The following is a 121,153-nucleotide window of genomic DNA, read 5'->3' as shown; positions in this document are numbered from 1 at the left end:
CAACTACTATGAACAAATTTGTATTATATTTTCAAGGATTTTGACCAAGGGATAAATATCCCTTTGTTTACCGAAAATAGTAAAAAAAAAAAAATTAAAAGTCCACATGCAAATAATAGCTTAAAAAGTGTTAAAATATTTTGTTAGTATTTACAGTTATCAGTTTTTGAGTTAAATCAAAAAACCAGTCAATTTTAATTTTACCAAAAACTTTTTTTTTTAAAAAAAATCCTATTTCTTTAGTTGTATTTTTACTTTAAAAAAAAATCATGAATCATTGTAAAATCAAAATATTTATTGCTCTGCTCAGAATATAAAAGTAAAACTTATTGTTTCATTTTGGGAACATCAAAACAAAGGAACAATAGTTCCGTTAAGTATGGTTCAGAATTTTAGATATATATTTCACAAAATGTTACATATCCTTATTGTTCAATCACGCAAAGTGGAGTAATCACGGCACCATTTTGCGAAACAGATACAAACGTTTTATATTTCACGAAATGGATGTGACATAGGTACATAATATATATATTATATTGGAATTGACATTTTTAAATGTGATCAACTTTTCAATTAAATACTGTAATTAACTAAAATACCGTTAAATATAATGCAATATTAACATGTATATTAACAATCAGATTAATATAAAATATATAATTATTTGTTATTATACTAATTACCTATTAGATATGTATAAAATTATAGATGAAACAATTTAATTAGATGAATGTTAACATTTTATAGAATTTAGTTCAGAACTATTCATGTTGAAAACAATCTATTGTTAATTATTTTAAAAGGTTATTGTAATTATATACTATAGGTATGTCTATAATAGTGTACATCGAAACGTTAGCACATCCAACAGACATTTAAAATATTATTAATCAATCATTCAACATTGTAGTGTTTATTTGGTTATAATATAATATTATATATTATACATCTAACTGTAGAATAAACATGTATATTTATTTGGGATAAAATCATTTACTAAATAATAATTAATTTTTAAGCTATTGCATAGCTTTTATCGCAGGCGTGGTGACTGAAAATATATTTTTCGTAACGAAAAAGCGTGACCGTTACCCGTTAATTGTTACCATGGTTACCGAAAATAAAATAATAATAATAATAATCGTTATCATTTATTTATTATTTTAGTTTAATATTATTCACTGTTATCTACCAACAAAACAAATGCATTTTGTCAAATCTTGAGATATGCGGTGTTGCAGTTTCAGCGACGATATACAGTATAATAATAAAAATAATATAATAATATAATAATATTATATTATATTATTATTATTATTTTTTTTATTAAATTTTATTAACTTCTTATTTCGTGTTAATATGTAATACTGCAATAGCTTTATCGCGGCAGTCCCCGAGTGCCACTTGACACTCTGTTCAATAAATTGGCACTCTAATAAATAGACCTATTGTTTACTAAATTTATAAGTAATAAGTATGTAGGTAGTTATGACTTATTAATTACAACTATTAGCTATTTATTTAAAATATAAAAATAAACATTGACTTAATAATAGGAAATAGGAATACGTTTTTATCATAATATCGTTATTTATTAATAAATAATAACTATAAAATAATAATGATAGTAAATTCTAAAAAATTACTTGGTGCTTTGTAAATAAATACATTTTAAATCTTTAAACATTGCAATTCGGACTCCAAAGTATGTAATTGCATTTTCATTATACATATTGTAGATTGCAATAAATATATTATATTTGTTCTTAGAAAAAAGTATTATAGCCAAATACTCATAAAATATCCTTTGATAACATGCCACATATTCTTTAATCTATGTAATTTGTAAATTGTATCATATCAATAATCAATAAATACAATGATAATAATTTTTAATGTATTTTACAACTAGGTATTGTGTTTAAACTATGTGAAAGTGAAATTAATCCATTAACTGTTTTTATACTTTAAATGTGTGTATTTTTTGCTTATTGAAACATTATAATATAATATAGCTTAACAATGTTTATGTTCACCCTACACGGTTGTTGGTGAGTAAAATAATAGTATGAATTTATAATTCAATAATTCATTTTTTTTTATTATTATTATTACTTTTTCCATTAAAATATTATTTTTCAGCTTATGTAAAGTATACAATAAGTAATGGCAATAATGTGTATAATATTATACACATTATAGCGTGTGAATAAATTATTATTTATATGATCCACGTATACCTACTTTGATTTATTTTAAAAATAGGTATAATAAAAATAAAAATAAATAATATTTTTCATACTATAAAACTATACATTTGTACTATAGTTTTTTTCTAGTTGTACATTTTTTACATTTTATTTGATAAATAAATTTATTGTAATTAGATACCTATTATAATAGTTGGTCTATAAAAAATTCAATGATAAATAATATTGTTGTATATTACAAAATGACAGCGAAAAGTATAGGTAACACTTTATTGCAAAGTAGGTGTTTGTTGACTATACGTCTGTACCTCGATCGTCTTTGAGAATCAAAAAATAAGTCACTGTGATGTACCTATGCGTTCGTTAAATTTGAATTTAATGAATTGAATATTATATAAAAAACGATTCTGAATGAAGATTATAAGGCTATATATAATATATTTATATTTAAATTAAAGTAATTTATTTTAATATAAACAATAAGTGAACATTTCAAGTAACTAAGGTTTTTTTTTTAATTATAACCAAATATATCAAAAATAGGTTGAATAGAAATAGTTAAGTTATTTTATGACTAAACGTTACAAAAATTTAAACTTCAAAAGCTCATAAAAATGAATTTGACTTTCTGGTCAACTTTTTTTATTGTTAAAAACCAAAGTGCACATGTACTCGGAATTAGTCTAACATATACTGATGGATGCAATGTGTAAAATATAATAAACTAAATTGAGTAAAAAATGGTTTAGCTAAAGAAAAAATTTTAAGAATTATCTACAGTGCATTAAAAAAAATAATTATTTAATAATGTACTGGGATTCTAGAAGCATCGAAAAAACAAAAAGATCTGAAATGGTTGCAAGAAGTTTCGAAGATAAACAATTTTGTGAAAATACATAGAATTCAATGGTTCAACATTTGATGATAAAATTTGAAACCATAAAAGTGAAAACCAATTAAATGATATATTTATACTTGGGATTAATAACAATAAATGCAGAAGTTGAATATATTAAGCGAGGAGAGAGTTTATGCAAACCTGAAAGGTAAGCAGAAAACAGATTCAACGGTGACAACAAATTTGAAGAGTTATGAGGCAAAAAAAAAAAAAAATAATTGTAACAAACTTACGCATTTTAGTATCTCTTTTAAGACAATTTAGTGAGAACAAAATTTAGTCCGTAGCTACGTAGTCACAGCCAGTAGGTAACTCTCAACTAGGGAAAGATTTGGTTTTATTGAAATATTAAATTTTGTATAATTTCAATGTCATAACTCAGTAACGTCTATAATTCGATTTATATACATTTATTTTTATCTGAATGATAAATAGTAAAAAATGTTATAGGAACTTGAAAAATTGTAAGCCACATAAAAATGTTATGACATGAATAATTATTGTTCTTATTAAATTAATATGATTATTATTGATTTATTATAAATTTACAGAATAAAAAAATACTTGGTAATAAAGTTAAAAAAATTATATTCGTATACAACATGTTTCAAGTGTCTATAATTGTAAAACTATAATTCTGCAAATTATGACAGTTGACATATTAAAAATTGATACGGTCTATTTATTTCAATATAAATTAGAATTTTGAAAACCATTCTAAATTAAAATATTATCCAACACCACGTTCTAAAAGATTAAAACTATATAAAAAAAAAATTGAAACAGTAGATCAGCCAACTGCTAAGCATTGTAAAAAATGTACTCAAAATAAATTAATCAATATCACTACAATTCTCCAACACGCTTTCAGGGATAGGAAGAAGGGGTTGACTATAAATACGAATGTCTAGACTCTAGACTGGCTAAAGTAACAGTAACAATAAAAACACGTATTCTATCAATTCTCTCCTTGCATGTGAATATAATTGTATATTAAAAATATATATATTTAAATATTGCTATAAAAATATGTTTGCTTTATGCCATAAATTACAGAATATATTTATAAAATAAATATGTATATATTATTAAGCTTTTTAAATTTAATACTGAATAGTTACCAAATGTTTTATCGAAACGTAACCTTTTTTTTTTAATTTTCCTTTTTAATATAAAATTACATATTATGTTAGTAAAAAAACATGAAATATATCTTACAAACTTAAAAAAAACATCTTTGTATAATGTAATATGCATACATAATACGAAATACACTCAATAAAAGATGTGTTATAATATAAAATATGATCAACTAAAACAAATGTAGGAGATAAGAGACAAGGAATACATACCCATAAATTTTGGATTAAAAATAAACGACTAAGTTATAGAAATACTACCTTCTTAATTTCTGTAGTTGTTTTTAAAATTTAAAAACTAATATCTAATACATAATATCATAAAAAACAACATTGAAAGAGAATAATATTTAAAGGAAATGATTTAAAAAGTTGAATACAAAAATCAGTTTTTAATTTATTATGATACGGTGAAATCTCTAGTTAAATACCGGACAAAAACAGTTTCTGAAATTTTATCTACTATTCGTAATTGTTCAATAATTAAAGGTATTCATAAAAGGGAGTTTCTACTATACTTAACAATACGGATATAGAAATATTCCTTTGCTTAAAAGTATACGTAATACTTAATATTTATATTTTAAAAGATGCAATATGTCACAAATAACAAATATATGAATATTATTATATTATTATTATTATTATTATTATATATATATATATTTGAAAAAAAATATTGTTTATCAATAATGTTCAAAAATTGGAGTGATTCGGAGTTAAGGAACGCATATATGTCTATTAATTATTCGTTAAAATAGTTACTACTTTTTAGTAGGTATTTAGTATTTATTTAATAGATATTTGGTAGTAAATCACACCATGCGATTTATTGAAAATGTAATTTAATAAAATAAAGTAAAACTATGAAAATTAAAAAAACTAAATGTTTAGCGCTCAGTATAGTCAGTATATTATTATTCTATCTATTTAAGAATTATATTTCCAAATTATTATGAAATTAAACTAGCCTTTATTTATATTATTATTATTACTACATTGTAATATATTTAACCATAATTATTATTTGTATTTTATATTTTGATGAACTAATTTAAGTTTTTTGTGTGCTTATATATAACTGTTTACCCTAAAAAGCTAATTTAATACTATTATTAATTAGCTATTTCTGTCACATATAAATTTCTATTACCTACATGGCTACATCTACTTATACATTTGAGTAATGAGTTAATCGATTTAAAATTAGAAAGAAATGTGGAAGTTCTTATAAGCTCATGCTTATAATATTTTATTGTTAAAAATATTTCATAGTCCATTATAATTTAAAACTAATCAATCTAATTTTACAATAAAATTTGTTGGTACCTAACGGAACAATTATTTTTCAACTACTCTGGTACTCTGTAAAATATTTGATTATTTTTTGTTCTATTAATCTAAAAACTTAATCAAATTTATACAATTTATATTATTATAATAATTTAAAACTTAAATTAAAATATTAAAAATATGTTTCTTAAACTATAGATCCAGTGGTGTATTAAAGATATCAGATAGAACTGTAAACTCTACCGAAGAAAAGTTAACTGCAGATAGTTTCGAGATATTGAAAGTATTAGAAAAAGGAGGTTATGGAAAAGTATTTCAGGTTCGGACAGGTTCAAGACTGGTAATGATATAAATCAATTTTTTGTTATGGAAGTTTTACGTAAGGCCACTATTATCAGAAATTCTAAGGATATGGCTTATACCAAAGCAGAACGCAATATAGGTACTCGAAGCTGTTAAGGTTCAAGTTCAATTTTGTTTGTACAATATTTTTATTTTAAAAAAAGGTTTGCAATGGCCCACGACGAATTGGACCATACTTTAAGTGATTCACCGAGTAAAATGGTAATTTTTATTATTATCTCCAAGTATATACATTTATGCCTTAAGATTAGTAACTAAAAAATTACTGTAAATTTTTTACTGTATAAATCGTAACACTACGTATACTCGTGATTCGTATTATTATCATATGGAACTTATCTTTTGGAGTAAACAGGTTAAATACTTGATAAAATTATTTCTGTGTAAGAATATACTCTAAGCTTTATTGGAAACTTTTGATTACAATTCTCTAATACAAATATATTTTTTAAAGGTATTGTACTATTTACTATTTAGTATTTATATATTACGTCATTATCTACATTAGTACTCATCGGTTTTGAGCTTTATGAAAGTAACCATTTTGTTTAAAATAATAAAAGCTATCTCTTTGAGTATATTATAAAAAACAGTTTTAATCTAATACAGACACGCTGCACGGAAATGTTTGACCTTTATTTGTCCCATTTCAATGTATTTAAAACACAATTGTTTTAAATTATTAAGTTAACTTCTCACATAATAAACTGTAAACTCTGTAGCCTTTTCAGAAATTCTAGACCCATTGGCTACCAATCAAGGTTAAATAATCTCAAACTGGTTACTTTATAATAGAAAATGCACTAAATGATGTCCGCGAGGAAAAATCGACGAACCTTCTTTTTCTTTTCTTAGCTTTATGAGGCCATTGAGATCCATGGCTGCAAAACAAACTTCTTTCAATTTGTCTCTATTCAGAGCTATTTCATTAACCTTTAGATTCATTTTAAAATATAATTAAAATTAAATAAAATGTTAACTTAATTAAATAAAAAACAAATTTTTATATAGGTAATAATAATTAATATATATTTTTTTAATAATGATAGTAATAAATAACATATTTTAGTTTAAAATTAACTGCAAATTGTAATATAGGTAATATATATTAATAAATTGGCTTTTGCCTAAATTAAGTTTTTTAACACTGATAAAATATTAACATCAACAAAATGTGGTATATTATAATTACCTATATATGATCACTTTAATAAAAATAATATTACCGACATTGTCATCTATTTTTATATTTTATTTTAAAATAGTATATTACAGGGATGGCCAAACTGCAGCTCACGTCATAAACTTTTGCGACTCGCATCTTATCGTAACATTTTTATAAACAATTTTTTCTAATCTGAATTTATGTATTTAAAAAAGTATAATATTTTATTAAATTAAAATTTATACGAATAAATTACAAAAAAATATAGTGTTCTTGATATAATATTTAAATATGTACTTTTTTAATTTTTAATTATTTTCTTATATACATATTACATGTATATAATACATAATAATTATATAATAATATGACCTTTTTTTCCATTTCAATTCTTCCATATTTATTAATATATTGGATGGCTCGCGAGTCTCTTCTCTCTGGCCACCCCTGGTATATTATAATAATTTGTGGCCTTTTTTTTTTAAAAAAAATCTAAATAGTAATAATTGAGTTAAGGTATTAAAGAATAATGGAAATGGGATGTTAAACCAGAAAAATTTCATAAATATAAAATATGGCATAGCATATCACGTAGACGTATATAGGTAATTATAATATAATTAAAAAGCTGTGAAGTAGGTAACCGCAATTCTATATATAGGTGTCGAGTGTACCATTGAGTAGTTTGCAGTTATATACACATTCATTACGTATTATATGTTAAATTTAAATTCAATGATAAGCTATTGTATATATTTTGTATATGATGAAGAGCAATCCTAATAAGCGAGAAGAGTCTAATTTGTTTGTAACCAAGGTTACCAAACAATAATTGAAATAATAATAATTAAATTAAAAAAAAATGTATTCGCACTAAATTCTGAGAGTAACGATGAATAAATTGATTTACGAATGATATGTGTTTTAATTATGTTTATCTTAAGATCACGATTATAAAGAACTAATTAATCGTGTTTAAGACACATTTTCTAGTAGAAAAAAATGCTATGATTATAATCTTCCATTTTCTTGTAAAAAATTAGTTTAGTTGTACTTTTAAGGGTCAATACAGAAGAAAATTATCAATGCTTCTAAAAACTATCATAAAAAATATGTACTAAATTTATTATATTGTAATTACGTTATTATTAAAATAATTGTTTTGTGATCTTGGTTAAACTACCTATCTTTTTTCAAAATCGTTTTTAAATAAAATTATTTAACTTTGAATTTAAATTTTACACGTCATTCATTATAGTACCTATTAAATGTCGAGTACACCTACTGCATAGCAAAGTGGTACTTTCTACATTTTTTTGTTTATGTTTGTTTGCTTGTTTTAAATAATTAAAAAAAAATACTAAGAAAATAAATATTTACTATAAGGTACAAACTAGATCCAATTTGCCTCTAAAAACCTTCCTCGAAGCTGATGGTTTAAGAATCATTTTTTTCTACTAAAAAGTATCATTAGACATGATCAAAAAACTAAACTTCAAAATTTGAAGAACAATACAAATAATTTTAAAATCAATACGTTCTTTATTCCACTATGAATCTAAAAAAGAGGTTTTGGTAAAACAAGAATACGTTACAGAGACTGCAGATGATACTTGTGGATTGTATTAAAATTTATGCTTAGGTTTTAATTTTCGCCCAGTTACACATTTTGATTTAAATGTGACTGGAGTCTTTGGCATGACTTCTTTGGTTTACTTTTTCTCATAGACTAAAAAAAGTAAAGAATCACGACGTTGAACTGTGTTGTTATCGTTAGCTCAAGTGAAGTAATTTAAGTCGCAGAAGTGGTGATCAGTATCGATCAATCAACGAACGGAAATCAAAAATTAGGCTTATTACTAGAATGTTCTACAGGTGGAAATCAGTGGTGTTCGATAATACAAGTGCAACGTTGGCGAGACAATTATTATACCGGTTGTTAGTATGGTGTATGATACATGTCTAATACCCGTAGCGGAAGAGAAGTGAGTACAATGACATGTATAAGATACAAATGAGACAAAAATAATAATAATTAATTGATAAATTAATAATAATTTCTATTATGAGATAAAAATTATTTTATTAAATTTACTAAAATAAATTACACGATTTTAAGGGATTATTGTTAAGATATAAAATGTATGATTGTGTCTGTGACAAAAAATTATATTTTTAGATATTATATTGCTTAATACTATACTTATATATTATTATAAGCGATCAAAAAATATTAAAAACATAATATAAGCATATATTTACTGCCTATGTAGTATGTATGTATAGTAAAAAATAATAATGATTAAATAATAACTAGGTACCTACTATAGAATTTATAATACTCATTAGTGAGCCCTTTCAATAATTCAAACTAAAATATATTAGAACAACTAATGTATCTTCTATAAATTCTATAACAGTCGTCGACTTTTACCAATATTAAATGCTAGTTTTAGTCACTCAAACAAAGTTTTCAATTTTGCCATGAAAAAAAAGACCAGATATTTACTGGATCGTTATACGCAACCGTACGCAGTCGGGTTATTTACATACGTGTCATACACTTACACACTAGTGATTTACACTTAAACCGAATTACGCTGGCGCCGTATTCAATCCGCCGCAGGTGGATTGCTCAGTCTGGCATCGATTTATACCGGAGATGACGTACAACAGGATACTCAAACATTGCTTTTGACTTGGCAATTTTTATACATATTATAAAAAAGCACCGGAGCGTTACAGAGCTGAATGCTAGCACAGATGATAAGAAACTAAGACAGCCTGTAGTGATGTAGTTAAACTTCCTAATACCACACACCCCCGACGGGAATAGATATAAAAAGATGTTTTTGCTACCGAGACAGTATAATACTATTATGTGCTTATACGATTTCGTATGTAATAACTAATAAGTATAACTCTATGTAGATTTAGCCGGGGAACTCAGACATTTTTAGAGGCAATCATTTTTATCCGATGCCCGCTGTAACTTAACTTTCAGTCTACAAATATACTAACCCTTATTTAAGTTATTATATATATATATATAAACTCTATAAATGGGATTTTGTTTACAACCACATCACGACTCACCACGACACGCTACAACTGCACTGCGCTAGATTTCCACCATAAACATTATACAGAATACATTTTTTTATGTATACATATCATATAATATATAGACAATCTTCCATTTAACGAAATATTTTCAGGAATCGTGGCCTTCGCCGTTATTTACTCGTAAGGTCATACATTCGTCTCCATTCAACGGAGCTGATGTTTTCATACCACGAACAACAAAACCATTTATTTCTTGGTTAGACCGTACATCATCAAACCTATGTAGAGAAATAAACAAAATACTTTGAAAAAAATGTAAAAATATATATAAGTATAAAAACACCCATCAACATTCAATATCTAAGTACAAAATATACAAAACAAAATGTTTTTAAAAGTACGTCGGTAACACCAATACTAAATTTGTTTTTATAGTCTAAGTCAAAAGCTAAATAGGTACCTTGTACCTAGGTTAGTTTAGGTTTTCACAATTCATTGTTAAAATACTATTAGTTATTACAAACTTAAAGGTAGTTAAGTAAATAAGAATTTACAGGATAATAGTTAAACGGAATATTAACAATGTACTGTCACTAAAGAATTAAAGAATAAATACAAAATTTTAGGTGTTTAAAAACTATGTTGAGAAAAAAATATGATAATACCTACGTATGTATGTATAAAATATTTTGTTCATTTTAACACTTATATTATAATTACTATAATGACAATAATATAATATATGATTTAAAATAAATAGGCGATGTATAGGTATTCAAAAAAAATATAATTATATTAAGATGAATTGTTCTGAACACTCAATAATAGCAATCTTGATCGAATTTCATTCAACTTCTATTTCGCATTTCCGTGAAAATCGTTGCAAAAAATTAAAACAAATAACGATAAATTTAAAGTAAAAAAAAAAAAAAATTGAAATTTCTAACATTATTCCGATGGTGACAGAAAAACGTTATAGTGCGTCATTTTTGATCAATCGTGTAATATCATCTTAGTATATTATACTTATATAGACTTAACGTACACACCACCACATCAGCAACAATAATATTTGTCCGTAAGCCCAAACTTAAATGTTTAACGACCGTGGAAGAAGAAAATTACGAAGATGTGAAAAATACACGCATAATATTACGCAGTATACGATTATATATACAAATCGCCGTTAGGAGCACAGAATTTCTAGCGGAAACTTTGCGCGTTTCTGCGGACGTCATCGAAAAGTAAAGTCGCGCGAAAACATCGTTAACCGAAAGCTGCAAAGGTATAATAAAACGAATTTGAATAATGTTTCAAAAGCGGGTCGATTATTTTTCCGTATTTTAACGCGCAACGATCTGTCAATCGGCCGGACGACGACGCCCCGCGGATACGGATACTTACCGAAAACGGTGGCACAGCGTTTCGTTAACGAGAAAGCCTGTATACATAATATACACGTAATATAATAATATTGTATTCACCGCCGTTTAACATATACCTACCGCCTATTTTCTACCGATCGTATAGAATGATGTAATATTATTGTGGGTAGGTACCTACTATATAACTGCGTCGAGGTTTTTTCATAATAATAATATTTTATCACGTTAAATATTTACGTTTTAATGAGTCAAAATCATATTGTATATTGAGATTTACATTCGCGGACGCCTGCAAAACTTCTGATTTCGACCAAGATCGGATAGTTACCGCTGATCGCCGGGGGGGCTTAATAACACAAGACTACGGTATACCATAACAGCGGTATAATATAAAGGTGCGTATACCTATAGACGCGATAATAATAATATTATTTTATCGCCGTGTGTGCCGAACGCGCGGTGGCGAGCTCCGCGACGAGACGACGATGCCGCGCCGCCGTACGGTTTGCGCGCACCACCACTAATTATATAACACACGTCTGCGTGATGTATGACAAAATCGCCGGGGGGGTGGCGGCCGGGGGTCGATCGCCAGCGGTCGGGGGACACACGCGTAGTCGTCGCGTATGCGAACGGGGAATTTTCGGGGGGGGCGAGTGTGGGTTGACGGGTGGTGAGGGCTACTAACTGCTGTAACAACATAATAGTTCGTATACATATATACATATATACAGCCGCAGTGCGGATAACGCGCTTTATACTGTTTACAGTCGTTCGCCGTGTGTGGGTGGCGTGCGGTTATTGTACCATAATATAGCTGCAACGGCAGCACCGGTAGTTTACGTTGTGGGTGTGTGGGTGTGCGGGTGTGCGGGTGTGTGTGTACATAGGTATTATGGGTTGTGGGTATACATAATAATAATATTTATTATACGACCACCGATGCTAATAAATAAAACACACACTGCCGTACAATAAGCCACCCCGTAAACAGTAATATAAGAGCGATAACGACGACGACGGACCGCCGCCGCCGCGCGCGCCAATTCGACTTTTACAGTCGTAAATAACGCTGTCCGTCGGTCCGCCTGTCCGCCCGCCCGCGCCCCGCCCGCCCGTCGGGCCGCGGTGACTCCTGACGAATTAAATGCGCCGCTACCGCGCGAGACGACGACGCTACGGGTCGCGCGCGATAAAACATCATATCGCCCCGCACGCGGTGTCGCGAGCCTTATGGGCCGTTGGGGGCGGGCGGGAAGCGCGCGCGGTAGCCCGTGGCGGCGATGTGAAGTGCCGCGGCGACTTTTCCGGTTATCGCGCGGCGTACACTCGCGCGCACAACGACAATTATATAACATCATAATATAGGCGTGTGGCGCAGTCGTGAGCGTGTGCCATGTATACGTTTTACGAGTGCCTACTACACGCACGCGCCCGTACGACGAGCATTACGCCTATGATAATATTATTATTATTAAGCGGTAGAAACGCAGTTTCGAACGACGAAAACAAACCAGCGAATATATATACAAATAGCTCGGAAATATTCGGTGTTTTAAACGTCATCACACCGACTAGGAATCACTACCGTTCGATTACGGTGATCAGAGACAATAATATTATTTCATAATACCCTCGCCCCGCAGAAGTACGTCGTCGTATACGACGAGACTACGCGCGATATACGCTGTCGCACGAGCGCGTCCTGTGCGCGGTGAACATCGCCGTCGCGATATAATGATATACGCCGCCGTCACCGCCGTGTGCGCGTATCGCGCGGCACGTCGCGATAACAGCGGCGGCGGCGGCGCGTTGCCTGGGGAACGCACCGAACTGTACGAGAGTACGCGGCCTTGACGGGCCGCCTCGCTGTATATCGCGCATATCGCTCAGCACGAACAGCGAGCTATAGCCGCGACGAGCGAGCGACCGATCGAGCGATATAGCGAGCCGTTCGGTACGGCGACTGTACGGGTGATAGTCGCGCGCGCGCGATAGCGACGGCGGCGTAAAATATAGCGTGTGTCGGGCGAGACCGTACCGGTAAAACGAAACGCCTGAACGGGGGGGCGCGCGCCACGGTTACAACGCGAATCGATCGCCAGCGGGCCGCGAGCGCTTGCGCTCGGGTCATTAGTTTTACGCGTTGCAACTGTAAAGCATACACTGTACACACAATATATAATATAAACTACGCGTACGGCGACGGCGGCGGCGACCGAGCACGATGACGGTGGCGGCGCGTTTTGATAAAAATAAAAATATAAAAAAATAAAATAAAACACTCGACCGAGCGAAAACCGCCGCCGCCGCCGCCACCGTGCTATACGCTGGCTGCAGTTCGCCGAGTCGCCGCCGCGCACAGCGTCATTCTTCAGTGTAGCTGCTTGTCGCGAGTCGGCCGGGTGTCTGGTGGTCGCTACTGCCGAAATCCGCGATAGCACGCGTTCGCCGCGACTACACACATATCGGTGGCTACGGCGTGTGTGGGTGTGTGGGTGCTGTGTGTGTGCGCGCGCGAGCGTGTATGTGAACGTGTGCATCGTGCGTACACGCCGCGAGAGGGTTGTGCGTATGCGCGCGCGGTCACCGGCGTACTTATAGACGCGAACACAACAGTAGTGTACCGGAGTTGGACGCCGCGGCGTGAACGGACGCGGCTTTCGCGAGTATAAATACGTAAAAAAAAAAAAAATTATAAGAAATTCAAAATAATTATAATAATTTTTTGATTTTTAATAATAATAAAAAATTAGATAAATAAATTTAGCCGTACACACGTACACGTTATGTAGATCGTCTTCCGCGGTTCTCGTCGTCTCGCGGCTGTTGAAATTTAAATATAATAATATACTAATTTGTCTCGTGTCTCGGTCGCCGGCGGAGACGACGTTGACGCGTGCACGCTTTGACGTTTCGGTTAGGCGACGACCTGCAAAGACGACGACGACAGTACAATAGTGGCGACTGCGGCGGCGTGTACGGCGACGCGTGAGTATGCTATTTATACGAGAACAACTGGACCGGCGGCGCTGCCGGTGATACTGTCATTCCACCGCACAGCATGGCCTCGGTCGCCGCTTGGCTGCCGTTCGCCCGGGCGGCGGCCATCGGTTGGGTGCCGATCGCCACGCACCCACTGCCGCCGCCGCCGGTGCCCAAGGACCGGCGGAGAATTGACGACGAGAAGCTACTGATCAACGTCTCGGGGCGCCGGTTCGAGACATGGCGGAACACGGTGGAAAAGTACCCGGACACGTTGCTCGGGTCCAACGAGCGGGAGTTCTTCTACGACGAGGACTGCAAGGAGTACTTCTTCGACCGGGACCCGGACATATTCCGGCACATACTCAACTACTACCGGACCGGCAAGCTGCACTACCCGAAGCACGAGTGCCTGACCAGCTACGACGAGGAGCTGGCGTTCTTCGGTATACTGCCGGACGTGATCGGCGACTGCTGTTACGAGGACTACCGGGACCGGAAGCGCGAGAACGCCGAGCGGCTGATGGACGACAAGCTGTCGGAGAACGGCGACCAGAACCTGCCGCAGCTCACCAACATCCGGCAGAAGATGTGGCGGGCGTTCGGCAACCCGCACACGTCCACCGCGGCGCTGGTCTTCTACTACGTCACCGGTTTCTTCATCGCCGTGTCCGTCATGGCCAACGTGGTGGAGACGGTGCCGTGCGGGCACCGGCCCGGCCGGGTCGGCACGCTGCCGTGCGGCGAACGCTACAAGATCGTGTTCTTCTGCCTGGACACGGCGTGCGTGATGATCTTCACCACCGAATATCTGTTGCGGTTGTTCGCCGCCCCGGACCGGTGCAAGTTCATGCGCAGCGTCATGAGCATCATCGACGTGGTGGCCATCCTGCCGTACTACATCGGCCTGGGCATCACCGACAACGACGACGTGTCCGGCGCGTTCGTCACGCTCCGCGTGTTCCGGGTGTTCCGGATATTCAAGTTCTCCCGGCACTCGCAGGGACTCCGAATCCTCGGCTACACGCTCAAGTCGTGCGCTTCCGAACTCGGGTTCTTGGTGTTCTCGCTGGCCATGGCCATCATCATATTCGCCACGGTAATGTTTTACGCCGAGAAGAACGTGGACGGTACGAACTTCACGTCCATACCGGCCGCCTTTTGGTACACCATCGTCACCATGACCACGTTGGGGTAAGCTAGAGCGTTTTATCCGGTTCAGTATGTGGACCGCATGTGTGTGTGTGTGTGTGTGTCTGTTTTTTTATGTGTATTGTGTATAGGCGTGTGTGTCTGTGTGTGTGTGTGTCTGTGTGTGTGTGTGTGTGTGTGTGTGTGTGTGTGTGTGTGTGTGTGTGTGTGTGTGTGTCTGTGTCTGTTTTTTATGTGTATTGTGTATAGGTATGTGTGTGTGTGTGTGTATGTGTGTGCGTGTGTGTGTGGAATCATATCCAAACCAACCCTGAATGAATCGAATGTTGAATCATATGTCACACAATATTATTATTGTGCAGTAAATAATCACGTTTTACAGCGAGTATAAAAAAAAAAACAGTTATAAATACTCAAAGAGATCATCACGGTATGTTATTACTGTGTTATATACTTCGCTAATAATAAAAATATTGTCCCGTCTGAAATGATAAACGGACGCATAATATGAACGTAACTATATGTAGTCTAAATGCACGTTCGAAGTGCCTGATGTATATATAGACGGTTCAACAGTTTTTCCACGGTGGTTTTGATTTGATTCTTAATCGTTAAAAACCTACGCTCTTGTATTAAAGCTGCGTTTTTACGATGTTTTTAAGACAAAAATTTAACCGATTATTCGTCTCAAAAATTGCCCTCGGCTTCAACTGCAGTTTCCCTAGCGATATTAGTGCGTTTCGACGATCTAAAAACGCTTTACGCGGCAAGCAGCAGGTGAGTCTATAAGCTATCCCACATCATTGAAATCCCTTCACGGCGTATTAGTGAGACCTGTTCTCGAGTACGGTCCGCTGTTAGATTTTCATACGAATGCAGGCTCACGCCGATTGAAGAGGGTTGCACACATGTGTCTGCGATTTGCAGTCACATCCTGAAAGTCAACCGTTTACCTTACGGCGACTTTCTGTTCTTCTCCGGCTCATTTCGATTGTAAACGTCTATTCGAGTTTTCTCCAAAAAAAAAACACATTTCTTCCAGTATTATAGTATTTGTTTTCGTTACAACTATATGAATGTAATAAATCCTTTGACTTCACGTCAGATTAACTTTTGAATAGGTATTCTACCTATTATTCTTGTTTAGTGTAAGAAACACAATTAATACAATTACTAATATTAAACAAATTACAGTAGGTATAGGTATAATATTATACTAAGTGTGTCTATATTTAGACGCGAGGTATTATGTTTCAATATTCGATGTAAAATTTTAATATAATAACCGCTTTAATTATTGTATGTGACAATTAACTAGTATAACAACACTGACCTTTTTTTTTATTATTATTATTAATTAACGAAACATAACCTAACTAAATTGCATTTAAAAATTTGAATACAAAACTAAACAAAGTTTTTAAATTTAAACCATAAAAATAGTTCTTTTTTTAATATAACATAAGTGTCTTACGTAAATCATGGACATACATTACTATGTCTGAATACTAAAAAACTGTAACATATATATTAGCATATAATTTGTGTGTTTGTGCGCGCGTGTGTGTGTATTGATTTTATAGCTCGATAAATCTGTTAATGTATTTTATAACAATCATAGACGCTACTTTGGAAGCGGGCCATTGGTTCAACAATATTCCTAAAGCCAACTGTGTTATTAGTATTTCATAAGTCTATAATATATACAGTTATAAAACTCAAATTCTTTATTTTATTAGGTATTTTCGTTTTTAATACTGTTTCATATAAGTATAATTTAAATTTAGAAAATTTAAGTAAATATATTGAATTATTATCGTTTTATTATACTACACATAGTAGGTACTTGATTTTATACATAGATATATGTTCAAGTCTTAATTATTCAAACAATTAAGTAACCATATTATAATAAATTATTAGATACGTATTATTAACTCATTAAAAAATAAAAGTATAATATAAGTTATAAATATTTGGTATTGCGATAAATTGCACATCCGACTATCCCATTCCAGAAGCTATTCACCCTATTACACCGATTAGTGTTTACAGCGGACTGTTTAATATTACATGGTATTTGCTATGTAATTTTGAAAATGGCGAAATATTTGATTATAAATTGTTGCAAAAGTAATAAAAATGTACAGTGCAATTATTATTATGAATACATTTCCTGTCCATTGACCTTTGTACTAATAGTTATTAAAATTCGACATTTTAAATAAAATAATGTTTTATTACTACCATTTTTAATTTTTAAGAATTAAACAATAATCTAACCGTATACTAATTATAAAAGGAATAAGTGCAATGTACTCGGACGTGGCTAATATTTGAAATTTTTAGAACTGTGGAAATCAATTTCGCTAAAATTATACTTACCTATATAATATAGTAGGTAAAGCGATCGCTAAAATAAATAATATTATTCATGTTCTATATTATAATAAAAATTCTTATTTATCAATTGTTAATAATATTACATTATAATGCATACGTTAAATATTTTAACGTCAATTTTTGTATAAAATTTAAATAATAAAATACGAATATAAAAAACTAAAAAATGAAATAGTACTTTTTAGTCGTTATATTATATTATGTAGGTACCTACTATTGAATATCAAATTAATAGCAAAATACAATTAAACCAGAATTTATAATACTTAGATACTGTAGTGTAATTTATAATTTTTGATTGAATATTTTTTTTACTATAAGCACAAGTTGACACTTATCAGCTATATGATGTTATTGAAATAAAAAGGTTCGAAAAATTAATCGAAAAAATAATGAACAATTAATTAAATTATAAAAACGTGTTTAACAAAAAAAAAAAAGGAAGATAACCTGTTAATTTTAAAATTAATATGAAACACACAATTTTAAATTATGAATTTACATTCATATACATTAAATAAAAATTTCGAATCTAATCAGGTAAACTTAATAAATAGTTATCACTTGAAATCATGTTATGAAAGTTTTGCGGAATTTTGCCTATTACGATTAAAGCGATTTGCTGTAGTTCACAAGTTACTATTTTCAACAACGTCCATAACAAAGTTATTTGACAGTTTTGTTAGAAACTTCTATACACCAAATCACCCTTAATATCGACCTAAATAATTTACTTATGTCTCGTATTACTGGTATTTTTTTTTTATTATAAAAGACATTTACAGGACCTATTTATTAAATAAGATTATAGTAGCTATGTATTCGTTTTCGAAGAACGTGGTATCTTATTTCGATGAAAAAAAAAATAATTATATATAATATGGTACATCGTCTTCGGTAATTGGCATCATTACAACGACTGAAACCTCAAATGGTTTCTATAGTGTGTATTACTTTAAATTAATTACATATGTATTTTAAAAAGGCGATCATGTATGTATACTGTATAGGTAGTAGGTACTTACCTATTAATATCTTTACTTGTTAATTTTATAAGCCCTTGAAAATTGAGTACAAGATTCCTTAAAAGTGTAATTATTAGAAATTAAAAAAAAAAATTGATCGTAAATCTATAAAATTTTTTGATTATTATAAGACATGTTTGCAAATTTTAACGAATTTCATCAAAATCTCAGACATTAGCAAATTTTTCGTATATTTAAATTATAGGGTTCTTTATTAGTTTCTCAACCTTATTTTCTACATTTTTTTTTAATAATTAAAAATTAATATAATACCTATAAAAATATACTAAAATGTATTTAGATAAAATAGAATCAACCTACCGCAATGCTATAACAGTAGAACAAATAAATTTAATAGAAATATCAAAAAACGTATCATGATATTATTACTTAGTGATACAAGTTAACAAATCACCTCCGTTTAAAATCATTTTTTATGCAATGATATTATATCATTGAATTCAAATTTAACAGATCCATTACGGTGACTTATTTGACACCCCATGTACAGCAGAGTGATACCTATTTACTCACTTTTTTAGCTTTATATAAGTTATTATAGCATCGGATAATTTTAATAAAATTATTACTTAAAATGTACCTTTAATGAATTTTGTTCCAATTAAAATACTAATTTACATTTATAATTGTTTGATAAATTAAATTAAAAAGTTTATAGGTAGCTTTTTTTAAATATTTCAAGGTAGTTTATGTCGAAAATAAAATAATTAAAACAACTAAAATGTATTTTTAAACATAAATTATATTATGATATCATAATCAAATTTACTTAACTTAAATATTTGTTCACGTAAGAATATTATTTTCATAACCTTTATGTATTCTTGACCGACTTACATTTTTTAAACGAAAAATGTTATTTGTTTCACATTTTTTTTTAATGACTAATCAAAAATATATTGTGATCAATGAGTTAAACATATAATTTTTTTATTTGTTACTTTACTATTTTATTCATTGAAAATGTTGAATAAAATATAATTTAAAATTATCTAATACTAAAAATAAAATTCCATCAAGATTCTCATGAAATACATTTTTGGTAAGTAGAAATATTTCCCATTTGCAGGGTTGAAATTGTAGTTCATATTAAAAATAATTTTAAAAATGTTTCAAATCCTCTACTAAAGTCCATCTGATGACGAAGGATTAATATATTATCCTGCTGGCTGCTTGTGTAATGACAATTATATAGATACAATGAAAAGATACTAAATCCGAATTACATGTTTAATTATTGTGGGTTCCTAGTATCGGATTAAACCTTAGTGATTAATTCTACGTAAATGTAGCTTAAAATTATAAAATAAAATATGTACATCAACACGACCGTTGTTAATGTTACAACTATACTATATACAATATACACACCTACTAAATATTTTAATCTAATTATCTGAACTCCATTATATGGTAATGGAGTTATTCGTATAATATAATTTGAAATAACTATTTAAGTAATTGTATTAAAATGTGTAAGTCACATAAAATATCAATTTTTAAAGTAGGTACCTATTTATTCAACTTGCAATATAAATCTATAAAAATAATCGTTAAATTAAAAATCATCAGTTTTTTTTTAATAGAAATCTAACCTTAATATCTATATAAATATTTATATCTTATATTTTACAGAAAAACTATATTATACATTAATACATAATTAGTAAAAATGGGCACTTAAGTGAAATATTTTCGTTATTTTGCATTCAATAAAGTTTGTTTCAATAAAAAATAAATTATTAATCAATAATTAATCAGAGTTTATAATGAAGAAAAAACGTAAAATAAAATAATAATCGAAATAAACTCTTATAAATTTATAACCCAGTTACATGCAATTTAAAACCTTTATGGTTAAAAATATGAAACATATTAGTGTATGATACATTATTTCCCTTTATTTTAAATAATATTTATTTTGTATAAAATTATTTTATTCCTACTTTAGTGTACGGTAACACATCAAATATCTACATTTATACAATTTATATAATATGGTATAAATGTACATACAACACAATAATAATTAAATTAAATGTTGAAAAATATTTTTATTTATTATATTATATCACATAAACTATGAAGATTTAATAAAATAATTTGTATCAAGTGATAACATTTCATACTGAAACAAATAATAAATAAATATAAAATATAAACAACTAAAATAAAAATTATTATTACCCAAAATGTGTACAAGAATAAATAAGGTAGATAGGTAACTATTAATTCACGATAAAACAATGTACCTATTACCTATATACATTTATTTAATTAAAACTTGACTTAAAATACTGAATTACTGAGTTTATTATTAAAATTATTTGAGATAATAAAAAACTATAAATATAGATGGCATATTTACAAATGCATCAAACCGTTTGAATTTGAAAGTTATCGAAATTTATTTATTATCTTCTCTATTTTTTTTTATAAATCAATTTTAAAAATTTGTTTTTCCAAATAATTGCTAAATAGCCTCAGATGATCACATTTTTTTCTTCTGTACTTAATCAGTTAGTCACCTTAATTGAAAGTTTTCAGGTAATTAAGTCAAATGTTTTTAGAAATTTAAAATTTAAATTATAAATTTCCATTAATTAAATATTCATCTAGTTATTAATTTTCAAATTGTAAGCATAACAATAACACTCGACTGCTAGTTCACGTCAGTTATTCAGCACGTGCACGTGTAAACAACTATAATTTAATTACACATTTTTAAAAATACATAACAATATAAATGAATTACAAAATATCGATTACAAATTATTATCTATGTAATAATGTTTAAATAATATGATAAATATAAAATTTTTTTTCATTGTACAACAAGGGCGGAAAAAAAGTTATTGTAACCGTTACTGAATTACTGAATCGGAATTCAATAATGGTTTCAAAAAAAATTAAAAAGTATTAAAAGAAAAAATAAATTGAAAAAAGTTGTTGTTGTGGTTGAGATGGTGGAAATACCCGAATAAAATATTATTCAATACATATTAAAATAATTTCTACTATTCAATTATTCTCACAATATATAATATATTTAATAAGATTAAAAACGTATATTTAAACTTCTAAAAAATCGAATTCGAATATGTATTTACATAATTTAACTATAAAATAAGTATTTATAAAAATGCTCTGTATAGATTACATTTTAGAATTACAATTTTTATTCAAGCAAAAAGTATTTTGATACCTCTAAAACTTCCATCCCGTAATTTAAAAATGTCACCTTTTTGTGATTTTTACAAATAGTATCAGATACTTCTTGTATAACTTTGACATTTTAAAAGTTCTAATTTCCAAGTAATAAAAAGTCAATCTGAAACTTTTAGAACATTCCCTCTACTTAAAAATGTATCCTGACGAGCGTACCAAGAATTACACGAACGCATTGTTCTAAAAGTTTCATTGATTTTTCAGATTCACTTTTATTATAATTACATCTCAAATTTTGAATTATAAGATTTAGTATTTGAACAAAACATTTAAAAAATTAATAATAAATAATATAGTTGTTATTGTTAATTTGTGATAAAGATAATAATTTAGTTAGGTACTTTAATTTGAATGTAAAACAAAGAAATATTGCTTCAAAATAATAATAATAATAAATGAAGATACTTTGAAAAAATCTTGACTCACTCACTGTGTATTTATAAAGTAATACTAAAATATCTTAACTTAATGGTACTTATGCATATTGTCATTTTTACATAATAAATATTTAATTAGAACAATTTATAATATTTTGTTATATTTTATAGGTACATTTATTACCTATTTAATTTTTAAATATATAGACGTAATAAACAAAAAACATGTTATCTGGCCTTCTGTTATAGCAATAATTAAAAATATACATATTTTAAGCGAACATCTTGGAAAAAAGTTATTTATAGGAAAAAATATGATTCGCTCAGTTTTTTATTTTTATTTTTTTAAAGTTTTTTAGAATTAACATTTAAATAATGCACGAGATTATTTGTATCTTATTTTAACAATATTCAAAAAAAAATTTTGCATTGTCTTGTAAGTAGGTACTTACAATTTAAAAACGGAGTTTTATTGGCCAGTGGATAGATTATTTATTCATGAACTAGATAAGTACTAATATTTATAATTTTATTAATAACTCATACTTACATTTATTTACTGTTATTTTTAATTTTCAATATTTTCCTTAGAACTATACTGTACAATTTGAAGAATAAAGTGCATTTTACCTATACAATCATAATTAATTAAGAATCTATGAAAGCAAAGTATGTAATTAAACTATGTTGAGATTTTTTTAAATATTGATTAATGATTATTAAAGTAAAATCAATAATTTACTCAGAGTTTAAACTGCTCGAAATCTAAATTCAAAAAATTATATTATTCTTGTACCTACCTATGTTAAAAAAACCCGTTTTATAATGTATTTAATTACAACTGAATATATATTTTTGTTTTACTTTATGCTTTTTACTCTCATGCGTCGTAATTTTATAAAAATATTTTTAATTATTATTTTACAATAAAGGCCCTACTTCATAATAATACACTTTGATAGAAATCGCATTATTATTAGTTATTACTTATTATAATTTATAATACATAGTTACTGTGAACTCTTCAGATAAACTATCTAACAATATTTTTGTTCAGTCCGGTATATAATTTATTTTTCTTATAGTTTCAAACGCATTATATTTTTTCAAAACTTTTAAGAACTTTTCGTTCACTAAAATTCCGATTTCAGTAAATGTATTATCTATTTTATTTTAATATTTTTAATTATTTCAATGACTCAAATTAATGACTGTCGCAGTCTATGATTTTCTAATTTTAAAATTGCTTTCTGAAAAATCTGTAGTTCAAATAATTAAGTCTGACTCGGCTTTAAGTCTAAAAAATTTACAATTTGTGATGTTTTTATTGAAACGTCCTTATCGGGGATTAAATTCTTGCACCACACTTTTTACTTCATTAAAATATTTGAAATGGTACGATGTAGCCTCAAGCCATGTACCTACCTCACCGTGTAACTATAAGGTCTTTGCAGGTAGTAATGGAATACTTGGTAATTCATTTTTAACAATAATAATCCTTTTCATGGTTGCTTAAAACAATGGAGTATCAATATATCAATGTATTACAATACAATTTAAACTATCTTGGTTATTGCAAACAATAATTTTTAACATTTTTAAATATTACACAATAATTACTTGTATAAACGGATTTAAAATCTACTAATCAACAAATTCGAATTACCTATGGAAAAAAATAACAAAATGTGTACTCTATTTATATCTATTTCCATATTAATACTAACTTAAAGCTAGTATATGAAAATTAAGAATTAAACACCGATTAAAATGTAAATGAATATATTTTAATTTGCACTAGCTATACGAATATATAAATAGGTATCGATCATATTTTATCATCTCCGCGTCATGTTTGTTGAATAATTTGAAAATTATTTAACCATCATTTAAATTGAATATGATTATGTAATATTTCAATACTCCTTTGATGTAATAATAATATAATTGTACTATTGTTAATTATAGTAGTATTGTTTTACGTCATCTTCAATAGGTACATACCTACGTTCTATTTCTTGTTGAATACCTAATAATGTCCCTGTGATCTTTATATAAAGTAACTATATAACTGTTAATAACAACATAAGTATATTGTTAAATTTAAACTTAATTAATTTATGCACTTGAGTCTCACATGGAGTCACTTGATTCCACATGGGACATAGGTTATTTTATTACCGTATGAACTTTAATCCAATATATTAAATGTAAGTGGAAATCAATCTTTTTCATTTACGTTGATTTCAAAACTACTGTCTAAACAAAATATTATACACAATTTCCTACTAAAACTTTTATACTAAATAATATGATTTAGATACATTCAAAAATCGTCGTTACCGAGCTCAGGCTTAACAAAATATTATTTAAACCATAAGTAGTTTAGTGAAGTTAGTTAAGTGACTACCTATAGTTTCTATAATATAATTTTATTAGAAATTAACTAAAGTGCATAAACAGCTATACTTGTTACAATTAATAACTAAAATATCCGTAATTTATTTTATATAAATTTAAGTAAAAATGATAAGTGAATTAAAATACAAACTTTATATAAAAGCTAAAAGTACTTATTTTTTATACATAAAATACATGTTGTTCTTAAAAAAGAAGAAGTTTAAAATAGTTTTGGCACTATTATTACATTAAATTGTGGAATCTATTCATATTATGAGTAATACCCACCAAGACCATTTTAGATTCTGTAGGGTGAAACGGAAAGAATTAGTTTTACAATATACTTTTTTTTCTGAAAATGCTTTTTAGGGTTTTTAATGTGCTTAAATGTTTGTGTTTTGTGTAACCGATGTAATTGATTGGAAATTTAAAGAGCATTATGTGTCATAAGCCTCAAGGTTAAAAGCTTACCGTTATTGTAAAAAATGTAAAATAATCGTCTATAAATGTGTATTTAAAATAATACTTTTTTTTTATTAGAGTGTAACAAACTCACTATTAGTTTAAATACAAAAAAAAAATTAAAAAGAGAAGTATAACTGTTTTACAATTGTGCGCCTGTATAGTAGGTATTTAATGTACTTCGTCATTGAGTAAATATCACTTTAATGTATATATTCAATTTGAATTCAATAAACCATTGTATAGGAATAACATAAATTCTGATCGAAGACGGTCATCTTTGTTACTAAGTATTATATTTAATGATGCATTTAGTATTGCTTTTGTAATAATTTATTTTATTAATTATATTTAATAATTATTATAGTATATATTTAAATCATGTATATTATTATTGTTAATTTTTGATTGAGTAGGTATCAACTTCACTTAAAACGGTGTGAATAAATTTATGGTATACATAAGAAATGGCATAAAATGAATCTAAATGTTTTTAAAATGTTATAATGAGTTTTTAAAATATAATAATATATGTAAAAATAAATTTTAACTCCACAAAATAAGTTTTTAAATTAAAACAATATAACTAAAATATCATTGTTATTCATTTTTTAATTATATCAAAATTTAAGCTTCTTACGTTCATAAAAAATAATAGTTGAATTTTGCTCAACATATTTTCATTTTTTTTTTTTTTATACCAGCAACAATAATAACAAGAACTTTTGTACATTCATTTTCAAGGATAAGATATGAATATTAAAAATGTTATGAATTTTATACTACAAAATAATTTCCTAATTTAGATGGTTTTAATGAATTTTATACAAATTCGGTTTTAAAACGATTATATACAAATTGTGGCTATGTATTCTAGATATTTTTTAATCGATTTATGAACAGTAAAATAAAAGAATGAAACTTTAAAATAAATTTCTAAAATTTTTATTCAAAAAAAATGTATGATATATTAGTTGAAAATTTATAATAATAGAAAATTGATAATACCTATAAATAGCACAAAAAGATCCAAAATTATATTTCATATTTAGTAAATGTTAATTTAAAAGTTCATTAAAAACTATTCTGTTGGGCTATTCATTTTTTAGTAACAAAAAAAAAAACTATGTTATTCCCGGTTATGTATTTTGAAAAGTTCTTGGAATATTTCTTTTAACATCCTTCCCTAAGTATCAACATAATTTCAAATTTGCTACTGGACACTATTCTCAAAGTTAAAAATTTAAGTATTTTTACTGCTCCAAATAGTGATGACAAGAAGAAGAATAAAATCAATACAAAAAACACACATTATCGTTGTATAATCAATATATTTATCGATCTACTCAGAATCTATTATTAAATTTGTAAGTACATTTATTATATATTTATGCATAGAAACATTTATTGTTGAGATATAATATGTACTTATCAACAATATTTAATAAAAATAATAATAAAAAGTATTTATAGGTACTATATCGGCAAATATATATATTTTGAATGAAAAACGTTAATTGTAAATTATAATTTATTATTATTATATATTTTAAAACGACATTTAATGGGTATATTGAAGAGTAAATGTATTACAGAAATTAAAATATTCTTATAATATATTTTATAATTTACCTACATATTTATTATAGTATAATATAATTGTTACCTAAAAATATTTACGTACCAATGACATACTTATCAGATAATATAATAAACTATTAATATTTCCAAAATAACTTTAAATTTTATCTTTAAAGAATAAATTGTCTTAAGTGAATTCCGACTGCTTTCAAATATTTTATTTCATATCAAAATCAGTTACACCAGTTATAAAGTATGAACCATACTGATTTTTTTTATAATAAATGAATTTATTTTGTTTTTTATTTTTTTTAATTCTTTAAAAATCTAAATATAGGTTTACTTTCAGCTAGGTATTTTATTAATTCACTGATAAATAATATCAAGTTAAAAATAATACACATGTCAAACATTAAAAGTACTTATAAAAAACTGGAATATATAATCTATAAAAAAGTTGTCATAATTTTTTAATGCGTTTAATAATTTAATAAATCAACTTATGTACCTAATTTGTAAATTTTAAATTAATTTAACTTATAAAATTTAATATTTTATCTAAAAATATTTAAATTTTTTCATCTAAAGTTTATTCTTCAAACTTAATATTGAAAACATATTTTTATATCAAGCAACTTGACTAAACCAACAGTAAGGATCGTATTTCCAAACTAAACGTGTGAAAGTTTTAATTTATTCCTTGGCAAGATAAGATTATCTGACAGAGATAAGAGTTATAGTCTAGTATAAAAAATATTCGATTTATGCTAATATGAACTTGTGTAGAAACTAAATTTAAGATAAAACTATAAAATATATTTCATGCTGTCGAACTACTTAAATATTATCAAAATATATACTTATATATATATATATATATATAGGTGTACAGTGTACACTGTATATATGTGTATATTTTCTTATTTTTCACCGAGCCAATTAAACTTTTAAACGAAATTATAATAAATTTTCTTAATTCATACAATAACTATTAACTAGATAGATAAACTAATATAGATGCATTTGTATTTTATATTGTAAAGTGTTAGTATCGTATATTTCTCGTGTTTGATCGAATTCTTTACGTTGATGTGATATTACTTATTAAAGTCTAAAATATATTATTTTGATTCACATAAACTCTTATCTATCACCAATTTTAATTTACTGTTGTAAATAAAAACCCAATCTAAATAGTAATAGTACCTATATCTTTTTTTCGTTAAAAAATAATTTTATAACTTTTATTTTAACCCTCATTTAAAAACTATAATATACTAATATAATTTTATAACATTTGGCGACGTTCAACTTTCTACTTCATATATCCACATGACCACATTACGGTGTTTTGTGTATTATTAATGTTACAATAATATCTTAAGTTCTGAGCGGAGTAATGAATTTAATAGCTTAATACATTGAGAGATCAAAATTTAAAAAGTATTTATAATAAAGTACGAATTACTCTTAATAATAATCAGGCACGTACACAAAAAAAAAATTCGGGGGGGGGGGTCATAAAAAATTTACAATAATCAATTATTTATCAATGAATGATGATATAAATAAAACTACACAACTACTAATTTTCAGGTTGGGGAGGGGGGGGGGTTGAACCCCCAAACCCCCTTTTGTATACGTACCTGAGATTATCGAGAAACAAAAAAAAAAAGTTAGGGAAAAACAAGAATTCAAAAAATGAAAAGCCGTAGAAACTTAAAACTTTCACTTAGTGGAAATTATTATTTTCTTTACATGGTAGAATTCATAAATATTTTGACTATTTTTTAACTATTTATAGACAGTTGATTTTTTATTTTTTTTTAATTGATAATAAAAATATGATCGCTCAGTATAAAACTTGAAAATTTCTCATAAAGGTTCTCTTATGTTTTTATAGAAGCAAAAAAAAAATGATAAATATATTTGTTAACTGGAAAGCTTTAATGTCAGGATTTTAAAAAATTTCGTTAAAATTGACAAAATTGCCAAATAATTTTATGATTATAAATTCATACAATTTTCAATATTTAATGATAGGTTCTTTATAGATTTTTATATTATAAATTTATTTAGATTGTATACACTTAAGTATAGTTTGACTCAAAATTTAATAACAATTAAATAATATATACATAGTATAAATATAATAAATTCTTGAATAATTAAATACTTTTAATAAAATAAGGGCTACGTTTTCAGGAAAATTAAATCAACCTAACACTTTCCGTAATATTATTAGTAAAATATTTTTTTAATATTAATATCCTTAAAAATATTACGGAATATACTGAGTAATATACGCTGACAGATCGTCTTTGCTCAGAATCGTTTTTTGTATACAATGATGTAATAATTATTGAATTCAATTAATGTAATATATCCATTACAATGGTCAGTAACCCACTCGACTTTTTTTATATTTTATAAACGTATAACTATATTATCATATAATTAATATTTGCATTAACACACCGATGATACAGAATATAAATTAATTTTAAAATTGAAATAATAAACTTATCTATTATGTTACTTTCAATGGCTTCAGGTCAAAATTTAAATCCATGCAAATCGAATTTGTTTCCTCAAGCATTTTGACCTTAATAACGTAGCATATATTAGTGAGCCATACATATACTTTCTATAGATTTTTTTGCATGTTCAGTAAATTTTCGTACCTCTCAACAAGGATATAAACTTTTTTCTTTATAGGGTTTGATTTTACGTATATTCAGCATATAATTATCACTTAATTGTTACTTGAAGTTAAATTGAACCCTCACTTAACATTTAAAGTAAATATGTTAAATAGTAGTATTTGAATTAACCTAGCACATTCTAAGTAGTAGGTAGGTATTTGACAATGCTATTTATATTATTTTGAATTGAAATTTATAACGAATATTCTAAAAATAAGCATTTAATTTTAAAAGTCAAGTTCATTATTTTAAACAAACGATTAAAATTAAAATTAATTCTATATTTTATTAAGCTATTAATACCAGTTATTTATTGATCGCGATTTACATACAATGTAGTAATTATTATACATACTATTAAAAGGTAGGTTTTTAATTTATACAGGTATCTATATTATAATAGCATTACAAAATTAAAGACAAGATTTTTTTACATCTAAAAAAAGGGTAAATTAAAATTAAATTGAAAAAAATGTAATACTTTTGTATACGGATATACTACTTGTATTTAATTATTATTGTGCTTTCCATAATAATTTCATTACCATAAATCATAATAATGTAATTATATAACTACCTATTTTAGATGTACTTATCCACTAGCCACTAACATACTAACATATTGTGGAAAAAATTTCAACATTTTTGATTTGTATTGTACTTATTGTACCTTTAAGTTTTTCTTTTAACATTTTTTTTTAGTTTAAATTATATTATATTCTGATACAGTGATACAGGTAGCTTAAGTATAGTTAAGCCAATTCTTAATGATATTTTTGATTCCTCAGAAACATAAATAATTAATAAAATTTACTTACAATCGATTTTCTTAATAAACCCATTTAACTTTATCGGACATATTACATTTTTAAAACTCGTAGGTAATATTAGTTTTTGTAATTTTTTTCATAATAATAAAATTTAAATAATAATTCTTATTATTCTAATTAGAGTATTATACATTATCAAAAAAGATAAAATTTTTTAAAACTAATAAATAAATCTTATAGAACTTATAACTACGGTTAGAACTTAGCACAATTTGATCTTATACAACAAGTGATGAAATCAATAATAAACAATATAAATTAGGAACATAAAATACAAACATTGTTATATATTGTTATTTTTGGTAATAGTAGCTTAAGAAAACATCGTAAAATAATATGTCGATAGGTATATTGTTTTAACTTTCCACATGTGTTATTATATTTACTTTACACGCTTTGTGTTGAACAGTAAATATTGAAGAAAGGCATAAATAACTATAAATATCAATAACAATTTGAATTAACAAAATATGATTTAATATTATTTTAAATTTATTGTAATTTATAGCTAAAATTATAACAATAAGAGTACCTAATAAATTACATTTTTTCCCCTGTACGTGTTAATATTTTTAAATAAACTATGTGTTATCGATAACTACTGATAAAAATATAATCCATTTTCCATGGAAAATAATTGGTGAGGATTAAAAGTAATTAGGTATACTCGTATATAGTTGATACATATCTGAAGGCTAAAATATGTTAATTTCAATTATATCCATGTTGACAGATCAGAAAAAAAAATAAAAGTATTTATAATACTACATTTTACAAATATTGATTTAATATAAATATAACAAAAAAATATATGCAAACTTCTCATGTTTGTTGTATTCTTATTTTTTACGTTCATGTCTAAAAATCACATTAACACACCACAAATATGAATAGATAATTAAATACATGCTTACTAGTTACTTAATACGAGAGACAGACCACTGTAATAGTCTTATTCATTTTGATAAAAGTAATTATGTGATACTAATAATATAAAACATTCAATTTTTTCAATTTTTTAATTTAAAATTAAAATTATTTTATATTTTTATTCAATATGACGTACCAATACCCTTATATATAATTTTCAAGCTGACAAGCAACAAAAATAATATTTAATATAAATTGGTATTATGAGTGAATAATATATTTGATCATTTTTACATTCATTGTGATTAGGTATTCGATAACAAATATATTCTAACAATTAACTATTCGGAACTAATTACTCATGTAAATTATTCTGATTTATTCGTATATATTTTGTAAAGGTCACATTTATCAAAGATTGTACACGTTTCTATAATGTAATTACTAACTTTGTCTAACTTGTATGTTTCAAATCGACCTATGTTAGAGTTAAACTTCATTTAAATTACATGTTCTTCCGTACCTGCCCATATTATTTTCCGATACAGACTCCCACTTTATTTATTCTTTAAATTCTGCAGCTCAGTATATTTAGAATGATTTGAATTTTTTTTTTCAAGTTTTTAATGGATTAAACATTTTTTTTCATTATCTTTAAGAATTACGTCAGTTCAGTTTGTGGGATATCGATATTTAAGCCTTAATATTAACATATTCTAAGTCTTAGAGATTTTTTTATAAAAACTAAATACAAGTTTATTTAAGTTATTTAAATTAACCATGAATTTATTTAACTAAATATGATATGAAATATGTAAATTTAAATATGAAACAATAAAAGCAATTAAATTATTTAATAAAGTATAGTACCTACGTTCTATATACTCATATCTTTAAAGTTACCTATTCAATATATTTGTACACATATATAATACCTATATCTTAATATAAATCAATGAATCAATGAATATGGCAACTTCTAAAAGTATACATCTTAGTTTTCTTATCGCAATATAGTTCATTACATGTTTAATATGTTATCGTATGCCAAAGTATAAACTCTTGCATGAGTAAATTTAATATTCAAAATACTAAGATACGGTATTAAAACTTAATTATAATTTTAATGACTTACGTTTAAAACATATTATGTTTCATGCTCAAATTTAGTCATTTTAAACCAAGAGATTAAGTATAATTCCAATATTTAAATAATTAGATTTAAGTATTTTAATATTATTTTATTCACCTGTTTTTAATTTAAATTTGGAGTCATACCATATAAAATGTATAATAGGTTTTATACAATAGGTACATAAAATTATCAAATATCGAAAATCTGTAATATTATCAATTAGTTTTTTTTGTCCAAGTATATGTACTAACTACTAAGTAAGTACCATTCTACTGTTTATAATTCATGATAATAGTTTTCTAAGTGTACATTTATAATGGCTCATAGCCATTTTTAAATTTTTCTGTATCAGTACATACAACCAATAATGAGATCCACTAAAAACAACTATCGTTTGATTAACAAAACAACTAATAATAATTAGCATTTTTGTATAACAAATATTTTAAATATTTTTGTATAAAATGTAATATGATTTATAGTAATTAAATAAATAAATAAATATTTTATTATGAGCTTAAAGTATTTAATTACGCTAAACGGAAAAAAAAGAAATGTCATTTAATAATTAACAAAAATAAAAATTGAATAATACCTAAACACTTAATATACGTACATTATAGATATTATAATACTATACCAAAGGAATATGATCGTCCCGCCTGAACGAAAGTAAAGCGTTTGTGTTTAATTATTTTTATTTTAAGATCCAATTCGCAACTTTATAAAATGTATCAATATAATATAATAGGGGTTGCAAACAACAGCATCGAGTTACACTGGTCGCTAGTATAGTGTACTTTATACTATGATAATACATACCATAGGCTATATACATTGATATACTATCTGTTACTATATATTTGTATAGAACTATAAAAGTATATATATATATATATATACCTAAGCAATTTAGTAGGTATATACTACACCTATAGATACACCATTATAAATAAACACATACAACATACATCAATTTTATATTACACCGCCTGTATATATTGTACTATATATATACCGTATATAGGAAGGCTTACAGCACAATGATGATGTATAAATCGATAGTCGATTCTAGTTGGACGTTGATTGAGTGATATTCTTTATACGGTTTCGTGGTATAGGATATAGAGGATTTTGATTTAGATTCAGATTTATTGTTAGAGGTACAATTACCACATGTGTACAGTCAACACAATCAATCGACTGTGACACCAAGAAATCCAGTTTCTCCGTAAAAACACTCATTAAATTAGTTACAGTATATAGGTTTTAAGGTATATATTTTATCTGTAGGAAATTACTTAAAATAAATGTACTATACCTACTCGTTACGGATTTAGGTAAGCTCATGAATGTCTGTAAACTAAATCCATGTTCGAAAAACTTTGAGTTGATTGAACACATATACCTTATAAGCTTAACTTGAGTAACACAATAAGAAAATATTGGTTTTCACTTTTCACAATGTGCTTAACAGCTGTTGGTATTTATTACAAATATTAGTAGGTATGCCTATCAAAAATGTCAAACTCCGAAAAATGCCTTTAATTTTTCAATTAACTTTCTTAAATATTATTTTTAATTGAAGTTTACATAATTATGTAAGACAAATGTACACAGTGGCGGATTTACGGGGGGGGTCCATGGAGTCTGGACCCCCCCCCTAGACACTGATATATACATATATATAATATAATGCATACACAGAGTCTGACCCCTAGTATACATACATAAACATAATATAATATAACACAGGACCCCCTCCCAGAAAAATTTTGAAAATCCGCCACTGAGTGTACATTTAAAATAGTAAATAGTTTAGTATTTAAGTAGGTACCTGTAATTACCTTATATACTATAAATTTTACAGTATTGAACACTTATAGTAAATTTATATTTATAAAAAAAAAAAAAATTAACACGTTAAAACAAATAGATCCACAATAATAAATTGATTTGTGTGGTAACCTACAAGTCTGTAATTCATCTTATTTTTACAAAACTACGTATTTATACTGTTATTATTATAGTTATACGTTTATTATTTTTCAATTGTTAATATAATTTGTAATTAATAAGTAATGTGCAATTTTCATTAAAAAGAACCTCTGAGATCTTACCCTTAAAAAGTATTAGTTTTTTTTTTTTTTATTTCAGTCAACAAATGTTCACACTCAAAAGCAATTATAATACATTGTTGTTCAGTTCACTTAGAGATTTAATCGTTCTTCAAAAAATTTCTCTAAAATAATACATACATTTATAAATTATCAATATTTCAAATTAATAATTATATACTTACGATAAAAAATAACATACCTATTTGATAATAGTTGATTGTATACTTGCTACTTAAACAGTATAATAATTTTAAATTTCATTGAAAGTTTAATTTTCAAATCACCGAATACAAAATATAAGTATACAATGGTACACTTATGTATACTGTATAGTAATATAATATTAATATACTTTTTTATATATTATATTGGTTCCCACATTTATATATAATATAATATATGATACAAAAATTAAAACCAATTATTAAAGAATATAACTACCTCATATAGAGATGATTTTTATAATTAATGTATTTTTTATCTTTTAATATGAATATTAAAAGTTTTAAATTTTATCTATAGGATTAGTAAATTTCATAAGCTACTTGCTTCTTTACTGCTTATTTCTTGTAACTTATTAGCCATTGCTCATTTAAAAAGTAAATGTTCGTACAAAAAATTATTTCTATATTTAATATTTATACTTTATCATTGTGTCTATATACAGTGTACAATGTGCATATATATTCATTTTAAAGTAATTATCGAGTTCTAACAAAAGAACGATATAAAATACAATATTAATTATAGGTAGGTACAAAAACCTCAACATTATAAAGGGGTATAATGGATTTTGTGTAGATTGTGTAGGTAGGTAAATTCTTCGAATTTAAAGCATTCAAAATTCATTAATAAAACATTTTAAAACAATGGTTTTATCTCCAATTTCATATAATATCAAATTTGTGTGCACAATTTAAATTATCAATTTTTAATTTTTAAATACTTGTTAAAAAAAAACTGTAAGTATTTCTTAAAAAATTAATTTAAATTAACATATAAATACACACATATTTCAATAGTTTTAATGCTAAAATAATATGTTAATTATGATTAATACAAATTAATTTGTATATAAAGAACCATAGTAAAAATTAAAAATAAAATAATAATTTTAACTAAGAAATAATTTCTGTAGTTAATATAAAAAAGATTAAATAAAAACCATAGTCAATTAATTAATGAAAAACAAATTTAAAACTGAATCTAATATCAAAAAAATAAAGCGTAAATTAGCAACAAACATTTTCACTAGCTTTAAATGTCATATAAAATTTTTTCAAAGTATATTATACAATTCGCAATTATCTGTACAATAACATTATCATCATTATTATTTCTTTGAATTAGATAAGGTTTCATAAAAATTAAATATCGGTTTGTATTTAATTGTTTACATTTAATACGAGTATCTATATTATAATACATCGTAGAAACAATATGCAAACATACATTACAGTATTATAACTTGGTAAATAATAAATAATAAACGCCCAACTATAATAGTTATGATATTCTTACCACTATATGAAGTATATACGATTGAATTTACTAATCACCATGGGGGAAGAATATCTTTCTATTTGATTATGACAAACTAAATTACATGCTATCTATGTACGTATAGCTAAGTACAAAACACAAATTAATATATATATAGAGAAAGAGAGAGCAATTTAAAATTTTTGTGTAAAAGTGATTTATTTCCAATTTTTTTATTATTTTTATAAACAATCATTTTTCTATTTTACACATTGTGATGAAGCTTTTTGTAATTTATTTTACGAGTTCTGTAAAATTTATTTTTAGACTTTTACAATTACAGAAACTTTTTGTTTGAAATTCAGATAAATAATAATTTTATTAAATTGTCTACATACTTATATAAATTAAATATGCAATAAACCAATAATGTATTTATAAACCTTATTTAATTTAAACAAGTTAATAGAGTGGGGCAATATAAAAATAGACAAGACAATGTCATAGTGACCCTTCCATATACATCCTAATATTATATACATTATACATTTTAAAATACAATAATTCATTCATTTCATTGATTTGTAGTTTGATTAAAGTTATTGTTAATGAAATTGTTCCAAAAGTATAAATAAATATGTATTTTTAAAAATAAAAAAATAATTCTAATAGCTTAAAAAACTATTGTTCTTTTACTTTGTTGAAAATGTAATGATAACTCCGAATTTTTTAAAATGATAAAATGCACATGAAGTAGAAAAATACTTAAATTTTCTTTATAAAATTTAAAATTAAACTTTACTAATTTTATACTAGTATTTTAAAGAATTAACGAGACTTTAAACTCTCTAACAATTAGTCATTTTTAAATTTATTAAAATATTAAAATTTATAGATATTATGGAAATTAAGATGTCGTAAATTAGATCATTTTTAACAGTTTTTAGTGGGATTTCCTTAAGTAAGTGCAAAGACATTAAAAAAATTTTCTTCATAAAATACAATCTACATGTTATAATTCCCTACCTGAAGTACAATAAGAACAAAAACTGAGAAGAGATCAATCTAATGCATTTTTTCGGTTAGAAGTACACAGATATATAAATATGAAAAAAAATAACACATAATTTTAAAGTAAATTCATTCCTTGCTTATACTTGAGATCTAAAATGTTATATTTTATATTTTAATTATTTTATAATATAAGTGGGCTTTTTAGATTGATTAATTTTATAAAAAAAAAAAAGTAACACTGTATCAAGTTATAATATATAACATAAAATACACCATAAACAAAGAAAATATAAATTGGCAGTTAAATAACTTTTTTTTAATTCTATAGTGGAACCAATTTAGTTTTAGTTTAATACGTACTAGTATTTCTATTCACTTTCTGCAGATAGACTAGTTGCGTGCACCATGTGTATCAAAAAGGATCTTTTTAATATACATTTACATAGTTATATTCCCATAATAAAAATAATTAATCACTGAACATAGTATTATTAACAAAATAGCAATTCCAATGTTATAAATAATACATTAATTAAACTAAATGATAGAGTAGGAACCACCGTCCCAATTAACTTAAGTTAGCTGCCGTATAATAAATCAATTTATGCATGTTTTGCTTTTAGTTATTATTTATATTTTACAAATATAAATATAATATATTGTCTGATTTTCAAAAACTATAGTTTGTAACAACCGAGAATACAACGAGAATTGACAAAAATATAACAACAGTTTCATAAGACTGACATAAAAGATCACGGTAACTTGCTGGGCGAGACTACTGTTAATAAAATATTAATGGTAAATGCAATATTCCATCTTATTTTTGTGTTGTGTACGATATTTTTGCGAATGCAATTTTTTCTATACTTTAAATGATTTAAATTTGATGTATTATTGGGTTAGATATAAGTCACGGTTAATTTACGTAAGGATTAGTAAACGCTAAAACTATACTTCGATCGAGTTTAAAATTTTAATACTTCAACTTCACGGTAGTCTGTGATGTTAATCGATCTAATTATTATTTCCATGGTTACATAATCACAAAAGAAGTAGAATAAATATTGAATTAAACCACGTAATTTTTACAACTTAATGACATTTTACCCTTAAATGTTGCAATGAAAACTGCTTAAACATGTCTATTTGAAAATTCCACAAATGATATTATAATATACTCATAGGTACTTCATTATGTTAATTTCAAAATACTCACGATGTAAAAATTCTTTATGCCAGGCCCTTAATAGTTACGGATAAACCATATGGAAGTCCTATTTGAAAATACTCTGCATCAAGCAAAAGTCCAACAGCAGAATACAGATCTGAACTAAAATAAAATGCTCTAACCTGCATTAAAAATAAATAAGATTATATTGTTTGGTAAATCAGACCTGAAAAGCTTTAGACTTCTACAATTAAATCGAAATCTTGATTTAGCTCTCCAAAATTAGATATTCAAAGAAATAAATTACAATACAAATCTGCTGAGTGCTGACAGTAGTACAGTACACATTAAAATAATTAGCCAAAAATGGTCGATATCAAAAGGGAGCGTTAGAGAGGGTAATAAAGGCAGTTTTCGATAAATGTTGTGGCATATTCTTTTTGTATTCTCTAGATCAGTGTTTCACAACCTTAGTGTCATGGCAACATACTATTAAAATATTTCATACTTTGCGATACACAATACAAAATTAAGAACAATGGGTAATATTTAATTTTAATTAATATATACTCGTAAGGTATGTAAAATATATTGATAACAAATAACTTATTTTTAATCATTATAGAAATTATACTAAATACCCATTTGTTTTTAAAAATCATACTAAACACCAGAATTTTTGAACACAATGAAGCTAATTTAAATTCTCTCGTTTTACAATAGTTTTATAATAATACATAAATATTAAATTGGGGCAACAATTATGCTTCTCTCAAACATACTGCAATGGAATACGACTCTCTACAAAGAAACTGATATCAAATATGATTGAAGCAATCATCATGACTGGACATACCGCATGCGAAAATAATTTCATTCCTAAGATACCAATCATTCCTTCAGATTTGACATTCCAATTTAAGCATCTTCAATTCCCTGATCGTTTGACTTTTGAAATGAAGCAATATGAAATCATTTTGTAATCGATTTGTGTTATTTTCCAATCGAGTTAATGAACATCGAGATAAAGTTAAGTAGATAAATTCAACAATTATTTTAAATAACTGAAAATGGCAAATTCATGTTCTTGGCATACTAATAATATTTATTTTTGAAATACAATGATCGAATTTATAACTATTAATTTTACAAAAATAAAAAAATTATCATAAATCTTGCCTAAGATATATGACTAATAAACAACATTACTAATTTTATTCTTATATACGTAATACATACTAAAATAATTGTTACTATTAATTTATTATTATTTTTAATGAAATTTATATAAACATCGATGTTGTCCAGTTCTTATAATATTTAATAACGTAAAATAATGTGTTCATTGTTTATTCATTAGTAGTGTTAATTAACTGACATCGTCACTCGACTACAACATTATATTATATTGATAAGTGGTAACTAATTATATAAGTATAATGTATTATGTATATTATAGTTTCTTATTTACATTATTGATTAGATCACAGAATTATAGAATATGCTCTATGATCATTGTTACCCCTATATGTATAATGTTTTTTTGTAGTTTATTTTTTAAAATTCCAAAGTCACTATAACTTAAGATTTTTTGATTTTAATACAAATCACAAATTATAATATAAATACGAATTTTTACTTTTGAAAGTAAAATATTATTTTTTTTGATTATACCTCCAAAGATTTTTAACCATGAAATAATTTTATAAGATTTAAAAATATTTGGTGTTAATCGATATATACAATTAAATATTGATTGAAGTTCATTAGAATAAATATATTTACACGAGCTATCTATCAAATTTCTGGTAATATATCCAGAATGTTGAATACAAGTGATTGACAACCATTTGCCACACCACCTATGCTATGTATAGGAGTAGAAGTGGCCAAGTGGGGTATTTATATTCATTCATACAAGCGTTATATATACCTATATTATGTAATAAATCGTCTATAAAGCATAAAATATCGAGAGGTGAAAATGTTTAAAGGCTTGCTAAAACTTAAAGGGAAATTATTTAGTAAGCTTATAATGGTCTGCAAAATTAAGATTTTTTCTGCCATTATCATTGTTCTTGTCGTTTATTAAATTTAATATTTTCCAATTTTTCATGCAAGTAAAAGTTGTGGTATTATTACTAGAATTTAAAATGTAAATTCGCATTAAAATAGGTATAATAAACGCCACAAACAATTTTCAATACGGAATTTCATACGGAAGATGGGAATACATTGGGGGTATGTCATACTAGTTGTCAAATCGCTTTATTGTTAAAATTACAATATCTAACTAACGAGGACCCATCATTTCTAAGAATATTTTGTGAATCATTAATTTTAGTTTTTACATGTTTTAATGTTAAATACTTAAATATATATATATACCTAACGATTCTAATGAATTCAAACGTTATAAATATCTTGTCAATTAAATTCGTCTCGTTTTGAAATATACATTAATAAATAAATACAGAATATATTATTTAGACGTATACTTAGAAGATACCGCAAGTACCTACCTTTATGATGTGGTATCTCAGCTTGCCTGCAATATTAATTAATCGGTTAAGTTAGCTATTAAATTCTAGTTCTGTATTTCTTAACCTTTTTTGTATAGCAACTCACTATTAGATATGTACAAAAAATATTATCACTATCCCATATAAAAATTATAATTTAATAATACAATTTTAATATAATTCAATAATTTATTACATTGATCTTATGAATATTTATTTAAGACTCATAAAAAAATGTCATGGCCAATAATTTAGGAAACACTGCTTTAGCTACTTGTTTTAATTCAAAACTCATTTTCATAAAATTGCATAAAAAGCATTTCGATATATGAGGAAATGTACTATTTCCATCATAGAACTGCAAAGAGAGTACTTAGTTTTATCGTTACATTTCAATTTTTTATTAACACTCAATATATTCCTTATTTATTTTTTTTATATTTTTCGCCGGTATGACAAGAAGAGCTCTACATTACAAGTTATGTAGGTTTTAAAAACAGAACAAGTATAAAAAATTACAATAAATTAATATTATTAAGACTCAGTCGAAGCGGAATTAATCAATAACAAGCTATCGTGTGACGAGTCGACTTGTAGTTACTATCGAGCAGTAAACTAGAGAGCCAAGGTGGACTTAATGAATTGGCATTTTGCTTTCCTCTGTTCGAAAAAAGTCCGGACTTGCAATTTGTATATGCATCGCATCATCGTGCTTCTGCCGCGTGAACCGTAACAGAATTATTAATATTGGAAACGCTAATCACAATAACCAATAAAGTTGAAACATATTGTTAGAACGCTTGCGGCAGCGTAATAAGTACCAATTAAAATATCCAAGATGAAACCATATTTTTTTATAATAAATAAAAAACGTAATAGTAAATGACAAATCATTAGAGTTACATTTTTATTAAGACCAAAATAAATATTTAACACAGCTGTAAGCAGCACTATTTATCTTTGACTTCTGATCTTAAGCACAATGTATTAGATACCTATATATTAAAAGGATAATTGCGTGGTAAAACTGGTAAACTGTGTTTTTTATAATTGTTTCGAGACAAAAATTGCGATTCCTATCAAACGAAAACACAACACTCATTTATTCTAGACGATCTACTTTATTAATGTACAGAATGTGTTTATTTTTTTTCGTGTTTACAAATTGATCCTAGTGACTACAATAGAATTAATTACCTTACTAATTGTTTTGAAATCATACATATTTTATTATAGCCATACTTCGGTAGATTACTATCTTACACAAACCATTTAAAGCTCGGTGAAAACAAAGAAAGATCATCATTATTTTTTTTAACTGTTAATTTATTATTCCGGAGTACAATTATTATCATTTTTGAAACTGGAATCCGAATTTTAATTAATCATTTTTTTTTTATTTCCGAAAAAATAACAGTAGCTATGAATGCTCGGAATTACTAAATTCAACACATTGAAAATATTTTAACAGTATACAGGAAATTTATTTTCTGCATAATACATTTTTATTGTTGTAACTTTTTTTAGTAGAAATATGCTGAAATTGTTTTAAGTTCTCTACTTATTGAGTGAGTACTTGAGAAAAGTATTTTTTTAATTATTAAAGTAGTTTTCTAAAACCTTACTTTAAAAACTGAAAAAAATATATTAAATTTACTATAACATATCCATTTTCAACAAAATGTATTTAGTTTGAATTACAACAATGAATTATCCTAGAAACAAAAACTTTCATCAATTATTATTTTATTTGAGTATCCTTTAAACGTCAAATCATAAATCGACATTTTCATGTTAAAATTCCGTCATTATTTATTTTATTAAATTTCTTTTAAAAAAATAAATGGCTTTGGGTAATATTGGGATTACATCTGTTGTTTTAATGCTTCTATAGTTTATTGAATTAACTTTTTAAAACATCAATCATATTTTAATTTTATTATACCTAAATTTACGGTAAATACTATAGTTAACCAAGCTCCATTTTTTCAATGATTTTTAATAATATAACATTATAATCCATACTGATGTAATAAAATTTTAATGAATTTTCCACACCTGCAAATAAATTTTAGATTTTAAGTGAAGCAAAGACTGTAATAGTTTTATAATATGTTTTTTTATCAGACACTAGTGCTTTGAATCAAAATTTACTCAAACTTTAAGAATGAATTGGTTTTTGGTAAAAATAGTTTCAATATGGTGCTTTTGGAGTCAAACGCATGAAATTTCTTGTATTTTTCTTAATATTATTGGAAAAACAAAACTAGGCAACTTAAATTTTTCAATGTATTGGATTTGGTGATTTTTGTAATAACTCTGAAGATTATAATTAAAGGGGCTTCCATTTTTTTATAGTCAAGTACTCAAGTTTAATATAAATTTCTAGATAGATATCATATTCATATCAAAATATTTTACATATTTTATACATCACTATTTTCTTTTTCTTTTTCTTTTTTACATTTATAATTGCTTACTTTTTAAAATTGTAGTTTATCTATATAATATTACTATTTTGGTTTTTATTAAAAATCTTGAAATTTAATAAAAGATTCTTCATAATTAGTTTTTAGTACAACAATTAAAAATAAAAACAATACATAGTCACAGTTTTTTAGTACAAAATGTTCAAATTTTCAAAATATTAGATCGATTTCAATTATTTTATTTTGGTTAAATTATGTTAATCGCAGATAACTTGATAATATTCGCTATAATTTAGGTACATTATTATGTTCTCTACTCGATGACATTTTCAAAATATTTAGAATTATTTTAAGATATTTATACAACTAACCTATTCACTCTATTTTACGGTATGTTAGTATTGACTTTAAAATATAGTACAACTTACTTAATTAACAAAATATAATCAATAATAAAATATAAACTATTCTTAAAGTTAGAAATACAATTTTAATAGATATTGATCCACCCTTCTCGTTCGCTCCTGATACTGTTTTATAAAATATGTTTGTTGCATGTTTTACAATAATTTAAACATACAAATGCATAATTTTAACACTTTTATTACATACAGAGACATTAGGTGGTACACTTGAAACTAACTAGTAACTATACAGCAAAAGTGAGATATCCAGTTTTTTTTATACGCATTTATTATGTACGGCGTATTGTATAGGCAAAAGTGGTGCTTTGCTATATTTTACTACTGATTTATCGTATGGTCGTATGACGATGTTTATCTTTACAGCATAAATATTTTTATGCTCCAAGTTCGGGGGTTGTATGGAATTTTAAAAACTTCTATTTTAAAACGACCTTGTAAACGGTATAAGATAATCTAAAAACTATAGCTACATGTTATTTAATAGATAATATGAAATCTAACTGTAGAGAGTTGGTTGTGGAAATAAATAAATATATTTCAGTTACTTTGTATAAAACGCGTCTCCTGTTTTAATATAATATACGCTTTTATTATCGTTTAATGGTTTTTAATGTACAGTAGTTTCAATAACTAAATAGCTAAATGACGAATTTCACAGAATGAAAATATATTTTTCACAATTAATGCGTCTTGAAAAAAAAATTGTTTACGTTTATAGTCAGTCATCTAAAATACCTGCAGTTAATACATATATATTTTTTTTAATTGTTGACCATCGTGTAAAATATTTCAAACAATAAATTCATAATAAGTTAGTTTAGTCCAGTTACTTTTATTATAACCATTATTATTTTAATGTACGACTAAAGTATGTAAAAAATAAAGATTTGACGTTTATAATTTTGGCCACTACCAAAAGACCGAATGATAAATAAACGGTAAAAAGACTACGTTGGCCGTAAGTCAAACAGTTCAGTCTATTAAAAATGAATAAATTATAAACGTATTCGCAGAACAACGTATAACTAAAACAAAGTAGGTAACTCGTGTTTTTTTTTTTTTTTTATTTAATCGAAATTCACACTTTTTGTTTCACAGATATTAATTAAAAGCACACAACGCGCTGCGTAGGTGCAGCAGTGTACCTATATACACTGTGCATATATACTCAACGAATATTATATATTATAACGATGTGTGTATAAGAATATATACGGCTCTATTTATCACGCGTACCTATATTATTATAATACGCGTAACCGTATTACGTTCATAAAAAAATAGGGGTACGTTTATGATATTATTTAAAAAAAAAATACGTTTTTAAACCTAGCGCGTAACCGGCCACGGCGAGCAAATACGCCCGCGCGTATACGCATAATATTATATTATACACACACACGCGCGCGCGCGCGTCTATACAGCCATAATATATGGCTACCTACGATAATAATTATTCGTGTAATATAATATATTGTACGTCATATAACCTCATATTTATTTATATATATATATATATTATATATTATATATCTCGCGCGATCGTATATATAAATCGGTGTTGGCTGTACAACGATCCGCGACGACGATCCGTCGTAATATAATACGCGCACGATGATACGATATTATTAATAGCCATATAATATTATATACCGACCGAGGCGTATACATATACAGGATGAGTAGTGGTGTGCTATCCTCGCACACGGCGTGCAGCCACGCACAACCCCGTCGTACACCTCTGGGGTCGTCGTTATATTTTACAATACTTATATACCTATATATACCATATACCGCGTAAGCGTTATAATAATAATAATAATAATATAACAATAACATAACACTGTTATATATAGTTCGGCCCCGACTCGGGCGAGAGACGGTTTACTATATTATTATTATTATTATTATACACGAGTATCTCGTCCTGTATATTATTATAATATAATAAAAACGCCGTGACGGACGATCGCGCAATATATATAATTCATCGTTTTTTTATTTTTGTTTTTCGCCACTATTATAGTTGCGTGTACAGCTAATATTATAAATGTCTGCTGCACACACACACACGCGAGCGCGCGATATACATATGTAATAAACTCTCGCGCGACGGTTTCCTCCTCGCCTGCACCCGTATTCAAATCCACGCACAATCAACTACGCGCCGTTACGCGTCCGGACAACAACAAAAAAAAAAAAAAAAAATTCTAAAAAAAACCAAAAATAAGCCGTCAGTGGCGGTCGGCGAGGGTGACGCTAAAAACTAAAACAATACCGCAACGGACGTGCTGCATGTTCGGCGCGTCCTTTGTGCGAGGTCGAAAAAAAATAAATCGCGAGAGGGCCGAACGAGTGGGGGGGGGGGGGGTAAAGGGGGCGGCTGCGAGAGGGGGGCGCGCGAGAGAGGGACGGAGAGAAAAAGGACGTTTAGACGGGAAAAAAACGGTTGTCGTTTGTCGATTGTGTGTAGTATGCCTCGTCGACCCGGCCGCCGCGCGTGCGCACCGCTCGTACACGCGAAATAAACCGCGCGGTGAAAGTTTATGACGGACTGCGTGCGGCGGCGGGTAGTTCGTCAATTCCGCGCAAAAGTTCATCATACATAGCTACCGCCTCCGACGCCAAGACACGTACGCACGTGACGTGTAAAGACGAACAAACTGCAAACATATTATTTATTATTATTCGCGTGAACACGCGTGTATAGTACGCGCTTTATGAAATGTTGTTGATGATAATTTATCATATGTACCCTCGCACAGTCCGCGCGAAATAAAGTCTGCTGTGCGTCTGTCTCTCTGCACGAGCGTGTCTATAACGCAGTGGTTCCCAGACTTATTTTCCTCGCGAGCACATCATTACAAATATACGTAATATAATATACGAGTTACTAAAAGTTGTGACCGCCCGTTTCTGTGGACGCGCGTATTTATAGTATACAGCGAGTGTACGCAGCGATACTGGCGATATAGAGTACTTTTGCGGGCATTAACCGGTCGTTTAAAAACACTACACTTCCGCGCGCTAAAATATTGAAATAAATTTTCGTCTATATTATTGGGTATTTTTTATTTTTATTTTTAAACGTCGATTTCGTCGAGTTTCAGGCTACATTTAAAAATAAAAGTTCGAATTTTCACGACACGCCAATCGAGAAATTCCGATAAGCTGCACAGAGTCCGTGCCCTCTGCAGCGTCTCACTCGCGTAATAATAATATACTCTCTTTATCTCTTTATTCTCCGTTTCAATCCGGTTTGGTTTCGGACGTTCTCGTGAATGTGACGTTTGGACTTACAGCGATACGATTTAAAAGTGCTGTTCCTATAGAGTATATAGGATAATAAACTGTACGCGACTCTCAGTGTAATGATAAACCACGAGTGCCGGCCATACTCTCGAGCGCGTATGTTTCGCGAATAAAAAAAGAACTCGTCTACCCGGGAGACGTACGACTATCGGTCTTTTTGAACAAACAGTTGGCCAAGTCTCGATGAGTGAGTTAAGGGTTTACTTTGTAACTGTATATAGCTATTGGAAACAATAAAATCAATCAGCTACGGCTTCTCGACTCTTGAAGAATATACACTCGCAGTCTGCTAATTTAATTAATTGATTTATTATTCTTATTATTTCGTACAGATTTTAAGGACCAAACTTTACGTTCTGGTACCTTTTCCCCTGCAATAATTTATTGACTGTCGTTTCGTATTATATAGGTATATATTAAGTAGCATGGAAAAATTCACCGATTGCAGTTAAAAATACAAAAACGGCGTACCCGGCCGATAATGTTTGAATAATATTATTATATGGAATTACGACACGGCGGCGTCCGGCGGTATAATATAGGCCACTGCAGCAGCTATAGGTACCTGTATATCGGCGATTCGGGCGCAGTCGGTAAAACGTAGGTATAAGAACCCGGATGCGGTCACGACGGTGTCGGCGAAACTATATGTTATCGCGATGGTCGTCTCGCGGCCCTTTATTATACGTATATAGGGGAGACGCGCAACTCCGTGGAGTTTCGCCGTGAGCGACACGGGCGGCGAACCGAGCGGCTAATGTGTGCCGCGGTAAACTATATGTGAAATAAAGAGCCACTGCCGTTCGTGTAACTAATGTATTCACGGTCCAACGGTTTCGAACCGAGCTTGCTATAGCTGCTGCAGCGATCGGCGTAGTTAACCCACACACATACCCCAAAACACGTGCGTGTACACCCACACGAGCGCGCGCACCCTCTCATACGCCGCGCTCGTAACATAATACGGCCCCCGCTCGGTTATCTTAAGTGAATATATACTACGACACGCACACGCTACTCCGACGTTTTACCCTCTATATATCCGTCGCACGATACGGTTTCTATTTGCAAACGTGCGAGTTTCAGGCCGCGTGCGAGAGTAAAAACAGGGCAAATGTTCACCGACCGCATATACTCATCATCCCCATTTTTTTCCCTTGACAATCGATTTATTCAAATTCTGATATTTGGAATTTTTTATGTCATATATATGTATATATACTCTGCAGGTATAGCGTCCAGTGCGGCGATACAAACTTCTGTCTCGAGAACGCTTCTTTTCTTTTTTTTTTTTTTACTGTAAAAGTAAAGTAAGTATTTAGTTGATGATTTTTTTTTTTTTTTTTTGATACGTCCATAGCGAACAAAGTTAAAGAACTCAAAAACCACTCGTGCGGATTTTGATTCTGAACCTAACGCCAAAAGTTTAAGAAAAATTATCCACTAAATAATTTACAGCAGCAGAACAGGAAGTGTTCTCGTTTGAAAAGCAGAAGTTTTATCTCCGCGGGACATTTCTTAAGTAGTAAAAAAACATCTCGAGAATATTTAAATGTGGAAAATCAGATTTTTTAATAACCGCGTTGTTAAAAACAAAAAATGATGTGGGCATATACTTATTGAAACAGCTCGTATATCAAGTTTTAACGCATACACCCCGATATTGTTTTTCGTGTTAGAATTCCAACCCGGTTCTACATAATGATCGGATACACATACACATGCCTATATACCTCAGCTTATATATGTATTCAGTTTATTAAACATCCGCGCCATTACCTCGTTAACTTTAAATTGGAAAATCACCAAGAACGTGCGCAACGGCAGACACATAATATATATATATATATAAGTGTGTGTGTTTGTGTGTGTGTGTTTTCACGTATTCAATTATTTTACCTACCTTGCTGATGCACATTATACCACCGGCGCAGCATGTCCTACGTACCTATAGCAATCGTTTTACCACGAGGCCCGAGTTTTGCGTCACAAACGTATAGGTACAAGTATATACGAATACACATTATAGAACCAGCTAGGTCATCGTCACCTGCATGTCGTCGTATAATACGCTTACAAACACTATACATTGTGCCATTGTGCGACGTGTATTGAAACTTTGCTAGATGGTTGTAGATAATATAATAATATACAGTTTATATTTGCACCAACACCCTAAAATATAAACGTCAAAGCATTCGGTAACATTTCGTTGGACTATTTTGAGAATTTTCTTGAAATCATTTTTAAATAAAGCTGTAGTTAATACCTTCGTCTTTTGATAGTCGGGAACGTTTAAATAATTACTACTCTAAAGTGTATCTTGTTAGTTGATTTTTTGAATAATACAAATTTATACATATTTCATAATTTATATCCTTAAGATTAACCTGCACATCTAGTCCCAAAAACGTACATCTACTTTTTTATTTGTTCGAATTTTTCAAATATCGACTAAAAAAATTCGAAAATATGATAACTAATCAACTTTATTATTATTTCTTAACTAATTCTGTTTAACAGATCTTGGTTTTTAAATCTAAACGTATGATTTTCAAATTTTATCAATATTGTACAATGTATCAACCATATCAAGTTAAAAAAAAAAACACTGAATATGATAAAAATACTTCAACAAGCAATTACTGTTGTATTTTATACTCATCAATTGTATATAATCTAAAAATATACATTTTTAAAAAGCAAAATGATTAATTTTAGAAACAATGGAGGTTTTTAAACCATGACTACGAACATATAGTAATATATACGGATAGACGCATCTTTAAACATTTTTATAAAGTAACTTATTTTGTGTTTTATCATAACCACATAAAATGTAATATAATATTTTTATTAAAATATTTGTCTTGCAATTCTTGAATAATGTTATACTTACAATGAAAATAAATGGACTATAAGTGATTTTATAATCATTTATAATAATTGAGTATACTATTTTTACGATTACATTTTTTAAAAAACAGATAGATTAAAAAAATAATTGAACTTAAAATTTAAAATAATAGTTCCAGATAATATACTTTAAGAAAATTAGGTATATTCAGTGATTTATAAAATGCGTTCAAAGATTAAAGTTGCTCATTAAATTATAGTTTTCTACTATTATATACATTTTTGGCAATGAACCACTTGTCCTTCAATCATTTGACAACCATTTATATAAATCATCAGCTTTTTCTGCAATGTTTGAGCTACACTATATTATAATTATATTACTATTAGCACTATATACGTTTATTTGTCGTGCTAATAATGTTTTAATATATTCTTTTATCACGACATTTTTAAATAATATTAAATAATAAATATAATAATATATTATATAAATTCTTGTAGTTGTACCTAGCCATGTTTTCAATAATAAAATTTTATATTATACATACAAATGGATATTTTTAATGACAAAACCTATACTGATTTTTATAAAAATTCTCATTTAATTTTAATTTTTTTACTTTTGAACACCCCCTCAGATATACCTGGCCCACGATATAGTAATGGGCATTTCTTATCTTTAAATTTAAAAATACAAACATACATACTCGTACAAAATAATTGGATGCAATGCTAAAATATACAGTATTTATGTAAAAATTGTATATTTCAACTACAACTCTTAAATATGCATATTTTTTCATCAATTCTTAGTTAAAAATTATTTTTGAAAAACAAAAATATTATTATTATTTGTATAATATTGATATCTACTACTTTCATTAAATAAGTTATAATTCATCGGTAACTATAATTTTGTTATTTAACGTTATAATATCTTTACTTTTTATGATGAAAATTATAACAATAACTCTTTTTTCTTTTAAATCAGAAAAAAATAATTTCTTATTTAGATGTTTTTATTGTTATACCTATTTATTGAAACGTCAATCAAGTATATCGGATGAAAAAGAGGGAGTAAATAACTCCGCTCTTCATTCTACATAATTTTTTCTTTTGTAAACGAACTGCCATTTCCAACAAGCGCATTTCATAATTTTAATTAAAATAAAAAAAAATAAATACATTTTTTCGTGATAATTACTTACTTATTTAGTAATACATTAAGCGGATTACAATAATTTTACACACATCATAAAAAATAAAAATATATTTTCATTGTTAAAGAGTGAAGACACATAGTTGGTCAGCTCATAATGGTCGACACCCTTTATTTTATTTTATTCGTGTCTAATATAGATAGTTAGACTAGTCAGTATATACTCGTAATGAAACACGCCCAAATTGTGACCTTCCATATTTATGATACCTATACATTTAATTTATTTCGATATACAATTATATTTGATATTATTATAACCCATGTATAAGACCGCATTTTACACGTTTCCAATCAAATTAGTTTTAGGTACAATCTAACAAACTTCCATTTGAAAATCATCTACATTTTGAATTTAAATTCATTTCCTATGAAAGTACATTAATTCTATAACAAAGAAATATGTATTTAATTATTTTAATTTAAAATAGTAGTACAAAACTTAAAAAGCAAATAATGATAACTTATTTATTTTCTTTGTACTCGTGGAAAGCTTAAATTTTAAGATAATGAAAGATACTTAATTAAGTTGTTAATTATTATTAAACTGCATTGAATATATTTCAGATAAATTGACAGGACTGTATACTAACTAATTAGATTACATTTTAAAGTTTGGTGTTAGTAACTCACTAACTTCTAACATACCTTAATTAGTTTGTTCATATTATACTAATTGATTATTAAAGTAAATACATTTTTTATTGACTGTTACTATAACAATATACTTGGGGAACTAGTTTTAATAAAACGAGCTTGGGTATATCGTAAACACTACATTAATATTTGATAACTTAGAAAATAATTACCTACTAATAATTTAAACTAAACATAATTTATAACTAAAAACTATATTTGTCTAGAATTCACTAAGCTTCACTAAATCATTTATACGTCGGAAATAGAATACGTTTAAATTCCCATGTAGTGCGCGTGTTAAAAAATGATAGAAAACCAACGCTTCCAATCCCCCTAAAACGACTAAAACAGATTTACTGTAATTCCGCAATTTTGTTTTTTCGTATTTTTTTATTACAGTTATTTCAGTACTTACTTATCTATCAAAACATTTTTTGATATTTCTTACTGATCCAAAAAGTGTTTTCTTCTAATAAGACCAGTGAAAAAAAACACCGTAAGACGTATCTCTATATGCTTTAAGTATAAAAAAAAAAATCCTGACTACTACAATATTTTCTTCTCACGTAGTCGAGTAACCAATTTATTTAAACACGTGGTAAAGCACGATTCCATATGTTTTACATTTTTTAGGAATACGATTTAATTCGGTTTTGATCAAAAAATGGATTATCGAAATAGAATCTTAAAAACAACACGATTATATACAATTTTACGAACAATGTTTTCATTTATTATTTATTATTATTAATTCCATTAATTTTCTTAGTTAATATAGCGTTATAAAAAAGTTGATGGACTTGAAAAAATCAAAACTTAAACATTTTTTGGTTGAATTGAATACCAAGTACCTAGTACAAATTGTGTAAAAAATTTTTTACTAACTACAAGCTATTGTAATATTTTGATACTTTGGTACTTGTTACAAATACGAGTACTTAAAAAATATTTTATTATATTTTTATAAATCAAACTTTCATTATATTTGTTGATAGTATGATATAAACGCTGTTTGTTGGCTAAGACCATTTGATTGAAACGTCCTTTAGATTCTGATCTTATTTTTGTGTAAAAAAACGTACCTACATAAAATGCTATAACTAAGTAGTCAAATACCTTCGTAACCTTATCTGACAAGACTGCACTAAAACCTTCGGTACAAAACGTACGGAATCGTGTGATTTAAAGTATACACAATTACGTTAGCTGATAAGGGTATTACGGAATTGTGTTCTACCCTTCAACACGTGGGTATAATTCTATCAATTATCTATAAATGTAATTTAAAATTTATTTTAATCGTATTCAAACACTATAACAATATTTAGATTGATTTTTTAAAACTAAAATATTTACAAAAAATTTTACTAACAATTTTCTTTTCATACATTTTAAACACTTAGATAATATTTTATATAGTTGGATTTATTTTGAATTTAAATTTTTTATTATATATATTCAAAAGTAAAAACCGGTTCCAATAATGTTTTATTCAGGTAATTGCCAATTTTAAACAAAAATTATTTCTTTCACAGACTTACAAAAATGCCTTTACATAACCATTTTTTTTTTTTAATTAATTTCTTGAAAATATATAGTGGGCCTTACCAAGAAAAGTATTCGTGTATTTTGTTTTCATTTATAAATACAGTATTGTACTTAGTATATTTTCTTGATCATTTTTTTTTTAAATAGTTATATATATTTTTAAATTTAATATAAACATTTTTTTTTTTTTTGTTATTGATTAATTTATATTATTGCATTATTATATAGATAGATAGATAAACCGTATGCTGAATAATAATCTTGCCTATAACAATGGCCTTACTAGAAGTAATAATATAGGGAGTGATTATTACTGTAGATGGGCGTCTAATTTTTTTTTAAATTGCAATTTTTTTATTCAATTTATAACTTTATAAAATTGTTTTCTACTGTTGATATTATATTTTTTATCAAATAGTCACATTAAACATAGGTTTTTCTTTGATCTCCATGATCAACTATAATTAAAAAAAATTTTGTGTCATAATCCAAAAAGGAAATTTCAATTTTTTTTAATGAATAATTTAATCAATTTTTTTAACGTATAAGTTTTATTATAAAAACTGTTTTATTATTTCATTATTTCATTATTGTTTTTTTTTTTTTTTTTAAGTAAAACTGCGCATTTTTGTTCCCCTGGATGGTTAATTAATAATTTAGGCCCAACCAGTAACTATTTTTCAGTATTTACTGAAATATAAACATTCCATAAAATATATGAATCAGTATAAGAAACAACATAAATATTTTATTATTGTAGTTACATCTTATATATTTTAAACAAAGTAAAAATAAGTATCTCGTAGAAAATGGATTTTAGTAAAAAAAAAAAAACTCAAACAAAATTTTAATTAACTATGCAAAGAGAAGAATATTATGTAAACCCAGTCATCTTTACTTAAATCTCTTGTACAATAAAGTCAACAACAAATCTTGTTAAAAATGAAAATAAAAAATCAATTTAAAACCGTTTATAATATTTATAATTTTCTTAATATATTCTTTATACATTCTTTCATAATATTTTATGGCTAAAACAAATTTTGAAACAATTTTTAAAACAATATTTATTTTAAACAAATTCAATTTAATAATTATAAGAGTTGTTTAAAATTACATTTAAAGATAAAAGAACAACATTAAGTCAATGTATTTATGTAGCAATAATGTATATTTAGTACTGTACAACACTTCCCTGAATATAAGAAATGATAAAAAAAAAGCTTCGCATAATAGTTCTTGTAAATATGTTTTTTTTTAATTTTAAGACTTTATAAAGACAGTACAATATAGTCAATATAAATCGTATTACTGTTGAATTCTAACTAGATACATATTAGATTACTTATAGAAATATTGACAATGATAGCCATTTATTTATGACTACTTTAATAACCGTTACTAGTAAGAATAATATTAATAATCGAAATTCATTTAACGCCCATAATTTTTTTATCGTTTAAATATTACTATTTATGCTTATTGATAATGCAAAATTAATTTTCTACTAAATTTTCTCACCAAATTATATACTTGTTTGTCGTAATTTAACCAAAATTTTAAACTTCAATGTATTCATATAAAATAAACAGTTCACATTTAGTTTGTATGACGTCGTTGAGTCGTTGATGTTCAAAATATTGTTTAATTAATGTTTACATAATTTTAACTGTTGGTGTCTATTACAGAGTCGTAACCATACAACGTTTATATCCCTTAGGTAGTATCTATTCTGATACTGTATTATTATTTATTAATATATCAGTGTCAGATTTTAACCAAACATGGTAAACTGTTTGTTGAAGAGTAAACGTGAGTGGGTATTTGAAATGTAGACCATAATCAACACATCATACGAGTACGAATCTTGCTAATCTATACTAAACTGGGAATTGAGAAATATTTATACAAATAATATTGATTTATTTTACCAACCAATAAACTGTTGCTGTTTGATTGCACAAGTTCAATGATAGATAAAAAAAAAAAATGTAATACTCCAAAAAATTGTCTTATCAAAGTCATTGGCAATTATTTATAAATAAAATGGTGTAGGTATTAAGCACAATAAAGATTATTACCTATTATATAAAACGATAAGAATAAATAATGATTAAATAACACATAACTATGATAGAATATAATCCAAAATATATTGATATATTATTATTTATTTATGTATAATGAAAATGATTAAAAAATTAATAGTATGGGTACTTCTATATGAAAAAATATGTGTACTTATTTATTAATAAATTTATTCTTTATTTTCAGATCTACTTATTTTATTCTACAAAATATATTTAATTCATTAATAAATTTACCGTAATTTTTAATCTGATATATATATATAATATAAAATAACTTCATGCAATATAAAAGAATCCTTTTAATGAATATAAGTATAAAATGTGTACTAAGCTACTAGAAACGATAAGCAGTATATGCTGTAAAAACTCTTGAGAAAATCGAATTGTATAAACTTTATTCAAAAAGAATAAACTACTATCAAATCGATGATCTTGTAAAATTTTGAAACACATTCATACAAAAGACTCAAAATGCCGTAGGATAATGTAACTAAATTCATCAACTTTCTTTCTTATTTTATTTTTTAAATAATTTTCATCTTCTTTAAATAAATATTTTAATAAAAAAATAAAATTATAATATAAAAAGGTACTTTAGGTATAAAAATCATCCAAAAATTGCACTTATAATATATAGTGTGTAATTAATAATAATTATAAAAGAACATAAATTTCTATTGAATTTAAGTAATTTAATATTATATACAATATGATGTATCTCTAATATTCTATATTAATATGCTGTATGTATAATATATACCACTATAGACATAAACATAATATTATACATAAAAAATTAAGCTACACATAAATTAATATTTTTTTTTTTTTTTACTATTAATAGTATTTTTACTTACTAGTTTATTTTTTCAATTGAAAATTATTTTTAAAAATGTATAAGATACCTACTTAATTTTAAACTTGAAAATACATAATTCTAAAATGTTTTAAACTTTAAATATAGTATAATATTCTCTTGAGAACTTATTTTTTCCTAAACTTTTATCAAAATATTTTATCCTATAATACTATTACATAATTATATATTGCTACGCTTATAATATAATTAGGGTGTTGCAATTATAATTAATTTTAAGTGTTAACTACTTCATCATTTATAACTATTAACATAAAATCCATTATTTCATTATAATTATTAAGTAATTTTTAATTATGACTCTGACATACTACCTATACTTTTAAGACTATTGAGTTAAATTTGTTCAAAGGTTTTGAAATCTGGTATATTTGCATAAGTAATTATTATTTATACTAAACTTATAGCTTCCTACTGTAGTTTAAATATCAAATTATTTAAGAAAAGTTATTAAAACTAATTATTAATAATGCATTTACATTAAACACACTCTAAATTTTAAACATTAAAAATTATTCATTTATTTGTACAGGTATGGTGACATGGTACCAGAAACAATAGCCGGAAAAATTGTTGGTGGAGTGTGTTCACTAAGTGGAGTGCTTGTTATCGCACTACCTGTACCAGTAATCGTGTCTAATTTCAGTCGCATCTACCATCAAAATCAGCGAGCAGATAAAAGAAAAGCTCAAAGAGTAAGTTTTATTATTTTACATAAATATTAAATTTAATTATTACTATTCATTGGCTGTTATAAGTTATGATTGTATGAATAATTCATGATGAAATACAAAATTATATTGAAAAACCTTTTTAAAAGTTTATGAAAAATTAAATGCATCCAAATGAAATAAAACTTTTAAGTGGATGTTACTTAAAATTTTTATTTTAAGTTATAAAGACTTATAAGTTATAAGTTACATATACTTTTAAATTATTTAAAATTGGAAAGTTGTTCTTAAAACAAAACAATATAACCACAGAATTAATGATAAAAAGTAAAAAGATTGACAGATTGTGTATTAAGGTTACAATATTACAGTGTCATATGTTTTTTACATTATGAAATTCTATTCTGAAACATATTAAGATAGGGGAGAGGAGTTAACATCAACCCAAACGGCAATTTCTGAGGGATTTAGGGGTGGAATACTACTGTCCACAACCTTTAGTCATCGTCCGTCGTCATTCAAAAGACACATAAAAATTGTTATCACATCTTAATGATATTTAAAAATCAAGATTTATTGGTACATACAATTATTTTATATAATATGCGATTTATTATGGTTAATACTGCAGCAGACTGCTACTATATTACTTAAAAATCAAATGATCTATTTAAATTTATAAACATCATTAATTACTACTTAGTTATTTTACATTTTAAATTTTTTTAATAAGTAGTAATAAAAAATATATAATATAACAGTACCAGTTTCGTAAGCGATTTTCTATAGGTACTTGTTGATCTCGATCTTTTTTTTTCTTGTAATTTATATAGTCTCTACAAAACTACTGTAAACCGACTACTATAACAGTTTAACATATGAACATGAGATTAAGTTATCTCGCTAATAATGATATTTATCAGCAACTTACATAGCAACAATTCAATATTTAACGCTTTATTGGACACCTTACAAGTAATTTTAAATTATTTGACAGAAATTCATGATCCTAAACTACATGAAATATCGCAAAGTTATATTTTGAGATGATAAATTGCTAGAGATAGTACACAAGAAAATTGATAATAATGAGGTTTCATTTAAATCTAGATATTTTTATTGGCTACAAATCAGCTATCACCTAACATATTTTTAAATACAAGAATTAATATTATAAGTACTCAGCAGATCGATGAATGTATTGATATTACAATTACGTTTTATTTTATTTTTGTCTCTATCATCATCTTTTGGAACAGTAAAAATACTTAGATTTTCAACTTTAATACCTTTTATAGTAGCAAAGTGAATTGATTCGGTACTTTAGGGGGTTAAAATTAAAAAAGCTTAGTATTTTCTTAAAATTCTGATTTTCATGAACATTTATTATTTCATTTAAAATTTAAAAACATTGTTTGTGGCTTATAAGAACGTTAAACTTGTACGTAAGTATATTATTGTAATTTATAGATAAAATGACATTTTTATGACTATTAGTAAAAAAAAAACTTAAATAGCAATACATACATGATATCATGATATTTTATTATTTGAACGGTAGAATATTATTAAAATGAGTGATAAGTAAATAAATTTAAATAGTGTATCTTCTAAAAAATTAACCATAGAAAATAATTTAAAAAATCCGCATATGATTTTGAAATTTTGAAATTATTTTATTACTAATAAACCTAAAAATTTGACATATATGTATGAAATTTAAAGTGTTTGTAAGTTCTTGCAAACTACTTTTCAACAATTGTTTTATCTAAATCATTGTCGGTGGTTCCTTTTGTGAAAAAATGATGAAATAATAAAGGCAGCATCTAATAAGCTTTCCATGTGGCATCATAACTTTAAATACGTCTTTGATTCTAATATCTTAAATATATCAAGATATTTTCTAATAGATAAACAAATTTACATTTAACAATTTATTAATATGAGTAGTGAGTATAGTATACACCCATATTTCTTTTTTTAATCAAATTATAATAACAGTTAAAAATAAATTTAAAAAGTACAAATATAGACAAGTATTACCTTTTGTTATTATAATTTATAATATACATATTATAATAAATTCATATTGTAATATTATACATTTTAAAACGATAACTAAAAAAATAAAAAAGTGAGTAAAGATATTCTTAATATTATACATTATTACATTTTCGGGGAAAACAAATTTATTTATAAATTACTTGTTTATTTAAATCTAAAAAAAATATTATGTATCCCTATTAAATTTGAATATAAGGTAGCATTATTGTCACGAAAAATAAGATTGATTCGTAATAATAAAAATAATATAATGGAAATTTCTATATAGAGTAAATATATACTTTGAATCGGATGATATGACGGTATGACACTTGCAATTTTTGAACATATTTTTACTCACTCCAAAACTGTTAAATAAAAAAATAACATAAAACCTAAAACCAATTGCTATTTTTCGCGCCAGTTCAGAATTTTAAAATATTCTTTGTATAGAAATATTGTGATTTTAGTTTTTTATATCAAATTTTAATATACTTGTGATTTAGTTTTATCTAGAAAAAATAATTTTTGAGGACAGTATAAACACGGCTAAATAGTGTTTACTCTAATATCTATTTGTTACTCATTTTCTAATTTTAAATAAATAGTTATGTACTTTTAGTTATATATTTATTTTATAATTTACAATAATATGTAGTTATAAAAATATAACTAACTTTAAACAAATTACTGACTACTATTAATGCTATAAGTAATTGATGCTCTTAAAAATTATAAAGTTTATCATTTTTTTTCATTTTATTTACACTAAATAGGTCTTTCAAAGGTAATACCTGATATAGTACAATAAAATAAAATACATATGTTTAGGCTCTTAAGAAAAAATTATTTATCTGTATTTGTTTCGAGATACTAATCACATTAATTTGATGTTTTACAGAAAGCACGGCTAGCTAGGATAAGGATAGCAAAGGCCTCTTCGGGTGCCGCATTTGTAAGCAAAAAAAAAGCGGCTGAAGCCAGGATGGCGGCTCAAGAATCCGGGCTAGAACTTGATGAAAATTACAGAGAAGAAGACATATTTGAACTGCAGCATCATCATTTACTTCGATGTTTGGAAAAAACGACTGTAAGTAAATTGAATAGTGTTTATTTTTTCCTTTACTCTTCATCTCCACTCATTCATTCTTTTTACATTTTTTTTGTACACAGATGAGTTTGTTTGTCTTACATAAATACCATAAAAAAAGATTTTTAGATAAATCTATATTGGTCAACACATTTTAATTGCTTTTCTTAATATACAGGACTAAACTCAATAGATTATTAAAAAGAAAACCTTAAAAAATTCATAGTTTCTAAAATTATATCTTAAGTATGACTTTTGATTATTTGTTTCCTTATTCTCAATGATTTTTAAATGTTAAATATTAAAAATAACAATACCTACTAAATATTTACTTAATTTATGAGTCTTGTGTTAAATTAGTGTAAATTAATGGTTTGACTAAAACTATTATTAAAAAAATATTTTACTAATGACAATCCGCAATTATAATTATTTTATAATTTTATAAAATTCTAACTTTGTATTAAATATAAATATTATATATATGTACAATTAATTAAGGAGTCTAAGTTATCAAACAACTTCGATTATAAAATTGCTATTTAGATATTCAGTTATCATAACCACATTGTTATTTTTATTAATAAAACAAAAGTCAAAAAAAAGTATTCCATTTAGTGATTGTCATTCAGTAATAAAATAGTAAAATTTTTTAAGTTTAATTTATTCAAAAATGTATTCATCTTTACTTTTGACTTCTATATTGTATAAATGCATTAAATTACCAGTTGTCGTGTTAAAATAATGAAAAGTTAACAAGAATAATTTTGAAACGAAAATTACTCTCACAGCTTATAAAGATTAAAGAAAAATAAGTAAATTAAAAGATAATTACATTTCCTTCTATCGCACATTGTTCTTAGTTGTATAGGTCGTATAGATTGTCATTGAGTATAAAGCCGCAACTATGCTGTTTTCATAGTTGTCTTTGATAAAGTATAATACGGAACAACAAAGGGTTTCATCAACAAAGTTTATTTTGAAACTTTAATATAATTACCTACGATGATTCAAAACAAAGAAAATATACATATGGATAAATAATGTTTTAAGATATCAATTCTTAATTATTTATAATGTTTATAAACATACACAAAAAATTATACTAACTAAATAAAAATGGATGAGATATATTATAATAATCAATCAATTAAATATCCAAAAATCAAAAGTTCTTGAATTACCTGCCTATCTAACTTTGTATGTTGCGTTTTATGATTTTCATGAAAATATAATTGGTATTTGAAAAACTGAAAACATTCTGAAAATAATTCTTTAATATTATAATACTTAAACCCATTATGTTTTTATATTTTTTTTAATTACCATATCCAGTACTTAGAGTGCTTTTTTTTAAACTAATGTACTAAACAACTAAAGAGTTTTTAAAAATTAACATATTTCTTTCAATTTTAATACTCTGGATAATTAATCATAGTATATACAAACATGTTAAGTATTAATATTATTCGATTGAAATTAACTAGGAATTACTGCATCCTAAAATAATAGTATTATTATAGTAGATTTATTAAGGATTATGGTAGATAGATAATATCTTTCAGGACTTAGTATTCATGAATACTGTACTATAGAAACATAACTAAATTAATTATAATTAAAGCGCATAAACGTACATGCCATTAATGATATATTGATATTTGATATATTATATGACATTGATCTATGCTTCGTATAATTTACAAAAAGTTCTCATTTTCTCAATACGGTTTTAAGCAGTAAAAATAAACAATTTCATTAATGATTTGGCATACATATTTGTTATCTGACACTCTCATTCCTTCGATATAAATTTTAATCATAAAAGTTCAAATTACCAATGACGATTCATTTCATAATTTAAGATGCTCATTCTACTGTACAAATTATATGATTTCCCCGAAGATATTTTCAAAACGAAATGCATTTTTACCATGCATTTTGTATACTGTCCAAAATAAATAACAAAATTGTATTAAACATTTAATTGTCATAAAAATATAATTTGCCTAATTCATATTGGTAATATTGGTACCTACATTCCAACAAAAATAAACAAAGCCGTAAACGATATATTTTTTTTTTTTTTTGTTATTATTCAGTCTGATAATAAATTTATAAAATGTAAAAGTAAAATCTATTTTTATTTTACTTTTTATTTGACTGTATATGTGTTTATTTAACCATGTTCCAGCTATTTTATAGCTATGTTTATTTATGATTCTAAAATTTAGGTATGTGTGGATTATACGTGCAATGGAATAACAACACCGTTATTAATGATTAACATCATCACCATGAATATCAGTTTGTTTTTTTTGAATTAAGTACCTATACCTATAGTTTTAACATCTGTTATACCTACCATAAATAATAATATTTATCAAAGGTATTTTACAAAAATATAAACTATAAATTATTTATACTTTGTTATACTTCAATCGTGAAATCTAAATAAACAATATCATTAAGCTAACCTAACTAAAAATAACAAATATATCTTAAAACAAAAAAAAAAAAAAATGAAGAAAAACGGATTATTGAAAATGATACATATGCCGTGTATATTGGCACTTGTGTTATTTTACTCGTGCTTATACACTTTAGTTATAATATTAAATATAATATAAGGTGTACAATTCTGTGCTCTAAATTCTAATTCTAATACTAAATCTTAATATAAGAAAAAAAATGTTAAGAGAAGCTTGATTACTGTACTACTTAAATTTAAAAATATTTTAATAAGTAAATATTTATTTATTTATTTGTAATAAAACTTAAAGCTACACATTTAATAGAAAAAATAATTTATAACACTTTTCAAAAAAGTTTAACATTTTAATAATAGTACAATAATAATTTACAATAATAACCTATACGGTATTAAAAATTTTTTAATAGTTAACATGCTATTTCAACATTTTGAATAATTCAAATTATAGTGTGTAAATTTTATGAATGATAATCTAAAAAAGGTTGTCTCCGATTTCTCAATATTTTTTTAGTAAGATTTTACAACTAAAAAAAAAAACAATATAAAAATTAAAATATTTACTTTAGCATAAATTATATATCACGTTCTTAGAATATAAATACAAAAACTAATGATAGTTTATATTAATCGAATAAACTTCAATTCCTATATTTTTCTATATTAAATTTATAATAGGAAAAATTGTGGTCTCACGAACATTTCCTTAATATTTTCTAAAACTACTGAGATTTTACAATACTTTTTTGAAAGTAGCATCTGTTTAAAATTGTCGATTTAAAATAACATGAGTCTACATGAAACTTTAAACGACTTTTACTGCTTCAAATACCCACAAAACCCCACATCTTCCTCTATACTTATTCCGCTTTAAGTTCAAACTCTAAATATTATATTGAATTTTTTATTAATACTTAGCAGTTTTTATTGTTATTTTTTTTTTTATAATACAAACTTACTTTTTTTTTTTTAAAAACGTGTCAATAAATAATAAATATTAAAGAATATTTTTTAGTTTATATCTATCATAAATAAATAAATAAATTATACATCATGGGCTATGCATAGTGGCAGTTTTTTATGCTACCTCTTAGTTTTTTAGTAAAACGATTTTTAACCTTAACATTATTAACGATGACGAATTTAACTATACTACTACCTTTTAAATTTAAAATAAAATTACATATGTAACATTGTAACATTATAGGTCATAGCTTTACCACCTTTATGATCTGACCTCGTGTTATATATGGCTATTCTCTATTTTTAGTTATTATTTATTATACAACAATTATCCAGTATCTTTCAAGAACGAAAATAATTGTACACTTCCAAATGTATGATAATTAGAAAAAATTAGATTAACTACTATACTTAGTTGTATTGTTTACTTTATTATTTATACAGAAATATTTATCAAAGAAAAAATAATTTTTAATTTATTTACCAGTTAATCAGTTAATAAAGAAATTTCAGCTATTAAAGTTGATAGTCCTGTCATAGATATACGACATTTTACTGCATAGCCAAATAATATGTAAGTAATCCAGATATTCTTATATTTATATTTTATAAAAAACATTATATTTATTTTTAAAAAAACTAGTTTTACCCCATGATAACATATAAGAATTTTTTTACTTGCTTTTACTCGGCTATATTTAATCTTGCTATCTAATTTAGTAGTTTGCAATTTATGTTTTTCTGTTTTCTAATTTTTGTGAAATGACCGAACAACTTTCAATTCATGATCTTCAGACCTGATGTATCAGCAAAACTTAACAGTATACTATGTAACGTATATATATATAATGACTCGTAAGTAACGACTTTATATGAGAAACGAACATTTAAATAGAACACTGCTGATCAGGTCAATTTTATTTTTTTAATAATTGCATGTTATTGAGAATTTACATTTAGAATGATTTTTTATTCGTGTTTTACATTCCATTTTTGTAAAAAGTCATTGTGAACATGGCCTGTATTAATAGCAGTTTTTTGCACAGTTCGTGAGATATCTATCGAGTTTATTAATTCTATAAACTGAGCAGATGTTCGATGTTTCATAATTAACAATTTTAGCAAATATAAAACTATAAATCTTTTATTTTGAGTTAATAAATTTCAACTCAGACACCTAAAATCTTGATGAAGATAAAAATAAAAGTATTTAGATTTATAATTAAAATGCTTAAAAATATTATTGAGTGCACTCAACACATGTTGAGGAACAAGTCACCGATAATAAAAATAACGTCTTTTATAGTTTTAAAAAAAAAGGCTCCGATATTGTGTGATCTTAACTCAGTTCGTCGTGTTATTGTTGTTAAATATGCTACGTAATCAAAATAATAAAATTGTTCATTTTATACTTTTTACTTTATTGTTTAGTTTTCACTTACCGACATTACATTTTGTTAAGTTTCTAGTTTCTAAGTGAGTGAAATCAAACGAATTTAATTGTATAAGTATAAACAATTTAACAATTATAAGTTCTTTAGTTTTAAATTGTTTCTAAAAAGTTTAGATACAAACTTTTACCTTATTTAATACACTTAAATTACTTATTCCCCTCCCTACGCGCAATGTCATTATAAAATTATACCTTATGCTTTTAATTTTTTTTTTTTTTAAACTAAAATATACTCACTGTTATTTCTTTTGTTTATGAGAAATCAAATATTACACTACCTAGTAGTACCTACATATTATACATAATAAATTGATTTAGGTGCTACAAGTGCTTATTAATATTTAAGCTCGAATACCTTATCTACAATCATTGAAATATTAAATAATGTTGAAAATTAATTTTTTCATGTATCTATTCATGTACCTGTCATCTACTATAATAAGTCTACAAAAGATATAAAACTAATCTTAGTATAATAATCTATAATCTAAAGGCTAATAAATATAGGTAAATACTAATAGTCTAAATCTTATTAATAATCTAAGTCTATCTATCTATTTACCTATATTTCTTTGTGTTTTTCGATATTTTAATGAATGTAGTAATGTAGTCAAAATTCTAACTTTAGACGCTGGTAAAAAAAATATTCTGACTATAAATTTTTGAAACAAATAAATTAACAACTTATAAGGAACTTGTACTGGACATTTTTAATTTTAACCACTTAAAAGTTAAAACTAAATTCATTTTTCTTTCCAAAACCGTCCTCAAAGTAAAAAAAAATCAAAGAATTTCATCGACTACTTTATCGTGTATATAGAGTATAGACACAAAAAATAAAACTCACTCACATCATTGTAAAATCAATACGTTCATCGATCCGCTCAGAATCTTAAAAAAAATATATTTATCATGTTTGATAAATCACATTATGGAAATGTTGGCCATTCTTTAGAATTGATGTTTGTCATGGGTGCTATCTTTAAAGCTCCGAAATTCGTTATCTGCTACAGAATTTATTTACCATCGTTGATTTCAATCTTTTCCTTAAAATGTTTTAACACGCGTGATTTTAAACAAACCTACCTACCTATAAAAAAACTATTGCGAACACGCAGTATGTGTTATATCTCCCACATCATCAAAATAATTAAACTATCATTAACAAGTAACAACTGAATAAAATTACACTAGTGTTGTGAATGACAAACAACTAAAATTTCATAAAAATAAAGATGCCTATGTGGCTAATTATCTATAGATACCTAACTGTATGACTGTACTCTGTATGCATACATTTATCTAGATACAAATAAAGATGAATCAATTTAACTTTTATTAATCTTTCTTGTATCTAGGTGGCTGAACACATGGTACCTATATAAAATCAATTTCTTACTATATTTAAATATTATAATAATTCAATAACTAGGTAAAATAAATATAAACAATTTGGACAAAATATATAAGTTAGACATTTTGAATTTTTACAATTACACATTTTTAAGATAATTTAAAAAAAATTAGAGTAATGTAGGTACTGAAGTGATTTTAAACTTGAAATCTAAAATTAACTTTCTTAAACTTAAAAACCTGAAATCCTAAAATTTAAAAATGTATCACCATTAAAAACTATTAGTAACTCGCATATTTCGTATTAATTAGATTTTTAAGAACCATAAGTTTTTGAATTACAAAACAAGTCAGATAATCATTTATAATTCATTCTTCAGTACCTAGGTAGTTTTTATTTATTTATTTATTTTAACAGTCCAAAATTTGTCTCTGAAGTACCTACTATATATAATTTTCTTATAGAAAATGAATGTACACATATCGATTAAACAATCTTCCGGAGAAAACATTTTAATGAAAAAAAAAAAAATACTTTTCATGAAAAAATATGCATATTACCTATTCCATATTATTCTAATAATATGAACAATACTTTTATAACTGAAATCTGTTTTCGATTAGTATACAGCAAGCTTTTCTATAGATTCAAGCATAAATTTACAGTGAAATTTAATTTTAATCACTCTGTTTAAAAACAAAATAATGTTTTTTTGTTTTTCAAACGTATAATATACACATTTTATATTTACAAATATATTATTGCGTTTTCAGAAAATTAATATTTAAGTAAGTATTAATAAATTTAGGTACATCGTATATTATACACAATAAACTACATAATCTTATTTCATATATTGTACACCTTTACACTTACAATTTATTTTATTTTTATACGAATAGAAAATATTATACGTTCTTAGAATTTATAAACAATTTAGACTAAGTACCTACTTTCAAAATATAAATTCTTTAATTTCAATATTGTAATGTATCTATCTAATACCAAGCTGTAAAAGCAGCGTAATAATGTTCTAAATGAGTTTAACTTTTATAGAAAATAAAATTCTTTGATAACGAAATATAATAAAATAAATCCTTTTTAATTAATTATTCTATATTATATTAAAATTAGGTGTTTAATCATACTTATTGCAGTATTCACTATTCATACTAGATATTTCTTCTATTGTACCTATTCTTTTAGCTATCGATTATTTTTTTCACTTAAGAAATTATTTTTAGAATTAATTTTTTTTTTATGTTAGGATAGAGAGTTTGTGGAGCTCGAAGTGCCATATAACGGTCAATCAAAAAGGCCATGCTCACCGTCTCCCCTACTGAGCCCTAGCCATTCGGCATTAAGCAGGGTGAACTTCTTAAGCTCATGCTGTACAAGATGCTGTAATCAACGGTATCAGGTTTGATAGTTTCTATTTCATTTATACTAGGTAAATCTTTGGTAAAAAGTTCATTTAAATGTCGGTAGTCATCAAAAAAGTAGAATTGTTTTAATCTTTGGTACTAAATTTCGTTTATAAATTACTAAATTAGTTTAAACCAAAGGTTCCCAAACTATGGATCACGTAAAATCTTCAATTATATTTTATTTGAATATAACATAATAAAATTCATATATATATAAATAATTGATAAAATATTTATATAAAATAACTTATTTTATGTATAAAAAATTACTACACTATAATTTTAACATTTCTGTTTGTTGATTTAAATTATTAATTATTTATATTTTAATTAGTTAAAGTTATTTTTCTGTGAAAATCATTTTTTTTAAGTTAAAATTAATATTTAATAATAATAAATTAAGAATCGAAAATTCTATGTATAAAAAAAATGCACTCTTCACTTTAAATTAATAAATAGTAAATAAATAAATCATTTTTTTTTTTTTTACAATGTTATCATTGAGTATAATATAAGTTTATTTGATATATAAAAATAATATACATATTTATATAGTAAGCCGTACTGTGAAAAGTTTGGGAAACTATGGTTTAAAAAACAGTGTACAATACACTCGCTATTGAATTTGATTATGCTGTATTAGAAATTTCTAGTCAATAAAATATAAGTATACGAGTAGGTATATTAGTAGACACTATAGAACAATATGTATGTCGTATAGTATAAAATACAATACAAAATCCAACAGTAACCGTTATTATGAATAGATACCTACTTATTAGTAATAAATTACATAAAAAACGTAGATTTTAATATGTAATTATAGGTAGTTTAAGTACAATATTGTAATTAGTAGTTTTTTTCTATATAAATTGAAGTAGTAAAATTTCGTAGAGCTGAATAATTATACTTTTTTTATACCTAATAAATTATTTTTAAAAATTCAGATACCTACTTTTAAAAAATCTGTTTGCATGTTTTAAAATAAATCCTAAAAACAAATATAGTTAGTATTTTTTTTTTTTTTTACTAAAACACCACCTATAATAGTTATTATTTATATACTAAATACTTATATCATACTGTATTCATCAGAACTATCACACAAATATGCCTGAAGTCACATTTTAGTAAAATTATTTTATTTTTTAAGTATTTGATTGGAATTGAATTAATGTCTTAAACATTAAATAAATTATTCATTTTTTTTTGTCTTATTACTTTAACACGTAACAAAAAAATAATTTTAAAATAAAATCATGGTCTTAGACTTTTTAGTTATATCTAATTGTATTTCATTTTTTAGAAACAATGTAGTTTTAACATAATATAAAATATGTTATAAACTTAAGGTTTTTTAAACTATTAATTAACTTGTTATAAATTGGTAGGTAGGTACAATGATGATTAGCACCACAATAATGAAATACAAAATCAGGAATAGTGAATAGCGATGACTGACGTGATTTATGAATTTGACTTACTTTATACTTATGGCTTAATACATTTGTTACTGCCGTGTAATTATGACAATAAATAAAAAGGTATTTGAAATTAACATAAAGCACTACATACCTATTAAATATTTTAATCCTCTTCCATATGATGTAAATTAAATACATTTTTTCTACTGTTGATTACTTCGCATTATACATTCTAAGAATGTATAAAATATGTTGATTTTATGTTCCATATCATGCTTAGAAATTTACATGTACAAGTGTACAACATGAAGCTACATTATACAGTCTACAAACGTATTAATTTATACGATAAAGGCTATTACTATAATAACCGCACTTAAATTAAAAATGCGTATTGTACCGCAGAAAATGCTTTCTGCAAACATTACACACAGTTGAAGAAATATTTTTAATACTTGAAAAATAAACCAAAGTATTTCGGTTATAGTAATAATTTACACCACTGATCTATATGTATAGGTACAATGATAACACAGATTAAAAAGCAGCCCATTGTGTCGCTGTGACTTCGGGACCTAAGGCCCAGTAAAGTTTCAATATTATATATATATATTATATATACCTATCTTAAACGTTAAAAAACATGGCAAGTATTTTCGACGGTGAAAAAAAAGGTCACAAACAAAAGCAGAGAGAGGCCCAGTAACGCGGACATGATATAAGAGTATACGAGTCTCGTTCACAAGCGAATAATATATATATATAAACGTACGCAGGTGTTGGCGTAATTACGGGTATGCATTAGCAGACCCGTCGAGTTGTGTATAATATATTATTATTATTATTATTATTATTATTATTATAAACGTGCGTCGTTTGCCGTAATCTTAACTTTTGACTTGGCAACAATATCGTCGACAAAAAACTAACGCGGATCCCGTCAAAGTGCACGCGGCGACTGAAATCGATATATTATAAAACAGTTACACCTATATATAGTGTTAATAGTATTATTAAAACGTTCGTATAACGATCGAAAAAAAATCGAACTTTCCAATTGCTAGACACAATATATTTTATGGCTAAGAACTTTGAACTATCGTGGTATACCTATACGTCATGATTAGCATGAAGAATAAGCCATTACGCCATTCTTTTCGTAATAAATCGTTCTGAAAACTACAGTTTTTTTTCTGTTTGATATTTTATTCGAGACACCCGAATAGTGTTTGATAGTTCGAAAAAAAAATACTTTTAACTCGCTCGAGCGTGTATAATACAACGCGTATGTTTGCAATTTACACTGCCTAGTGCTTAATGCATAATAATAACAATAATAATAATAATAATATACTATAGTCGCCTAAGTATTTCAATTTCAACGTGGACCTCTATAATAATATAATTTTACGGCCTATAATGCGAATTCACGAATGTGTACATAACAGGGTAATTCTTTTATCAAACAACAGACAACACTCATTATTTTTAAATCTATTAACGTTTTTTTGTTTAAAAACATTTTCTTTATATAATTTCCAGTCGAAATAACATGACGTTTTTTTAAGTTTTTATTTTTTGAATAACAACACGCATTTTTTAATTATTTCATATATGAGACAGAATATTATTTCGATACATAAAACATAGATGACCGAAGTAGCAGACACTCCGCTCATCAAAACTTTAAACACCGTCCGAATTTCGATTTTTATACGTATCGAAATACTAATTACCTATAGGTTACTATAATCACTTCAACTGGAATACAAATGTAAGTAAAACGTTTTCAAAAGATTATGAAATAATGTCACCAAAACGACCGTCGTAACCGGAATACGAATTATCGGCGAGTGTAAACGCCGCATTTTTAAGACGTCGTCGTCTGCGGTGACTTTGAGTTATAAATATACCATCACCGGCTCAAATGTCTCTCTGTCCGATGATTCGCATCGCACACTGTACCATAGCCTTTAATATATATATATATATGTATATAGCGAGCATTGAAATGGCAGCCGCGAAGAGGGTATAAGGGGGTGCACTTACACCCCCTTGGCTTTTAAAAAATTTAAAAAAAAAACCATATGGTATTATATATAATTTAATATTATTGATATTTGTATGATATATGTAATAGAATTATAAATCAGCGTACCTGAATACTATATGCACGATGCACTCCCCTGATAAAATTCCTGGCGGAGCCTTACGGTATATATAGACATAGCGTATATTATATTTGAGTATTTCACTGTACATGTTTGGTAGATGATTAGATATGCACGCCGTAATATTTTACGTACACGCTACACGACGCCAGGACGAAATCCTGCGCGGTGGTATCATAATAATACATAATATTATAATATTATAAACGTTACGCATAAATTATGACGTATATATATAATATTATGTACATACCGTGCGCAGCCGCGACTCGCGCGTGTTAACATTTTCACGTGTAATATTATCATGTGGTATTTAACACGGTCGGATCGCGTATTGATGTTTCAGAAGCACAAGCGAGAGAGCTCGCCGGACTCGATTGGCGAGCCCATCAACGAGGAGGAGCTGATCGAGGTGCAGATGAAGCAGCGTCACACGCCCGCGGCGACGACGGCGGCGCCCGGCGGCGGCAAGTCCAGCAACTCGCTGGACTACAACAGCTGCGACATGCAGCCGTCCGCGTCCGCGGGCCACAAGTCGTCGGCCGCCGGGTCGCCGTCCTCCGCGTCCGCCTCGGCGGCCGCGACCACGGCGGTGGCCGGCGGCAGCGGCGGCGGCGGCTGTGGCGGAGCGCCCGGCGGTTCCACTTCCGTGGTGTCCGTGCACGGCTGCAACAACCCCAACTCGAGCACGTCGTCCGTCGTCGTCAACCTGCCCACTTCCTATCCGAACTCGGAAATGGACTACGGGTCGGCGTCGTACCCGCCGTCCCCGTCGCTGTCCTCCAACAACGACAAGCCGCAAGTGCGCATCACGTTCCTCTAGCCGCCGCCGCCGTCCGACCGACTCCGAACCATCGTCACGTGTTGTAATGTTATTGATATATATATATTAATTTATTATGTTATTAATGTTTGATGCGTTCCGTTATACGTTTTTTGAAAAGTCGCGCGCGCGTCGTTTCCCGTTTACCCCGTCGTCGCGCAGACTCGTCCTCTGTCATTATATTATTATTATACCATAATAATTAATTACTATATTATATGTAGGTAATAATATCGTATATGATGATGTCGTCGTACGTTTTACGACTTAGCAATAATAATATTAATATAACGACACTGCACGATCGCCATTATTAATATTATTATTATTATTATTATTGTTATTATCGTTGTTATTACTTTATATATATATATACACGTGTACATTATACATATAGATATATAAACAGTTAACTGGCTAACCCTATAAGTGTAAATTGTTATAAGAGCGTGTGTGTCCCAAGTCATTAGTCGAGCATTCCCGTCGAGGGCGTGCGAAATAAACTGCAGTTTTGGCGTACCTATATAACAATAATATTACGTCCTTACGTTTATCCTGCCCCCCCCCATTCGTCGCCGCTGCGATACTATAACGTCACCCTCGTTGTTCTGAAACGGTGTAGACGTTAGTCGGAACGATTGTGTTCGACCAAATCGTGTGTCCGTGACCAACGATTGCAGTACGATTCCGTAAAAATATAGCACCTATTTTGTGTGTCGAGAGAACGCTATACCGGCGATAGATGGACGTGTTTTGGCCGTCTTACAGACGCGATAATAACATAATACGACACGGCGAATTTGAGTCGAGTGGAACCGATTTGGCGTCGCCGTGTCGGTGGCTTTAATGTGATCGGAGTGAATTGAATTTTAAACTTCAAACGAGCTAAAGCACAGATAATATTCTTACTTTTAGCTTTGAGAGATCATATAGGTCAATTCACTTTAATATTAAAACTATAACAATACACGATTGGAGACGACGTGTTCGGGTGTAGCGTCCTCTTGACAATTTTTCCAAACACACACATGCACACACGTTGTGTACAATACCTACGTCGTTACGATAATCTGTATGACGACGACGGCGGCGGCGGCGACGGCGACTATAATGACGATAATTCGTCTTGGCATATGCGTAGGTATATATGACTCGCGTGGCACTTTAAATTTTTTTTTTTTTTAAACCACGGGCTTAACATTTAATCTGTTTTTCTTCCTGTATGACGATCGAAATATAATAATCTATGCTGATATCACTTTATTATGAAAAACAAATTGTGTGACACCGTCGCCTTCTTTTGTGTACCTAGTATAACTACCTGTAGCTACCTACGCTCGTCATAAATTCTATCCAGTCGACATTCAACACCCACGCTGACGACGAACAACGGTTTGTCGCGTCAAGTCGTCCATTGCGCCACCGGACTAAACCCTCTACCCTACTCAACCCTCTCATCACTCCTCCACAGAGTATTTATACCTACTGGCTATATATGTATACTGTCCTTTCTGCGTATATAACAACTATGATTATAATAATACGGCTTGTGTGCGAACCGAATAATAAATACATCTAACACGTATGATGTATATACAATTATTATATGTACGTGCAGAATACAGTGTGGTATTTGGTCGAACTTAGTACCGGTCACATCAACAATTTCCGTCCGCTTTGTGTGCATGCAATTTTAATCGAGCAAGGTCCGAGTGGGGTTTGCACTAATAATGCGGAGTTTGAAATAATAATGCGCCGAGTAACAGCTGAAACTCGTCGACGGGCTGCTCCATGTCATTACATATTTAATCGTTATTAGGGACTATTCAAAAAAAAAAAAAAGCCTACCTTCTAATTACTACATTACAACAAACAATCTTTTCAAACATTAATCAGGAAAAATCAATGATTTCATTTTCAAATTCAGACAAACGACCGAAACGCTAATAGCAGTGATCTTGTTCAAAATTATTAAACAAAAACTATTATAATAACGTATTTAAATAACGCACACTATTAGTTATCATACTCCCAGTTTAAAATGTCTCCACCGTGTAATTATTTTATTCTGTTATTCAACCTGCGAGTATACTCGTATACTAATCAGTACAGATACATACGACGTATCGCATTCCCTACGTGAAAATTTTATAATAATAAAAAAAATTTACAAAAACGAAATAGGTTCATAAAAAAATTTAAAAATGGGTAACTCGACCAGATCTGTTCATATTTTTCAATTACATAACTCAAAATATGTAAAAATAATTTTATTTTTTTGTCAGCCTCGGACTATACACCTCAACAGTGTAATAGCAGAATAAATATCAAGACGATTTGATTTGTCTTTCCATTCCAACATTTAAATCAGATCCTCATACAGTCATACCCATAGATTAAATTCTCATAATTTCATCATATATACATATATAAATATTGAAAAGGTAAAGGCACTTATTACTGTTGTCGTGTAACATAATATAATGGATACATGGCCATATTCGCAGTTCAATAAGCATGATGATAAAACAACAATTTTCACGTCATAATAATATTATCATGGAATAGTGTAAGGTGTAAATAATAATAATTTTCTGTCAAGTGTAAATTATTGAGCTAGTTTCTTAATCACGGTGGGTTTTGTTAAGATTATTTCAGAGGCGACTAGAGAATATTAAGTATTACACAAACCGTGAGTTGTGAAGAAAGGGACGGCATTTAAACGTCTGATTTTAATTTTCAAAGGACCTAGATTTATTAATAGTCGAAAATTGTATAGGTAATACATAAACTTTGACGTTTTTTTTTATTAATCTATTACGTTTAATCGTGGGTCTATATTGTTATGTGGTTCTAAATCGATGTTTTTCAAAAAGCACGTTTTCAAAATTAATTAGTAGATACTTCTAAAGTTATTTGTAGCTTATGAGTGATTTCTATAAATTTTAAAAGCGTTTTCAACTACAAATTATTAATCAATTATATTCTAGGTATCTAAATACATAAAATTATTAAGCCATTGGACAATCAGCTTACGTTTTATTTACTAACCTACATTGTTCGATCTTTTATTAAAAATAAATGTGATTTATAGTAAACCAATTGTTTTTTACGTGACAACAAAATGTTTGCGTTATCTAAAATATGATTACTACTAATTACATTTATAATTTTTAATTTTTATTAAAACCTTAACACTTTATATGTGTTGAATATGTAGCAAAATATTTTTTTTAAATACATATTTGTTGACTTTAAAATCATAACAACCAATCTAAACTAAATTAAACTTATGATTATAAAATGTATTTGTCCAAACGTAATTATATTATATTTTAGAATTGAGTATATTATAGTCTATATCGTTTTTATGTGCAGAGGAATTATTTTTCACTGTCAATTTTTTAAAATTAATACCGTATGTCACTTAAATTTATACTGGCATGCGTGGATTCGCTGATGATCTGACAAGACCTGGAGTGTATATAAACTTAGAATGATACGTTCTTTCAATAATGGTGCATTGTAAGAAAATTTATATTCGTAAACAATAGGACCTACCTGTGTACTATTATCAAGTTTTAAAAGTGCTCTTTGTATTTACAAAAATCGATTTAGAACCCTTTTTATACTTTTAATACACGACCCACGAAATGTTATCGACGAGAGTGAAAAATTGGGACAGATTCCAAAACAATGTGGTTTATTGGCACATTGCCCTCGATGTGCATATTTTAATTTACTTTACTTATCCTATGTAACACCTGTTTTCGCCAAGGACTCTGGGCACCAGTTATATTATATTTCTGTTACATTACTAGGCTGTCCATATTTTGTAAATATATTATTATGATTATTATTTTTTTATTACTTTATTTATAAATTAAATTATTACGACCCTGTGAGAAATTCAACGTCCATTTAATACAAACCATCAATTATCTTTATTATTGATCCCGAGCAAGAGCAAAGAAGCTATTAGTTTTACAATTTTTTTTTTCAAAAACGCTTTCTTTTTTATTAAGACTCCATAAATTGCATGTGTGTTTATCGATTTGACATTGTACCTAGATAGTACTATGGATTTGTCAAATGTGAGAAATTCCCAAGAAATTTTTTAGAAAATTGCGAAAGACTGCAAAAGCATCATTCGACCTATTTGTTCTCGACATTATTAAAGCATATATTTATTATCATAATACTTTGATCATACCTATTGATAGCTGTTCCTATATTATAATATATTCACCAAACTTTTGTAACATATATTTATAATATATTTACATTCAAACCTAATAATAATTAATTTAACGATAAGTCTGTACAATTATCCTTTATTACTATAATGTCTATAATAAATAATAAATTCACAAAAAAATGTTTAATTTGTAATTATATCGATATATATAGTATAAAACATTTTCGTCGATTATAGAAACAACATATTGCCTATTATATTGCCTACTCAAATTTTGTGATTGAAAAAATTGTAATTATTTAATATTAGTTAGGTATATCGTATATTAAATATGTTTAAAATTCGAGATATATTATTATGTAATATAATAATATAATACATGTTCTACTTTTTGTATGTATTAGAAATTTTTCCCTGAACACATAGGTCAAAATGATGGTTATTACTTATACTAATTATTAAATGTCAATATAATATGTCTCAATAATGACAAATTAAAAACACCATGTTTTGATCATATCGAACAGTAATATTAGAGGTATATTTATTTTTAATTAGTGGCTAATTTATTGCTAAAAAAAAAATGTACACAAACGTGTAAAAAACAAAAAAAAACTACCTATTTTTAAAGAAAACGAAACAGTTTACGTGGCAAAACACTTATAATACGAATTCATATAGAATAAAATAACACAATCATAATATTATTAGAATAAATAACAACGCTACGTAACAATTGAATTGGGTCCCAAAACTATATAAACGATCTTTTTAAACATCTATAATTGTGCCGAAGCATGTGTGTAGTAGATTAAAATAAGCGTTTAAATGAAAATATTCTAAATCTCTTTTTTTTTTTTAATTATTATTATTGATATTGAACGTAATGTCTGTCTGTCCATATCTACGAGTTGTTGTACGATATATTTGAGTCTTCTAGATCTTAAAAGGGTCATTATTATAAATTATATATTATTAAATTATATAAAATTAAATTAAACCATCAAAATAAATATAATACTATTCATAACAAACATTTTATATCATATATATCATAAAAATTGTCATCGTTCTTGTTTTAAATCATTAGTTTTTTTCTTATAGTATTTTTTATTACTTGCGCTAACTCTCGGGTAGATAAAAAATATATATATTAATATGGGTAATACATAAAATGAATGTATTATAGATAGATACTATTTAGCTATAGATCACCTGGATCATTAAACAGTTTAAAAATGTAACAGCCAACAGGTGTGTTTTCCATTGTCATATTGGACATCAATATTGTTCATTGAACATCTTTTAGGTAAAATTTGTTAATCTTTTTTAGATTTGTATTAATAAAATAATGGATCTTGAATAACTATTATTATATGCATATAACATGTAAAAACAGTTTAAACAAGCAAACTATAAAATTTTTAACAGCGCATTCATTATTATAATAATTATTGTTAACAAATAATGTTGATGCATTTATGTTTTAAACAATATTAGAAAGACAAACAAATTTATTAATGTTAAAATTAATTATATTTATTATTATTATTATTATTATTATTATTACTACTACTACTACTACTATTACTACTACTATTATATCAGGGTGTTTTGAGATATTCTGGCCAAATTATTTAACAACATCGGTTTTAAAAGCATATTATATCCTGCGGATTTTTACTTAAAATCAAATACCTATCGAACAAAATGTGTTTTTATCACACAATCCAACTCAGTTTATTACATACTACCTATACATTCTTTTACAACCATTTATTTTTATTTATATATAATATATGTGTGTGTATATAATATATACCTAGGTACCTATTATACTGCTATAGTATACCTAAATCATATGTGCAATTTAAGTTTAAAATATCTATAAGTTACTTTTCTACATTAAAATTTGCTTAGCTTCTTGCATTACACCTTTATGACAGTGTTTAAATAGATATCCATAGCATATTTTTTTTAAGCCTAATTATTTCTAAATGAATCATCTTGTCTTCGTGCATAGTTTGGCCAGGGTTGTCTGAAACATTTGTCAGCTTGGCCCGAAAAGTTATGAGCGTTATTAATAAATCCAATCAAATAACTGTTAACAAAAGTGTTTAACATTGTTTCAATATATTAAATGTATGTAATTTGATCAAATGTGATGCGTATTATTATTTTTAATGATTGATTAATTGATCAAATTATATAAGACACATTTGTCAGTCATCTTTTCGGACCATTCTGATTATTTTTCATCAATATAGTCGTTTGTATAACATTCAATTTGTTTAAGCATGGTAAACAACTAAATGGAAAACAAAAAAAACGTTTTTTTTTTTTTTATATATAAATAAGCAAATTACAAATTGTTTATAAAATATAATATATACAACAGCTAAATGGTATAGATTGTTTTTAAAAATGCGAATTTAGAAGTGGTTATTTCGTTTTAATAAAAAAAAAAATTCCTGAAAACATTGTTATTTTCTATTTTGTACTTACCTCTGCATGTTTCCTTTCAAATGAAAATTCTTGAGATTATTTTATTGGATAATTTCCGGTAAAATTATTTAAAACCGCGTGATATTATAATATTATGCAAAATACTATCGCTGAAAAACCTGTAGATCCAATGTAGTATACTACAATCCAGCCATGTGGTCTGTGTATTTTTGTATATAAGCACAATGTATGGTTTTATCACAAGTAAGTATGAACAATCATAACCTTTGTTAGTTTTTGTGTAATTTATATGAAATTGACCAACAGCTATATTGACAAGGAAATTATTAATTATTAGTTAAATTTTACACAGAAGTGTGCCTTACACACGATTCCAATGATATATATATTATACGTATTTAATATGATGCGTGAGCGTACAATTATGCGACTCGACCATAAAAATGTTCAATATTATGTTGAGTCATATTATAAATACCGACAGACCCGGAAACGAAGTTAAACATTGTGGGAGCACAATTATTGCTAAAAAGACTTTGATACAAAATTAATCAGTTTTCTGTAATATCTTAACCATGCGGCACGTGATTATATATAAACCGTTTGTTTTTGTCTTGCTGTTTTGTTTTTTTTCCATTTCCCTAGTGCTAAGGAATTCCGAAAATGTGAAAAGCGTTGTTTATAGTTTTCAGAGACGTTTTAAAATAATATTGCTCCGAACAAAATAAAAACAAATTAAGTTGACTTCCTGCACGCATTATTTACCACTGCAGCGTTAGATGTTTCCAAGACCCCCAGGAAGATTTGTTCCAGCCATCATATTAAATTTGAAATCAACTGTGTGTTAGTGTGCGAGTTCTATCGCATTCCAAAAACTACTCTAAGTAATCCCGTTTTATACAGTTATTATTTTATTCAAATAAAAATTGTTACGAATGTAATAAATAATTAAAAAAACTATATTGTAGCAAATTATTTCATTTCTATAATTAATTAAATAAAAAATGAATAATGTTTTTTTTTATATACGATTTTAAATACTATTTAGATTATTAATATACTTTTTCATTTGCGACAAAATTACCGAAATACATATTTTTGATAAAGATTTTTTTGTAACTTTCTCAATTTCGGCATTTTTTTAGTATATTTCAAGTTTCAGATTTTCCAGAAAATTAAAAAATAATACCCTAATAAAATATTATATTTAACCAATTTTAAGCCAATGAGACTTAATTATACATATTTTTTTTTTTTTGTTCTTTATTTACAAGTGTCTATATTCTAAACGTATTCAGACATCTAAATAACAAATTAAGAAAAAATTTAAAATTCTATTCGTTTTTAGATAGATAAATATTAAATATAAAAAACAATAATTCTTAAAACTATTATGGTATTATTTAATTTAAAAAACAATTGATGTTCCACCTATTTTTATCTTTCATATTTTTAATAAATCATCTTTTATTTATATCTTATAGTAGGTATCTATATAGTTACTGAAACAATACAGACATATTTTAGCTTCAGTGAACAAATACAATACCTAATAATAATAATAATAATTTCTTTATGTACAGAAATAAATTCCAATTACAAACCTACACATATTTAATATCAGTTTAATTAGAACCTTCTTACACACAATACAAATTCATTAAATTTTCAATTTTGAAAATATTATAACAGAACAAACCGTTGAATAATTTATATGTAAGTACTATACTACTACTTAAATAAATATTAAATAGGTATATTATATATATACGTCAATTTCTTAGAAAATCACATATTTTCACTGACTAGATTGTTCTAACATTGTAATTTATTGTTAATTAATTTAGATTGTATGTTGTGTAAAGTGTATTATAAATTCCAGTAGATAATTAACAAATAATCACTTTTAATTAATATAATTAAAAATAAAATAACTTAATTTAATTAATTAATAACCAATTATACCACCATTATATACGTATCTATAACGCCAACCCCGAACGGCTCAATCCACTTAATATTTTTAATTTAGGATTAGTCAGTGTTAAATTTAAAAAAAAACGGTTTAAGTATCACATAGACATAGTACAATGGCATTTAAATTAATTAATTACATTATAACCCTACATAATACTTATATAGTAGGTAATAAATTAAAATATTAAAAACTAAGCTAGCGATAAAAATTGTTTTTCCATGTGTAAACATATTTATAAGGCTTTTTTTTATTTATTTACATAAGTTAAAAAACAAATAATAACAAAACTTTTTTTTCCTGTTTATACACTTTTGATGAATTATTATATAAATTATACAACAAAATATAAATTTTGCAAGAATACTAAAATTGCAGTGCTGTATTCAACTTCACGAACCACATTAACCATCCATCGTCAGGTAGTTACTGAATATAAAGTTTAAAATTAAAAACTTGTCTGATTAAATAATTATAAATAAAAAGTTTTTTTTACTACTCTATACTTGATATTTTATGACAATATATAATGTGATGTCGTTAAATTATTTATAAATTCTAAGCTCCTCATTAAATATTATATTTTATATTATTAAGTGCGCAAAAAAGTATTTTTCAATATTTTTTTTCTAGGTAAATCAAATATAAAATATGTCAAAATATTTAAGAATGACAAGTCATTTTTCTACAATTTGTTCATGGTACATTTATTTTATAAATATATTTAATATTTATAGTATATTAAAAATGTGAAAATTCATTCAGTAAAGTAAGTACTTAGGTGTAAGTGGTGTACATGTGACATGTGACATGTGACGAACTCACGTATTTTATCAACTTTTCTAATGTCCTTATGTACGCTTTTACCGTAGATTTAAATCTACATCAGCAATTATTTAAAATTTCTTAATATTCCTACAGATTTGTAAAAAATAGGATTGAAAATTTCTACTACATAATTAATATGGTTTTTAACAACTCGCGTGTAAGCAATTTGTTTTTATTTATTTTTAAAGAATACAAAAATATCATCACAAACATATGTTGTCTATCTTTATTACTTATGATATAATTTCATAAACATATACTATAATTAAAATTATATAAGTGCTATACGCCTATAAAAGATAAAATGTTTACAATGTTATTTTTGGGTTTCTGTCGAAAAGATATATATAAAAAAACCATGAAACTGTGAATAATAAAATGATAAATAGAAAATAGTAAATAGTATTATATATTATTAATACAGACACATTTTTGAATATGGTATGGTTTATAGCAGTATCTACTCTTTAAAAAAAATGTACTTAAATCATTCCTATAATGTACCTTTAAATATAATGCTATTGTAGTCTTTTAGTGTACCTACCTACATCATTATACTTTCTATTAAATACAATATTTAATAATGATGATGAAATATAATTTTTAGGAAATAACTTGATGATATAGACTACGTCGATACAGACACTTAAAAATAAATGGAAAGATTCCATGAAATTTCGAATTAAAAATACAAACTATAATAAGATAAGTGTAGTCATTGTATAGGTATAATAGTTTAGTAAAATAAGAAAAGACCCGAAGGATATAGGTCAAGATTTATAAGCGTGGATAAAAATTAAGAAAAATGTCAATACTTTGTGAACCCTATGAAATAAAAGGACTAACAGCAGTAGATAAGTAAAACATGGAAAACTGTCCATCCTCTTTCAGAATTAAACTGCAATACAAAATGACATACAGCTACAAATAATAGAAGATTAAATAGAAAATTATATGAAAAATAATAATTTCTGTTTATATTATTATGATGATTTGATTACAATTTAGCTGAGTCCTTATATAGACTCAGTGAGACTTACAGTCCTTATAGACTATGATGTCGACTTCAATCGAACACAATGAAAAACATTTTAGACGTTCACAAAACGAATTTCTTTTTGATCATATTAGTCTTAACCACTTAAATAAAATGTTGTGTTATCCAAAAAAAAAAAATAATAAGAATTTATCTCATATGGGATTTACTTCTTAATCTTCTAAGGACTAGGAATGCTTCTAGGAATGTTTCTCAACCAAAAAAAAAAAAAAATAGAAGTTTATTATAGATTGTCAAAATATTTTGTAATCCAAAATAAATTGTAAATATATGTTATAATAATATTATGAACCCAAACTTTTAAATAGGAACTAAAAACATACGAAGTAACAAATTTAAAAATCAATCTTAACTGACTTTTCGCCATCGTTTAAACAGTTTAAATCTAGCTAATTAAAAACTATTTAAATATTAAATTGAACACTAACCTAACCAAACAAATTTTAAAAAATTAAGAATATTATATCAATTTAAAGTACTATAAATTCGTAAAAATACGAATAAAATGTATATTATATTCACTTTAACGATGAACCAATTGTATTTATTCATTCTTCATCAAATTCAGCATAAATTTTGATTTCGTTAATTCGAGGATTAAAATTGTTTAGTTCGTATTACCAATACTAAATAGTTTTAATATTAATATCAATTTATTCAAAATTTAAACTAAGTCATTTATCAACTTTGATTATTTTTTATAAATAGTCAATCAATTTAATTTGTCATTAAATTGTACAGTTATACACTTACATTAGTACCTACTCTTAATTATTCTAACTATTTTACGCTTTTCACAGATTCAAAATGAATCGATATAAATAGATAAATGTTTGAAAAATGGTGACCTATACCTAGATGCCAAGCCGGGTAAAAATGAGTGTATAATAATAATTATTATGAACGTGTACACTGTACATACCTCATTTGTATGCGAACTTTTATTAATAATAGCAATATGTGTTCAAATATAGCTTCGAATCACTTAAATATCTAACAAACGTAATTTTCTTGACGAACTAACAGCTGAGGTATGCATATAATTTGACAAGAAAATTTGCAGTGCTTTGGTCTAGGACGTCAACGATTGCCAATTCCCAAAATATTTTGACTAATAATGCAGAGAATCATTCATTTATAAATATTATCTATAGTAAATCAACATTTAACACATATTATTATTATAAACAAAAACCATTAAAAATACTCATCAGTCGTGTCATTTAGGATACATCAACTGGATATGTAAGTATCTATGTAACTATATTATCGTATGTTAAGTAAAATGTATACACAATTTTATTTCAGCAATTTTATCACATATTATTTTAGTAGCACCGAAATACCATAACAATTTAGAAGGTTTATAAAAATGTAGATATTTCTGTGATACCCGTTCCATTTCAAAGCCAACAATAAAAATAGGTTTTTAGCTTCTTCCCGAGTGCACGAATGTACGTGTATACATAAAACAATGTATATACATAAACTTAATACATGGCTGTAAAATGAATAAATTATTTCACCTTAATTCATCTGTAGCGCATGTTCAGAGTTCTCGCACGACAATATGCGTATTAAAAATAAAATAAAATTATATCACTGATATTCGCTTGTTAAAAGTGCAGTATGTCACGATTTGCCTTTTTTTTGCAAGGGGAAAATTTAATCGTAACAAATGGTTTTATTAAACTCATAAATTACCATTTATACCATTTTATATTATGAAAAAGTTATTTAGATTTGAAGTAGTTAGTATAGAACGAGGAATAATATTGTACTTACGGTGGCGGTGATTTGTTATTTTCTTTGTTTCACCACTTTTTGGAACAGTAAAGTACTTGAGCTCTCAAGATTGAAAATAGTTATTTCAGGTGTTTCTTTAAAGAGCTAATTTTTAAATTTTCAGTTGTGTACAAAAAAAAACCGTAAAAACTGCAAATAATATTTAAACAAAAGCACTCAATTTTTAGATAAATTATGATTAAACCATACACTTAATTAATTATTTTACACAAATGTAAGTATTTTCAAAAATAAACAAAATAAAATATTTTTGCAAATATCTATAGATAGAAGGTACCTATGTAAAATTGTATCATAACTGTTATTTTAAATATTATTATGGTTTAATAATCATATAGTTCTATAATATAATAAAGTCTAAAGAGATACAAATAATACTACGCAACTTGTCACTGACAATCAATCAAATGTTTATATTATTTACTAAAGTGAAATGTGACAAATACAACAGCAAGTAGACATAAGTATATAAGTATATAAGTACAACACAAAAATCAATATTCGACATGTCAACCCTAAAATTCATCGCAGATAACAATACAACATAAGAGGTAAGTAAACAGCTAGCTTTTGATATAGGTAAGAATATTATATATTACACTTGTACATTTACGTTTACATAAACCATAAATAATAAATTAAGCCAAAAAATTTAAATCGATCTTATTTTGTATTTTACACTATTTACAGTTATTATCGTTATTTGTATACCTATTTATCTTATATGGGCAATATATGTTAACTGTTAAGACGTATTAAATAGGTTTTTTTGTATTTTACTTTTTAAATATATTAGAAGTATTACATTTTAGTATTAGTATCTCAAAATATAAAACATGAATTAAATTACAACTTTTGTTCGTGTTTTTATTTTTATTTTTTTATTTCATCAGAAGAAGTTATTGACAAACTTAAATCTGCTACTATACATGACAGTTACAAATGTATGTAACGCGTAACTATTTTTTGAATACTTCTACTAACTAGAAAATATATTTAAATAATTATTCAAAATACTTATAATTAGTCTGCTCTCTATTATAGGTACCCGAATGTACAACAATAATACACATTATACGCGCGCCCCATAATGTATTTAACAAACGGTGTAGATAATTTATATTTTAGACAGATTATAATAGAATGCGTAGTTCTATTTTTTTCAATAAGCTTACTATAGGTGCATAGGTATATTATGGAATTGACAAGTGCCTAACTAAATTATTAACATAGGTAGATATATCCATAAAAAAATATTGGATAATTTTTTTATTATTATTATTATTATAAACATATAGGTTTTATATTTTAGTAAATAATATTAAATTGTATGTGATGAAAGTATGAATGCAGTACTATATCAAAAATGCACAATGTAAGTTTGTCGAGTAAACTCATTATAATGGCTGCCAATACACTTCTAATAATATACATTGTCAATCTATGTACATTTATATTCGGTTCAAGATCACTGTACAAAAATACTGTATATACTTTACTGTTGAGTCTAATTTGACCTAGCAATTGCTTAACGAAATATAATTAAGACAGTTATTATTGAGTAGATAGGTTTCACTGAATTGTATGAGTAGATATACTAAATATATTAAAATATATATAATAATTATAAAACTATCCGCTTTAACTATTACTAAATGTAAATTAATATTTTATAATATTTTTATATTAATCAATTGCCATGTTTTTGTACAGACATAAAAACTAACTTTTTAATTCTACAAACATCTCAGTTAGATTAGTTAATAAGATCAGGCACTACTCACTATAAGTTAACGTCACCCTCTATTTTGTTAACTTAAAACCTTTACACAATTATACGTCAAAATTCGTTACTCGTTAGTCAATATTATAATAATTCAAGATATTATATTTTAATTAAACTTAAAATTTGTTTAAAACTGTAATAACATAGCTAATTTTACCGTTTTCCTCAAGTATAACACCACGCTACGCATAGCGACAGTAGTATTAAAAACATTAAACTAAATATAATTAGAAAATTAATAATACAATATTTTTTTAATTAGTATTGTTTTTTAATTTGTGAATTTAACATTGAAAATTTATTTTTAGTTCATATAGCTTACCTATATATAATACTTGACCATGACCATAGTCAAAATATAATTCCTTTTTTTTTATTATTTAATTCAAATAATGATTATATAACAATAATGATTATTTGATGATAAATATAAATTATATTTTACCTACCCAATCTTAAAAATAATATTTCTACATATAAAATTTAGATTAATATACGCTAATGCAAGATAATAAAATAAAAATATGACGACAAAACCTTAAGTTACCAGTAGAAAAAATTTTAAACCGTGATAGAAGTAGGTGAGCACGGATAGTGATAACAGGACCTATTATAGGTCCTTACTTGACAGTATAAACTGTCTATGGTAAATGTTAATAATAAAATTTATAATATTATATGGTGCAATGAGTACGTATAATGTGTATTATAACCATTATAAAAAATTTCAAAAAATATTATTTGACTATGAACCAGTAAGGAAATGTGTTGCATAACTAGTTATAATAATGTAATAATTAATATTTTAACATTGTGGCCACCGATTGATGCTATTAGTGGAACATCGGCTACCCGGCCGATTTCAGAATGTAAAATTCAATATGATAATAAATTAATAAATAATAATAATGCGACGAGAAATATTTATGGAATGAAAATAATTTTAACAAATGGAATATTGTGAATATATTTTTTTAATTATTAATGTTTATTACTTTTTAGTACAAAAGGTATACTTTTATATATTATGTACGATGAACATTTATATTTAATTATTTTTCAAAATAAATATTTAAAATCGTTCATTTTAATGATAGGTATTCGGAATAACGCAACATCTATATTTACCTATATCTATGTGTATGAAATATGAAATATTTCGACAATATTAATTTGTTTTAATTAAAATCAAACATGAAAAAAGTACCTAAAAATCTACATAGTTTATATAAATATAATAACTAGTTGTACTGGCCAAGAGTTATGACCGCATAATTTATCCATAAACGAACACATTCCATAATTGTTGAACAAACTCATTATTGGTATAGGGAAGAATGGGAAAGATTTGAAAGCAGGATACATTTGAATTTTACTAACATATTTCGTTAGGTACTCTTGTGAATTAAATTAATACAACAAATATAAATGAAAATGAAACTTATTATCAAACCTTTTTTGTAAAAATATGTTTAATTTTCTGCAAGAACATTATGGATATAAAAATCGTAAATATTGAACAATGTTTTCTTATCCTAAATGTTGATGTTTAGTAGTTTATTTACTAAACATACTTTATTTATAAATATTAATATATGATATTATACAAAACATTTTTATTGATAATTTTGGCATGAGATATAGATTTAAATATTGTTTAAACACAACCTTTCTTAAAGTTTTTTTCTTAAATTTTTAAGCTGTGTTTAGATAAATGGTAGGAGAGATAATAGGTACCTTGTATATTGTAAAATAAATATAGTAACTTCAAAGAGTAAACAATATTCCTATATTGTTAAGTTTTATAATCAATTCTCTTAAGTATAATATTATTTATATATTGACTTATTTTTATACTTTATAAAAAGAAACAATTTTATTTATTTTATTGTGAATTTATATTAAAACTCAAATCTGCCCCATCATCCACCTGCCTTCGTTTTTTTAACGAATAGGGTACCTAATCCATAATAAATTAGCACAGAAATTATCAATATAACACATATATAACGTAAATATACATATAATGATGATAATAATAATATTTCTGTAATATAGAGAGGTCGAGAATTCATTATACTTTAATAAGACAATAATATAGTAATAATTGTTACAGCTAGGTTAATGGATTTTAAACTGCACACAATAAAAAAAATCAATGTCTCAAAAATAAAATGGTAAGAACTGTTGAAGTCGTTCTGCCTGTACCTATAGTATAGGTCACGACTTACGAGTTTGCATTGTTATTGAGTAGGTCACTGTAGTAATGGACGTGTTAAATTTAAATTCAACTATAAATCAAATCGAATAGGTGATTCTGAGTAAAGACGATGTCTTATGATATTTTCTAATTTATTAATATTTTACTATTACTAATTTATTTTTCTGTTGGACATTAAACATTAGTATTACAGTAGGTTAAATTAATTATTTCCAAATTTATTGCATAAGTATACCTAGGTATATATTACAATATACAACATATTATTATTATTAACTTATTATAAATCAATACCGAAGTACGAGTACATAACATGAAACATTGTGAATTAGTTAGTGGTAAATAAATAGTTTTAAATATTTTTAAAAAAATATTCTATATAGAAAATAACGATGTACCTATACATAATGATTAATAGTCGTGATTAATATATTTTAAATTATAATTTAAATAATTAAAATTGCTACAGGAAAAATTACTTTATTTTTCATTTAAATTTTAAACATCGAATTTCGTAGAAATTTGAAATTCAAGTCCATAAATAATTGTGCATACGCCATACTTATTTACAATATTTTTAAAATTTTGTAAGAACTTCTTTGAGAAACCTGCTATTACATTTTCAAGCTTTACCTATTAAAATTGAAAAAATTTTATGAATTTTGACAAAATTTAATCTTTATTTTATTTTAAAGATGTAAAAATTAATTAAAAAAATAAATAAATTTGAATTATTTTGAGGACAACTTATGAGGAAAATTATATTATATTCCAAGCGTTTTGACTTAAAATTAAAATTAAATAAGTAAATTATATTTAATAAATTAAAATTAGTTAACCCATAATTTCTATAATCTTTGATTCACTGAATTTATTATGATGTAATATTTGCAATCTAAATAGTAATGAAAAACTCGATAAAGATTCAAATATACCTACCTAATATGTATTCATATAATATTAAATGTAATGTAGGTATAAAGTATATTAATGATATTATATAAGCATTCTTATATCAAACTATCAAAGTAAATCTAATATTTATAATATTATAAACAACATATTATTATTGTATTTATATAAATTGCGAAAGATTATTTTGTCAATAAATTGCATTATTTGCATTTTAGAATTATTTATGAACCAGGATCTTACAAATTAATTTCCAATTTTATCTATTAAACCTACATTTTGAAGAAAAACAAAACATAGGTACAACTAAGCTATACAACTAACATTATGAAGATACCTACAACCTACTTGTTTATCATGCGTACCTATGTTCCTAGATACTACTGAAAATTTAATGGAAACGTGTACGTATATTAACACTAATATATTGAAATAGTTAAAAAAATATATAATTGGTTAACTATAAACTTTATCATTTATTTTTCTTTAACATCTTTTTCAAATACTTATATTATTTATATTAACATAAATTTCATTTTTTTTCTCGAACAATAACATTCGACACAAAACAAGTATCAAGATTATTCACGAATTATACTCCAATACTTGACTTTTTCTTATTTCAAGTTATTCATTTTGAAAAACCAGCTACTTTTTGTCTCAGTTTTCTTATAAAACTACTGGGAAATAACTAAGAATCTCTCTCTCTAGCAGTAGCAAAAAATATTAATGAACGAACAATAAAAACTACTTAGGTATGTCTTACACGCGCGTAACATAGCAAATCTACCGTTTATAGACTATATTTATAATTGATATTAGATTAAATTTACATATTATCGACTTTTTATAAATGGAACAGTGTTCAAGCGACGAGATTTGCTTAGAAATTTATTTTGAAACGAATGAATTATTTAAGTATCTATCTACTTTTAACTGGTTTTGAAATAAAAATATGAAAAATAAAACTTCACAGGGTGGCTGGGTCACAAATTATATTCTCATCTACAAAGTCGACAATAATACTATATGTAAATGTTCTCTATATAATATCAGTTATAAATAAATTGTAGTAAGAATCCGTTACATAAATTTGCTATGTTACTTGTGTTAAGATAAAGACAAAACTAATGGTTGTAGCATGGTATCTTATAACTACCATTTATATAGATAAGCTTGTATATTTGTAATTCGCAGATCACAGTATGTGGAAATACGTAGTTTCTTGATATTTATGAATAAGACAATAATTTCGTACAAATTAATAAATATTTACGAATCGTATTGGTTCATACATAGGCGTTCGTAAGTACCTATATGTTAAGTTTACACAATGTACATGATATACGACGAATTATTTAACTGAAAATAAATTTGTATGTGCCAAAATGTACTTAGACAATAGGTAAGGTTAAAGTCACGGTCGTATTTGAAATTTGTATTGCTAACTATCGAACTAATAAAAACACACATAGGTACCCCTAATAGATGGACTACAACATTATTCTAAAATAAAGAGGTAGGTAACTGCCTAAGTTTTACTATCATAATATCTAAAAACTTTAATAACTTATCAAATTCTAATAAGTACTCATTTCTTCAATACAGTAAATACATTTATTTATTATTTATTTTTGATGGTGGTAATTATATTAATTAATACCTTGTTAGCTTGTAAAATTACGAGGTATTTAATCGACGAAAATTTTAAAATATTTAAAATATTTTATGAATGTCTCCTTTGTATTTTTAAAATATACTTAAGCTTAATAAAGATCGATCTATACACCAGAAATCGGGATAATACTTACCAGAAAATCTGCTAAGGGTGCGTTTCCGTCAGACACTCTAAACCGGGTAGTCTTAACTGATGATCCGTTGACATCTACTTTCTACGAGGTTAGTTTACTTAAGAAGCCCACAAATGTGAATTTCAAATAAAACAAAAAAAATGTTTAAACAATTCAAGGTATTCACAGACTGGAAATTGTTGGTTAAAGTATAAATTATTATAGTAACTATCATTAACTTTTTGATGCATTTATAAGTACCTAATGCACATTTTTGATTTAAATAATTTATAATAAAATTAATAATTCAAAAACAAAAACGTATGTAGGATGCAAATCTTTTTTTATGAATTTTAACATTAAGTATTGATGATTAAAACTTCGATAAAATTGATATAGCTAAGGTATCAGAGATAAAATGAAATGGTAGGTAAGAACAATATGAATTTAAATCAAAAGAAAAAAGATGATAATACAATTTTGATGTGCATTATTGACATCCGCAGATTACTTTCCGAGGAAATTACATTTTATGTTCTATTCATCATTATACATATCTTTGTCAGTCTGAATTTTCTACTCTAATCACGTTTTCGCAATAAAAACTAAATCAAATTAAATTATAAATTACTAGATCATACTAAATCAAAATCAAATTCTCAACAAAAATATTGGCAATGAAGGAACCGTGAATATTCTTTATAATCTTAAAAAGAGGTTCATCAACCATGTCCCATAAAATATATTAGGTTAAGTACAAATACGGATCCAAAGACATAACTTTAAAATATATAAAAGTAAAACTGGGAATATTATTATTAAATACTATCTATTATAAATGTTCAATTGTATTTTTTATTTTATTTATTTATTTGTTTATTTATTTATTTATTTTTTTTTTTTGAAAAAATATAGACCTTTCATTTCAGGGTTCTAGATCCACATCTATAGTTATGTAACTTGCAATAGTATAATTTCCAAGTGCTCATAACCACAGTACAACAATCTGCAGATATTGTACGAAATCTTAATACCTATTCGTCGTTAATATGTGTAAAAACATAAAATTGTTAAGACAATAAAATACATGTGAAAATATGGAACAAATAATAATGCTTGTAGAGTGAGTCCATCGACAACCACAATAAGAGGAGTCCAGAGAAATTGTTAAATATAACACATTTCATATTTTTGATTATTAAGAATAGTGATGTAAACATACTATTTGGCATCTCACTTTGACCCACTTTCAACATGCCAACATAGCAAATTTGAAAATTGTATTAAGCAGTACCAATTTTGTGTTGTTAGATGTATTATTAGATGAAATTGACCTATTATCAAACAAAATTTCGTAACGTTATCTGTGTTTAACCGTTAACTTTTTCGAAATATTTCAATTTGTACGCAGTATGTAAAATATTAAAGTTTAAATGAACTCATATAGGGAAGACAAATTTAAATATAATAAGAAAAGCTATAACATAAACACACACAAATACATAATGTTCTATACCTACTATTAAATTGTATAATAGGTTAATTAACTCTATTTAAAGTAAACAAAACAAGATTGATTCTACTGAACTCAAATTTATTGGGACTCTACTTAGGATAGTTAAAATCTCCAGTGTTTCTCAACATAGCTGGAAAAAACAAAAATATTAATGAAAAAATGTAATTATTACGCAAAATCAGGGTTTGAAAAAATCCATTTTGTGTTTTCGATATTACTCAAAAATGAATAACTTTAGACACCAAATATTTGTTTAGCATTTTCTATTCTTAATAAAATTTCCAATTTTTCTTTTTAAAGTTTTTTTCAATTATTGTCATTAAAAAAATTTTGCTCAGCAAATAAGTTTTGAAAATTAAATACGAGATCCCATATAATATTATATGTTATTATTAAAGTGCTTGTTGCTTGTATAAGAACTTTAAGAAGAAATAGGCACAATATTTTTTAAATCCATTTAAAATTCAAATTTTGTTAAAATTCATCATTCACAAAATATAAAAACTATTTTTTAGTAGAAAACTCATAAAATCTTCAATTTGTATAGTCAAGATTTAAAAATTTTATACTATGTATGTTCATAGGCGCCCGCAGAAATTTTTCTAGGAGGGGTCAATGTCAGGAGTTATGATACAACAAATAGTAATTCATCTTAAAACATTCAATTTAAAAAAATATTTTTGAAAAGCTAGGGGCGGAAAATGCCCCAGCTTGACCCCCCCCCTTCCAGACGCTTATGTGTATGTTCCTCGAAAGTTTTTGATATTAGAACCAACAAATCAAAATAATATAAAAGCAAAATTATTTTTTTATTAACAATTAAATTTTGCATTTTAATGAAATTTTTAAACAAAAAATAACGACTTTAATTTTTTTTTGTAATTCAAAAATATCATTCATGGTAAGATTAAACTCTTACATAATACATGGGTACCATCATGAATTTTACTATACTAACAACATTTTCATAATGTTGATTAATTTTCAGCTATTGCCATTTTTAAATTATTTATCTTATACTACCTGAACTTCCTGTTGTAGCCCGAATTATAGAATTAAAAAAATAGCTAAATAATTATAAAAAATTAAGTTGTAATAATAGTGCAACATTAAAATTTATTATTTAGAAATAATCAAATGACATAACACAATCAGTGATTTTACTTCTATAGTTTCAATAATATTTATAGATATCGGAAACATATTTCACCCGAACATGTTCACAAATTAAAATTTCAATTAATTTGAATGTTATTAGAAAACCTATGCTGACGATAACGATGTAGCAGTAAACATAATGGACATAATGAACATTTGAAAGACATGCAATGCATATCTGTATTACGTAGGCGCATAGCTACACAGGAAACTAATGCTTTTAATAACTTTTCTCATTAAATGGCTTATTTATTATACTTAAGTTAAAAAAAAATGTAAATAAGTTCAGTAATATTTTAGATATATTAATATTATCGCATCAAGTTTTAATAATATAAAGATTAAGATAAATCTATTTTCATTGTTTTAAAATAATAAGGTGGTACCTATTGACTCAAAAGATATCCAAAATAATCAATAAAAATATTATTAAATGGTATTAATATTTCATACTATTATAATAATTAAAATAATTAAAAATATGAACATGATGATTGCAAAGTTTCGCATCTAATTACTAAATTTAATAGCAACATAAAATAAATGAATTATAAAATATTTTTCGTAATAAATAAAGGTTGAGCTGACAGGCCGTCTCCGTTCGGAATCGTTTTTTGTGTACAATGATTATAATATATCATTGAATTCAAATTTATTATTTAATAGGTACATCCATTCCTCGATACTTATACTGCACAGCAGAGAGATACCCAAAGGAGGGCAACCTTTTTTGGAATTAATGTTATACATTACTTTTAATCATAACACTGATGACTATCCATCTATACTTTAAAATGCGTTTATTAAATATGCTCGAATTTTTATTCGCTACATTTTAGATTCTGAACAAAGCGATGAATTTATTAATGTGTTTTTATGCTTATACACACGGAATATAGTAGAAAAAATGCTTCGATTTTAAACTCCAATATCTCTTATAGTAGGAAAATTAATTTACTTAATACTTTAAGTAATCAAAAGTAAAAATTGCCCAGCATTATTATAAAAAAAAAGAAAAAAAAATAGAAAATGAGAACTTTTACCCAAAATTAATTTTCGACAAATTCGACAAATTACCTAATTTTGCTGTACCTTTAAAAACAAATAACCGTAGTCCGTAAGTAGATACTTTAAATTTTAACTAAATTTTTATGATACCTTTTTTTATTCAAGGAATAATTTTTAAAAAATATTTCTAATCTTTTTGAACTATTTGCGACAAGTGATATTTTCGATTTGTGTTTTTAGTTTTCTTCTATAACAGAATTTAATAAATATTTTTTTTTGATTTTTTCAGTTCAAATTCAGTTCAAATGATATATATACCGATAATTATATACTGATTAGAAACCAGTCGTTAGGTTACCTATTCTATCCTACACACCCTCTAATGATTTTCAAAAATCTCAAGCCCCCCTCCTTTTATAATTTTTCATTTTTTCTCTACATTGTAAAATAAAAATAATTTAATAAATAAAATTTTACTTTATAATAACTGCTTAGGTACACCTCCCCAACAATGTTTACATGCCCCCCACCAATATTTTTCATCGGGATTTAAAACTTTTACATGTAATATTATTAAATATTTTAAATACCAAGACACTTTCAAAACATTTAGATTAATTTTATACTAATTTAATACCATAGTTCAAGAACCTATTTACATCAGTAACAATAAATCGATATTAACTCAACATTTAATAACAATAATACATTTTAAATACTATTATAATACTTATTAATAAATATATTATAAATTTTGCTATCAGAAAATATACTTGGTAATAGAGTGTAATGAGTCAACCACATGTTCAGAATCGTTTTTTGTTTGCAATAAATTAACACATACATTATAGTGACATAATCAATACCAACATCAACTTTACAACTACTGTAAACCAGAGTGATAATTTAGTTTCTCCACTCATTTATATTTTACTATGGAAATTTAGTTTTTAAATTAAGTGGTAAAAATGGTTTATCGTTAGCATATTACCACCTTTGAAAAAACTAATATTTATTCAAGATTAGTTTTAGAATGATTTAAAAAATTTTCTTGTAGGAAATTACTTATCTACAATGTAGATTCTACATCTAACATAATATAATGTGCTTAGATAGCTAAAGTACTTATAAAATCCCAGGAAAAAAACTTAGTGTTCTATTTATAATTTTTCGAAATTGATCCGATGTTTTATGTTTGCTACTGTTTCAAGACACTAAAAGTTATAAAATAAAAAGATAATAGGTTGATAAACACATTAGGATGCATTTTGTAAAAATTATAAAAATTAATATGTGCTCAATAATATTACAACTACATCAAATTCATTAAATTATTTAAATAGATATTATTACTTTCTTATGATCTTTATAAATATACTGGAAATGGGATAAAAAATAGGGGCCTTATGTTTATATATCTTTTGTAGGGTAAAAACAAAATAATAAGAAACATATGAATATTGAAAAAATACTGCAATGCAAATGCAATTAACTAAAATTATATGAATAATCAATCACTACAAACACCAAATTGACTTGGTATGTAATCAGTCAAGTCCATTCTCAAACATTAAATCATAGATATTATATTATTTTAAGCTATGATAGGTTTTACCAATATTCATTCTAAAGGTTTATAAAATAAAAAACCCAGATTGCAGACACTATACAGACTACTTTATTGATTTTGTTTGACATATTATGTATATTTAATATTTATATAGAATATTATTCCTAATAATAATAATTAACATAGATATGACACTTCGGCCCTTTTAAATATTTTTCTAAGTCTGAAAACTAATAATATTGTTGTTAAAAAAAAGGTTTAAATTTCATTTAATAATTTAAAAAAAAAAAAACATAAGTATAAATTAAATAGTATTTTACTGGTAAATTTACGAACCAAAAGAGACACCAAAACATTCAAAATATATCTTATAATATAGTAATGAAGCCAATGAGAATATATAAACTCATCAATAATAGTTATCCAATGATTTGACAAAAGGTATATTGACTAATTAGGGTACATAAATATATGTGTATACTTTTAATTGGAATTTTTATGGGGAATATTGTATAAATATCTTAAATTTATTTTAATAGTATGTTATATAATAGTATATAAATGTATGTATGTAAAAAATTTCCACAATAAGTACGTATAACAAAAATATTAAAGTCAGGAACATAAAAGCACTTACAACTATTTGGTTGCCATTTATTCTTTTTCTTCTAACAATACGAAAAAAAACTTTTCGATTTTTAAACAGATTATTACAGAATAAACATTTTAATTTTACATCTTTTTTTACAATTATTTGTCAGGACACTTTATATCTACTACTGTTTTCACTTTGGTTCAATTGGTTCTTTTCTTCCTTATATCATCTGTATCATACTATAACAACCTGAAAAAATTCTTGAACTCAATCTACTAATGAGTGGATCATCAAATTAAATTCTCATAGAAACACTATTTTATGTGTACATTATATTATATTTTTATTAAGAATTCTAAAAGAACGGGTCATTTATTACCAAGTACATAGTAGATATAAAATTTCCTGAAAAAGGGTAAATATATATGTTTACATATTATATTTAGTTACTTGAGTAACTATATCGTCTTAGTTTTTAAACAAATGATAAATACAAACAATCATTGCACATAATGGTTTCAAATTGACTTACTTTAAGCAAAGTTAACATTTCTTTTATTACATATATATTCCAACATTAACACAATGTACTTTTAACACAAAACTCTCCAAATCTAAACCTTTTTTGTCAGTTTAATTTCATTCTTTGAAGAAACAAAGTTAGTGATTTAAATAATAACATGAGTACAAATCAGTATGTAAGAAAAGATATGTGAGCCCCACTTAATAATATTCAAGTAAAAACTGATAATATAACACTAAGTCTAAAATTATCATTATCATATTATTGGCACATAAACATTATCTCCAAATATTGTGTGCATTTAATTGTACATAAAATAATAAATTATATATGTGTTATGTGTGTATATAATGGATAAATATGTATGTTATAATTTACATTTTATAAATTATTAAAAACTAACACGTCCTTATCAACTAATTAAATATAAAAATGGTTTTGTGTCACAAATGCGGAAATAATAATAATATCACCTCGTCATAATAACAAATACTTACATTGTATATTTAAGATACTAAGAAAAAAAATGCGTATAAAGTCAGCCAAATGGTTATTATACCCATGAATCACCACCTTGAGCAGTGGAGACATCAACTGATGATACTTTTGGTTGCGCTTGTTCATTATAATTCCACATTTCACCCATTGAACATGATGGGTCATATTGTTTATTCTTCTTTTTCTCGCGGTTAACTTGAGCATAAAGTGGTTCGCCTGGTCTCAATGGCTAAAAGCAAAAATTAAAATTAAAAATATATACTGGTAATATTTGAATATTCTATGACATTTTTGGCATTTATCAATACATATTTCAATATATTTATAGTATTTTACGATATAGTTAAATACTCTGATATTATAAATAAGACCTAAATTAAAGCATACATCAAATTAAGATTTCAAAATAGAGAACCAAATTTATTTTCACAAATTTTAATAAATAACAATTTTATAAAAGAAATATTAACTAATTAACAATTAATTTTTTTACACTTAATACTAATTTTTCTATTTAGTTAAAAAAACATGTTTAATATGTAATAAAATCAACAAAGAAGTTAACAAAGAAAAACAAAGTATAACTGACAGTATTTCAAATTTTGAAAACTTATTATTAAAATATAAGACTCAAATTGTATGAAGTATGTTTCTGAAAAATGTAGTGTCTTGATAAAATATTAAACCAAATTCAATTTAACTTTGAAAATATTATGTACCAGAATATATTACACACCAGAAGATAGGAAACCCTACAACTGGTTAAATACTTGAATATTTAATGTTCAAACTTACTAATTAAACAATATTATACCAAGAATGAATCAAAAAAATAAAAATATATTCACTAATTATATACTTTATTATTGATAATTACTATTCAATAATATAACTGAAAATAGAACCACCATAAATAATTATTGACCATGGAATATTTGACTTTTTCAATATTTTCAAAATTAAATAATTATAACAGAGTATGTATATATTTAACAATAAATTGTATTATTAAGATAAGAATATATTAAATATTTATAAATTATTAAATTAAATTAGAAATGATTAGTTAAGATTTTTATTTGGCTTGGCTTTAAGTAAAGTTGGTGTATTTTTAAAATCTTGTTTAATTACTTCTATTAATTAGTGCAAATAACTAAAATATAGTACAAATAATATGTGCAGAAATGAGGTGTAAGGTAAATCAATAAAACTATAAAAATACCTTATGTAACTATGAATATTATACATAAAATATGAAAACAATACCAATAAATCAACACTTCATCTACTCACATGTCCAGGAGGATAAATTAATACTCCACCAGCTGGAGGAGTATGATTAGACACTTCGGGATATGGCATATCAGCTAATGGAATATCTTCATTCTGAAAATATCAATAAATAAGATAAAGAACTAACCAAAATAATAAGACTTTATGTTTAAATATTATGAAATCTGTTTATTTTATAATATAACTAACAAATTAGAGTATACATGCTATAATCTATTTTAAATAAGAAAAGAATAAAATATAGATTATTAATTATTATATATTTAAAGGTGAATATTATAATAAATATTTAATGAAATGAGAATTTCAATGTTTTTGTGGTGAACTTCATCACTTAGATAAATAAAATGATAAAAACTCACTATAAATGCATTCATTGTCTGTATCTAACAAACACTATGTTTACATTCTACATTTCTATTAACGTTATTAACAAAATCAACTATTTATCAAGCATAAAAGCTTTATTCAATATTAATAGGTGGTAATATTTTTTATTTTATCATGTATTTAATCAATATATATCTCACTTTAAAATTAAAATATCTTAAAAAAAAACTAACAAGAGTAGGTAGAAAATGTTTTTTTTCTTTTGATCATCTTTTAGTTTCATAATAAATAAATTTACTCTATGTTAAAAATAACATTGCTGTAAAAAAAATATAGTAGAACATAATAATTAATAATATATTATGTAAAAGAAAACAAACAACAAATGCATGAGTAGTGTTCTTTGAAATACAACCTAATATATAGTTAAGACAATAATAGTAATGAAATAAAATCGCATAAAATTATTTATAATATAAAAATTAATTATTTGAACAAAATTAACATGAAATTTATTTTTATTATTATTAAATTTTGAAAAAAACAATTTGTCTCGACAATAAATTAATATAATTTTAATTTTATAAAATTAATAATACTTATTAAGATTACAGAAAAATAATATCATTTTTACAAATAGTTGTCATACATTTTTAGCTAACTAACATTTTAACATTAACATCTTAACATAGAAATTGAGGAGTACGATTTACAATATTTACTAGATATTATCACCATTATATTTAATTTATCATCATTTAACATTACATACATAATATATAACGGTAAATGAAATAAATTGAATATAGACCAGTTAACTGAAATGATCACAACATAAGTGTATGAATAAATTCATTATCAAAAACTATTGTATACACCAAGTATAATTATTAATGAAAAATTCTTTACCATTAAAATTTAAAAAAAATTATTATCGATAAAATCACCTTCTTCGGGTTTATTTTAAATATACAATACTTTAATATTCAAAGAGTAAAATAATTAATTTACTTAAAAAAGTTTACTAATTAAAAAAAAATATTAAGGTCATCCACAATTTTTGTTACAAAAAAGACTATGTTGTATACATTTCTTAGTGAAATCCTCACCAGTTATGCAACTAACTATCTAACTATTTGGATAACTCTTTAATTCACAATATTTTGACACAATATAATATCTTTTAACTTACAGCCTGGTAAGTAGAATTTGTGTTAGAGTTTGATAGTGAATGATTCATCTGTGAAACATTTGGATTTTGTCTTTGAATTGTTCGATCTTCATACCGAGTTCCACCTTGACTCGCCATAGGGCGATTAAGTGTACTGTTTGCATTATTTGGAGAGTTTACTCCACCCGCTGCATTTCTGGCTGCAATTGTTTTTGTAACAAAGTCTTGTTCTCTCCAACCGTGCTTTTTATATGCATCTCTCAATTCTTGATGCTGCCACATAGCAAACAAAACTTGGCTAGCAAATTTCAAAACTCTAGATGTATACTTCTGACGTTGTCTGATTATATTCATTAATCTTTCTACTCCACTTGAATCCAATAATGACCTATACAATATACATAAATATAAAAATAAAATTTTAAAATGAATGCATAACATATTATTTATAATATACAACAAACTAATAATATACAAAACCTTATAAATATGATTAAAAAACATAAGACATAATATTAAATTCCTAGTATTAAATACCTAGCAAATTCAGCATTTTTCTTAATGACTTCATTGAGTGTAGCTAATACTGCTGCTATAGTATCATCTGAAGTTCCTTGATCATGCTGAGCATTTCCTGATGGTAATTTTTGAACTAAGTCCCTCATTGCATACTTGCCTAAAAATAAAATTTAATCATATTCACTGATAAAATATAATACTTCAAATCAACTAAAACAAACCAATAAGTTCTTTATTTCTTTGATCAATAGCCAAATTTCTTAAGGCCGTGGCAACAGCACATACTACACGATCCACTTCCATTCGTAAGAGCTCAACAAGAATAGGGAGACCTTTTTCTTTCCGAACTGCAGCTCTAATTTCAATGCTAGGCTGCCAATAACATGCAGCTAAATTTTGAATTGCACCTGCAGCTGCTTCAAGAGTTTCTGGATTTGAACAGCTTTGTAGTAGCGCTAAGTATGATTGAACCACCTAAAATAAATGTTAAAAATTGTTAGATTTTAAACAAAGTAACAACTAACAATACAAATTCATACTTCTGGTTGCCATAAAAGTTCCATTCCTTTAGCTGGTTCTGATCTAGGAATTATACGACTACTAGGATTTTCTTTGGGTGAAACCACTTGGATATCTTTTTTCTTCTTACTAGCTCCAAAACAGCCCAAGTTTTCTGCTGGAACAGAAAAGGTAATATAAATATAGGGTATTAAATATTTAATGAATATTTTTTTAGCTTACCTTTTGGCTGAGGACCAACTCTACTTTGAGTTGGTAAAGGGTGTTTATCATAATTTGGATCTTCAACTTCTTGACACCTATATGATAAATTCCGTAATATGCACACACAATTTTCAACGCTTTTATTTCCAATGTTTGATTTTTCAATAGCAGTTGAAATGACATATAAAAGTGAATCAATTAAATGTTCACATTCACGTAACTTTTTTCGTGCATATTCACCAGCTGAACTTATGTTCCTAGATTATAAAATTTAACATAATTTTAACTATTGCAATCAAATATTTAAAATCATTTTATACCTTAATACACCAGAAGTATTTCTGAATACAGTGGACCAACAGATGTCACTACAAGCAGTAGGACTCCACCCTGAATGAGGTAGTAAAATATGATTCACAATAGTTGAAAGGCCATCATCAATAATTGATTTTTTCAAATCCTTTTAAAATAAATAAATATAAAATATGTAAGAAAATCTAATTAATTTTTATTGTATATACTTCGCATGATGATAAATTCCATAAAACTCCTGTAACGAGTTCTTTAACTTCTGCATCAGCAGATTTATGCAACAAATTGATTAATAATGGTATTCCTCCAGCATCTTTAATAGCTCGTTTGTTTTCATCATTTTGTCTTCCATATGATAAATTTCTAAAAAAAAAAATAAGAATAATTTTACTTTACTAGATTTCAATTTAAAAAAATATATGATCAAATACATACCTAAGGGCCCCACACGCATTTCTGTAAACATCTGGACAATCGTGATTTAAGAGCTTTGCCAAAGCCTGTATTCCACCCAATGTTCTAGTTTTTTGTTTATTTGGATCATCCATATAACATAAATGTTGTAAATAAGCAGCAGCATTTGCTTTAATTAAATTATTTGGGTTAGCCAAGAATGTTATAACTTCAGGTAAATTAGGATCTCTCCATCTAAGACCTAAACAAAAAAAATTAATTTATACAAAAAAAAAATATAAAACAAATAAAAATAGGTAATAACTCTTAAATGAAAATATACCTTGAGCCATTTGATCTCCACATTCATCCATATTCCATGATCCACTCATTTGATCTATATAAATAAAAGTTTAAGTATTATTTTTTAAGAAACATTCATAAAACCATGTTTAATTATTTATTTATTTAATCAGTAAGATAAGAAATTATTACTAACCATAACAATCGCCAGGTGACGGTGTTATTCGGTGATAATGGTCATGATTTGGATGCAATTGTGTAGCATCAAGTTCTTCATAGCCAGAAGGAGGATATGGTAATCCTTTTCTCATGTATTCTAAAAGTAAGTTAATTTCAAAAGGTTTTAAAATATATGCTATATTAATTAGTTCTAAATATTAATATTTTTAAAATACGTATAGTGTATACATGAAATCATAACTACCTTGAGCCATGAGCTGTTGTGGTGGAGGAGATTCACTGCATGCACTAGGACTTGGTGGTGTGGGTATCGTTTCATTATATTCATGCCCCAGTTGGTTAGGGGATGATCCTGTGTCGTATACATGGTAAGGATTTCCATCTATCTTAGCACCTTGCTGGCCAGGTATATTGTTGGAACTGTAATACGAAAGTCCAGGATGTACGCCAACATAATGGTCATAATCCTGACAACCTGGATTGTAATTCTGGTAGTCATTATTATAATGTCCTAAACAAAACAAAATATGTATAAATATTAAATATATATAAATATTTTTTAATTTTAGTAATTTATAGAACTTTAAAATTGTTAACAAGCAATCATTTTTGACAAGTAACCAGGATTTTTAAAGGGAGGTGTTTTAATTTAATATTTAAGTACGTTTGAAGAAAGGGGAGCTGTTCATGGATATGGCCACAATAATAAATTATAAAATATGTTTAAATTTTAAATTTTGAAGAAAAAAATATTGTATAATATTAACCGTTAATAAAAATACAAAATAATAATAATATTTTTATCAGTTTAATGCATATACTCTTTATTGACAAATGTTTAGATATTAATCTTATCAATAATTGTGTTCATGAGTCACATCGTGTATCAATAACATTTCTAATAATAGTTGTTAATTACATATTTTACATGTTTTAACCTAACCCTGGATATGCACTTAAAATAAAAAATAAAATGAAAAAAATTGTTGGTTTAACAGTGATGTAATTTACAACTATGTGTGATCAATTTGTTAGACCTTCAAGAATTTCAAATTGAAACAATAGAATACAAAATAATTACTAAGCAAAAGCTAAGTGATTATTTTTTTAAATTTAAAATAAAAATAAAACCATAAACATAACAATTTAAAAAAAAATTATTTTCAACTACCATTAATAAATTTATAATTTAACGGTTTTTTTTATTTCTAGATTTATTTTAATGATATTTATAAAAAATTTTATAATTAAAAAACATCATTATAAATTAATTATTAATTTATTAATTATTTAAAATAATAGAATATGTACTAACCAGATTCTGACATATGAGCGGGATTATTTGGTTGAGTTGATGAAGTTGACGAAGATGATACTCCTAATGTATATGGAATGTAATCTAATGAATGACCATTAGGAATCATATGATGAACTTCTCGAACAACTTTTGTCACAGTTGTAACCTAAAATTAAAAAAAAGTTTTAAATTTAGCATTAATTTACAATAGAAGTTTTATTCAACCAAAAAATTAAATAATATTTACTTGTTGTGTTGTTTGATGTTTCTTTGTTTGAGATACTAATACAGGTTTCTCACTACATTGAGCAGATGAATTAGATGAATGATTTTCTTGAAGGCCGTTGTTTGAATATGTGATATCATTTGGGTATGAATTATTTTGAGAGAGGTCTGACTGAGCTCTAAAAAATAAATAAATAAATTTAGCCATCTATGTTTTACAATGACTATAATTTCTATTATAGTAAGAATATAATCAAATTAATTACTGTACATTTGGATAGTTTTATTTTTCTTATTATATAAAAGGAAATTGTATCAAAAAAATTTTTCAAATTACTAATGCATAATATAAGTTTTCTACAAATATATATACATATTTATATAAGTAAATTTAAACATATAATTAGCACACTGTTTCCTTTTATGTTGTTATTAAAAATAAAAAAGTTTATTTGATAATCTGGTAATTATGATTAACTTCCTGGTCCGGAGGGTCATTTTTTGCAAATGCAAACAATAATATTTTATTTTTAGTGAGACAAAATATTTTTAGATTGTTGTTGCCAATAGCACATCAATTTTAAATGAATAAAATTACTGACCAAGTTTTTATATTAAATTTAATTGATATTAATTAACATAGATCAATAAACAATATTTATGCAAGGTTACATAAACCATTCTTTTAACTTATTTATTGAACGGTTTTATTAAGCCATTAAATATTGTTATTGAGCCATTTGAGTTTAGGTTGCACAAGCAGTTGAATAAAAATGTATTAGTTTTAAACATGATACCAAAGTAAATGTTAGAGTTTGAACTTATTACAAGAAAAATGATAGCAACTCTTCAACTTTAAATTAAATTGAATAAGTGAAAGCACTATGTGATAACAAGTTTAAAAAATTTAATAAACCAAAACCGGACTATTAGTTTAATACATAGAATATTTAATAAATGTTTAGTGTATAAATAACTTTTTATTTATTCTATAGCATGCTATTGATTCATTAAATATTTAATAAACATTCATGCAACCCACCATAATAGCTTAAAACAAAAATAATAACCAAAAATAAAATCTCAACATATTTGTCTATTAAAAATATATTTTTTAAATTATTTATAGTAATTTTCTGATTTTAATTTAAAAAAACTTATTCTGGGAATTTTGCGTTTAAATATTAATTTTTAAATGTAAAACTACATGCATGTCTAACAGTTTTTAAATACATTCAACACACATATATGATCATTTTATATACATACATAAATTTACTTTAGAAATTGTACTAACTAACAGATCTACAAATAGTTTACTGAGTCACAAACATGTTTTAAGTATCTATGATTTTAGTAAATAATAAACACAATCAACTAAAATGAGATTTAACTCAAATTACAATTGACTAATATAAAATAAGATTAAAAAAATTTTTAAAAAAATAAAAGTTCTGCTTACAAACCTAACTGGTTTATAATAACAATTATTTTTACATCAAAATTTAAAGCACTGAAATACAAATTTTTGCTACCTACTGGAATAAACTGATATACATGTAAATACCTGAAATTAAGTGCAGATCCAAAAAATTAAAAAAAATTCTACATTGATTATGAATTATTTTTAATTTAAGTTAAAAAAAAATTATTAATAGATATTTCCCTAAGTATATATTTTTTTTCATTTTGTAAATAAGCTAAATCTTATATAATAATAATAATACTCAATGATTATATTATACTATATTATATGCTTTTTTACAGTAAAATATAGTTTTTAAATGATTTATATTGAATAGTGTATGTTCATAAAAATAGTTTTTCATGTAGGTAAATATAGAGTAATATATTAATTTTACAATGTTGATTTTCAAAATAACATACATATTTACTAAAAAAAATATAGACCAATTTGAAAAATAATATTGTTAAAATTCATAAGAGGACATTACAACCACTAAATTATATCAGTCTTACATTAATATAACATTGAAAATTTTCATTTAATAAAACCAGTTTTATTTAACTCTTTGAGGAGCGCATTAGAAATACAAAGACGCTACCCAGGGAGCGGATTAGAAATGAGACATAGGCAATACAAGGGGCAATACCAATGCAAATCAAATTGGGATTACAATATTATTATTTTTATTGTTAACTTATATAACATAATTAAATAAATTGATTTAGTTCATATTATAACCAAAAGAGTGAAGCACATATCGTCATCTATAGTCCTATAACGTAATTTCATAGTATAATACACATTATCATCTAAAAAAAAAAAGGCGCGAAAAACGTATATGTACGTCCATGCTTCGCATGGCATAACTTTTATAAATGTATATATACGTCATTGCTCATCAAAGGGTTAAGCTTTATTATTGAGTAAATTGACAAATATTATATTTAATGATTGGAATAATTATTTATCTATGTGTGTACCTTGATTTTTAAAATATTTTAATTTTTAAGCAATTGTAAGAAATAAACTCATAACTAATTAAAACACAAATCTCTTAAAATATTTTGAAAAAAAAAGACAGAATACAGACATCTTGAAAGATATAGATTCTTAACTTTAGGATTATGATTCATGATTGTTGAATCTAATTCTATTTTAAATATCACGATTATTTGGTCAAATTTATTTACACCATTCCATAATAATTACATAAATATAAATATGTCATTCAATAGGTAGGAAAAAAACACCCATTAATTTAAAGGCTTATTGAGGAATAAAATAATTATACAGATAAAGCAAAAAATAGAATTTCTTATAAGAAAATGACAAAATGAATGTGAAGAAAGTTATATTTTTAAATAAAAAAAAAGATGCTGCTATTTCAAAATACATAAATATATATATGATGACATATTTTGTAGAGCGGTATATAAAAAAAATTTAAAAATAAGTATAAAAATTTTGAAAAAAAGAAGAGAAAGAATAATATAAAGAAAAAAAGAAAATTAATTTAAAACATTTGAAATTATATTTAGTTTTGCCATTGGATATTTCAAAATGTATTATAGAAAAATTAAAACAGATGAACTGTTTTAGATTTATAGAAATGATAATTAAAATTACTATTCTTTATAAGTATGTTTACTGATACAACAACAGGATTATTGTAATTTCCATACACCTATTATTTAATTATTTCAGTTTTATGGAATAAATGTAAGTTTTTTTTTAACTCTAAAAATGGTTATCAATTATCATATTTTTTTAATGTTTTTTTATGGTTTACATGACAATATAGGTATGAGGGAATTTTCAACTAATATAATATCTATATTCTGTATGAATTCAAATGAAAATATATGTAAAAATTAGTTATCAGAACCATATTGCTAACCCTAACCTAACCCTACAGCTATTATTTAAATATACATATACAATATACATAGGTATTATACATCTTAATCTTATTTAATTTGAAATAAAAAAAAATAATAAAAGTTTTTATCTTGTTATTATTTGTTAAATGTAAAAACAAAAAAAAAACATTTATAGAAAAGAAAATATATATAAATTAAATATCATTATAAATATTTAAAAAAAATCTAGGTATTTATTAAACATATTCATAAAATTAATTTTTAGTATACTATGATAATAATATATAATACAAGGATATAAAAACCAGTCAAATATCTAATTTAATTGATAAAATTATTTTTAAGGATGTTCTATTAGAGGAAAGGTAGAGTAATGTTGGCGGTTAAATAATTATTAATTAATATTTAGAATTAAGAATTAAATTATGAATACCTATTATATATTATATAAATAGATTAAAAGTTGTCTAACACATGCTATAAGATAACACATTCAATAATAAAGGAATTTCATCACTGAGAAATAATTAATAAAAATATAAAAACTTAAACACTAGCGCAAATACGAGTGTCAAAAGAGATAGACAAGATAACATTACAATTACGCAGTACGCACATACCTAATATGTATCAATTAGTAATAAACTAAGAACTAATAAACAAAGTAATAAATTAGTAAATACCTAAGTGTTAATAAAGTATTAAAATAAATAAGCAACTAAATTGTTTTAGTTTTATTCTTCTAAATTTTTGTAAATTTCAATACTTAATATAGTAACGGAACTGAGGAATGTGTTAAAAATATTGTTATCAGACCGTAGTTTTAAAGTAGCCACCACGAGATTTGTATAGGCAATATCTGATGTATGTGTGTGTATACGTTGCTAATGTAGTATAATATGTAGTAAACGATCATTAGTGAAATAGTGAATGACTCACCCGTATGTACCACTCCCACGCATGTTGCATGTAAACGATAAGGATTCTGGAAATAAATTAGAATTCCTCATTATGTTTACTTAAGAAGAACGACATTTTATTTATTGTTTTATTTTTAATTAATGTAATCCTTTATACAATAATCATAAATTTATACGTTTCTTAAATTAGATGTAGATAATTTTGATATTGGAATTAGCAAAATATGGAGTCGTTTATATTAAGATATACGATAAATTCTAATTTATTTTCATAATCCAAATTGCGCCCATAGATAGATCGGTACTTCTAAGCGGAAATAGATACAAAAAAACAGTTAGTTTACAATCTAAAGTTTGATTATGGATGTAAAACCCCATATGCCGGAAATACCAATTGGTACGTTATCACTCAAGTGTATCATAATATTGTAAACAAGTCCGTTCCGGAAATATAACTATTATAGGATTTGAAATTGCCAATTAACACCTAATTCGAACTGTTACAACAGAAAAAGTATTTTTAAATGAACGGAATAAATTGATGATAGATTAATACAAATTTTCATAAAAGTATGGTTATTTGTTAGTACGTATTTTGATATTTTAAATTAAAAAGCGTTTTGATAAATTGTTAACTTCATACTTCAATTTTATTAGGCATACCTTGATGTTTCAGCAAAAACATATTGTTACCTTTCTGGTAAAAATTTGTTGACAAATAACAAATATATCTATCTGCTTTATATCACGCATTCATGATTCATACGTTAGATAAATGCAATAGTGTTAGTGGTATTAATAAGTTATAGGAAAATAAATACTTTATCGTACGATTAGGTATTAATTAAAAATTATCCTATTGCCTATTGCTAATATAATACTATTAAAATAAGAGTTGCCATATGCTAATATTAAAATAAGAAATATTATCGATCTTCGATAGACGAATTTATTTCAGTCTCAGACAAAATATATACTACATGAATAGTTTTATTTTTCTATAAAATAAGATTATTTAATATTATAGTATGATTAAATAAAGTCTAACTTATTAAAAGTAATAAATAAACAAACAGATACAACTCTTCAAAATATTTGGAAAAAAGAACGTAAAAACTATTATTATTATTAAATTCAACTAAAAAAATATATTAAAAATTATAAAGATGAAGTTTTCAAGTTAACTTTATGAGGAATATAAATTCGATTTTATAAATTTCATCGGATAATTAAGCTAGTCAGTATAATTTACAAAAGATTGACTTTTAGACGATAATTAAATCCAAAATAAATAATATTTGTGTACCGTAAACGATAGTATGAAACATTTTTTACATTATGTACGTATGCAACAATTCGCTATTCCTTTTACACCATAATAACATAGTTACAAATTATAACTTATTAATTATTTATTATTATGCACATTCATACGACACACACACCACAGTCCAAAACATTAGCCTACATTGAATTCCTTAAAAACAGTCGATATCAAAATATAATCGGCGTCGTAATTGACATATGTAAACTAGAATAAATAAGATTTTTTTAATGAGTAATATGAATAGTAATATATGAGCCTAACATCCGTGATAACATATTATCAGGAATATTATCATACAAAAAAAAAATATTAAATTAGATAATAATAGTAATAAATTCTTTAAATTATTAGAATTTATATTTTACAGCCAATGGTAACAACTAACAATATATTATATACTTTTTGAAAATATTAACAGTGTTATTATCTACATTGAATAGTATTATAACTAGGAATATTTAATTAAATTATAATATGAACTTGATACTCAATAACAATATTTATAATTATAAATTACAACTAATCATACTTTAAATATTAAATTATTCAAACAATTTTTTAATCTGTATGATTACTGTTTGCTTTATAAGTTTGCTCTTGCATTTTAGCAACATTAATTTTCAAAGATGTATAATATTGTTAGCTATTTACCTAATATTCATAAACTATCAACAAAATATTTCATTAGAAGCAAGTACGTACAATTTTGTATGTATCTACTTAATATGGCAAATATTTATCATGGGCGTAATTCTCTTTAAACCGATTATAAAATAAGCTATTTTTTAAAGTATGATAATATTATTCTTTAATTATTACTTGATTTAAAATAAAAGCAAGCTACTGCATAAAAATAACAATCTTTAAACAAGTATTAGTAAATGTATAAATACAATAGGATATTAGATATTTGGCTCATTAGTAAAATATCATGCACATATTATATTTATAAGTCATAAAATTAAACAATATATAATTTTATTTTTCAAAAATTATTAACAATACTGAATACTAAATTTATTATCTACTATGTAATAAAAAAAGGCAAAAAAAACTAATAATACATTGTGATGTCAATATTTAAGACGAAATAAAAAAAAACAATCACATGATATGTCTAAACAAAGCATGTATATAGAAGCCAAAATGTAATAATTAAAAATTGACATGAAATTATGGCAATTTTTTTGTAAAAAAAAATATACCTCTGTGTAATCTCAGTGCAAGTGAAGCTTTGCTCTTGAAGCTTCTCCACCCTTCTGTTCACCAACCTGTCACCCAAGCAAATTTGAAACAAATGTGTTTATTATATTTACAAAAGCCAATTCAACATTGTTGCGTTTATTTATGCTCTGTCAAGTGAGAGAATGCACTACTGTCCGACAAAAATAAAGTTCTTCTATGCATCTTTGCGCTACACAGTCAATGACACCAGTTTCACTAGGACAAGTTGTCGCATGAGAATAAGCAGAATCAGCACATTCTCTCACTGGATAAAGTATATTAATAGTTAATATTCTTATAAAATATTAATTTATTACATTCGATAAAATGCAATTTTATTTGATTATAGCTAATTGTTATTGTTAAAATTAACATTTAGGTATTCATAGAAATATGAATTTTTACACTCCTACAACCGCAAGCACAATAAGTAATTAATATTTTAAGTGTACCTATAGAAATCATGAAGTACGGCTTAAATTATACTTAGTGTCTTAATGGTAAATATATATTTTAAATAATGTATGATATAGTAGGTTAAAGTAGATAATAATATATTATACATTAAATATAATATGTAATATAATGATGTATGTATGCGAGTAATTAAGCTATATTAATAAATATCACTGTAAAATAAAATTATTATTACGATAAAAGCAAATAATTTATAGTTTATTTTAATGATTTATAAAAATTAATTGATACTATTATCATAAATAAAATATGTTAAACATATTTGGCAAAATAAAACTTAAAATAATTGCATAAAATAAATTATAACTAAAAGAATAACCATTCCCATTAAAATATACTTACAAACATGAGTCGACCAGCTGATTACTCATTGATAATTACACTTAAACGCCTGAAAACACATTAAAAAAAAAATTATAGTTAATAATGGTATACATATAATGGATGAGAATCCTTAAAACTTCTGATCAAGCAATATTTTAGATATTTACTATCAAATTTAAATAATATTAATTGATTATACTTAATAACAATTTTATAATGTTTTATTAACATTATAACGCATTAATACAATATAGATATAATACTAAGTACAATATTATCTATAATTAATTATAACATTTCATTCTAAATATATTTAACTTGTGTAGGTGTTATACTGAACAATTGGTGACCACATTAAATCAATGAACTATTTTTTTTTTTTTTTTTATGACTCAGCAATCCTTATTTATTAGACCACATAGCACATTCTTTACCATAATTTCCGATATAAATTTGTTTATACTAGCATGGGTAATAACGATTAATTAAAAGATTGTTTCAACCACAAGAATGTAAGATAAATCACGAAGAGTACCTACCAAACCAAATAAAAAATACCTAGATACTTTAAACAAAAAATAAAATTAAGATAAATAGCAAATTAATACATTATAAACAAAATGTAGACTACTGTTAGTACTGAAAGTATTCTTCATTAGCACAACATTAAGTCAGAAATAAATCTATCACATTTAGGATGATGTGGGTAAATGCAGAGGTAAATGGGTGTAGATATTAATAAAACTAGGTAATCATATAGATGGGTTTCTATTAAGATAAAATTAAATAATAATTAAAGTACTGCAATTTGAAATTATATTAGTTGTCTAGAATATTATCTAGATAATATATTAAATAAAATAACAAAATAAACTATTTCAAATTCCTACTTACCAATTTTGCTAAATATTATTTAGTAATAATTTTTATCATAAAAGGAAGTAAACGTAGACAGATTCAAACATAATTCTGAAGAGTACCTAATAATGTCTAATATCAACTAACAGACTTTATTATAAGTCAACAATATAAACTAGATATCTGTATTTGTTTTGAAGTTAATAATTATTAAATATTTATCTGAATATTAACTTTCTCATTATTATTTGTCCCACTAAACATTATAATTTTACAGATATTTTAATTCTGATATTTAAAAATTTAAATTTAATGTATAGGTACCAATCGAAATCATGTCCAGATAATTATGGTTGGTCGTGCATGTATGATGTAATTATAAAAAAAAATTATAAGTAGACTGGCAGTCTTCAATAACAATTTATAGGTAGAAAGGTATTAAATGTAATATATATCAATTATTGATTGTTAAATTAGTTTGGCTATATTTAATTTGGTCTGCTGAAAAATAAAAAAGCCCAGAGCCATAATTATTTATTGATGAAGATAGAGCTTAGCCTAATTAAATTAATTAATATAGCTGTAAATGATGTATATTAATATTAATTGCTTGTTCTTTGTCTCAATCTTTAATTTGGATTATACTTTTTTTTTCCCCGAGTTTTTCCTTAGAAAAACAAACTAAGAATTCTATAAAATCATTTAGGTGGTTATATATACATACAAACATAATATATACAAAAAAAAAAACAATATACCTACTGGAAATTTTATTTTACTTAAAATGTTTTATGTATTTAAATTACAATGTACATACTTTTTGAAAACAATTCTTTAAAAACAAAATCCTAAAGGGATTTTAAATTCTTAAAAAATATTGACTTATCTATACTAATTTCAGTTGTAAAATGTAATTCTTTACTGTATAAACTTCAACACAGGATCCAAAAATAATTAATATTGTTTTTTATTCTTTAGAATGCCAAGTCTAGTTCTGAAGACTAATGTTAGGGTAACTTAATTTTTGCCAGTACCTATATAGTGTATCCACTCAATTAAAGCAGTTAAATTTATATTATTTATAATTTATCTATTTACCTCATAAATAATAAATTAATAACTTCTTTGTACTTTCCTATGTGGCTACTTATGCACAAATGCCTGCATTATAGTTCCAATCAAGGGAGAAAAGGAAGATAAATTTAAGTTAAGGATTAAAATTTAAAAAAATATATTTTTTAAACTACAAGACAATTGAGGGCCTTCCCCTACACTAAATGTTTCTTAAAAGTTTAAGTCTGATTAAACTTATAGTTATTCAGAAAAATAGATACCTATTCACTCGTCTATTATTTAAAGGGAGTTGGCTAATATAAAATAATACTCAATTTTATAAGTATAAAAATAAACAGCTTCCTACCTACCATGAGAAAATTAAGAACCTATAAGCTAATCTGAGCAAGATCATGTTATGGATTTGTAATCAAATAAACCAACAGTACAATATTATACCAGAATCATAAATATTTTTAGAGAAAACCAGTGGGTCTAAGAGCATTCTCGAGTTACGTCGATTGTAAAAACGAATGGAAAACAAAAACGTCTGAGTAGACGATATTGTTATGGGCTATAGTCGATCGAGTGGTATTAAAAATAGAAACATATTACATGGGCAGTACTAGAACCAGGACGAGTGTGATATAAAACGAACACAGATGAAACAAAGTGTAGTCTCAGAAGTCCAGCTCAGCGCATTGGGGTTATCGTGGATACGGAACACACTAGCCGAAGGGTCGCCGGACACGGGGACAGACAGGACGTTGTATACCCCTTTATATACACTGTGAAACACTATTAGACAGGACATATGCGACGCCCACTGTTGGCGACGGGCTACGCCTAAAGCACGGGAAAACAGATCGCCGTCGAGAAAACGGGTCAAAGAGGTGGACCTCTAACTGTACAACAGACGTACACACCGACGTACCTTGTAGCAACAGTAGTGTGAAGTTCGACAAAGTCTTCAACGGATCATCGTTTTCCACGAGCGACGGACGCGTATCAGTTGCAGGACGGTGCGGACCGGATACGGCGGCGACACATCGGAAGACGACGGAGTTTCCGGGACTCTGGTTGCGGCGGCGGCGGTGGCGGCGAAGTCAATTGAGGCGGTGTCGGGCGCGCGAAGCTTGTTCCCCGTAGCCGTTGGTTTACACTACTACGACGACGGCAGCGGCAGCGGCGACGACGACGGCGACGGCAAAAGCGACGGCGACGACGGCAGCGGCGGCGGCGGCGGCGACGGACGGACGACGACGACGGGTCATACGCATCGCGGTCGCGCTATCGGCCGATGTGGGGGCGCCCGATAACCGGGTGACGAACGGTGTGACACGTTAGGGGTTAAGAGAGGAGAGAAGTATGAGAGAAAAAAAATTTCACGTACAATTACGCGTAATGCGCGTGTGTGTGTGTGTGTGTGTGTGTGCGCGTTTAAAAACAATATCGCGTATTATCATAGGAAAAGCAGTCGTCTCTGTTCTACGTCATCAGTCATCGTCGCGTACGTGTGCGCCGTCGCGTGCGCGTGCGCGAGTGCGTCCGCGCATAGGCGTGTGTGTGTGTGTGTGTGCGTATATATGCGTTTGTGCGCACGTTTGTTGTGTGTACGTGTGTGTGTGTGTGTGTGTGTGTGTGCGCGTTTGAGACAGCGAAGCGGAGAGGGGAAGAGCGAGAGTGAGCGAGAGCGAGCGAGAATGCGGTCGAGCGAGAGCGAGTCGGGAACAACAACAAAACGGGGTTATCACCGGATAGAGGTCAGAGGACGCGTATTGTAATACTGTATATTATTATTATAATGATATTGTTGTCAACCACGACTGGCGTGATACTTTTCCTTGCGACTTACGTCGCCGCGAGCGCAGCGGCCGCGACGTCGTATATCGTACGAGTACGATAATAATATATTTTTAAAAAGCGGCCGCAACGGACACGGTGGTTCTCGAGGATCGTACCGCTTTTTTCGTTTCGTTTTGCTTTTCGAAATTCCGAATAATACGGCGTTTGGCGATAACAGCCCCGCCGGGCACTCTCTGTGGAGACGCGCGAAATGTAAACAACAAACCGTAAATAACAAACAGTCGCCGCCGCCACCGTGCGGTTCGCGCGGACGACGTGCGCACGCGCTCACGCCCAGCGGTAGCGCACACGCACACCGTCGCGTTCCGAAGGGCGGTGGCGGCGGTGTGCGGAGTTATTTTCGCGGCGCCCGGCAAGTCATGTGTAAATAAAGCATGGGGTTGCGAGGTCGCCGCCCTCCCGCCGACCTCTGTGGCGGCACACGTCGACTTACTCACATGATCCGGATAGATAAAGAAAAAAAAAAAACAATAATCTATTATTGATAATGCATTAGAATCGATAGATCGTCCTGTATTAATTATGAAGTATAGTAAGTGGCCAATTAGGTGTGCAGAACGACTTGGGCGGAATTGAGCGCGATATTAATATACTATTATTGTGAAAAGGGCGAAAGAGTTCAAATTTCAAAATAACTAAATGCCATAAAATCATTGTTATTATAACTTCGTAACAGTTGCATTACGAAAATGCGTGTTTTTTTTTCGTTTAATAGTTACGACGAGAATTTCGATATCTGCGTTGCATACATTTGAATAGTTCTATATTATGATGACGATCGACGATTAAATAATTAATATCAAATATTATAATGTTACGATTCCTTTCGGGAAAATGTCTAATTGCTTTATTATTATTACTGATATGCGTTTTATCGTTTACCGATGTTTGATCGTTATTTGGACGAAATTAAACAAAACGCCAAAGCCTATAATAATATGCAATCGTCAAATAGCATTTAAAAACGACGTTTTAAAGTATAATTTAATTTCAAAAAAGGATTAATGATATTTTAATTACTCGAAATTCAAAAAGTTGTAAAATAAAACTATATTACATATCAATATATTTAATATTATAATACTTCTATAATGCTAATATTAAAATTGTTTATCAGTTCTTATAATTTATAAATCAATACTTTGAGAAAATCTCGCATTCTCGCATCTATGACTAATTCCACGTATAGAATTGTAATTAAAATACCTAATCAAGTATAAATATGATATTAATAAAATTTATTTAATATCAGTTTTTAATACTTTAAATGTATGTTTACAAGTAAAACGGAAATAAAAAATTGAATAAATTATTTATCTTCAATCAAAAATCATATTTATAATATTTCTCAAAATTTTCTCATAATTAATGTTAACTATAATTAACCCAATTGCATTTCTACGTATAAATAATATGCCTAACATAAATGTATAATAATCTTATATACATAATATAAATTATAATTAAAATTGTTATATTAATATATTGTTGTTGTCATAATTAATACTTAATATTAAAATAAAAATTGTTAAGGCAGTAAACCACAGGATATATGTAATAGATTAATTCAGGACTACCTATGCTTTCTTTAAATCATAATTTTCCAGATTGTAGTCTACTCCAAAGTAATCAATTTTCAAGATCTAATTTACGACCAGAAATTATGCTTAAAGATAAACATTAAAACATTTTTACTTCTCCAAAAGGTAATGTCAGATACAAGAATAAATTAAAAAAAAACGTTTGTAAAATCAATACCTACAATCTGCACTCCGCTCAAAATCCAATATGCTAATAGGTAGGTATCAAAATGCGAAGGTAACAATACAAATAATGGTTCTACAAATGCTACAAAATTGCCATATGCATATTGTAGCCTGTCAGTACTCTACGTCAGTAAGACAGTGACATTAATACTGTACATTTACATCTTCGATCCACGGTTTAATAAAGTATTCAAAAATAATATTTCAAAGTTTAATTTAATTAGATATTATGTATAATAATAAAAGTTTTCTCTGTCAGAGTTGTTTCCCACGAGTAGTACTAATAGATAATCCATCCAAGTATTAACTATCGCCCATCATTATTTCATAAATAATAAGTACGCAATAATATACATGTATACATATAATATTAAGTGAACAGGTTAAAATAGTGACTACACGTTTAATTGTCTCGAAAAGATTTCACTGTAATTACGAGTTTGATTCGAATATTTTGGAATCGATTCGTTTTTTTGTTTGAAAATAAGACGTATTAGTCAAGACACTAACTTCGTGTCGAATTGTGAATACTAGAGCGCGCCGAGGTCTTATTTACTCGGCGTCTCGAATACTTCTGTAAAACACGACGATCGTCGATGCCGATAGATAGCGTTTGCTTACCAATCGCGTATCGACAGTCGTCGACCGCGTAAGCGTCAGCGTCATATTCAAAACTTTGGTCTTAGCCCCACTTTCATCAGTCGCTAATACAACTTGGACGTCTTGTCGATCGGTCTGAGCCACTGGCCGCCGTCTGTCAGCCTGTTGTAGCCATCAAAGTGGCCGCCATTAAAACTTCATTACTAGTAACAATATCTGGAATATTAATGCATAAATAGCCTGACGACGTGTTGTACAATTGCATCAGTAGTGGTTACAACTTAACCATTACATTTCATATGATGAAGTAACTATATGATCTTTACTGATTAATCGTGTTACGCCAATGAGAACTTCTCCAGAGGATCTCATTGGAATTCTGATGCCACAACTACTGATGCCAGTCGTATCTATTGATACGACATATTAAATAATATAAAAAATTCTTAATTCATTAATAAAAGCTAGTATAGTAAATTTTGTTTTACTATATTTTTGATAATATAATATTATCTTATCATTCTTTAATCAAATTTCATGCTTCTTACGATTTACATTACAAATAAATACTTAATGTTTTTATTAAGCAATAATATCTAAGTATTATTAAATTATAGTTTTTTAATTCCAATTTCGACTTCATGATTACAAAAAAAGTCAAATGACACGTCGTCCAAAATACACACCAAATATTAAGAGCCAAATTATATATTATGTATGTTTAGAGAATTTATTTTTAGTATTCAAATTTTAAATTACGTATTGAACATTAGAATATTTGCATTTATAAACGAATTATGAATTATTTAATTTTCAGATAATACTGATTTTATGTTTAAAACATACCTGTATGGCTGTTTGTAATTTATTAAATTATGTTATATTTAGGAACCTACCTACTTTGTACTGCTTATATTATATTATAATTTATATTATGAGTGTTATATTTATATAGGTATCTTAAAATATGTACTTATTTAAATTATGTTGCATAATATACAACAATCGAGTCGCTATAACTCGAAAAACTTAACAACTCGATTTTTTTTTTTATTCCCCTAGAAATTCTCATAACACTCAATGTATTATAGTACACACACAATCAGTTTTATATGAAGAGTATAGGATTTTTTTAAGGTGGGGGGGGGTTTAGATAATTTTGAATACAATTTTTATTTTTATTATTTTACATGATTTATACTCAAAACCTTTGGTTTTAAAAATTTCGGAGACCCCCTCCCTGAATACGTGCCTGAGTCTATCAAACAGAAAATTATTAAATTAATTTAACATAATATTATGTTAATGTTATATCGACTTAATGTTACATACTTACATCACTTCATACTTTAATATCTATTTAATATTTAAAATGTTCAGGTTTGGTAAACGTTTTGTATTAATTGAACGAATAAGTGATAACAAATACCTGATAATGAATCACAAACTACAAACATTAAGTTCTTCTTCATGAATAATAAACTGAATAAATTAAATGTAAACCATAGAGTATATAATATATATCAGTGGCATGGCGAAGTAAAAATATTCCAGAGACAAGTAACATAATATATCCCGAGGACCCACCCACCTCTTTACAATAGACTCAAATAGGATTTTTTTACCCAACCCTCCAAAACTGAAAAATCTCAGAGGCAATTGCTTCTGACCTCACTCTTTGCCACGCCACTGATATATATTACTCTATGATGTAAGTATACCATTATAGATACAGTATTTATTATTTGTTAATTATTTGTAGGCATTTTAAGTTCAAGTTTTAATAAAATTACATATTTAAAAAAAAGTAGGTACTAGTGAAAATTTTTTCTCTTATGGTTTTTAATTATATTGTTGTAAACTTAAAATATTTCGCCATTATGTACCATGTTAAATATAAATGTAGTATTTAAAAATATTAAGACTAATTTTAAGTTATTTAATATGAAGCTACTTACGCTAAACTATGGTAAATCAGTATTGACTTATAACATACCTATTATAAGTTATAACAATATTATATAATATAGGTCAGCAGTTCTCTGGCTGTGCACTGCGAACACTTCTTAAGAGTATCAAAGTGTACGTTTCATAATAAATAATTTAAAATAAAATAGAATTTTTTTTCGTTCTGTGTTTCATGGTATGTACAGCTGTTAAATTTGATCCTAAAAAGGGCATCGTAAAAAAAATAAAGTTTGGGAACCTCTGATATAGGTAATATAAAAATTATTAAATAATAATTTAATATACATGTTGATTTCGTCAAAACTTGTAAGTATCTACATTATAAATTTCATTAACATTAATATTTTAAAATATCCTTTGAATAATAATGGCTAACACTTGCTCCTCTGCTCAGAATGGTTTTTTGAATTTTACACATCCATTGATTTAGTACAATTTAGTGATCAAGTTAATGAT

General features: G+C 26.4%; 2 protein-coding genes across 13 annotated transcripts; one reads left to right on the top strand and one right to left on the bottom strand.

The window, feature by feature from the left end:
• The first annotated feature begins 13,760 nt into the window (after positions 1–13,760).
• LOC114120990 (potassium voltage-gated channel protein Shal) lies at positions 13,761–78,991 on the top strand. 9 transcript variants are annotated; one of them, XM_050208005.1, is made up of 5 exons: positions 13,771–15,701; positions 56,936–57,098; positions 60,019–60,207; positions 67,736–67,888; positions 71,840–78,991. In XM_050208005.1, the coding sequence occupies exons 1-5, from the start codon at positions 14,587–14,589 to the stop codon at positions 72,311–72,313; spliced, it is 2,094 nt and encodes a 697-aa protein (XP_050063962.1). In that variant the 5' UTR covers positions 13,771–14,586; the 3' UTR covers positions 72,314–78,991. The 9 variants fall into 9 exon arrangements, 7 of the variants coding, with proteins under 7 accessions (XP_050063964.1, XP_050063963.1, XP_050063962.1 ...); XM_050208004.1 differs by having other exon boundaries at positions 13,779–15,701; positions 71,837–78,991; XR_007606340.1 differs by having other exon boundaries at positions 13,786–15,701; positions 67,741–67,888; positions 71,840–71,959.
• An 18,237-nt stretch (positions 78,992–97,228) lies between these two features.
• On the bottom strand, positions 97,229–116,001 carry LOC114120979 (catenin delta-2). Of its 4 annotated transcripts, none has more exons than XM_027983104.2 (18): positions 115,432–116,001; positions 112,605–112,653; positions 111,767–111,832; positions 104,989–105,145; positions 104,760–104,907; positions 103,689–103,955; positions 103,461–103,580; positions 103,305–103,358; positions 103,004–103,223; positions 102,778–102,931; positions 102,577–102,716; positions 102,275–102,513; positions 102,073–102,209; positions 101,755–102,007; positions 101,552–101,690; positions 101,036–101,402; positions 99,514–99,606; positions 97,229–98,449 (listed from the first exon to the last, which is right to left on the bottom strand). In XM_027983104.2, exons 2-18 carry the CDS (start codon positions 112,631–112,633, stop codon positions 98,276–98,278), a joined length of 2,757 nt encoding a protein of 918 aa, XP_027838905.2. In that variant the 5' UTR covers positions 112,634–112,653; positions 115,432–116,001; the 3' UTR covers positions 97,229–98,275. The 4 variants fall into 4 exon arrangements, with proteins under 4 accessions (XP_027838905.2, XP_027838906.2, XP_050063959.1 ...); XM_027983105.2 differs by having other exon boundaries at positions 102,073–102,206; XM_050208002.1 differs by lacking the exon at positions 111,767–111,832 and adding an exon at positions 109,254–109,299.
• Positions 116,002–121,153: the final 5,152 nt, after the last annotated feature.

This window comes from Aphis gossypii, chromosome X (genome assembly GCF_020184175.1).
Source record: "Aphis gossypii isolate Hap1 chromosome X, ASM2018417v2, whole genome shotgun sequence".
NCBI lineage: Eukaryota > Metazoa > Arthropoda > Insecta > Hemiptera > Aphididae > Aphis > Aphis gossypii.
Note: the sequence above shows the minus strand (reverse complement) of the source record. Positions and strands in the feature narration are given on the sequence as shown.

Bases quoted from the DNA above. Each gene is read 5' to 3' on its own strand.
- LOC114120990 (XM_050208004.1), top strand. From the start codon at position 14,587: ATGGCCTCGGTCGCCGCTTGGCTGCCGTTCGCCCGGGCGGCGGCCATC. The intron at 57,099-60,018 runs GTAAGTTTTATT...GATGTTTTACAG, and splicing joins ATAAAAGAAAAGCTCAAAGA to AAAGCACGGCTAGCTAGGAT. The intron at 60,208-67,735 runs GTAAGTAAATTG...TTTTTATGTTAG, and splicing joins GATGTTTGGAAAAAACGACT to GATAGAGAGTTTGTGGAGCT.
- LOC114120979 (XM_027983104.2), bottom strand. From the start codon at position 112,633: ATGAGTAATCAGCTGGTCGACTCATGTTT. The intron at 104,908-104,988 runs GTAAATATTATT...TTTTAATTTTAG, and splicing joins AACATCAAACAACACAACAA to GTTACAACTGTGACAAAAGT. The intron at 98,450-99,513 runs GTGAGTAGATGA...TTTTGCTTTTAG, and splicing joins TAATTTATCCTCCTGGACAT to CCATTGAGACCAGGCGAACC.